This window comes from Tursiops truncatus, chromosome 5, assembly GCF_011762595.2.
Source record: "Tursiops truncatus isolate mTurTru1 chromosome 5, mTurTru1.mat.Y, whole genome shotgun sequence".
Lineage (NCBI taxonomy): Eukaryota > Metazoa > Chordata > Mammalia > Artiodactyla > Delphinidae > Tursiops > Tursiops truncatus.
This window is the reverse complement of record NC_047038.1, coordinates 61838038-61982216: the sequence shown is the minus strand read 5'-3', so window position 1 is coordinate 61982216 and position 144179 is coordinate 61838038. Positions and strand designations below refer to the sequence as shown.

Below are 144179 nucleotides of genomic sequence, written 5' to 3'. Positions count from 1 at the left end.
CTTATATCTGGAAGTTATGCCTTAATGAATTTTCAATATCTTTTACAACTACCAGTTTATCCAAATCATCTTGAATCTATTTTGGTAATTAACACTTCTCAGAAAAGTATTCATATATTCAGCTTTGAAACTTTCTCAGCATTGAGTTTTACACAGTATCTTCAACTTAAAAGTTTTCTTACTTGTGATGAAAATGTTTAAAATTCTATATATGTAACTCAGACTCATGGCACCTAGTTAGTTCTACATATTAGTGTTGTTTCTGGTTATTATTTCAATATCCATGGCTAAATCACTCTTTATTCCTAATTTTACTTCTATGTATTTTCCCTATTTTGTTACATATGTCAAAGATCTATGTTTTTATTGCTAGTAAAGATCATTTGTCCAGATTTTCTTTCTCCAGTATTGTTGCTGATTGCTTCTGACCCTAGTGTCTTCCTTCCTGGAAATGCCTGTAATTTTAGGGTTGGATTCCTTTCTAAGCCCTTGATCTCTCTAGTTTCTTTTTCCTTTTGTTTTTCATCTCTTTCTTCTGAATACTGAGAAACCATCTCATGTTTATTCTCTGTATCACTGGACTGACTTGAATTTTACTGTGTTAATTCTAGTCTTCGTTTTCCTTGCATGTCACCCATCCCTACCATCTAGCTGTTTTTTTCATGTTAGTCTATTCTCACCACATGATTTTTCAGTCTCAGATGCTACTAAGATGCCAATGTGTTTGCTAAAGTCTTTTGTTTCTTTGTAGAAAATCATTTTCAGATATATTACCTTCTTCTTAATCCATTTTTATTAATACGTAAAATATTTTTCGAAAGCTTTTTTTCCCAAACCTGATGTTGGTGAATATCCAGGATGTCTGGCTGGCTCTTTTGTCCTGATCTCTATTCATTTGGGTGTTTGTCAACTCTCCTTCTCCATCTGTTTGTTGCTGGAGAACAAATCGATGCCCTTTCTCCTAATTTAGAAATCAGTGTCTAATAGGCGTTTAGTAGCTTGAGCTGGATCTTCCATCCACAACTGTTGCTAATTCTCTGTGTCTTCAGTGATGGGGTATAAGGATATTTAGAATTCTTAGAATGCAGTGTTAATAAGGTGTTTCCAAACAGCAACTAGTTTACAGGGAATATCCATGTTAAATTACAGTAAGCTACCAAACCTCTATCATGTTCCTAGTTTGTGGTCATTTGCAGCCCCCAAATTTTTACTGATTGAACTTGGACAATTCTTTTGGAAAGCTGTACATGCACAGCCATGATGAGTGCCCAGTGTACTGCATGTAACTGGCCTGGATTTTGAGGCAAAGAGTAGGTAGTATGGTCAAATGAAGCATCTCATATCAAGTGCAGGAGAAATGGTTAGAGTGGTTGAGACTATGAGCCTCAGAGTCAGTCTGCCTGGCTTCAAATCCCAACTCTGTGTGCTTGTTTCCTTATCTGTAACATGGGGGTAAAAACAGTACCCACACCTCATTACTACTGTTATGAGGTTACACAAATTATTGTACATCCAGTGTAGAACAGTGCCTGGCACATAAATAATGCCAAGTAAATGTTTGCCCTTAACACTATTTATGTCTTGAGTTCATGAATCTTAATTTCACTCTACACATCTTACAGCTAGTTAAATTTCTTCCTTGATTTGGTCTTGGTTTTAGTATTGTAAATTTTTATCTTTGCCTTGTATCTTCACAGTTCAGTGTAAAGCTGGGAGAGTCAGAGGGTATTTACAATATAAGTCTGTATTCTTTCATTCACTTTCTCCTCAAGGATTGGAGGGGTGATGGATTCTATGCGAGACAAAGAAACATGAACTAACTAATCATTCCTAGAAATGAACAGTTTTCTGTGCTGTGGCATGAGTGTGCCTTAAAGAGGAATGAAAAATATGGATTGATATTGGGGGAAGGGTGAAAGTCAGGAATGTTATTCTTAGACCTTGCTATATCTGAGCTGCAAACACACTAAAAAAGGTGAGATACTAATAGATGTCTGTGTTCCGGGGGAATTCAAGACCCTTTGATTAAGAGTACTTTGTACATTGAAATGAACACATCTTAATTCAGAGGAAACAAGAGCTGAGTGAAGACAAATTGTGAAGCAACACTGACTGTGGAATGGTTAACGTGTAAATCCTAGCACCAGACCACCCGGGTTCATGTCCTGCATTGTTCCTTACTAGCAGTATGTCCTGGCAACAGTCAGGAATCCCCTTTTTCTCCTCAATTACCTTGTCTGTACAATGGTTACAACAAGAGTAACTTCTTCATAAACTATTTGGAAGAGTGAATGAATTATCCACATAAAGTACTCCTAGTACAGTCTGTATACGGGTCCCACTAATGTTTTATATGTTTATGTAGAACCTTAAATCTCCAAATATAAGAAACTGGACACTTTTTAAAATGAAGAATATGAGTCAAAGAAACGTGCTTAGTTTTAATAATAGTCTTGAGGTAGAGATAATAAAGATAGTAAGTAAAATGAGATACAAATAAAGTTATTCAAATGTACAATTATTATTCAGATAAAATTCGTATTTTAATTTCACCTAACAATGATTTGAAAGAAATCCTATAGCATATTTTCAGTATACGATATATGAGTATGATACTATTTAATTATCTTATTTAAATACATGATACTTCAAAAGAGAGAAATGACTTTTTGATCCCCTAAAATGTATTGCATTCATTTTTCACACTTTATGAACGTCATTACCATGAATACAGGTCTGCTTCAATTTAGAAGGACAGTGTTAAAGTTTGCCCTTGTAAGAATTCATTTATTTGCGTTAGAAAAACTTTTAAGAAAGGAAAAATTACTCTGCACTAAAGGGAAAAATTAGATAGAACAGGGATACATATTTTAACATTTTCTCCAGGGAATAAAAAGGTAGAATGCAAATTCAGTTGTCTGGTTTGTAAGGTCAAAAAAGAGAATTGGGTGAGATACTTGGTACCCTCAAGTAAGTATGAGCCAGTTCGTGTCAACCATAATTATCAGTTACATAAGAAAGTGAGAAAAGGGAGGCCTCTTGTCTCCTTAATTTCCTGAGAAAATTCAACAGATTGAATTAGAATAAAAGCAGAAATCATGACATCATTGATAAACACAGAACAGCTTTCCATCCTAAACTTTATTAAAGAAGCTGTTTAATAGTCTATTTTGGCCACCTATTAAGAGGAAATTAGAAAAGAAAACATAGTAATTATGATTTTAATAAGAAAGTAAAGGCAAATGTGGTGGTCCATGTGAGAGTACCAAGACCCTTGCTTACACTGTAAAGGGTCCCACAGGAAGACTAAAATACACCACTTTCATTTAGTCTGTAGATTTGCTTGTGCCAGATTACATAGTTATAAAACTAGTAAAAACTAAGCTAGGCTGAACATTTTATAATCAAGCTTTAGCCTCATTATTCTTCCTGTCTTGAAGAAATGAGGTATAGAGATGCACGCAGTGACTACTCTAGATTCTTTTTATATGTATCTGCTACATTTTGGAAAAAAGTTGAGCCCAGTACTTCACTGAGACTGCTACAGGCAATTAAAGATATGATTGCTTCTCTGTTGTTGGTTAATCTTGGTTACCTCTGTATTTATAATGTATTCAAGTTGGAGACCAATTAATTCCATTTTCACAGGGACAAAATTTAGAGCATCTTCCAAATGCTCACTCAGGGGCCTCTTCCAATGCTGGGTAAAAATTCACAAGCCTGCTCCCATTGGGGCAAGAATAAATTTTATAGTTAAGGGAAAGCACCACGGTGAACCCATTTGCATGACAAGATACACTTTAAATTATGTATAATATTGCTGGTGGTATATGAATATTTGATTCTAGTCCAGAAACACTAATCTTAATGGTGGGTTTGGAAAACCTGGAGCATTTATTAATAACAATACATGTTCTTGTATAGTAGACAAAGTATAAATGCTGAACTAAGTAAAAATAAACAGATTCCCTTTCTCCAAGTTAAAATTTAATAGTTAGAACTATTACCTCTTCCATATATCATGTATACATAAATAAAAATGCTAAAATGTTTAACTTGCCTCAGATCATTCAGTTTAGATTTGCAGAATGGCTGGGAAGATAGTTTTGCAACTTGTCATAATAAAGCAGGAAAGGGGTCAGGAGCAATGATAACCTCACAGTCAGATCTGTACATCCTCTAGCACCTCAGAGGCTAAGGAAAGAAGAGAAAGAACAGGAAGAAGTGCAGCACCTCCCAGTACTTGTGTGGCTGCTATAGACAGCTAAGAATACAGAAGGGGCCATAAAACAGAAGACCTACAAGGCTGTCCTATATCTGTGCATATTTCTAGTTGGGACACCTGCTTTGACCTCCACTCCACAGAGTTTTCTTTGCATTGCAACAATGATAGTTGTTTACAAAATTGCTCTGTCCCTGATACTTTAAAGAAGAAAAGTAAAAACCAATATGAGAAGTATTCATAGAATATTGATGGTACACACTGATACTGTGATTCAACTTCCTCCTTACTCACTCTTGGTTACCATTTTGACTCTCTTCCCATACTAAGACAAAAGAATCAGAAAACACAGAGACTATGAAGAAAAGAATGAAGAATATGATACATTCTTGCTAGTCAGTATAGATTTTATTTTCAGCAAATAATCACCTTTTATAAACATGGATTGTGAGTTACTCTAGAATGTGATTTGTTGTGTGTATACATAAGCATATATGATGATAGAGGGGCCAACATCCTGGGTATTGGCGTAATCACCTCTGACTCATCCTTCTCCTTTAACCCCCGCATTTAAAGAGTCAACATCAATTTTATTTCTTAAATGTCTCTAATCTATGCCCTCTATTTTACCTCTCACCACACCGATTATCTTTCATCTGGATCATGACATTAGTTGGGCTCCTAGTTAGGTGTCTCACCTCCAGCCTCTTCACAACACTACCTCCAGAGTAACACATCTGAACATGAGAAAGTCCTCTTCACTGCTAAAAATGTAAGCTGAAACTTACTTATAAGGTCTGGCCTCAAACTATACTTCTTGCCTCATGTTCCCCAATGCCCTGTAATCAAACCTATATTCTAACTACACGCAGGAATTGCTGGTCTCTGAACATTCCAGGCACCTCATATCCCACGTCTTAGATCTAAAGATGGAAAGCACTTAGTCCTTCTAGCTTCACTGCAAACGTTACTTCCTCTGGATATCTTTTGTGACCTACAGAGTCAGAACAGTTTTCTCAACCTGGCTCCCATAGCACTTGTTTAATACAATATTTTCAAATTTGTCAAATCGTATAATATTTAACTGCATGCACATCCCCTTTCCCCTCTCTCTCTGTTTAGGTGGGTAGTTAAGAGTACAGAGATAGTATGTTATTTTTATACCTCTTAGCATCAAGTCTTATACATGATAGGCACTACATAGATTTGCTGATTGTTTTATTGAACAACATTGTGAAACATGCACATTCAGAATCACATGGAGACTTTAGGTTAGTTTAGTATAGCAGACATGGACCTTGTATTGTGAGTAGATACTGGATAGTGTGAGGGGAAAAAAAAAACCCTAAGAAATCTTTGTTGTTTTCACAATTTGCATGTATGACATTTCCAAGTACAGATTTTGGCAACTTCAAGTTTCTCTGTCCAGGGAAATTAGATTAAAAAAGTCAAAGTTTATTACAGAATTTAATGGTTGGCTTAAACAACCTTAATAAAGCCTTGGGCAACAAAGCTTCATTCCCCAATGGAGAAAAGTACACTGCATACTAGATGAGTGATGATTTTATCTGACTCATTCAACTGTACGTAGAAGAATTCCACAAAACAAATAGGGCATTATTTTTCCATTTTCTTCACTTTTGTAGTGGAAATAAAAATAGACTGGGAAAAAGGGACTTGGGTTCTAGACCTTACTACGGCTTCTAATTAAACCATTTAGGGTCTTGTTGTAGGAAGAGTATGGGCTTTGGAATTAAAGAGACCTAGGTTGGAATCCTGGCTCCATCTCTTACTAGTTGCAGGACTTGAGGCCACTTGCAGAAACTACTTAAGTCTCAGCATCTTCTTTGATAGTGCTGGAAGAATAATGGCCACCATGGGTTGTGTATTGAAAAGTGCTCAGAACAGCAGCTGGTGTATTTTAGGAGCTCAGAATATATTGGATTCCTTCACTTCTTTGGGTCTCAATTTTTCACCTGTGTAAAATGTAGGATTTTTAGCTACTTAGTTACTTAATGATCTCAAGGGCTGTTTCCAGCTCTAAAGTCCTGTCTTCCTTTTATCCTTAGAGGTATACAAATGGTACTGGGAATCTTTGAAAATGTTTTAAAAGCTTTTGCATTCTGATGAATGTTCCTTTTTCTTTGAATCTCTTTAGGTTGAATTTTCTCTTTTTCCAGCCGCTTGACAGTTTCACCTCTTGCCTCCCAATTTGGATACCTTTTATTTCTTTTTCTTATCTGATTGCTGTGGCTAGGACTTCCAATACTATGTTGAGTAAAAGTGGCAAGAGTGGGCATCCTTGTCTTGTTCCTGATCTTAGTGGAAATGCTCAGCTTTTCCCTGCTGAGTATGATGTTAGCTGTGGGCTTATCATACATGACCTTTATTATGTTGAGATATGTTCCATTGATATCCACATTGTGGAGAGTTTTTATCATAAATGGATGTTGAATTTTGTCAAGACCCTTTTTCTACAGCTGAGTCGATCATATGATTTTTATTCTTCAGTTTGTTAAGATTTATTGCATTAACTGATTTGTGTATATTGAACCTTCCTTGCATCCTTGGTATAAATCCCACTTGATCATAGTGTATGATCCTTTTAATGTATCATTGAATTCATTCTGCTAATATTTTATTGAGTATTTTTGCATCTATGTTCATCAGTGATACTGGCCTATACTTTTCTTTTTTGTGATATCTTCATTTGGATACTGGCTTCATAGAATGAGTTAAGAAGGATTCCTTCCTCTGCAATGTTTTGGAATAGTTTGAGAAGGATAGGTGTTAACTCTTCTCTAAATGTTTGGTAGAATTCACCTGTGAAGCCATCGGATCCTGGACTTTTGTTTGTTAGAAGTTTTTTCATTCCTGATTCCATTTAATTACTGGTAATTTGCCTGTTCATATTTTCTATTTCTTCCTGTTTCAGTTTTGGGGGTTTGTACATTTCTAGGAATTTGTCCATTTCTTCTAGGTTGTCTATGTTATTGGAGTATGGTTGTTCATAGTATTCTCTTATGATCTTTTGTATTTATGTGGTGTCAGTTGTAATTTCTCCTTTTTCATTTCTGATTTTATTGACGGGCACTCTCTTTTTTTCTTAATGAGTCTGGCTAAAGGTTTATCAATTTTGTTTATCTTTTTAAAGAACCAGTTTCCTTGATCTTTCCTATTTCTTTTTAGTCTCCATTTCATTTATTTCTGCTCTGTTCTTTATGATTTCTTTCCTTCCACTAACTTTGGTTTTGTTTGTTCTTTTTCTAGTTCTTTTAGGTATAAAGTTAGGTTGAGATTTTTCTTGTTTTCTGAGGTAGGTTTTTATTGCTATAAACTTCCCTCTTAGAACTACTTTTGCTGCGTGTCCTAGATTTTGGATCATTGAGTTTTCATTTTCATTTGTCTCCAGGTATTTTTTGATTTCTTCTTTGATTTCTTCAGTGATCCATTGGTTATTTAGTAGCATAATGTTTAGCCTCCACATGGTTGTGTTTTATTCAGTTTTTCCCTTGTGGTTTATTTCTACTCTTATAGTCTTGTGGTCAGGAAAGATGCTAAATATGATTTCAATTTTCTTAAATTTACTGAGACTTATTTTATGACCTAGCATATGACCTATCCTGGAGAATGCTCCACATGCACTTGAAAAGAATGTATATTCTGCTGCTTTTGGATGGAATTTTCTATACATATCTATTAAGTCCATTTAAGGCCAGTGTTTCCTTATTGATTTTCTTTCTAAATGATCTCTCCATTGATGTAAATGGGGTGTTCAAGTCCCCTACTATTACTGTGTTACTGTCAACTTCTCCATTTATATTTGTTAATATTTGCTTTATGTATTTAGGTGCTGCTATGTTGGGTGCTTGTATATTTACAATTCTTATATTTTCTTGGATTGATCCCTTGATCATTATGTAATGTCCTCCTTTGTCTATTTCTGTGGAATACCTTTTTCCTCACTTTCAGTCTGTGTTTTTAAATCTGAAGTGAGTCTCTTGTAGATAGTATATATGTGGGTCTTCTTTTTATATCCATTAAGCCACTCTCTTTGATTGGAGCATTAGTCCATTTATGTTTAAAGTAATTATTGATAGGTATGTACTTATTACCATTTTGTTAATTGCTTTGGGGTTATCTTGTAGTTCTTTTTTTTGTTCCTTTCCTCTTGTTTTGCTCTCTTCCCTTGTGATTTGATGACTATCTTTAGTATTATGTTTAGATTCCTTTCTCTTTTTTTGTGTGTGTATCTATTAGAAATATTTGGTTTGTGGTTACCATGATAATATATAGCAATATATATCATATGTATATACACATACATAATTTTAAGTTGCTGATTTCTTACTTTCCAAGCACTTTTTTGTTCTTCTATTCTTTTTTTAAAATTTTTATTGTAGTTGATTTAAAATGTGTTAGTTTCTGCTGTACAGCAAAGTGAATCAGTTATACATATATCCACTATTTTTTAGATTCTTTTCTCATATAGGTCATGACAGAGTATTGAGAAGAGTTCCCTGTGCTATACAGTAGGTCCTTATTAGTTACCTCCAATGCATTTTAACAACCCTGCATTTTTACTCTTCTTCCCCCATGATTACTGTTTTTGACATCATTATTTTGAATCTTTTTTTTTGGTGTGTGTAGCCTTAGCTGTTTATTGTGGGAAAAATGATTTTACTACTTTTTTCTTTTAACCTTCCTATTAGCTTTGTTCATGGTTGATTTACTGCTACTTTTACTGTTTATTTGCCTTTACCAATGAGATTTTTCCTTTTGTAATTTTCAAGTCTCTAGTTATGGCCTTTTCTTTTCCACTTAGAGAAATCACTTTAACATTTCTTGTCAAGCTGGTTTGGTGGTGCTGAACTCTTAGCTTTTGCTTGTCTGTAAAACTTTTGATCTCTCCAGCAAACCTGAATGAGAGCCTTGCTGGGTAGAGTATTCTTGGTTGTAGAGTTTCTGGCCTGCAGTTTCTGCTGAAAGGTCAGCTGATAGCCTTATGGGGGTTCTCTTGTATGTAAGTTGTTGCTTTTCCCTTGCAGCTTTTAATATTCCCTCTTTATCTTTAATTTTTGCCATTTTAATTACAATGTGTCTTGGTTTGGGCCCTTTGGGTTGGTCCTGTCTGGGACTCTCTGTTATTCCTGGACCTGGATATTTGTTTCCTTTCCCAAGTCAGGGAAATTTTCAGCTATTATGTCTTCAAATACATTCTCTGCCCCTTTCTCTCTCATTTCTCCTCTGGGGACCCCATAATGCAAATGTTATTACAATTGGTGTTGTCCTAGAGGTCTCTTAACCTGTCCACATTTCTTTTCATTCTTTTTTCTGTTCAGTGATTTCCATTACTCTATCTTTAGGCTCACTGACCCATTCCTCTGTATCATTTAATCTACTGTTGATCCCTTCTAATGTATTTTTTATTTCAGTTATTGTATTCTTCATCTGTTTGGTTCTTCTTTGTTTTCTAACTCTGTTAAAAACATCTAACTTCTCACTCTGTTCATCCATTCTTCTCTTGAGTTCTTTGATCATCTTTACAATCATTACCTTGAACTCATTATTTAGTAGACTGCCTATCTCCATTTCACTTAGTTTTTCTTCTGAGGTTTTATCCTGTTCCTTCGTTTGGAACATGTTACTCTGTCCTCTTGTTTTGCCTAATTTGCCATCTGAATTTATATGTATCTGGTAGGTTGGTTATATTTCCTGACCTGGGAAAAGTGACCATTTGTAGGAGACATCCTATGCTTCCTAGCAGCACATGCCTCTCTGGTCACCAGAGCTATAAGGTCTAGGGGTACCCCTATGTGGGCTGTATGGGTCCTTCTGTTGTGGCAGACTGACTACTACGGGAGGTCTGGTAGTTGTGACTGGCCCCTGGTCTGGTTGATTGCCAGGCCCTGCCTTGTTCAGAGGCTGCCAGTCACTGGTTGGCAGGACTGAGTCATGAGACAGCTGTCTGTGGAACCCTGGGGGTGGGGTCCCTGGGCTAGTGGTGACTCACTGGTGGGCAGAGTCAGGTTTGGGGGTGAGTGGTTACAGGTCAGGGGTTCCCAGATCTACTGTTGGTCTGTTTGTAGGTGGGGCTGCTTCCTGACACATCTGGCTGAAGGTTTCAGGGTGTCTCAAAGATCGTGCTGGTCTGCTGGTGAGTGTTATTGGATCCCAGGGTGGTTAGCTGTGAAGAGTCCATGGTAACTCAGAGCTGGTGCTGGGCTGCCCGAGGGCAGGGACTGGGCTGGGTGTTCCCAGTGCTGGCTCACTGGTTGGTGGAGCTGTGTACCAGTGTCTCTGGTTGCAGGGCCCTGGGGTTCCTGAAGCTGGTGTCATCTCCCTGGTAGGTGGGGCTGGATCCTGAGGACACTTACTGAAGGGCCCAAGGTGTCTCAGAGCTGGAGTTGTGGTCAGAGCCAGGGCTGTGGGGGTCCCTGATATAGTGCCAGCTTGCTGGTATGTTGGTTGGGTTTTGACAAGGCAGGCTGTGGTGGTCCTAGTGATGGCGACCAGCCACTGGTGGGCGGGGTTGGGATCCAGGGAATCCCAGGGCTATTATTACCTGCCCACTGGTGGGTGAAGTTGGGACTTGGGGCTAGTGACAGCCCACTAGCAGGCAGAGTTGGATCCTGGGGTCTCTGGCTGCAGGGCCCAGGGGTCCCAGAGGTCCCAAAGCTGGTTTGGATTGCTTGTGTGGGGGTCTGAGGACCAGGGTATTTCAGGGCTAGTGCTGACTCACTGGGCAGAGTCTGTTCTTGGGATCTCTGGCTGAAAGGCCCTGAGGGTTCTTGAGCTGGTCTGCTAGTGAGTGGGCTGGGTCCTGCCATGGCTCGCTGTAGTGGTCCTGGGGCTGGTGGGCACTGTCAGATCCCAGGTGTTCCTAGGGTTGGTACCTGCCCAGTGGTGTGTGAGGCTGGTCCCAGGGCTAGTGCATGCACACTGGTGCATTTGGTTGGGTCCTGGGTTCTCTGGTGGAGGACCTGTGTCGCAGTGCAGCTGTGGGTTCAGGCATTTTTAAGGCAGCCTGCCTGCTGGTCTGTGTCCCCACTTAGCTAGTTGTTTGGCCTGAGACATCCCAGTTCTGATGCCTAGAGGCTGCCTGGTGGGGTTGAGTCCTGAAGCTAATAAGCTAGAGGGAGGATTACAAAATGGCACTTGCCAGCACCAGTGAACATGAAGTAGAATGAGCTCCTAATAATGGCTGTTGCCAGTGTTTGTGTCCCCAGGGTGAGCTTCAGTTGCCTCCTCCTCTCTGGGAGACTCTGCAAGATCAGCAGGTGGGTCTGACCCAGGCTTTTTTCAAATTGCTGCTTCTGCCCAGGTCCTGGAGCATGTGAGCTTTTGTACACAACCTTTAAGAGTGGAGTCTCTATTTCCCGCAGCCCTCTAGGTCTCCCAAAAGTAAGCCCCACTGTCCTTCAAAGCCAATTGTTCTAGGGGCTCATCTTCTGGTGCAGGACCCCCAGCATGGGGAGCCAATATGGGGCTCAGACCCACTGCTCCTTTGGGAGAACCTCTGCAATTGTAATTAACCTCCTGTTTGTGGGTTGCCCAACCTGAGGTATGGGTCTTCACTATACTGCACATACCCATCTCATTGTGGTTCCTTCTTTATATCTTTATTTGTAGAAGTTCTTTTCTGCTAGATTCTGTCTTTCTCATCAATAGTTGTACCATTTTTTGGGCTTCCCTGGTGAGCAGTGGTTGAGAATCTGCCTGCTAATGTAGGGGACACGGGTTCGAGCCCTGGTCTGGGAGGATCCCACATGCTGCGGAGCAACTAGGCCCGTGAGCCACAACTACTGAGCCTGTGCATCTGGAGCCTGTGCTCCACAACAAGAGAGGCTGCGATAGTGAGAGGCCTGCGCACCGTGATGAAGAGTGGGCCCCACTTGCCACAACTAGAGATAGTCCTCGCACAGAAACGAAGACCCAACACAGGAAAAATAAATAAATTAATAAAAACTCCTACCCCCAACATAAAAAAAAAAGTACCATTTTTTTAGATTCCACATATAAGTGATATCATATGATATTTGTCTTTCTCTGTCTGAGTTACTTCACTAAGTATGACAATCTCTAGGTCTATCCATGTTGCTGTAAATGGCATTGTTTTGTTCTTTATGGCTGAGTAATATTCCATTGTATACATGTACCACGTCTTCTTTATTCATTCATCTATCTGCTGATGGACACTTAGGTTGCTTCCATGTCTTGGCTATTATAAATAGCGCTGCAATGAACATTGGGGTGCATGTATCTTTTCTAATTATGGTTTTCTCTGGGTATATGCCCAGGAGTGGGATTGCAGGATCATATGGTAGCTCTAATTTTAGTTTTTTAAGGAACCGCCATACTGTTCTCCCTAGTGGCTGTACCAATTTACATTCCCACCAACAGTGTAGGAGGGTTCCTTTTTCTTCCACACCCTCTCTAGCATTTATGATTTGCAGACTTTTTGATAATGGCCATTCAGACTGGTGTGAGGTGGTACCTCATTACAGTTTTGATTTGCTTTTACCTAATAATTAGTGACAATGAGCATATTTTCATGTGCCTTTTGGCCATCTGTATGTCTTTGGAGAAATGTCTATTTAGATGTTCTGCCCATTTTTTTGATTGGGTTGTTTGGGGTTTTTTTTTGATATTGATCTGTATGAGCTGTTTGTATATTTTGGAAATTAATCCCTGTCGTATCATTTGCAAATATTTTCTCCCATTCCATAGGTTGTCTTTTCATTTATGGTTTCTTTTGCTGTGTAAAAACTTTTAAGTTTGATTATGTCCCATTTGTTTATTTTTGCTTTTATTTCCATTACCCTAGGAGATGGATCCAAAAAGATTTTGGTGTAATTTATATCAAAGAGTGTTCTGCCTATGTTTTCCTCTAGGAGTTTTATAATATTTGGTCTTACATTTAGGTCTTTAATCCATCTTGAGTTTATTTTTGTGTATGGTGTTAGGGAGTGTTCTAATTTCATTCTTTTACATGTAGCTGTCCAGTTTTCCCAGTGCCACTTATGGAAGAGGCTGTCTTTTCTCCATTGTATATTCTTGCTTCCTTTGTCACAGATTAATTGACCACAGGTGTGTGGCTTTATTGCTGGGCATTCTACCCTGTCCGTTGATCTATATATTTTTTGTGCCAGTACCATACTGTTTTAATGACTACAGCTTTGTAGTATAAAGTCAGGGAGGCTGATTCCTCCAGCTCCATTTTTCTTAAGATTGCTTTGGCTATTCATAGTCTTTTGTGTTTCCATACAAATTAAAAAATTTTCTGTTCTAGTTCTGTGAAAAATGCCACTGGTAATCTGACAGGAATTGCATTGAATCTGTAGATTGCCTTGGGTAGTACAGTCTTTTTGACAATATGGATTCTTCCAATTCAAGAACATGGTATATCTTTCCATCTGTTTGTGTCATCTTCAATTTCTTTCATCAGTGTCTTATAGTTTTTGGAGTACAGGTCTTTTGACTCCTAGGTAGGTTTATTCCTAGGTATTTTATTCTTTTTCATGTGATTGTAAATGGGATTGTTTCCTTAATTTCTCTTTCTGATCTTTCATTGTTTAGTGAATACAAGTGCAACAGATATCTGTGTATTAACTTTGTATCCTGAAACTTTACTGAATTCATTGATGAGCTCGAATAGTTTTTAGATGCTAGTTTCTGGTAGCATCTTTAAGATTTTCTAAGTATAGTATCATGTCATCTGCAATCAGTGACAGTATTACTTCCTCTTTTCCAATATGGTTTATTTTTATTTTTTTTTCTTCTCTGATTGCTGTGGCTAGGACTTCCAAAACTATGTTGAATGATAGTGGCATCCTTGTCTTGCTCCTGATCTTAGAGGAAATACTTTCAGCTTTTCACTGTTGAGTATGATGTTAGCTGTGGGTTTGTCATATATGGCCTTTATTATGTTGAGATAGTTTCCCGCTATGCCCACTTTACTGAGTGTTTTTATCAGAAATGTATGTTGAATTTTATCAAAAGCTGTTTTTCTGCATCTATTGAGATGATCATATGCTTTTTATTCTTCAATTTGTTAATGTGGTGTATCAGACCAATTGATTTGCAGACAAATCCTTGCATCCCTGGGATAAATCCCACTTGTTCATGGTGTATGATCCTTTTAATGTATTGTTGGATTTGGTTTGCTAGTATTTTGTTGAGGATTTTTGTGTCTATGTTCATCAGTAATATAGGCCTGTAATTTTCTTTTTTTGTGATACCTTTGTCTGGTTTTGGTATTAGGGTGATGGTGGCCTCGTAGAATGAGCTTGGCAGTGTTCCTTCCTCTGCAATTTCTTGGAAGAGTTTGAGAAGGATAGGTGTTAGCTCTTCTCTAAATGTTTGATAGAATTTGCCTGTGAAGCCATCAGGTCCTGGACTTTTGTTTGTTGGGAATTTTTATATCACTGATTTAATTTCACATTTTGTAATTGGTCTGTTCATATTTTCTGTTTCTTCCTGGTTCAGTCTTGGAAGGTTGTACTTTTCCAGGAATTTGTCCATTTCCTCTATGTTGTCAATTTTATTGGCATATAGTTGTCTGAAGTAGTCTTTTATGGTCCTTTGTATTTCTGAGGTGTCAGCTGTAACTTCTTTTCCATTTCTAATTTTATTGATTTGAGTACTCTTTTTTTTCTTAATGAGTCTGGCTAAAGGTCTATCAATTTTGCTTATCTTTCTAAAGAACTAGCTTTTAGTTCCATTGATTTTTTTATTGTTTTCTTAGGCTCTATTTCATTTATTTCTGCTCTGATCTTTATGATTTCATTCCTTCTACTAACTTTGAGTTTTGTTTGTTCTTCTTTCTCTAGTTGCCTTAGGTGTAGGGTTAGGTTGTATGAGATTTTTCTCGTTTCCTGAGGTAAGCCTGTATCGCTATAAACTTCCCTTTTAGAACTTCTTTTGCTGCATACCATAGGTTTTGGATCATTGTGTTTTCGTTTTCATTTGTCTGTAGGTATTTTTTGATTTCCTCTTTGATTTCTTATGTGATACATTGGTTGATTAGTAGCATATTGTTCAGCCTCCATGTGTTTGTGTTTGTTACAGTTTTTTTCCTTGTAGTTGATTTCTAATCTCATAGTGTTGAGAAAGATGCTTGATATGATTTCAGTTTTCTTAAATTTACCGAGACTTGCTTTGTGGTCCAGCATGTGATCTATTCTGGAAAAATGTTCCATGTGCACTTGAAAAGAATGTGTATTCTACTGCTTTCAGACGGAACATACTATAAATATCAATTAAGTCCATATGGTCTAATGTGTCATTCAAGCCCTATGTTTCCTTATTGACTTGCTGTCTGGATGTTCTGTCCATTGATATAAGTGGGATGTTAAAATCCCCCACTATTGTTTTACTGTCAGTTTCTCCGTTTATGTCCATTCGCATATGTCTTATATATTGAATTGCTCCTGTGTTGGGTGCATATAAATTTATAATTGTTATATACTCTTCTTGAATTGATCCCTTGATCATTATGTAGTATCCTTCTTTGTCTTTTGAAACAGTACTTTAAAGTTTATTTTGTCTCATATCAGTCTTGCTACTCCAGGTTGCTTTTGATTTCCATTTGCATGGAATACCTTTTTTCCATTTCCTCACTTTCAGTCTGTATGCATCTCTAGATCTGAAGTGGGTCTCTTGTAGACAGCATATATATGGGTCTTGTTTTTGTACCCATTCAGCCAGTCTATGTCTTTTGGTTGGAGCATTTAATTCATTTACATTTAAGGTAATTATTGATATGTATGTTCTTTTTCCTTTTTTTTTTTTTTTTTTTTTTTTCAGTATGTGTGCCTCCCACTGTTGTGGCCTCTCCCGTTGCAGAGCACAGGCTCTGGATGCGCAGGCTCAGCGGCCATGGCTCACGGGCCCAGCTGCTCCGCGGCATGTGGGATCTTCCCAGACCAGGGCATGAACCCGTGTCCCTTGCACTGGCAGGCAGACTCTCAACCACTGTGCCACCAGGGAAGCCCCCTTTTTGCCATTTTGTTACTTGTTTTGGCTTTGTTTTCTGTAGGTCTTTTATCTTCCTTTCCTCTTATGTTCTCTTGCAATTTGATGATTATCTTTAGTGTTGTTTGGATTCCTTTTTCTTTTTTGTGTCTTTATATCTATTATAGAGTTTTCATTTGTGGTTACCATGAGGTTTTGATATAGCAGTCTATATGTATACATGATTGTTTTAAGTTGCTGATCTCTTAATTTCAAATGCATTTCAAATATCCTGCATTTGTACTCTCCTCCTCTCATGATTACTGATTTTGATATCAAATTTGTATGTGGATGGTTTCCTACCTTTACTGTATGTTTGCCTTTACTGGTGAGCTTTCCCATCCTCATAATTTTCCTGTTTCCAGTTGTGGCCTTTTCTTTTCCACTTAGAGAAGTTCCTTTAGCATTTGTTGTAAAGCTGGTTTGTGAATTCTTTCACCTTTGGCGTGTCTGTAGAGCTTTGGATTTCTCTGTCAAATCTGAACCAGAGCCTTGCTTGGTAGAGTATTCTTGGTTGTAGGTTTTTCCCTTTCATCACTTTAAATATATCATGCCACTCCCTTCTGGCCTGCAGAGTTTCTGCTGAAAAATCAGCTGATAGTCTTATGGAGATTCCCTTGTATGTTATTTGTTGCTTTTCCCTTGTTGCTTTTAATATTTTCTCTGTCTTTAATTTTTGTCAGTTTCATTACTATGTGTCTCAGTGTGTTCCTCCTGAGTTAATCCTGTATGAGACTCTGTGCTTCCTGGACTTGGGTGACTGTTTCCTTTCCCATGTTAAGGAAGTTTTCAGCTATAATCTCTTCAAATATTTTCTCAGGCCCTTTCTCTTCTTCTCTCCTGGGACCCCTATAATGCGAATGTTGGTGCATTTGATGTTGTCTCAGAGGCCTCTTAAGTTGTCTTCATTTCTTTTCATTCTTTTTTCTTTATCCTGTTCCATGGCAGTGATTTCCACCACTTTGTCTTCCAGCTCACTGATTCATTCTTCTGCCTCACTTATTCTGCTATTGATTCTCCCTAGTGTATTTTTCATTTCAGTTACTGTATTCTTTAAGTTTGTTTATTCTTTATATTTTCTAACTCTTTGCTAAAAACTTTTGTAACTTCTTACTCCATGCATCCATTCTTTTCCTGAGTTCTTGGGTCATCTTTACGATCCCTATTCTGAACTCTTTTTCAGGTAGATTGTCTATCTCCACTTCACTTAGTTGTTCTTCTGGGGTTTTATCTTATTCTTTCGTCTGGAACATATTCTTTGCCATGCCATTTTGTTTAAATTTCTATTTGTATCTTTATGTATGTAGTAGCTTAGTTATGTTTCTCAACCTTGGAGAAGTGACCCTCTATAGGGGATGTTGTATGTGTCTCAGCAGCACACTCCTCTCTTGTCACCCTAGGGCCAGAGACCAGGTAGGTTCTGATCTGCGTTTGTGGACTCAGTTCTGCAGGACTGTAGTTTTCTTGCTTCTGGTGTCTGCCCCTGGTGGATGAGGCTGGTCTAGAGGCTTGTGAAGGCTTCCTGGCCAGGGGCAGGGGTGGTGGTGCCTACCCACTGGTGGGTGGAGCTGGGTCTTGGCACTTTGGTAAGGCTGTGTCAAGGGGCATGTCGAGAGGTGGCTGTGGGCTCAGGAAGTCTTTAGGCAGTCTGTCTGCTGATGGGTGGGGCTGTGTTCCTGCCCTGTTGGTTGTTTTGGCCTGAGGCGTCCCAGCACTGGAGCTTACAGGCTGCTGAGTGGGGCCAGGTCTCAGTGCCAAGGACCCAAAATGTCTTCCTCCAGCCAGAGTTCAGGTAGGTCCCTGCTGTGTCTGTCACCAGCTTTTATGACCCCAGAGAGAGCCATAGCCACACCCCACCTCCCCAAGAGACTCTCCAAGACCAGCAGGTAGGTCTGGCCCAGGCTCCTACGGAGTTATTGCTTTTGTCCTGGGTCCCGATGTGTGTGAGACTTTGTGTGCATCCTCCAAGAGTGGAGTCTCTGTTTCCCCAAGTCCTGTGGAGCTCCTGCAGTTAAGCCCTGCTAGCCTTCAAAGCCAAATGCTCTGGGGGCTCCTCTTCCAATGCCAGACCCCTAGGCTTGGGAGCCTGGCCTGGGCCTCGGATTTCTCACTCCTGTGCGAAAACTTGTGTGATATAATTATTCTCCAGTTTGTGGGCTGCCCCCGCAGAGTGGTATGGGACTTGATTATAACACGAGTGCGCCCCTCCTACCAGGTTATGGTTTCTTCTTTGTCTTTGGATGTAGAATATCTTTTTTTGGTAGATTCCAGTCTTTCTTTTATTGATAGTTGTTCAGCAGTTAGTTGTGATTTTGGTGTGCTCATGAGAGGAGGTCCTTTTACTCCACCATCTTGTGTCCAATCTTTGGGACTTTCCATTGTCTTTTGATTTCCAGAGCTTCTCTATTAAAAATCAGCTGAAAGTTTGGGTTTTCTGTAGGTAATGATTTTTTTTCCTTTTGATGGATTTTAATTTTTTTCTTTATTTTTTTCAGCAGTTTACTATAATGTACTCAGATGCAATTTTCTTGCAGTTTACTGAGCTTTTTGAATCTGTGTGGATTGATGCCTTAAAAAATTTTGGAAAATTCTCACTTGTTACTTCTTTTCCCATCCTCTTTCTCTATCTCTTTCTAGGACTCCAGTTACACTTATGAGAGACTGACTGTGGTTCACATGTCTCTTCTGCTCCATTCTGTTTTTCCTATTTTTTAAAATCTGTGCTTCAGTTTGGATATTTTCTATTGACTTCTCTTTGAGTTCTCTAATCCAGTCTTATGTTCAGTCTCCTATTTAAGCCCATCAAATGAGTTAAAAAAATTTTTTTTATTGGAGTATGGTTGCTTTACAATGTTGTGTTAGTTTCTACTGTACAGCAAAGTGAATCAGCTATACATATACATATATCCCCTCTTTTTTTGGATTTCCTTCCCATTTAGGTCACCACAGAGCATTGAGTAGAGTTCCCTGTGCAATACAGTAGGTTCTCATTAGTTATCTATTTTATACATAGTATCAATAGTGTATATATGTCGACCCCAGTCTCCCAATTCATCCCACCCACCCCCCCTTTCCCCCTTGGTATCCATACGTTTGATTTTCAAGTCTACAAACTAGACGTTTTTGTGGAAGGAGCAGAGAGTTTCACCTCCACTATCTAGAGATCTGGGCTTTAACGAGTCATTCTGAAGAACTCAAGTTTGCTAGACTTTAACTATTTTGATGCAAATCTTTCTCAGTAGAGAATTCTAAAAATCATTTATTCTTTTCTGATGATTTAGGGTCATAACTGATCATTTTTCATGATGTGATGAAGCTCTAGTTTCATCTGAAGCAAAGGGAGGTGTAATCCCCTTTCCCCCTTGGCATCCATACTTTTGTTCTCTGTGTCTCTATTTTTGCTTTGTAAATAAGATCATCTATACCAATTTTTTCAGATTCCACATGTATATCAAATGAGTTTTTAATTTTATATCTTCTGTATTTTAGTTCTAAAATCAATTTTTTAAATAGATTTCATTTCTTTGTTGAAATTATCTCATTCCTTTACCTTTTCTTCTTTTTTTATTTTTTAACATCTTTATTGGAGTATAATTGCTTTACAATGGTGTGTTAGTTTCTGCTTTAACCTTTTATTTTCATTGACATATTTTTTAACAGTTTTTGATTGCCCATTCCATCATCTTGTTCATCTGGGGGGTTGACTCCTATTGTCTATTTTTTCTCTTTTATTAATCATATTTTCTTGATTCTTTGCATGTCTTATAATTTTCATTGTATTCTGGGCATTGTTTTTAAAAGAGCTTTTATTTAGTGGTTCATTTTCCTATGTTAGACTCAGAAGCTAATCATGTCAGTCCATTCAGTATTTGAACTGGGTGAAACTAGGTTATTATAGTTTGATTCAGCTTTCTTTGCACTAAAATGTTTCAATGGCAAGCACTTTGAATACTCCTCTTAGGTTCTAGTGGACTTTGTCTCCTAAATGCCAAAAGACTGTGGAAGAACTTATTCTGCTTTTTCATCCCAGCTCTCTATCATCCATGTTGCCCAATGCCCAGCAAATGTCTCATGATGACAACTGCTGATGCTTTTGGGACGCCTCTGTCTGTAAAACCAGCTCACCAAGGAAGGACTCCTCTCTGGAAATTTTAATCATTTTTGTCTCCATAGCTCTACTAGCTCTTTAGGTTGTTACAGTCCTAGTTTTAAGTGAACATTTTTCTTACCAATTAAGTTATAAGGAGGTTAACTGCTCTCCAGTTCACTTTCTTTTCTCCATAATTCTTTTTCCACAAAAAATGTGCTATTTTACATAGGCTGTGAAGTAGTTAAACTATTAAAATAGCTTATGTATTAATAAAAATTTATTGTGGAAACATTTTCTATATTAGCAACAATTAACTAAACAGCTCTCTTGGCTGCTACCAGTGAGATAACTAGCATTATTTTTTAAACAATACATATATATATATATATATATATATATATATTTTGGTACACGGACCTCTCACTGTTGTGGCCTCTCCCGTTGCAGAGCACAGGCTCCGGACGCGCAGGCTCAGCGGCCATGGCTCACGGGCCCAGCCGCTCTGCGGCATGTGGGATCTTCCCGGACCGGGGCATGAACCCGTGTCCCCTGCATCGGCAGGCGGACTCTCAACCACTGTGCCACCAGGGAAGCCCTAAACAATATTTTTTAATGTTTTCCCATTCTAACTTTTTTTGGTGGTGATCAAGTGATTTATTATTGGAACGTCTATTGGAACCAATTTATTAATGGAACCCATCTTAGAACTATGATGTCTAGCTGATTTAAACTGGACAAGCTTAATTTTAATGTAAAGAATTCTTGATTGTGCAAGCAAAATATATCTAGAAAATCTGAGGTTGTAGATTTTTATTTAAATGTTTTTTTAAAAAGGACTTTAAGGGCTTCCCCGGTGGCACAGTGGTTGAGAGTCCTCCTGCCGATGCAGGGGACATGGGTTCGTGCCCTGGTCCAGGAAGATCCCACATACTGCGGAGTGGCTGGGCCCGTGAGCCATGGCCGCTGAGCCTGTGCATCTGGAGCCTGTGCTCCGCAACGGGAGAGGCCACAACAGTGAGAGGACTGTGTACCAAAAAAAAAAGGACTTTAAAAAATGTCTAGATTCTTTAATTTAGATGATTTTCTAGTTTAAATCTGTTCCCATTTTAGTACTATATTTTAGTAAATCTGTACTTATAAATTTGAGAACTAAGAAAAACCTGTACATGTTGCTAAAGTACAAACTAAGCACTTGTTTTAATTTTTCATGTGTATTTTATTTAGTGCACCTAAAATGGTAAGTCAATCATAAGTTGAAATGTGGATAAAATGAACTATTTTCCAAAGCTAAACTTTTATAAAAACCCTAATTTTCTTCAAATTCAATGATTTAAGAATTCTCACAGTATGATTTTCTTAAAATTATTTGAAGTAAGAAACTAAACTTGAACCATCAAGTGGGCATAATTTAACTGTGAATGTGATGATGAGCTGATCTATATCCTGTAGGTTTAGTTCACTACTGTCACTCAGTGATGTACAAATACGGAATGGTTTAATTTCTACCAATAACTGCCGTGGCTTTGTCTTACTCTTCTGGCTAGTGGAAAAACTTAAACTTGCTGAATAATAGATTTTGCAGTCTAACTCCTTAAGTTTTCATGTTTCTGGTTTAAAAATCTAGCCCTCTAGCTTCCATCTTCTCCCTTTGTGCATACTGGTTTTAAGAGCGCCTGCCCGAAGCTGCCTGTGGTAGGCAAGAGCATAGCCCGTTCTTTCTTGGTCCTGTGCCACTGATGGCAGTGTGTGTGTTGTTGGGGGCTGGGTGGGGAGGCTGCTTCAGCATCTATGATGGCAATAGTTCCATTCTTTTGGCCTTGGATGTTTTTCTCTCCAATGCCAACATATTATATCTGTGCAATCTGGTAGCCCCAATGAGAATGCTACATGGGCTTTGGCTTCTTGAGACTCCTAGCAACCGACAAAGCAATGAACAATACCACAGACAGCATTTTCTTTGTCCTGACTCTGAATGTGAAGTCATGGAATCTCCTCTTGCCTGTCTCTAACTGGCACTCTTTTTACTGGATGCATGGGCCTAGCCTGGCTCGCTTAGAGTGAGCTGCCGCTACCTCTTCCTCAGTAAATCTTCACATCATCCGGACTGTGGATTGAGGGAATGTAATGAGATGCTGTCTGAACCCCCCCAGAGCACCCACACATTTGGGGCAGCTTCACTAAAGTTATCTAAGCTTTTCAAACTCCAGTTCTTCAAGCCAGCAGAGCACTTGCTTTTATCAACTTCTGCCAAGAGATGGGCCTTTGCTCAAGGTCCAGAGTCAATGCCCAAACTCCCCAAGCAATTCTCCGGGGGTACTCCAAATATGGAGGGATGACAAGAAGAAAATTCCCCTCTCCCCATAAATGCACACTGTGAAGAGAAATGGGGATGGTATAGGTAGCATGTACCTGGACTCTGCTCTCTCCAACAGGCAAATTCTTCTCCCCTTCATAAGCATTGTTTATGAACTAAGTGGGTGGGACAAACTGCTAAAGTTTCCACACTTTGCGAAGGCTGAGGCAATTCTCTGCACTTAAAAGGAGAAACAGATAGTGAGTTTGGACTCAACTGTGAGCTGTCTCCCTGTTTACTGCAATCCTGGTCAAAAACCCTCCTTGGGAGCAGATTAAGGTCTTACTAAGTAAATTTCAGCAAATTAATGTATATGCTATACATTTGACAATGTTAAGAATGAACCCAGGGCTTCCCTGGTGGCGCAGTGGTTAAGAATCCGCCTGCCAATGCAGGGGATATGGGTTCAAGTCCTGGTCCGGGAAGATCCCGCATGCGATGGAGCAACTAAGCCCGTGTGCCACAACTACTGAAGCCCGCGTGCCTAGAGCCCATGCTCTGCAACAAGAGAAGCCACTGCAATGAGAAGCCTGCGCACCACAATAAAAGAATAGCCCCTGCTCTCTGCAACTAAAGAAAGCCCGCACACAGCCACGAAGACCCAACACAGCCATGAATGAATGAATGAACTAAAAAACCCTTTAATATTTGTCTGAATCAAGACTTAACACTTTCTACATTGAGGCTATCATCAACATTCTCAAAGGGAAAATTTTCCAGTGCCACATAAATGCCCAGTATGAATAAAAACATTTTTTTCTCATTTGAAAATAACTGAAATTACAATTTAATAATAACTCATGGTTGTGTAGCCCTTTATAGTTTATAAAAAACTCTCACATACATCATCACATTTGGTTTCCACAACAAACCTTTGATATTTCTTCAACATTTAGTTTACTGTTATTTTTTCCCATTTTATGGGTGTGAGAATTAAAGTGTGGTGAGGTTGGTGAGCTGCCTTGTCAGAACTAGGGCTCTAACTCCAGTTGTAAACTAAAAATTCTGTGTTTTTCCCACTGTCTGAGGCTTCTTCTAAACACATGTCTACAAATGCTATTCTTCCTCAGTAGAGATGATGTATTTCTGTGTGATACATCTCCCAAGTTAATCCTGAGAGTGAAACTGGACACGTGTCCAGGTACCTTACTCTATCACTCTATCATTTTGACCAAAAGCATGCGTACAAAGAATTGTCTGGGATTAGCAGGCACAGCCTGCATGTCTCTAGGACTTCAGGCCATATCTCAAAGGACAACTTTTAGGAAATGAAGTTGAAAAGAGCCATGTGCATACAACGCTTATGTTTCCCTTTGGACTTCAATCCCCTGGGTACTTAAAATGAAGGCTTTGTTTGGTACTGAATTTGTAACTAACATAAGGGCTAATATCTGTGAAGGCTTTGAAGATATAAAAACATTTTTTTCATTCAGCAATGGTGAATTTTCTTGCCAAACAAACACTTCAGCATTAGGGGAAGTAATATGCCATGCTTTGCAGCCCAGGGGGTCATCATGACTTGTAGAAATGTCACAAGGGAGCAGTGTGCAAGGAAACCGGAGCTTAAAAGCGACACACACATGCCCGCTGTTACCATAGTTACAACAGGAAAGGCCATGAGAGGCGTGCTTTCTCCTATAAGCAGTGAAATAAACCTTCCGTGATTTAGAATCACTGGGGTGAATAATCCTGACTCTGTCCACAGGGTTTTATCGTGGTTGCCTTGAGTTTCAACGTGTAACAGGGAAGAGAAGGAGGGATAAATGATTTGTTTAAGCTCAGTGGTTACTGATGTTCTATCACTTAACCTTTACTCTCAGAGCCTGCATGAACTTGGCAAGTCTTTATTCATTCCCCTACCAGTAAATTATAGGGATTAATGGCCATGACTAAATTTAGTTTGGGTATGACACACTACAGGGTGATAAAAGGAGAATGTCTCTCTCATTCCTGAATTTCTGAGGCTGGATCAGTATAAAGCTATGGAGATCATAGCAATAGAGATGCCCCAGGACATACACATAGCTCTTTATGCTTCCTAAATCTGGCTTTCTAAGCACGATGGAATCCGGTCTAACTTGTCTTCCAAAGTTTGAATCTCTCCTACAGCACCTCTGCCAGAGTGATTTGTATTCTCTAGTTTGATGAAAACTTTGTAATGAGTGCATCACCCATAATATAGAGAGTTTTGAGAAATAATGATTACAACAACAAATAAGTAAAAGTGTCCTGTAAATTCATTTCATCCCCAGAAAGACCCCAGGAGGCAAGTAACTATTATCTCCGTTTTATAGAAGGAAGCCAAGACTTAGAATGGTAAAGAAGTTCCTCCAGTGTCCCACAGCTGTGAAACGTCAGTCATACCCAGCTATCTGTGACCCCAAAACCTGAGAGGAAGCTATAGACTCTATCATCTTCACCTGGAGCAAAAATCTGTCTCCTTGTAATTTCCACCCACTGGTCTAGTTCTATCCTCAGACTCAGGGAAAAAGTCTTAATTCCTCTTCCACTACTAGCTCTTTGTATATCTGTATGGATTTATATCTGTATGGAGTTCAGGACTTTCTGCAGTCTGTTTAGACCGCAAGACACTGTTTTTAGATGTCCATTCTTCAACCCGCCTCCAACCATGTATTCTTGTTTTGCATATTGCATTAGCTTTCTAATGGGTTTCTTCATGCTCTGCCCTGGTCTGACCACCAGCAGTTGTAGGCTTTAAAATGAGTCAGATCTCTCCAGTCCTCTCCTCAACGCACTCTGCTTCTCATGTCAAAGTGCAAGTAAAATCTTTACAGCCAACTTCAAGATGGCAAACCCCATGCTGTGGCCTCCAGTCCCACACTCTCCCTTTCTGCTCACACTGCTTGAGGCACACCCACCTACTTCCTGTTCCCTAAACCTGCCAAGCATGTTCCCCACTCCTCTCTCTGGAAAGCTCTGAGCTGGAATATCCAGTCGGTTCTTCCCTGTCCCTCCCTCCTGTCTCCCCTCCTTAGTCACCTTATCAGTGAGACCTTCTCCATCTACTCTATGGAAAATTAGAAGTCTCTCCCCTCACTGCTCTTCCCTTTCCTCCTTCCTTTTTGTATTTTTCTCCACAGCTCTTGTCACCATCTGATTATTGTTTATTTTACTTATTTGATTTTTGCCTGCCCTCTCCTCTTAGCCCCACATAATGACACAAGCTCCATGAGGGTAGAAAGTCTTACCTTTTAGTTCAATTCTAACATTAAATCATAAGAAACTGGCCTAAAAAAATGACCATTTCATATGGGTCAACTTGCCCCAGCACTAAGAGCAGCCCCTGGCACAGAACAGCATTCAATAAGTAGTTGGTTGATAAATGAATAATTTATCCACATACTAAAAATATTATAGAGACTTTATGTACTTTACGTCTTATGTGGAGTTGAATATAGATGGACATGCAAATAAATATTAAAAACTTTTATTGATACACTGAACCTAGCATTTAAATATAAGATATGACATTTTCATATCATAGTAATTTTAACAGTCATCCGTCAGCCTCAGAACATCCTGTGTCGAAAGGGCCAACTTCCCTATCAATTGGTAGGAGCTGTTTGGATTCAGGATAAGGTTTTTCTCTTCAGCTAAACTGAGGCAGTGATTTTGCACATCACCGCCATAGAGTGACCTGCTTCTTACCACCACTGTGTTTACACAGAGGAGTGGCTATTCTTTAGAAAATAATGACAAACTAATAATAATATTCCTGTTCAACATCTCTAGCTGAAAATCACTGCAAAAACAAATTTTTTCCAGAGGGTATCAATTCCTATTGGCAGATCTGAGACCATATATTTGGTTTACTTTAACAATGTTTCTGCCACAGTATTTTAAAAAAATATGCCAGAAATTCTAATGTTGAGAAACAGATACTAGGATAGAATACTACATGATAAAATATAAGGAAAATTAGGATAATTATTGGAGGACTAACACAGTAAGCCTTACTGCTGATCACAAGGTGTTGTGGAAATTGTTGTCAACCCCAAGTCAATCCTTTGATTACCACTTCAAATTATTCACTGTTAATTTGCAGTGCTTCTTACGGAAAGGGGAGGATTTTGTCCTCACACATTGAGGGCAAGGAGACAGTTTAAGAATTTTAAATAAATACAGAAAAGCAAGGTTTCTTTCCCCATTCTAAAAGCCCCTTAAGAATCACAAATCAAGAATTCTCACATTCATCTACAATAGAAAGCATTAAGTTTTTTTTATACCCACAACAAAACATGGACCTGCAGAAGTTTTCAAACAATCCTCCAGGAGCTTCATGCGGGTCTTCTGGAGCTCAGGGCTGTCCCATTCATCTTCATCAATTCCCCAGTACAGATCTATGACCTGGGGACCAATGGAGGAGGCAGCGTTAATTCACCTGTGCGAAAAATCAATTGATGTGTAGGCTTTTATATTCAGAGTATTAAGCTAATGTGACTTCTAACTTTTCTCTTTGGAGCATGTTTTCCCTTGCAGAGGGAAAATGATTTTTAAGATCAATCTAAAGAGGTATTTTTTTTTTAAATCCCATGATGGTTTGGGGATGAACACTATAATTTTTTTTTGTTCCTGATTATACTGTTGACATGGCCCCAGAGAAAATGAAATGTTAAATATCAGAGGCTTTGCAATTCAGGCTTTCATTATATTGAAATGGTAACAGGATTTCAGAAGTCTGAAAGCAGCTGGGATATAGTTACTACATTATCGGAGACAAATAACAGTGTATAATTTTACTGTTATGTCTCAATATGAGAAGGGAAAACCATAATGGGCATTGACATATACTGACCCAAAGTTAAATAGCTACATTTCTGTAAAAAATAAAAATAGGAAAAGAAACCTGTTATCCCACAGAGACATTTTGTTTATATCTTATCTCTAAGCAGCTTAGCTTTCATTAATACATATCTGAAAAAACATGTATGGAAAACAATGAAAGGTATGCCTCACTGAGAAGTGAAGATAATAGGATCCTCTACCTCCTTACTTCAAAGACGATGAGGAAAGAGTCTGTAAAAAGCTTTTACAAGTACACTCTTTGAAAAATTTGCTATGGAGAGCAGAATGGGTTTCATTCCTTTCACTCAATTGCTGTCTGCATAAGCTAAATGTTTCTAATTGTAGCTTTGAAGATTTCTTCTTTTCCTTTATTTCCCACAAGCAGAAAAAACAACCTCTCCTCCTTACTGGCTGTTTGCATGGCATTCAGTGAGACGTAGGTACAGAGCGTGGGGTCCCCCACTGTGCCCCAAGTGCTCTGTATACTTTCCATCTCCTGGTCAATGCCCCACACAAGTGTGTTTGTATCAAATCTTTGTCTATCTGCATTTGAGTTTTTAGATGGCTGACAGAGATATAACAACTTCTTTAAAAAAATATTCCCGTGGCTCAGTCCATGAGTTTTATAACATATGAAACTATCAGCACTGATTTTGGGGTTCTTTCTTTTAATCTACTTTACAAGGTTTAATCACAATATTAAGAAAGAGGGACGTCTGAGACTATAACTTGACTGTCCACTATGAGAGCCCTTAGCTGTGGTTATCTAAAACTAAATATAAATTAAAAATTCAGTTCAAGTGCTCAATAGTCACATGTGATTACTGACTCCCATGTTGGAAAATGCAGATATAGAATACTTCACCATCACAGGAAGTTTAATTGGACAGAACTGTAATTTACTGAACCTCATATACTGAAATTACTAGAACAAGTCTATTTTTGGCCATCTGCCAATAAACTCTCAAACAAATCTGCAATGTGAATGGTAACTTAGTTGTGTCATGCACAAACTAACACTCATACACAGAACCTGGTCCCCGTCCTTGTGGCTGATACTGTTTGATATCTGAGGAAAGGTAGGATTTGGAATAAATGAGAAACAGAAATGGTAAAAATGAAAGTTAATGTAACAAAAGCTATAAATATACAACTGCTATTCCTCTCACATCTTCTGTGACATAAAATTATATAAAGTAATTATGTCACTGTAACTTATTAGATGTTGCATATATAATAATAATAGCACAAAAGGGAATAGAGCTATATAGGAGTAGTCTTTCTATAGCTCACTGGAATTATCAGAATCTACCTATGATTTATACTAAAATGTATATGCCTTAAAATAACTACAAAGAAAATAACTCAGAAATGAATGATTTTTTCACTATAAGGAATTAAAATGTTAAACTAGAAAATATCACAAAGCAAAGAAGTAAAAGAGGAATAGAGGAACAGAAATGACAGACATATAGAACAAAAGTAAAAGGGCAGAAGTAAATCTAACTCTGTCAATAATACCATTAAGTGTGAATGGTTTAAAAAGTCCAAACAGAGACTGTCAGACTAGATAAAAACAAGATCCAACTATATACTTCTACAGGAGTACACTTTAGATTCAAAAAGGTTAAAAGGATGGAAAAAATGACAAAGGAGGCAAGAATATACAATGGAGAAAAGACAGTCTCTTCAAGAAGTGGCACTGGGAAAACTGGACAGCTACATGTAAACGAATGAAATTAGAACACTCCCTAACACCATACACAAAAATAAACTCAAAATGGCTTAGAGACCTAAATGTAAGGCCAGATCCTATAAAACTATTAGAGGAAAACACAGGAAGAACACTCTTTGGCGGACTTCCCTGGCAGTCCAGTGGTTAAAACTTCGTCTTCCGGCTAGAGCAGAAGATGGCGGAAGAGTAAGACGCGGAGATCACCTTCCTCCCCACAGATACACCAGAAACACATCTACACATGGAACAACTCCTACAGAACACCTACTGAAGGCTGGCAGAAGACCTCAGACCTCCCAAAAGGCAAGAAACTCCCCACGTACCGGGGTAGGGCAAAAGAAAAAAGAATAAACAGAGACAAAAGAATAGGGACGGCACCTGCACCAGTGGGAGGGAGCTGTGAAGGAGGAAAAGTTTCCACACACTAGGAAGCCCCTTCGCGGGTGAAGACTGCGGGTGGCAGAGGGGGGAGCTTCGGAGCCGCGAAGGAGTGCACAGCAACGGGGGCAGAGGGCAAAGCGGGGAGATTCGCGCACAGAGGATCGGTGCCGACCGGCACTCACCAGCCCGAGAGGCTTGTCTGCTCACCCGCCGGGGCGGGCGGGGCTGCGAGCTGAGGCTCAGGTTTCGGTCAGAGCGCAGGGAGAGGACTGGGGTTGGGGGTGTGAACATAGCCTGAAGGGGTTAGTGCACCACGGCTAGCCGGGAGGGAGTCCGGGGGAAAAGTCTGCACCTGCGGAAGAGGCAAGAGTCTTTTTCTTCCCTCTTTGTTTCCTGGTGCGCGAGGAGAGGGGTTTAATAGCGCTGCTTAAAGGAACTCCAGAGATGGGCGCGAGCCACGGCTAAAAGCGCAGACCCCAGAGACAGGCGCGAGCAGCGGCTAAAAGCACGGACCCCAGGGACGGGCGGGAGACGCTAAGGCTGCTGCTGCCGCCACCAAGGGGCCTGTGTGCGAGCACAGGTCACTATCCACACCCCTCTTCCGGGGAGCCTGTGCAGCCCGCCACTGCCAGGGTCCCGGGATCCAGGAACAACTTCCCTGGGAGAACGCACGGCGGGCCTCAGGCTGGTGCAACGTCACGCCGGCCTCTGCCGCCACAGGCCCGCCCCGCACGCAGTGCCCCTCCTTCCCCCCCGGCCTGAGTGCGCCAGAGCCCCTGAATCAGCGGCTCCTTTAACCCCGTCCTGTCTGAGCAAGAAACAGAGGCCCTCCAGCGACCTACACGCAGAGGCAGGGCCAAATCCAAAGCTGAGCCCCTGTGAGCTGTGAGAACAAAGAAGAGAAAGGGAAATCTCTCCCAGCAGCCTCAGAAACAGCGGATTAAAGCTCCACAATCAACTTGATGTACCCTGCATCTGTGGAATACCTGAATGGACAACGAATCATCGAGAAGGAGAGCAAGATCTATGATTTTTTCCCCTTTTCCTCTTTTTCTGAATGTGTATGTGTATGCTTCTGTGTGAGATCTTGTCAGTACAGCTTTGCTTCCACCATTTGTCCTAGGGTTCTATCCGTCCATGTTTTTAAAAAAATTTTTTTTAATTTTTTCTTAATAATTAATTTTAATAACTTTATTATACTTTTATTTATTTCTTTCCTTCCTTCCTTCATTCCCTCCTTTAGACAACGAATCATCCCAAATTGAGGAGGTGGTCTCTGAGAGCAAGATTTATGATTTTTTCCCCTTTACCTCTTTTTGTGAGGATGTATGTGTATGCTTCTGTGTAAGATTTTGTCTGTATAGCTTTGCTTCCAAAATTTGTCCTAAGGTTCTATCCATCCTTTTTTTCTAAATTTTTTCAATTCAATAACTTTATTATACTTTATTTTACTGTATCTTCTTTCTTTCTGTCTCTTTTCCTTCCTTCCCTCCTTCCTTCCTTCCTCCCTCCCTCCTTTCATTCTTTCTTGCCTTCTTTGCTTCTTCCTTCCTTCCTTCCTTCCCTCCTTTCTTTCTTTCTTTGTTTCTTTCTTCATACTTCTACTAATTATCTCTACTTTTTCTCCCTTTTATTCTGAGCCGTGTGGATGAAAGGCTCTTGGTGCTCCAGCCAGGAGTCAGGGCTCTGCCTCTGAGGTGGGAGAGCCAACTTCAGGACACTGGTCAACAAGAGACCTCACAGCTCCACATAATACCAAAGAGCGAAAATCTCCCAGAGACCTCCATCTTAACACCAGCACCCAGCTTCACTCAATGACCAGCAAGCTACAGTGCTGGACACCCTATGCCAAACAACTAGCAAAACAGGAACACAACCCCACCCATTAGCAGAGAGGCTGCCTAAAATCATAATAAGTCCACAGACACCCGAAAACACACCACCAGACGTGAACCTGCCCACTAGAGAGACAAGATCCAGCCTCATCCACCACAACACAGGCACTAGTCCCCTCCACCAGGAAGCCTACACAACCCACTGAACCAACCTTAGCCACTGGAGACAGACGTCAAAAACAGCGGCAACTACGAACCTACAGCCTGCAAAAAGGAGACCCCAAACACAGTAAGATAAGCAAAATGAGAAGACAGAAAAACACACAGCCGATAAAGGAGCAAGATAAAAATGCACCAGACCTAACAAATGAAGAGGAAATAGGCAGTCTACCTGAAAAAGAATTCAGAATAATGATAGTAAGGATGATCCAAAATCTTGGAAATAGAATGGACAAAATGCAAGAAACAGTTAACAAGGACCTAGAAGAAATAAAGATGAAACAACAATGAACAACACAATAAATGAAATTAAAAGTACTCTAGATGAGATCAATAGCAGAATAACTGAGGCAGAAGAACGGATAAGTGACCTGGAAGATAAAATAGTGGAAATAACTACTGCAGAGCAGAATAAAGAAAAAAGAATGAAAAGAACTGAAGACAGTCTCAGAGACCTCTGGGACAACATTAAACACACCAACATTCAAATTATAGGGGTTCCAGAAGAAGAAGAGAAAAAGAAAGGGAATGAGAAAATATTTGAAGAGATTATAGTTGAAAACTTCCCTAATATGGGAAAGGAAATAGTTAATTAAGTCCAGGAAGCACAGAGAGTCCCATACAGGATAAATCCAAGGAGAAATACACCAAGACACATATTAATCAAACTGTCAAAAATTAAATACAAAGAAAGCATATTAAAAGCAGCAAGGGAAAAACAACAAATAACCTTATGGGGATTCTCTTGTGTGTTAACAGCTGATCTCTCAGCAGAAACCCTGCAAGCCAGAAGGGACTGGCAGGACATATTGAAAGTGATGAAGGAGAAAAACCTGCAACCAAGACTACTCTACCCAGCAAGGATCTCATTCAGATTTGATGGAGAAATTAAAACCTTTACAGACAAGCAAAAGCTGAGAGAGTTCAGCACCACCAAACCAGCTTTACAACAAATGCTAAAGGAACTTCGCTAGACAAGAAACACAAGAGAAGGAAAAGACCTATAATAACGAACCCAAAACAGTTTAGAAAATGGGAATAGGAACATACATATCAATATTTACCTTAAATGTAAATGGACTAAATGCTCCCACCAAAAGACACAGTCTGGCTGAATGGATACCAAAACAAGACCCATATATATGTCTGTCTACAAGAGACCCACTTCAGACCTAGAGACACATACAGACTGAAAGTAAGGGGATGGAAACAGATATTTCATGTAAACGGAAATCAAAAGCAAGCTGGAGTAGCAATTCTCATATCAGACAAAATAGACTTTAAAATAAAGACTATTAGAAGAGACAAAGAAGGACACTACAAAATGATCAAGGGATCGATCCAAGAAGAAGATATAACAATTGTAAATATTTATTCACCCAACATAGGAGCACCTCAATACATAAGGCAAAAACTAACAGCCATAAAAGGGGAAATCGACAGGAACACATTCATAGTAGGGGACTTTAACACCCCACTTTCACCCATGGACAGATCCAAAATGAAAATAAATAAGGAAACCCAAGCTTTAAATGATACATTAAACAAGATGGACTTAATTGATATTTATAGGACACTCCATCCAAAAACAACAGAATACACATTTTTCTCAAGTGCTCATAGAACATTCTCCAGGATAGATCATATCTTGGGTCACAAATCAAGCCTTGGTAAATTTAAGAAAACTGAAATTGTATCAACTATCTTTTCTGACCACAACGCCATGAGACTAGATATCAATTACAGGAAAAGATCTGTAAAAAATACAAACACATGGAGGCTAAACAATACACTACTTAATAACGAAGTGATCACTGAAGAAATCAAAGAGGAAATCAAAAAATACCTAGAAACAAATGACAATGGAGACACGACGACCCAAAACCTATGGTATGCAGCAAAAGCAGTTCTAAGGGGGAAGTTTATAGCAATACAAGCCCACCTTAAGAAGCAGGAAACATCTCGAATAAACAGCCTATCCTTGCACCTCAAGCAACTAGAGAAAGAAGAACAAAAAAAAAAAAACCCCAAAGCTAGCAGAAGGAAAGAAATCATAAAAATCAGATCAGAAATAAATGAAAAAGAAATGAAGGAAACAATAGCAAACATCAATAAAACTAAAAGCTGGTTCTTTGAGAAGGAAACAATAGCAAACATCAATAAAACTAAAAGCTGGTTCTTTGAGAAGATAAACAAAATTGATAAACCATTAGCCAGACTCATCAGGAAAAAAAGGGAGAAGACTCAAATCAATAGAATTAGAAATGAAAAAGGAGAAGTAACTGACACTGCAGAAATACAAAAAGATCATGAGAGATTACTACAAGCAACTCTGTGCCAATAAAATGGACAATCTGGAAGAAATGGACAAATTCTTAGAAATGCACAACCTGCCAAGAGTGAATCAGGAAGAAATAGAAAATATGAACAAACCAATCACAAGCACTGAAATTGAAACTGTGATTAAAAATCTTCCAACAAACAAAAGCCCAGGAGCAGACGGCTTCACAGGCGAATTCTGTCAAACATTTAGAGAAGAGCTAACACCTGTCCTTCTCAAACTCTTCCAAAATATACTAGAGGAAGAAACACTCCCAAATTCCTTCTACGAGGCCACCATCACCTTGATACTGAAACCAGACAAGGATGTCAAAAAGAAAGAAAACTACAGGCCAATATCACTGATGAACATAGATGCAAAAATCCTCAACAAAATACTAGCAAATAGAATCCAACAGCACATGAAAAGGATCATACACCATGATCAAGTGGAGTTTATTCCAGGAATGCAAGGATTCTTCAATATACGTGAATCAATCAACATGATACACCATATTAACAAATTGAAGGAGAAAAACCATATGATCATCTCAATAGAGGCAGAGAAAGCTTTTGACAAAATTCAACCCATTTATGATAAAAAACCCTGCAGAAAGTAGGCATAGGGGGAACTTTCCTCAACATAATAAAGGCCATATATGACAAGCCCACAGCCAACATCGTCCTCAATGGTGAAAAACTGAAAACATTTCCAGTAAGATCAGGAACAAGACAAGGTTGCCCACTCTCACCACTCTTATTCAACATAGTTTTGGAAGTTTTAGCCACAGCAATCAGAGAAGAAAAGGAAATAAAAGGAATCCAAATTGGAAAAGAAGAAGTAAAGCTGTCACTGTTTGCAGATGACATGATACTATACATAGAGAATCCTAAAAATGCTACCAGAAAACTACTAGAGCTAATCAGTGAATTTGGTAAAGTAGCAGGATACAAAATTAATGCACAGAAATCTCTGGCATTCCTATATACTAATGATGAAAAATCTGAAAGTGAAATCAAGAAAACACTCCCATTTACCACTGCAACAAAAAGAATAAAATATCTAGGAATAAACCTACCTAAGGAGACAAAAGACCTGTATGCAGAAAATTATAAGACACTGATGAAAGAAATTAAAGATGATACAAATAGATGGAGAGATATACCATGTTCTTGGATTGGAAGAACCAACATTGTGAAAATGACTCTACTACCCAAAGCAATCTATAGATTCAATGCAATCCCTATCAAACTACCAATGGCATTTTTCACAGAACTAGAACAAAAAATTTCACAATTTGTACAGAAACACAAAGGACCCCGAATAGCCAAAGCAATCTTGAGAATGAAAAACGGAGCTGGAGGAATCAGGCTCCCTGACTTCAGACTATACTACAAAGCTACAGTAATCAAGACAGTATGGTACTGGAACAAAAACAGAAAGATAAATCAAAGGAACAGGATAGAAACCCCAGAGATAAAACCACGCACATATGGACACCTTATCTTTGATAAAGGTGGCAGGAATATACAGTGGAGAAAGGACAGCCTCTTCAATAAGTGGTGCTGGGAAAACTGGACAGATACATGTAAAAGTATGAGATTAGATCACTCCCTAACATCATACACAAAAATAAGCTCAAAATGTATTAAAGACCTAAATGTAAGGTCAGAAACTATCAAACTCTTAGAGGAAAACATAGGCAGAACACTCTGTGACATAAATCACAGCAAGATCCTTTCTGACCCACCTCCTAGAGGAATGGAAATAAAAACAAAAATAAACAAATGGGACCTAATGAAACTTCAAAGCTTTTGCACAGCAAAGGAAACCATAAACAAGACCAAAAGACAACCCTCAGAATGGGAGAAAATATTTGCAAATGAAGCAACTGACAAAGGATTAATTTCCAAAATTTACAAGCAGCTCATGCAGCTCAATAACAAAAAACGAACAACCCAATCCAAAAATGGGCAGAAGACCTAAATAGACATTTCTCCAAAGAAGATATACAGATTGCCAACAAACACATGAAAGAATGCTCAACATCATTAATCATTAGAGAAATGCAAATTAAAACTACAATGAGATATCATCTCACACCAGTCAGAATGGCCATCATCAAAAAATCTAGAAACAATAAATGCTGGAGAGGGTGTGGAGAAAAGGAAACACTGTTGCACTGCTGGTGGGAATGTGAGTTAGTTCAGCCACTATGGAGAACAGTATGGAGGTTCCTTAAAAAACTACAAATAGAACTACCATATGACCCAGCAATCCCACTACTGGGCATATACCCTGAGAAAACCAAAATTCAAAAAGAGTCATGTACCAAAATGTTCATTGCAGCTCTATTTACAATAGCCTGGAGATGGTAACAACCTAAGTGTCCATCGTCGGATGAATGGATAAAGATGTGGCACATATATACAATGGAATATTACTCAGCCATAAAAAGAAACGAAATTGAGCTATTTGTAATGAGGTGGATAGACCTAGAGTCTGTCATACAGAGTGAAGTAAGTCAGAAAGACAAATACCGTATGCTAACACATATATATGGAATCTAAGAAAAAAAAATGTCATGAAGAACCTAGGGGTAAGACAGGAATAAAGACACAGACCTACTGGAGAACGGACTTGAGGATATGGGGAGGGGGAAGGGTGAGCTGTGACAGGGCGAGAGAGAGTCACGGACATATATACACTAACAAACGTAGTAAGGTAGATAGCTAGTGGGAAGCAGCCGCATGGCACAGGGATATCGGCTCGGTGCTTTGTGACCGCCTGGAGGGGCGGGATAGGGAGGGTGGGAGGGAGGGAGACGCAAGAGGGAAGAGATATGGGAACATATATATATATGTATAACTGATTTACTTTGTTATAAAGCAGAAACTAACACACCATTGTAAAGCAATTATACCCCAATAAAGATGTTTAAAAAAAAAAACAAAACACTTCATCTTCCAACATAGAGGGTGCCAGTTCAATCCCTGGTTGGGGAAGTACGATCCCACATGCCTCACAGGCAAAAAAAAAAAAAAAAACCAAAACATAAAACAGAAGCAAATTATAACAAATTAAATAAAGACTTTAAAAATGGCCCACATCAAAAAAAAAATCTTAAAATAACCCCACTCTGACATAAATCACAGCAAGATCTTTTTTGATCCACCTCCTAATGAAAATAAAAACAAAAATAAATGGGACCAAATTAAAAGCTTTTGTATAGTAAAGGGAACTGTAAAAAGAAAAGACAACCCTCAGAATGGGAGAAAATATTTGCAAATGAAGCAACTGACAAGGGATTAATCTCTAAAATATACAAGCAGCTCATGCAGCTCAGTATCAAAAAAGCAAACAACCCAATCAAAAAATGGGCTAAAGATCTAAATAAACATTTCTCCAGAAAGACATACAGATGGCCAATAAACACATGAAAAGATTCTCAATATGACTAATTATTAGAGAAATGCAAACCAAAAGTACAATGATGTATCATCTCACACCAGTCAGAATGGCCATCATCAAAAAATCTACAAACAAATGCTGGAGAGGGCGTGGAGAAAAGGGAAACCTGTTGCACTGTTGGTAGGAATGTAAATTGGTACAGCCACTATGGAGAACAGTATGGAGGTTCCTTAAAAAACTAAAAATAGAGCTACCATATGATCCAGCAATGCCACTCCTGGGCATATATCTAGAGAAAACCATAATTTGAAAAGATACATGTGCCCCCAATGTTCACTGCAGCACTATTTACAATGGCCAGGACATGGAAGCAACCTAAATATCCATCAACAGAGGAATGGATAAAGAAGATGTGGTACATATATACAATGCAGTATTAGCCATAAGAAAGAACAAAATAATGTCATTTGCAGCAACATGGATGGACCTAGAGCCTGTCATACTGAGTGAAGTGAGACAGAATGACAAATATTATATGGTATCACTCACATGTGGAATCTAAGAACAGGTAAAAATGAATTTATCTACAAAACAGAAATATAGTTACAGATGTAGAAAACAAACTTATGGTTACCAGGCGGTAAGGGGAGGGAAGAGATAAATTGGGAGATTGGGATTTACATATACACACTATTATATATGAAATAACTAATAAGGACCTACTGTATAGCACAGGGAACTCTACTCAATACTCTGTAATGGCCTACATGGGAAACGAATCTACAAAAGAGTGTATATATGTGTATGTATAACTGATTCACTTTGCAGTACAGCAGAAACTAACACAATATTGTAAGTCAACTATACTGCAATAAAAATTTTTAAAAATTCACTTAAAAATTGAAAGTGTTATAGTGTAGAACCAGCATGACAATAGACAAAATCAATAAAACAATCTATATATGTAAGAGAATTTGTATTAAAATAAATGTAATATTTCAAAAAAAGGATGGAAAAAGATTTATCATGCAAACAGCAACCATAAGAAAGCTCACGGGGCTATACTAATATCAGACAAATATATACTAATATCAGACAAAAGAAATTTTAAAACAATATAACTAAAGATGAAGAGGGACATTTTATAATGATAAAAGGGTCAATCCATCAGGAGGATGTAACAATTATAAATGTATATGCAATGAACAGAGCCTTAAAATACATGAAAAACAAACTGACAGAAATGAAGGAGAAATAGACAATTTAACTATAATAGTTGGAGACTTGAATATATAATAATGGGAAGAACAAAATCCTGGAAGACTGTAGCAATACTGTAAATGAACTAGCTCTAACATGTCTTAGGACAATCTACCCAACAACATAATATACATTCTTCTCAAGTTCACATAGAACACTCTCCAGGAGAGAACATATGTTAGATCATAAAACAAGCATCAATAACCTTCAGTGGATCTAAATCATATAAAGTATGTCCTCTGAACACAATGCAATGATACTAGAAATCAATAATAGAAAGAAACTTGGAAAATTCGTAAGTAGATGGAAATTAACACACACCTCAATAACCAATGAATCAAAGAAGAAATCACAAGGGAAATTAAAAATTACTTTGAGATGAGTGAGAATGAAGATACGACATAGCAAATTTATGGGATGTAGGTAAAGCCATACTTAGAGCTGTAACCACCTATATTAAAAATGAAGATTTCAATAATTTAACTTAAGACAATAGAAAAAGCATCAAGGGCAAGCCAAAGCAAGCAGAAGGAAGGAAATAATAGATTACAATGGAAATTAATGAAACAGAATAGAAAAATGATAGAGGGAAAAAAACGAATGAAATCAAAAATTGGTTCTTTGAAGAGATCAACAAAATGGATAAAACTGGATTCACCAAAAGAAACAAAAACAACCTCAAATTCCTAAAATCTGGGGTGAAAGAGGCCATTACTACTAACCTTACAGAAATAAAAGGATTATTAGAGAATACCACAGACAACTGTATGCCAATGAATTAGATCACTTAGATGAAATGGACAAATTCCTAGAGAGACACAAATTACATAAATTGACTCAAGACAGAATAGAAAAATGTGAAGACATTTTTAACAAGAGATTAAATAGTAATTTTTTAAAAGCTGCATAAAAAGCCTAGGTCTAGACGGATGCACTGGTGAATTCTACCAAACATTTACAAAAGAATTAATACCAATTGTTCAGTCTTCCAAAACTTACAAGAGAACACTTCCTAACTTATTCTATGAGACAAGTATGATCCTGGTACCAAAGCCAGACAAAAATCAGAAGAAAAATACAAATCAACATCTCAAGAAAATAACCATCCTCAGCAAAAATATTAAAAACCCTAACCTGGCAGCATATAAAAAGGTTTATACAACACAATGAGGTGGGACTTATTCCAGGAATGCAGGGTTGACTCAGCATCAGAAAATCAACTAATGGAGGACACTATATATTAACAGAAGAAAGGACAAAAACCATATGTCTCAACATACACAGGAAAAAAAAATGACAAAATCCAACACTCCTTCATGATAAAAAAAAAAAAAAAAACTCAACAAACTAGGAACAGAAATTAACTTCTTCAACCTGAATAAAGGGCATGTATGATAAAACTACATCTAACATCATACTTAATGAAGACTGAAAGCTTTCCCCCTAAGATTAGGAGCAACAGAAAGATAATCCACTCTTGCCACTTTTATTCAACAGTATATTGGAGGTTCCAGCTAGGCAACTTGGCAAGAAAAAGAAAATGCATCCATATAGGAAAGGAAAAGGTAGACCCACCTTTATTAATAGATGACAAGATCTTGTATATTGAAAATTCTAAGGAAAGCACTAAAAAACTGTTGGAACTAATGAGTTCCAAGGTTGTAGGATACAAGATCAATATGTAAAACCCACTTGTATTTCTATATAGTAGCAATGAGCAATCTAAGATAAATAAGTCCATTTAAAAGAGCATCAGAAAGAATAAAAAGCTTAGGAATAAATTGAACAAAAGAAATGCAAAATTTACACTTTGAAAATTACAAAACACCATTGGAAGACATCCCCTATAAATGGATTGGTAGACTAAATATTACGATGACAATACTCCCCAAATAAATCTATAGATTCAATGCAATCACTATAAAATTCCCAGCTGACTTACAGAAATTGACAAGCTGATCTTAAAATTCATATGGAAATTCAAGAGACCCAGAACAGCCAAAATAATCTTGCAAAAGGAGAACAAATTTGGAGGACTCACACTTCCAGATTTCAAACTTAGTACAAAGCTACAATAATTAAGACAGTGTGATACTGGCATAAGTATAGGCAATGGAATAAAACTGAAAATCCAAAAATAAATTCTCATACTTACAGTTAACTCATTTCAACAAGGGTGTCAAAACAATCAATGAGGAAATAAATAAACAAATGGTATTGAGACAATTGGACATCTATATGCAAAAGAACAAAGTTTAATCCCTACCTCATGCCATATATAAAAATTAAAACAGATCACAGACATAAATTAAGAGTTAAAACTACAAAACTATTTTTATAGAAAACATCTTTATGACCTTGGATTTGACAATGGTTTCTTAGATATGATAGCAAAGTACAAGTTACTGAAAAAAACAGATAAATTGGACTTCCTCAAAATTAAAAAAAATTGTGCTTCAAAAGATCAATAAAGTGAAGATGGCACCCTCAAAATGGAAGAAAATATTTACAAATCATATTTGATAATAGATTTGTATCTAGAATATATAAGGAACTCCTACAACTCAATAAGACAAATAACCCAATTAAAAATGGACAAAAGATCTGAGTAGACATTTCTTCACAGAATATATACAGATTGCCAATAAAGATAATCAGCGTTATCACATGAAAAGATAATGTCGTTAGTCATCAGGGGATTGCAAATCAAAACTTCAAGATAACACTTCATACCCACTAGGATGGCTATAATCAAAAAGACTGATAACAAGCGTTGATAGGGATGTGGAGCAACTGGAAAACTCATGCACTGCTGGTGGGAATATAAAATGGTGCAGCCACTTTGGAAAACAGTCTGGCAGTTCCCCAAATGGTTAAACACAGAGTTACTACGTGATACAGCAATTCTTCTAGGTATATACCCAAGACAGATGAAAACCTACGTCTAGACAAAAACTTGTACATGAATGTTCATAACAGCATTATTCATAATAGCTAAGAAGTGGAAACAATCCAGTTGTCCATCAAGTGATCAATGGATAAATAAAATGTAGTATACATCCACACAATGGAATATTTTCTGGCAATAAAAAGTAATGAAATAGGGACTTCCCTGGTGGCACAGTGGTTAAGAATCTGCCTGCCAATGCAGGGGACACAGGTTCAATCCCTGGTCAGGGATGATCCCACATGCTGTGGAGCAGCTAAGCCTGTGCACCACAACTACTGAGCCTGCGCTCTAGAGCCCACGAGCCACAACTACTGAAGCCCGCGTGCCTAGAGCCTGTGCTCCACAACAAGAGAAGCCACCACGAGAAGCCCGCGCACTGCAACAAAGAGCAGCCCCTGCTCGCTGCAACCAGAGAAAGCCCGCGTGCAGCAACGAAGACCCAACACAGCAATCAATCAATCAATATCTTAAAAAAATTAATGAAATACTGATGCATGTTACAACATGGATGAGCCTTGAAAATGCTATCCTAAGTGAAAGAAGCCAGTTACAAAAGATCACCTTTTGTATGATTCCATTTACATGAAATGTCTAGAACAGGCAAATCTACAGTCAAAAAGTAGATTAGTGGTTGCCTAGGGCTGGGAGGGAAGGGAATAGGGCAATAAGGGAATGATAGCCAGAGGGGAGAGGATTTCTTCTTTGGGTGATGAAAATGTTCTAAAATTAATTTTGGTAATGCTTACACAACTGGGAATATACTAAAAACACTGAATTGCACACTTTAAATGGGCAAATTTTATGATATGTGAACCGAATTGTATCTCAGTGATAGTCTGCACAGCTAGCTTGGACTGTGATTTTCCACAGGTCTTACATCTCCAACTCAAAGAACTGAGATCAAGAACAGAATGTTTAAATCAAGCACCTAGTGTATTAAGAGCTAAACAATAAGATCTAACTAAATATATGTGAGCCAAATGACCAGGGTAAAAGTCAAAACAAGGCTTTCACTTATGTTTTTAAATAGAAGCTTAAATATCACATGATTCATTTGACACCTATGGCAGCCTTTTATAATAGTTTTTGCATCTGTTATTTCCTTAAAGTTTGGCCACCACTGCTTTCATCCAGGTCTTTATAACTCCATGTGTCCTTACTTTAGTAGCTTTGTTTAAAGAAGAAAAGCTGGAAGTAAGAGAATATTTAAATTGTTCTTTCTCAAGTGTCTTTATGAGCAGAAAATGATGAAAAATAAAATCAAGCAACCGTGAAGACAAGCAGGAAATAAATAGATGAAACATTTAGCTTATGCAACACAAAACACCATTACGGGCAAACAGAAATGCATTATCAATAACTGGCAAGAAGTGGCTGGAACCCAAAGTGCTCAATAAGACAAGATTTGTTACACACTTTAAAAAATTAAGTTTAGCTTTTGGCCTAATGTCCAGGCACTGCAGACACTGGAATCTAATTTACTATTTATTGGAATACTACCTTGTTGATAGCACATTTTATGCACCTTTACTTATTTCATCATTAAGTATAAAAGTTCAGGAAAGTAATTGACTTTATTTTTTTCACTTGTTTAAAAATATTCTTAGGGAAGCTAATTTATCATGCTCATAATAATGTGCTGAATTGGTCTGCAAACAAAAAGCCAGCGAATAAAAGCCCTAACAAATTTTACCACTTGAAATCAGACATAATGATTTAAATACCAAGATTATTGAACAAATAATAAAGCAACCTGTAAGAATCAAATAATAGCCTTATGCTTTACAAAAATATAACAAAAAAAGGTCAAATTTCAATTCATAATGGCTTCACATATCACTTCTTCAGAAAGAACCTCTGAAATTTAAATATTTTCCAAAATATTTTCCTTCTCAATCTTCCCATGCTATATGACACATCTGAATGCAAAACAATGTAACTACTGAGATAATATGACTGATTTTGTTTCTGAACAGATATGGTACTAAGATGAAGGCTGTTCCTCAAAGTTATTACTATGGGAGGCTACACACTCACTCTAATGATTCTGCCATTGCCCAGGGCATTTCCTCTGTAGGAGGAAATGGTCAGGGATGATCCCACATGCTTCTATTATCTCATTTTGTATTGAAAAACTCTCACCCTTTATAGCTGGGAGGTTGTTTTTATTAAAATGGTATTTCTCCAGGCTTAACAGGACTTTACATTTATAAGACATGGCTTTGAAAAGAATTTTAGCTCTCTAAAAAAATCAAATCTATTCTTAAAAGGGATAAATATCTGTTACTGCTAAAAACATTCAAAAGAACACAGAGCAGGTTCAGAAAATTTCGAACAGGGACAACATTCTTGTGCTATGGATATAACTTTCAAGGTCAGTGCAGAATGCAGACAGTACTCATTTGAATGTAGCTTAGTAGCTGTGTCCTGTTACTAGAATGTTCATCTCACAGGATAAGGTGAGCAGAGAGTCTTAAACCTCAGACTAGGTTTGTCAGATACTGTTTACCAGGGAAAAGTTATTGTTTATACTTATCAAATTCTTACTCTGGTTAGAATGACTTTCCCCAGTTGCATGGGATACAAGAGAAAAAAAACCCCCAAACAAAAAAACCCTTGGCCACACTTTTACTAGAACTATTGCAAACACTGACGACTTTAGGTCACCTGCAATTATTCTCTTGGTCATGAGATATCTGACTAGGATATATGGAAGCACAACTAAGACAGACATTTCTGGGAAAATCAGGTCCTAAATCAAGCCCAGAAAGAACTGGCTGGCCCCAGTGGTTGTACACGATCACCAGAAAGAGGGTCCAACAGGGTGAGTTAGGATAATGTTTCATCCGAAGCCTCATAAAGGCGACTAACTGCTCAGACCTGATGCCTCTGTCTCTTGGGAGATTCAGCCTCTGGACAGTCCTAACAATTGTAACGTGATGGTAAGAAAGAACTGAACTCTTAACCGAGGCAGAACCTCTGCCTAGTAAGGCTTAATGAACTTGGGGACACAGAGAAGGTGTCAGGAGTCGCTGGAGACAGAAGCTGCTGCAAGGCAGGAGCCGTGCGCATCCAGGTTGAGTCTGAGCTGGGGACTCGCCGTATAAAGGAACCTCAGCCCGGCTGCAGCTAGGCACCAACTGCCTTCAGGGGCAGGACACTTGACCACAAACAAATGATGTGCCTGAGTGAAAAACCCAAAGTTGGCTCTGTTCCTGGCAGCGGGCTTTCAGCAACCACTGTATGGGAGTGATCTGCTTCGTGGACCTGGGCCTGCATCACTGCTGCAACTTCCCAAGTCATCTCCTTGCTTCTGTTCTCGCTCTTTCTAATCCATTCACTACACCACAGGCAGAGGGCTCTTGTTAAAATGCAAATCTGATCGCCAATGTTAGGATTTCCTTTCATTCCACAAGACACTATATAGAGTAACTTATTTACTCCTTAAACTTATGAGTAGACAGAAATATTATCCCTATTTTATGGGTGAAAAAGCTGAGGAACAGAGAAGTAACCTGCTCAAAATCACACAGGTAGCGAGTAGCAGAGGTGGGATTTGAACCTGGGCTGTTAACATTATTTTACAGCACTTTCCATGTTTAAGCTTCCCATCACCCAAAGATGGTATCTAGAATCTATGACCTGATTTCTGAGATCTTCCATGACGTAGTCCCTGCCTAACTCTCCAACCTTACCTTATACCACTTTCTCTCTCGTGGGTCACACTCCAGCTGTGTATATACTCCTCACACGCGTTTGTACATGTGTACACGTGTTTACACATGTACACATTTACATATGCACATGTATTTACATATATACATGCACATTTACATACCTATACACACTTATATAAATTTTTGTGAATGTATGAATATAAGAGGCTTTTTGATGCAGTAATTAAGAGCACAGACACTGGGGCCAAACTACATTGGTTCAAATTCTGACTCTGCCACTTATTAGCTGTGGGATCTCTAGCAGTTATTTACTTCTGTATTTCTAAGCGTCCTTATCTAGTAAAATGTAGAAGATAGAATTTACCTCCTAGGCTCGTAGCAAAGATTAAACAGGTTAATGTATATACTGCACTTAGAAAAAGTGCCTGGCAGGCAGTGAGTACTACCTAATGCTAAAATTCCTTCCCAAATTTGCTTATGAAAATATGTTCCTTCTGCCTGAAATACTCTTCTGTTTAACCTGGCCATCTACCCATCGTTCAGCATTCAGCATAGACATCAGTTCCTCAGCAGGCCTTCCTGATGCCTCTAGGTTCGACGAGGCCCGCCCCCCGTCCCCATCACGCATGCCCAGAGCTCCTTCTATTTCCTCTGCAGTAAGCACCACCATGGTCACTGTTGTGATGACCGTATTCTCTGAGACTGTAAACTCTGAGGACAGGGATTATGTTTGTTTTCAACACTAAGGTATCCACTGCACCCACAACCTGGCCTATGCAGAGCAGAGGCTCAATAAATGTCTGTGAATAAATGAGTGAATCCCATGGGACCAAGCACCTTAACCTGCCCTGGGGATTTGGGGTAGACATCAGTGAGGAAGTAAGACAGGAGTCTGGACCTGAAGGATACATGCATAGGAAACTGTTCTTCAGAGAGGGTAAGAGGACAGAACTGCAAAGACAGAAATGTGACACGGCCTGCCATATAGAGATGAGGTCAAAGTACCATCATTTTGGGAGCTGAGAGGAAACAAGATCGGGCTGAAGAAACACTCTGCTTAATAGATAAGAAAACTGGGCTTAAGTTACTTTTCCAATGGTTTATAACTAATTACTGACAAAGCGGACCTCTTAAGTGAATGTTCTTTGTGCAAAGACTTGTTATAAGGTCTCCTCTCCATCCTACAAGAAATAGAAAATGAGGATGGGAAGAAATAGCTACCTTGTGTTCAGAATCTGAGAAAGACTTCACAGTGACTGGACCTGACTGGGATACTTAAATGTCACCTGCAAATAGGGATCACTCATTCTGTTTATTGAGGCACTAATCCTCCTGGGTGATTTCCAGAGTTGGCATAATTGATAGCCACAATTTAGCGGACTTAAATGTTCAGCAAAGTATAGCTCCTCCAGTAAATTTTGGAGTTTGCCACAATGCCACAGCTCTATATAAAATTGCCTATGTGCACAAAGTAAAGGAGGAACAAAAATACTGGCTTGGGAAGTCAGGCCTGAGAATTCTAGAAGAGCCATTCCACACTGCAGAAATGTTGAGCCAATATTTACAATTCAACTGGAGCAAGGAAGGTCAATGATGACATAATGATTTCCTTCCCTTTTATCTTCTCTATTAATCTTCCTTTCCCCTTTTTATAAATGGGCTCATGGATGGGAGCAGGATGATGTAACATGCTTTTAAGACTTTTTACAGAATAGGAACTTGGTAAGGTCTGTCCAGGCTTTGATGGACAGAATCAAAATGCAAAGCGAGCTAGACAAATTGAAGTGCTGGCCTGAGTGAAATGATGTGATTCAATGAGGGGAGATGCATTTCATTTTAGAAAGAGGCACACATTTGATTAATAGGCAATGGAAAAGGAGTGATTAGTTGACAATGTGGAGAAAAGACCAAGGGCATCACAACATATCCTATCAATTATAAAGCCAATGATGTATTTTGGCAACTCAGGAGGCAAAATGCATTCTGAGATTCCTGAGCAGGCAGACAGTCAGGAGGAAAAAATGAATATAGAGAAGGAGACTGGGTTCAGTAGAACAGGAGGGCGGTGGTGAAGATGCAGTGGAAGAAAAGCAGGAGGACACAACTGACGATGGACCTTCAGTGTGAGACTAAGGAATTATTAGTCAGTAATTATTAGTAAGGTCAGGCTAATACAAGACTCACATAATTTCACCTGACCTACAACTTGGATATACATAGAGAATGTAGTTTTTTTATTTTGTCTAAAATGGTTTGGGTCTCCTGCCTAAGTCTCTATCCTCTGGCTATCAGGGTAAAATGAGCTTCTGTTCTATCCAGTTTCAACCTTAGTTTGAACTCATGTTTCCAAGGACTCTTTATTAAGTACTTTTTCTCTCTTGAATCAAGCTGCCGACTCTTTCAAAAGCTTCCTTCTTTTCCTGACATGATGCCTGGGTGACCTCATATCCTGAAGGGGAAAAATGGATTTCTAGGGCACAGTCCCCAGGTGATGCCCACTGCCCGCCTGGTTGCTGGCAGCATGGCTGTGCTTGGGGCAGTTGTAACCCATGGATTGGCTTCTCCTTCTCAGCCTGGTCAGAGCCTGGTGTTGCTCTGCAGCAATCAGGGCCACCCTCCCCTCCTGGGGCTGAGAAGTCCCAGGCCTTGGGCCCACGCTCCATCCAGTTTTTCCACCCTAGCCCTTTTGTGTGGTCACCTCTCCCTGTCATGGGGACTAACAGTGGCCCTTAATTCAGCATATGTGACACACAGTAATTGAGGGCAGCTTTGGAAGTGAAACTTCATGGTCTCTTGCTGCCATGGCCATGATGTGGCCACACCCAGGTCTGTTGGCAGAGGTAGGGGCAGGGGGATGATTGTTGTAAGGCCATCTCTTTCCAGAGTCCTAAATAGAGAGCAGAGGTAAGCTGCCCTTAATGTTACACATGCACCCACCTGTTCTCGCTCATCTAACCCACCTCCCCTTTTCTGAAGCAGAACTCGGAGAAGGAGGATGGGGAAGCAGATCTCCCGAACTCTGCCCCTCTCTGTCTCCTTCCACCATTTTCCTAGAGACCACATTGGGTAGGTCCTGGCTCTGCCTTACTGACGAGCTGGGCCGTCTTCTCTACATATTAGATCTCCAGGGTCAGAGCGCTAGTGCTAGATGATATGTTAAAGATGTGATTTAAGGAATTTAGAGAAATCTCCTCACAAGCTGATAGTGTGACCTCCAAGGTTTTTGTCTTGCTACATAATCCTTTCTTGTGTGCATGACAATATTTCTTGAATATTCTTCCCATTTAAATTCCTTCTGCACCAGACACGAAACACCCCTCAGACAGACAGATGCCTTGATCAAAGGTCTCTTACTGTACTCAAAAAAGCAAAAGAAAAATGCATATGAATAATTTCATTACACTAGGTTCTTGTTCAGGAGAAAGACTTAAACGTGAAAAAAAGAAATGAACATTGGTTAAGCGCCTTCCAAGTGCCAGGCATGTTGCATCATCTCATTGAATTCTTGTAACAATCCTGGAAGATAAGTACTACCCCATTCACTTTACAGAGGGGTCAACTGCCTGTCAGGGAAATCAAGCAATTTGCCCACAGTCACAGGACTGGTAAATTTGCAGACCCAGAATTTGAATCCTAGTCTTTGTAACAGAAAAACTTATGCTGTTTCCACTGTACCCCATAAATTACATAATGTGCTGCATTTTACTGAATTGAATATATCATCAGTAGTAGGCTGCTCTAATATTGTACATTCCACTAAAAAAGAAATGCACTGCCAATTACACCATGACACACCATTTGTTTGTACGATGAATCCTGATTTCTGAGACGTAAAAGGGTGAAAAAAATGCACCATAGAAAGAATGATCTGGTAAAGACGGTTTAAAGATTATTTGAGCAGCTGCTGTGCTATGTACAGTCTGGACCAGAACACAAAAACACCCAGGGTAAGGAAAGATCAAGAAGATGTTGCTATAATCATTCAGCTATCAAGAAACAGAAGCCTGGCAGAATAAAGCAAAAAGAATGAAAAGAACTGAAGACAGTCTCAGAGACCTCTGGGACAACATTAAACACACCAACATTCGAATTATAGGGGTCCCAGAAGAAGAAGAGAAAGAGAAAGGGACTGAGAAAATATTTGAAGAGATTATAGTTGAAAGCTTCCCTAATATGGGAAAGGAAATACTTAATCAAATCCAGGAAGCACAGAGAGTCCCATACAAGATAAATCCAAGGAGAAACATGCCAAGACACATATTAATCAAAGTGTCAAAAATTAAATACAAAGAAAACATATTAAAAGCAGCAAGGGAAAAACAACAAATAACACACAAGGGCATCCCCATAAGGTTAACAGCTGATCTTTCAGCAGAAACTCTGCAAGCCAGAAGGGACTGGCAGGACATATTGAAAGTGATGAAGGAGAAAAACCTACAACCAAGATTACTCTACCCAGCAAGGATCTCATTCAGATTTGATGGAGAAATTAAACCCTTTACAGACAAGGAGAAGCTGAGAGAGTTCAGCACCACCAAATCAGCTTTATAACAAATGCTAAAGGAACTTCTCTAGGCAAGAAACACAAGAGAAGGAAAAGACCTACAATAACGAACCCAAAACAATTAAGAAAATGGGAATAGGAACATACATATCGATAATTACCTTAAATGTAAATGGATTAAATGCTCCCACCAAAAGACACAGTCTGGCTGAATGGATACAAAAACAAGACCCATATATATGCTGTCTACAAGAGACCCACTTCAGACCTAGGGACACATACAGACTGAAAGTGAGGGGATGGAAAAAGATATTCCATGCAAATGGAAATCAAAAGCAAGCTGGAGTAGCAATTCTCATATCAGACAAAATAGACTTTAAAATAAAGACTATTAGAAGAGACAAAGAAGGACACTACATAATGATCAACGGATCAATCCAAGAAGAAGATATAACAATTGTAAATATTTATGCACCCAACATAGGAGCACCTCAATACATAAAGCAAATGCTAACAGCCATAAAAGGGGAAATCAACAGGAACACATTCATAGTAGGGGACTTTAACAACCCACTTTCACGAATGGACAGATCATCCAAAATGAAAATAAATAAGGAAACCCAAGCTTTAAATGATACATTAAACAAGATGGACTTAATTGATATTTATAGGACACTCCACCCATAGACAACAGCATACACATTTTTCTCAAGTGCTCATGGAACATTCTCCAGGATAGATCATATCTTGGGTCACAAATCAAGTCTTGGTAAATTTAAGAAAATTGAAATTGTCTCAACTATCTTTTCCGACCACAACGCTATGAGACTAGATATCAATTACAGGAAAAGATCTGTAAAAAATACAAACACATGGAGGCTAAACAATACACTACTTAATAACAAAGTGATCACTGAAGAAATCAAAGAGGAAATCAAAAAATACCTAGAAACAAATGACAATGGAGACACGACGACCCAAAACCTATGGTATGCAGCAAAAGCAGTTGTAAGAGGGAAGTTTATAGCAATACAATCCTACCTTAAGAAACAGGAAACATCTCAAATAAACAACCTAACCTTGCACCTAAAGCAATTAGAGAAAGAAGAACAAAAAAACCCCAAAGTTAGCAGAAGGAAAGAATTCATAAAGATCAGATCAGAGATAAATGAAAAAGAAATGAAGGAAATGATAGCAAAGATCAATAAAACTAAAAGCTGGTTTTTTGAGAAGGTAAACAAAATTGATAAACTATTAGCCAGACTCATCAAGATAAAAGGGAGAAGACTCAAATCAATAGAATTAGAAATGAAAAAGGAGAAGTAACAACTGACACTGAAGAAATACAAAAAGATCATGAGAGATTACTACAAGCAACTCTATGCCAATAAAATGGGCAACCTGGAAGAAATGGACAAATTCTTAGAAATGCACAACCTGCCAAGACTGAACCAGGAAGAAATAGAAAATATGAACAGACCAATCACAAGCACTGAAATTGAAACTGTGATTAAAAATCTTCCAACAAACAAAAGCCCAGGACCAGATGGCTTCACAGGCGAATTCTATCAAACATTTAGAGAAGAGCTAACTCCTATCCTTCTCAAACTCTTCCAAAATATAGCAGAGGGAGGAACACTCCCAAACTCATTCTACGAAGCCACCATCACCCTGATACCAAAACCAGACAAAGATGTCACAAACAAAGAAAACTACAGGCCAATATCACTGATGAACATAGATGCAAAAATCCTCAACAAAATACTAGCAAATAGAATCCAACAGCACATGAAAAGGATCATACACCATGACCAAGTGGGGTTTATTCCAAGAATACAAGGATTCTTCAATATACGCAAATCAATCAACGTGATACACCTTATTAACAAATTGAAGGAGAAAAACCATATGATCATCTCAATAGAGGCAGAGAAAGCTTTTGACAAAATTCAACATCCATTTATGATAAAAACCCTGCAGAAAGTAGGCATGGAGGGAACTTTCCTCAATGTAAGAAAGGCCATATATGACAAACCCACAGCCAACATTGTCCTCAATGGTGAAAAACCGAAAGCATTTCCACTAAGATCAGGAACAAGACAAGGTTGCCCACTCTCACCACTCTTATTCAACATAGTTTTGGAAGTTTTAGCCACAGCAATCAGAGAAGAAAAGGAAATAAAAGGAATCCAAATCAGAAAAGAAGAAGTAAAGCTGTCACTGTTTGCAGATGACATGATACTATACATAGAGAATCCTAAAAATGCTACCAGAAAACCACTAGAGCTAATCAGTGAATTTGGTAAAGTAGCAGGATACAAAATTAATGCTCAGAAATCTCTGGCATTCCTATACACTAATGATGAAAAATCTGAAAGTGAAATCAAGAAAACACTCCCATTTACCATTGCAACAAAAGAATAAAATATCTAGGAATAAACCTACCTAAGGAGACAAAAGACCTGTATGCAGAAAATTATAAGACACTGATGAAAGAAATTAAAGATGATACAAATAGATGGAGAGATATACCATGTTCTTGGATTGGAAGAATCAACATTGTGAAAATGACTCTACTACCCAAAGCAATCTATAGATTCAATGCAATCCCTATCAAACTACCACTGGCATTTTTCACAGAACTAGAACAAAAAATTTCACAATTTTTTGGAAACACAAAAGACCCCAAATGGCCAAAGAAATCTTGAGAATGAAAAATGGAGCTGGAGGAATCAGGCTCCCTGACTTCAGACTATACTCCAAAGCTACAGTCATCAAGACAGTATGGTACTGGCACAAAAACAGAAATATAGATCAATGGTACAGGATAGAAAGGCCAGAGATGAACCCATGCACATATGGTCACGTTATCTTTGATAAAGGTGGTAGGAATGTACAGTGGAGAAAGGACAGCCTCTTCAATAAGTGGTGCTGGGAAAACTGGACAGGTACATGTAAAAGTATGAGATTAGATCACTCCCTAATACCATACACAAAAATAAGCTCAAAATGGATTAAAGACCTAAATGTAAGGCCAGAAACTATCAAACTCTTAGAGGAAAACATAGGCAGAACACTCTATGACATAAGTCATAGCAAGATCCTTTTTGACCCACCTCCTAGAGAAATGGAAATAAAAACAAATACAAATGGGACCCAATGAAACTTAAAAGTTTTTGCACAGCAAAGGAAACCATAAACAAGACCAAAAGACAACCCTCAGAATGGGAGAAAATATTTGCAAATGAAGCAACTGACAAAGGATTAATCTCCAAAATTTACAAGCAGTTCATGTAGCTCAATAACAAATAAATGAACAACCCAATCCAAAAATGGGCAGAAGACCTAAATAGACATTTCTCCAAAGAAGATATACAGATTGCCAACAATCACATGAAAGAATGCTCAACATCATTGATCATTAGAGAAATGCAAATCAAAACTACAATGAGATATCATCTCACACCAGTCAGAATGGCCATCATCAAAAAATCTAGAAACAATAAATGCTGGAGAGGGTGTGGAGAAAAGGGAACACTCTTGCACTGCTGGTGGGAATGTGAATTGGTACAGCCACTATGGAGAACAGTATGGAGATTCCTTAAAAAACTACAAATAGAACTACCATATGACCCCACAATCACACTACTGGGCATATACCCTGAGAAAACCATAATTCAAAAAGAGTCATGTACCAAAATGTTCATTGCAGCTCTATTTACAATAGCCAGGACATGGAAGCAACCTAAGTGTCCATCAACATGAATGGGTAAAGAAGATGTGGCACATATATACAATGGAATATTACTCAGCCATAAAAAGAAATGAAATTGAGTTATCTGTAGTGAGGTGGATGGACCTAGAGTCTGTCATACAGAGTGAAGTAAGTCAGAAAGAGAAAGACAAATACCGTATGCTAACACATATATATGGAGTTTAAGAAAAAAAAATGTCATGAAGAACCTAGGGGTAAGACGGGAATAAAGACATATACCTACTAGAGAGTGGACTTGAGGATCTGGAGAGGGGGAGGTGTAGGCTGTGACGAGGTGAGGGAGTGTCATGGACATAAGTGCACTACCAAACGTGGAGTGGATAGCTAGTGGGAAGCAGCCGCATGGCACAGGGAGATAGGCTCGGTGCTTTGTGACCACCTAGTGGGGTGGGATAGGGAGGGTCGGAGGGAGGGAGACGCAAGAGGGAGGAGATATGGGAACGTATGTATATGTATGGCTGGTTCACTTTGTTATAAAGCAGAAAATAACACATCATTGTAAAGCAATTATACTCCAATAAAGATATTAAAAAGAAAAAAAGAAAGAAACAGAAGCCTGAGTAAAGACAGAGCCTTGTGAAACTGGAAGACCAGGCCAATTTCCAGGAAGCACTGTGGCAGGTGAATCAACGGGGAACAGTGCAATTTGGATCTAGGTTGTAAAGGATGAAGAATGAACTATGAGCCACAGGTTTAAAGTCTGGAAGACTGGGGAATAGTAGCAACTGAGAAATTGGGAAAAGGAAGAAGGATGGGTTCCATTTTAGATATTTTAACATTCCAAAAACAACTATCTTCATGTAACTCTGGTGAGGGCTGGAGATGCTGATATGGGGCTCACTCACGCACAGGCACCAGCTTCAGAAGATGACACCTACTTGGGGGTCTAGGGATGAAAAAAACAGGTGGACAGGTCTGGACCTGTGCTGCCAAAGGAAACATGAAGAGATGGAATGTCAAGCAAAGAAGAGAAGGACAAATTCTAGACCAAAGGGGCCTCCGGAGGTACCTTCACCAAGGATGAGCATCTTCCTCTCTGGTGCCTTCAGGTGGCACCACAATGGCATTGTGAGGCAGAGAGCAGGTTTGGCAAGATCTTCCTGCTGGCTGCAGCTGCAGGTTTCACTCACACTTCCCTACACACCTAGGGACTCAACACTTGCCTGCCAGAGAGAAGGAAAAGGGCTGGGTCGGCATAGGAGTTCCTGCTTTGAGACCAAGTTGTTATATTTAATTGCAAGGGCTTATGGGGGAATTTTTTTAAAAGCTATCTTTAGCAAAGCTGCAAAAGGTAACAAATGGCACCCATCAAGACAAGGACTGTTCATCTAATATTGGGAAGTAAGGTTTCCATCACCTTCCTCTTTTGATTTCAAATAAAGTTTAAGTCTTCAGACAGCAGGTAAATGAACTGCTTGACCATAAGTTTTAGTCTACTGCCTCATATCGTTACTCAGCCCCAATTCCACAGTGCTTTTTTTTTTTTTTGCGGTTCGCGGGCCTCTCACTGTTGTGGCCTCTCCTGTTGTGGAGCACAGGCTGCAGACGCACAGGCTCAGCGGCCATGGCTCACGGGCCCAGCCGCTCCGCGGCATGTGGGATATTTCCAGACCAGGGCACAAACCCGTGTCCCCTGCATCGGCAGGCAGACTCTCAACCACTGTGCTACCAGGGAAGCCCCCACAGTGCTTTTGAGCACTGCATTAACTATTTCATATTATGCACCTGGCAACTAAACAACGTTGCTCACCATCTGGCTCTACAAGAATTAATCACTAGCCACTGCAGCCATGTTGCAGTATGACCTTCAACATTACCCTGAAAGGAGTTCAGGGCCGAGATCAGGAAGGAGGCACTCCGTGCTCTGGGAAACTGGGCAGAACAGGCCTTCAGATAGTTAGATATTTTCAGGAGAAAATATTTATGAACCTGGATTCTTGCATCTTCCCATACTTAGAAAAGCACTAAAACCATTAACTAACATACCAGTTCCTTGTGACTAGTAGCAACCTTCTACCGAGATGTGTGCTCTGTTGCACGTTCCCCTTTTGCCAAAATCACATGTGTACTGACCTCCCCCTTAACTCTCAGAACAGTTTCTCAGAGCTCTCTGCAAGGCTGTCTCCCAGGCTATGGTACTCAGTAAGACACCAAAAAACTTGACTCATAGATTCTACACTGTGTGTGTGTGGTTTTTTTTCTTTTTAGTTGACACACCCTACTAATGCAATGTCCAAAAGTGATCAAATAAAAGGAAAAGTTACTAATTTGACTAGTGAAAAATTATTTTCTTAATCATTATCTGGATTTTTTTTTTTAACAGGTACAAATGAATTTCCATTCACTCCGGAAGCTCCTCTAATTAAGTCTCTCCATCACTTGCATCAGGACACCTGTTACTGGGCAGTCAGGCTCTCATCCCTGTTAGAATGGCCTCACCCTGACCACTCCCATCTAGAACTTCACAGTCCAGCATGGGAGCATTTGACTATTGAGCACCCAAAATGTGGCCAGTCTGAACTGGGATGTGTTGTGAGTGTAAAATATACACTGGACTTTGAAGACTTCGTACAAAAAAAATAATATAAAATAACTAATAATTTTTATGTTGACTATGTGTTGAAATGATATTTTGGATATAAAATGGCTTAAATATGTTCTTAAATTTGTTTTTCTGCTTCCTTTTACTTTTCAAAACGTAGTTAGAAAATCTAATTGCATTTGTGGCTTGCATCTGTGATTCCCATTATACTTCTTTCGCACAGCAGTGGTCTAGACTCTCAGCTTCTGGGTCTTATTCATTTAATAAATTCACTTTAATCAACATTTATTAGGTATATAATATGAACCAGGTACTCTAAAAAGGACTGGTGATGAAAAGATATAAATAATATGACTTCTGACTTTGATGAGCTTCCAGTTAGGGGGAAAGGCATTTTAAAAGTAATTAAAACAATATGACAGATGCTATTAAAGACTAGAAATAAAGCACTATGGAATCCTGAAGAAGGAAATTCACTGTTTCTTAAAGGATGAGTAGAAAATTTTCTAGTCATTGGCATGGGGGACAATTTAAGGGCAACCCGAACAGAGGGCACAGTGGGTCTGAAGACTCAGGGGAAAAAAAAGAACTTGTTTGGGGAACTGAATGCAGATTAGAAAAGATAAAACAGGCTACCTGTGTGGGAGGGGACAGACAAGACCTCAGTGGATAGGGGTGGAAAAGAGAAACTCGTATGCCAGGCTAAGACATGCAGAATGTATCTTGTGGATGAAAGAGTCAGATATGTATTTCAGAGATACCACTGCAGAAATATGGTGGAGGGTGGACAAGGTGGTCCAGGTGGCTGGAAGGGTTGAGGCTGGGGAGGAGAAGGACAAGATGAAGGTAAACAGGCCCGCAGCATATCTACTGCAATAGTCAAGATGACAGTAATAGAGACTTGAACAGCGGGGATACACTGGAGAAATATTTAGGAGGTAGAATCCACAGGTCTTTGGGATTTATTGGATGTTAAAGGTGAAGAAAAAGGAACAGGGTTATTTACTTTGGTGACTAAGTGATGTGAGAGGAATACTAGATGCCCACTAAAAATGTTTGCTATCAGAAGGTATTCTTAAGGAATGAAACTAAGTTGAGTGGCTGGACTGAAATGAAACTGTTTTCAAAATGGAGCAGTGGCTAAGCGCCCAAATCAATCAAGTACCCCCGTTAGAGGTCCCTGCCCCAATCAGGTCTACTCCTGCTCAAGGTACCAGTGGGGGCAGGGTGGGGCAGATTATAAGGGTTCAGGGAGTAGAGGGGGAATAGTTGGGAGTCAGAAAAGACTTCTTAGAAAGCAAGAACTTGGGCTGGAGTTTGAAGGGTAGGCGGTAGAGGAGAAAGGGTATTTCTGATAAGAGAGGAGAAGTGCAATAGGTACAGCGAATGAGATTTTCAAGTCAAGAATGAGTGATCAGCAAGACATGCTCCAAGGATAGGCTGAGGATGGCCAAACTGGCATGGAGTGTTTATGTTGGGAAAAATGGCAGATGAAGTTGGGGAGACAGCTGGGATCACATTAAAGAGGGACCCCATAGGCAGCAGGGAGCCATTATAAGGTTTTAAGCAAAGGAAATGACAACCTGACATTTAAGTAAGGTTACTCTGGTGATGTATAGAAGAACTCAAGTAGGATGATGGTGTAGGCAGCTCTGCTTGCTACTTTTACTAAACCCAGTAAATATCAAGCACTCTTCCAGGCCCCGGAGACTTAAAAATAAGCGAGGAGGGGCTTCCCTGGTGGCACAGTGGCTAAGAATCCACTTGCCAATGCAGGGCACATGGGTTCGAGCCCTGGTCTGGGAGGATCCCGCGTGCCGTGGAGCAACTGGGCCCGTGTGCCACAACTGCTGAGCCTGCACTCTAGAGCCCGTGCTCCACAACAAGGGAAGCCACCGCGATGAGAAGCCCACGCACCGCAACGAATAGTGGCCCCTGTTCGCCGCAACTAGAGAAAGCCCGCGCGCAGCACCAAAGACCCAATGCAGCCAAAAATAAAATAAATTTAAAAAAAAAATAAGTGAGGACTAGTCTCTTCCTCCAGGACTTGCAACCTACTGTGGGTAAGCACAGAACAAGATCAGTTAAGATCCTCTTCGTTCATCATTTTTTTTTAATAGCTTTAAAAAAATTTATTTATTTTTGGCTGCCTTGGGTTTTCGTTGCTCTGCATGGGCTTTCTCTAGTTGCGGTGAGTGGGGGCTACTCTTTGTTGCGGTGTGCAGGCTTCTCATTGCGGTAGCTTCTCTTGCTGGGGAGCATGGGCTTTAGGTGTGCGGGCTTCAGTAGTTGTGGCACACGGGCTCAGTAGTTGTGGCACGCAGGCTCAGTAGTTGTGGCACATGGGCTTAGTTGCTCTGCGGCATGTGGGATCTTCCCAGACCAGGGCTCGAACCTGTGTTCCCTGCATTGGCAGGTGGATTCTTAACTACTGCACCACCAGGGAAGTCCCTTCATCTAATTTTTTGAACCAATTAAGGTTAGATCAGGGTCTCAGCAATAAGAATGGAGAGGAAACATCTGAAAGCAGGGCTTGCAGATAATTACAAGCCCTTTATTTATTGGGTCCTGCACCACCTGCTTTTACCCCAATCTGTCTTTATTTTTCCCAATTTATTCCCCTGTTCTTCCTTTTGATCCTCTTCTCCATAGTCAAGGGCCCTCACTGAACACTGGCAAATCAAATAACATCTTATTTAAATCCCTTGTCTTTCTCTGAGCCATGTGTGTTTTCTGCTCTGAGTAGGCTTGACATTCTTTCCATTTAATGTTCCCATCTCCAAGCAGTCAACTATGTATATTACACATGGAATTAGTTGAAGTTCACATAAATCAGACAGGCTGGTGCATTTTCATTAAAACTCTTAGTTTAAATGAAAAAATAAAGGAAATACTAGAAAACAGTCTGCCAAACAAGCACAGAGAAAAAAGTACATGGCCTTGCTTGAAGTGTAACTCTGCAGTCTATCAACTTAGTTCAACAGAGATTTAAATAAACAGTCAAGTACCTGGCACATAGTAGGCCAATCACTGGGATAAGTTGAATAAGACAGTTCCAGTCCTGAGAATTTTTAGACGTTATAGACAGGTGATGAAAAACGTACCTAGTCAGATATCTCCTTATCTTTGCTGCTCATTCTAGTCCGCACCACGATCATTTCTTACTTGCGCTGCCTTACTGCTTCTGCCATCTCTCCCCACCCCCACTCCAGTCCCCTCACAAAGCTTGCGCGAACCTCTTAAACATAAATCCCGTCACTCTTTCGCTTCTTACTCAGGAACATTCTGAGTCCTTACTCTCAGTCCATAAGGTATGATCTTCCTTTGATGTCATCTCCTACCATCATTTATCTTACTCATTACTCCATTCTACTCCATCCCCACTTGGCTTCTTTACTGTGCCTAGAATATTCTAAACACTTTCCCACCCCAGACCCTTTTCCTGGTTGCCTCTGTCTGGAATTCTCCTCCCAAAACATCTGCATGATTTGCTCCATCACCTCTGCAGATCTCTGCTCAAAGGCTGTCTTATTACTCAGTCCTTCTCTGACTACCTGGCATTCCCTACCTCCCTTTATCGTGTTTTACTTTTCTTAAAACATTTACTCAGTAAAATGCATCTATTCCCACTGGAATTTACCATTTATTGTCTGCCTCTCTCAACAATTTTGGAGGCTCCAGGAGAAGAGGGTGTGATGGTTTTTTTCCCCTGTATTTCCAGCACGTGGAATGTCAACTGGCATGTGGTCAATGGTCAATAAACACTTCTTAAATGAACTGGATCAATGATTGGGGGTTATGCACAGGACTTTAGGGGAGCAGGGTATGTGGTATAACCTGGGAGGAATGAGGGGATCAGAGAACAATTCTTTAAGTAATGTTTGGGCTGAGACTTCATTCATTCAACATTCTTATGGAGTTTTACTACGTGCCAGGCACTATTCTAGGATGTAGCTGTCATAAAGGCAGACAAGCCCCTGTTCCCGTGGAACTTACAATCTTGGAAGAAAGACAAGAAACAATCCAATGCATGAGTAAACAAGAAAAATATCCAACACTGACACATGCTATGCAAATAACTAAAATAGGATGATGTAAAAGACAGCACATCTAGGGGGTTACTTTAGATTGGGTCATGAGGGAAGCAACTCTAGGAAGTGACATTTCAGAGGAGACTTGAAGGACAGTGAGTAAGCACCCATGAAAAGATGAGGGGGTGAGCATTCCTCTAGAGAGACAGCCAGGGAAAATTCCTGAAATGGAATGGGCTTGAAGTGTTCAAGGGACCAATTGGAGGACACACAGCTGCAGAGAAGTGGGCAAGGAGAAGAGGGGCATGACTTAAGATCAGACAGGAAGAGTCCTAGGAATGAGCAGGACTTAGGAGGTGAAGCAGGGGAAGAAGCAGATGGAAAAGCATTGTAGGTGGTAAGAACAGCAAAGGCAAGAAAGCAGGAAATAGACTGGTATGTTTGAGTAACTCTAGGAAATGCATTTCTCCTGAGTCCAATGTACAAAGATGGAATCCAGAACACTGTACGGCTAAATTCGTTTTTTTGTGAAGCTTCTGGCACATTTTGCTGCAGCTGAGAAAAGAGGACCGTCTTTCCAGTAAACACAGCCTCAGGGAGCTCTATAACCAACCTACTTTGGAAGGTGGGAAGCAAATGCAAGCTTGCATATTGTATTCTAAACACAACCTCAGATGTGTAAGCTGTCACCTCCCCCATTTTAGACACTAAAGGACCAGCAGGTGGGTTAAGTCACTCACAGTCAAGAGCTGGGGCTCAATTCCATGTCATGCTTTACCCAGTGCTCTTAACTCTGCTGTCCAGTATCTCACTGACTGATTCAATACACCTGCCTGGAATGATCCTTGCCATCAATTTCTTCTATGCAGCTTGCCTTCTACAGTTTTCCTTTGGCTTTATCTGTTTTCTCCTGTACCTACTTAAAATTTAGAAAATATAGTTTTCCTTTTTTCCCCTCAGCTAATCCTAATCAATTCCATATTTTATGGAGGCTGTTCTGTAGCTCAGCCTTCTTCTACTGAGAAAAGTGATGCAAACCCAAATAAACTCAAAGATGGGATTAATAGGCTTGGATACATTTCTTTACGGTAACTGAGTCCCCAAGGAATGTCTAAGTCTTTGGGAATCTTGACATATCAGAATTTTTAACAGTTGAGACTTTGTTATCAGTAGAACGAGATTCCTCAGAGAAGGTGGTGCTGACTTCACAACAAGGAATTTAGGTTGATGATTTTTCAAGTAAACAGTGACTTATGAGTAACTATTCAATATGTGTGTCACAATGGCTTGCTGCTAACAGACACTATGCATTGAGATCAAAGCCATTTTGAAACTCTTATTTTATACATCCTATTAGAAGGCACTAGGAAGTATACCAAGACTAAATATTTACAGTCAACCCTTGAATAACACAGGTTTGAACCGTGTGGATCCACTCGTGTGGATTTTTTCAGTAGTAAATACTACAGTATGAAATGATCCATGGTTGGTTGAATCCTCGGATATGGAGGGACCGTGGATACAGAGGGCTGACTGTAAAGTTATACGTGTATTTTCAACTACTCAGAGGGTCAGCACCCCTAACCCCTGCATTGCTTGAGGGTCAACTGTATTCAGAAGGAAACAAATGAGGGGTGAAATTTTCTTCCATTAACAATGACACATTTTCGGCGGGGGCGCGGCGGGGTGGTGGTGTGATGAATTGGGAGATTGGGATTGACATATATACACTAATATGTATAAAATGGATAACTAATAAGAACCTGCTGTACAAGAAATAAAATAAAAAAACCCCAAAAAACTCTCCCAACCCAAAGACTAAAAAAAAAAAAAAAAAAAAAAAAAAGACACATTTTGCACTCTTACACCACAAACCTCTAGTCCATAGTCCTTACTTAACAATGTAAACATGTAGTTAGGACAGCACTGTAGAGTTAAGATGTCCATTGCAAATGAAGGTGATGAATTCTGACTAAATAACGCTATCTATAGTTGCAGGAGCCATTCACTTAAAAATTTTTTTTGGATGTCTAAGATATGCCCAATGTCCTCTAGTACTTTTCTATTAGGTGGCCTCATCAATAGTGTCTACAAATGCCAGGATGTTTATGAATTTTAGCAATGACATGCACAGTTACTGTTTCTTGAAAGGCTGATGGTTTGTTTTTGTTTTGTTTTGTTTTTTTGGTAAATGGTAAATTCCCAAAATGCTTGGGAAAAAGGACATTCTTCAATGCAAATAAAAACTAAAAGGTAGGACAGAAGGCAAGGATTGACCAAGCTGCTAAAAAGAAATAGTCGGGAGAGAGTTGGTCCCAATATTTTGATGCAAAACATTTCTAGAGATGCCAGCTTAAAGGCAGGTGCTCAGCAACCCTGCCCGTTTTGACATTAGTGGAGGTTAGCAGAAAAGCAAATAAACATAATTCCAAGAAAAAGATGAGCCAATACCGGGTAGGGTCCAAGAAGCAGAGCATAAAAGTGCAAAACATCAAAAATGACTAAATATTTTACTTCCATTTTCCAGTGTTTCTTTTCACCCACGCTTAAAGAAATGAAATATTTCGGGGCTTAAAACATATTTTATAACACCCAAACTGTGACAAGAAACAAACGTTAGTTATTTAGCTGACATAATTAAAAATGAAACTAATATCACCGTTACCTGAAATTCTAATCCATAGTTTTCTCTGCAGAATTCTCTTAATTTAGGATACACGTTTTCTCTCAGTGCCTGTCTTTCTGCTCCCGTGTCTGTGGTAGAAAAGCAAACAAACAGAAAGTGAGTTATGGCCACATAGTACACATTTCTGGAAAAAAAAATCTTACAAATCAACATTAACATTAATATAATCAAGCTAGGGTGCTGCATCGTGAAATGATGGGATATTAGTCTGCTGGAGAAGACTTGCTCTTAACAGAGCAGGGGAGCTGAGACGTTTACCATGCACACAGGGCGAATGGGAGCCCTGGGTAAGTTCTGTGGGTGCTGGCAGAGCTGAGAATTCACAGCTCATTCTTTATACCCATGTAGACCCTCACATGGCGCTCTTAAATAGCTACAACCACATTGTCTTTCAAAGAGGCAGAAGGAAAAATTGTAAGGCTATCAGGTGTAGCTCCATTGGGTGTAAATATTTCAAAACACACACACACACTGATTACTGATTTCCAAAAACATCCAGACTCTATCATTCCCTACAGTATTTAGAAACAATGTTACTTTTACAAGATTCAGTACAGCATCTGTGCAATCAGCACAATAGTCAGGAGCAACTAATTGTAGGAGTCATCGTCTAAAACTAGCGGATTCCACTGGCCAATGGTTCAACATTAGCGTCTCCCACCCTGGGCTTAGGGACCTGTTATATCAGAGAGGGGATCGTTTTACATGGGCCACAGTGTGTAAAAGCTTCGAAATAAAATATTTAAAAATTATCCGTGTCATTAAAAAATACGAGAAGAAACAGAGCACCCGAAACCAGGAGAACCATAACATATGTATGTATTTAATGTTGAATGTTCTGCACAGAAAGGGATTCTACAGCCACTTGTGGACGGTGCTCTACATCAGTGATGACGCTGTAAGATGCTTACAGCAAAGAGAATGGTCCTCGCCCAGCTAACTTCACAGAATGATAAGAATCAGAGCTTAAAAAATTAGGTTAATGTGTTATCTCATGAAAAGGACCATTTGCTAAATGTACCTCAATCCCAGCCATAACCATGAAACATCTGCATACCACATTTATAACTCAGGAACCAATTTAAAAGACTGTCCTTGTTATTCTCAAGCACATCTGTCCGTGCAAACTCAACCATATGCCGTGTTGACCTACTCTACTTTCCTACTGTTCTCAAGCCTGTTTTGAGAGGCAAACAACCAATCCCAAGAGTCTGAGATGCAGCGGCAGCTTGACAGAGTGACAGGCACCAGTGTCTACATGGGAACCAAAGATTCAATACAAGGTCTTCGAGATTACCCTGTGATCCAAACAAGTAGGGTCTTTTTCCCCCATAGATCCAACATGGACCTAAGTCCAAAGGGAAAGCAGGAGGACCGTGTTGAGGAGGGTACACCTGAGCAGTGCCCATGTGCCATACGGCACTGGTGGAAGCAGCGGATTAAGCTTCCACATGATTTATATAATCTTGGGATCAGGTGCCCATCCTCCCTCACCCCACTGTAAGGGCTGAAAACACTATCTTCCAAGTAAAGCTGATGATATTCAATCTCTCTAAAAGGCTACCGACTTTTAAGACCCAAATAATAAAAAGTCACTTTAAAAATGAAGAGATACTACCAGATGTGGAATTTGGGAATATATTGAACAACAATTATTGGTAAGATATTCTAAAAAAAATAGTATTCAAATAATACATGAAAAAAATTATGAAATGAGCAGAAATTTGCTTCTAAAAAATATTATAACTCTTATTACTGAATGTGTCACAGTAAGGAGGCTAAGACAGAAATGCAATATCTAATTACTAATGTTTACTGAGTGCTTACTGTAGACTAGTAGTGTGCTAAGTTTTTCTATGTGTATTTTCTTAGTCACTTCTGTCAAAAACCCTATGAAAATCAGTCCATTTTTAAAATAAGAGGAAACAAATATAAAGGGGTTAAGAGACATGCCTGAGGTCATGTGACCACTAAGTTGGAGAACCTGGATTTGAATTTAGAGAGCAGAATGTCATAGTCTGCTCTAACCATGGAAAATATGCAACTGTGCGAAGAATCAATTTTTGAAAATGACAAATGCAAGAGCTTCCCAGAATGGTTAAGGGATGCTGAAGTCCTAATATTTATGAAACAAACAAAAATCTCAGTTATCCGTGACAAATTTTTCCCTTTCTATAATACACCCTTCAACAGCCAACCCATCAATAAGTTCTCTTGCTCCATCCATCTCTAAATAAATCCTGAATGAATCTACTTCTCTGCACCTCTGGTACAAGCCAAACTCATCTCTCACCTGGACCCTATCTCGCTGTTTCCATACTTGGCTCCGTCAATCCATTCTCCACAGAGCAGCCAGATTTATGTAAAAACATAAATCCGATCACATCACTCTCTTGTTTAAAATCCTCCAGCAGCTCTTCATAGAACTTGGAATGAAATCCCCACTCCTTACCTTGAATGTTCTCTCCTTCTCTAAGCTCATTTCTTACCACTTGCCCTGTTCATGTCACTCAAGCAGCGCTGGCGTTCATTTGATTCCTGGGTTATATTCTCACTGGTGACCTCTGCTCTAGCCATGACTTCCTCCTGGAATGCTTAGTCCCATGATCATTTCATGTCATCTCCTGTCATTCAAGTGTCAGCTTTAATGCCACCTCCTCAGAGAGGCCTTCTCTGAGCCCTCCAGCTACAGACCCCTCTCTATCACACCACCTTCTTCAAATTCTTTGCACATTACTCATCACTATTGGTGATAATTTTCTGTTTACTATGTGTCTCCCCCACTGCCGGGTTAGCTCAATGGGGCTCAGAACCTTCTTCTGTCTCTTTCGCTGCTGCATCCCCAGTGACTAGAGTCATGCTCAATTAAGGAAGGAGTATATGAAAAAACCCACACAGGCACGAGGGATAAAAATGAGCTGACAGGCAATGCATCTCTGCAATTACCTCCAGAAACAGAAAGGCTTCCTACATTACAATATGCCATTGGTTGGACAGGGAATCAAGACTGTGAAATTCTGGGAAATACATGATTGGGTTTAGAAAGTGGACTTCATGAAGTAAGTGAATGAACTGAAATACTGATGTCTTTCATGGTTTCTGTGTTTCTGGCAAAATACTAATATTTTATCAAATTATGTTAAATGTTTCTAAAAATGTGAGGGAAGTGTATGACAGGCATTCTTTATTATTACTTATATTACAAAAGCGACTCAGATTTTCCTATATTTGTATTAATATAGGATGATTGGCTCTGGAAATGGAAAAGTAATTAAAATAAAATGGATTAATTATGCTGGGTGACAGATAAGCTGGCTTAATTATACAAAAAACCTGATTCATACTGACAGCACATCCTGATGGTTGGCAATTAAAAAACACTAGAATGTCATGGATAGGAAAAATTAAGTCACAGAATGTCACACATAAAAAGGGACCTCTTACAAAAGCGTAGAAGACGAGGTATGTCATCATTTATTCTTCATAGTCACTGCATCCATTTGTATCTGTCCAGCTCCTGAATGCTTTGAAAAGATGCATTAACACTGTGGTAGCACTCAAGAGGTTTTTAAAGAGTTGCTTTCTAAATAATTCCTCTATGATTTCAGAATTAATGACGGTCTCTGTGTAGTATCTGAGTTACCTGCAGGAAGAACATTAGCTGGCACAGAATTATCAGTCAATATCTTTATCCTACTTCAAGCAGGATTTAGATTAATTCCAAGCTTTTATTGAAAATAAGAGTGCCAAAATGACCATGTTGGACTGGAACTTCTTACTGCCCCACCTCACCCAACCTTCAGAGCACGGATGTTAGATTAAGTCATTTCCCTCCTGGCAGCTCACAAAACTTATTTAGGATCCACCTACAGCTGTCATTCCAGCCTGGGTTCCCGAGTCTCTGTAGGTTTGCTCTTGCCTGGATTTTCCCTCTTTACCTGGCCCCTTAGCCAATGATTCATCTGGACATCTTATCTGACTTTTGTTGTTGTTGGGGTTGATTTCCTGTCTGGCAGCTTCCCAGAGGCTACCTCCTCTCCATGCCCTCCAAGTCCTCTGTGCCCAACCATCACCCTCACCATTCATTATTTCCATATCACCACATCCTGTCAATTTTATCATAATCTTCTTTTGAATTTGGCTATGCTTTTCTGTCTACTCTCTATTTTTGTACTCACCATCTCTCTGCCCTTAGAGTCCTATTTGACTGACCTGTTACCTGTCCCTTCTCATTGCAGTCTTAAGCTCCACAGAGCTGCCGGAGATAAATTCTAAGACAAAACAAAAGTGAAAACTAATTTGATCATTAAAGGCCTTGGCTGGCATCTGGTGGCCCAGAGGACGAAGGCCAGAATATTCAGCAGGTGTAAATGTATCTTCGACCTAAGTTCTATCTTCTATTGCTCTTTATCATGCACCCTCCAGGGTATTTTTCAGACATTACTTGAACCCGAGCCTTGTCTTTACACATACTGCTTTCCACACCCAGAATCCCCCTATCTACTGCATCCCCTTTGCTTGGCAGACTCAGACCCTCCTGAGTCCCAATCAAAGGCAGCACAGTTTGTGAATGCTTACGAGACAGAGACAGGCATGCCCTGGTCACCCCATAGCACTTTGTTCACCCCTATATAACATCATGTATTTTACTTTATTATAAATATAATATTTTTAATTTATTTATTTTTAGTCTCTCTCCCCCATTAGACTTGTGAATTCATGGGCGGCAAGGACTTCCTCATACATAATTATTATAATTAGGAATGAAATGCCATGTAGCATACTGATGCTACAGAAGTTAAAAAATATATATAAGGATATATTTTAACTTTGAACAATAGTTCAAAGTTCAAAGTGAACAATAACTTTATTTCTAATAAATCAGAAAATGTGGGTGAAATGTACAAATTCTAGAAACAGAAATTATTGAAAGTGACTCAAGGAAAAGAAAATCTGAAGAGATCTACAACAAGTTAAAAAATTTCAATTAGTTATTAAAAATCTCCCCAAAGAAAATCACCACCCAAGAGTATTTAACTGATATATCAATAGTTAAAGAAATAATCCCTTCCACTTTCAGAAAAGAGTAGAAGGAACACTTCAACTCATTCTTTAAGTCTATATTATCCTAAACCCCAAATGAGACAATAACGTCAAAAGAAAAAAACACAAAACAAAAACTGCAGACCAATATATATCCCTCATGAACACTGAGGCAAAAACTCTTAGCAAGATACTAGGAAACTGCCCCCAGCAATATATACACTGTCACCAAAGGGGATATAGTACAAGAATGATAGGTTAGTTTAACGTGGAATATGCCACATTAATACAGGGCATGACCATATGATCACTCCACAGATGCAGAAAAACTTTTGCCAAAATCTAATACCCATTCAGCCACAGGGAACAGAAAGTAATTTCTTTGCCCTGATAAAGGGCACTTACACAAAACCCTACAATTAGCACCATGTTTCATGGCTTAAGACTGAATATTTTCCACCTATGGTCAGGAACACATTATCACTTACAGTCAACATTTTACTGGAGGCTGTAGTCAGTGCAGTGAAGAAAAAATTAAAAATAAAGGCATCTAGACTGAAAAGGAAAAAAATATTCTCAGTTGACAAGGTCTTGTATGTAGGAAACCCTGAGGAATCCAGAGGAAAAATACAATGGCTATAAACGATTTCAACAAGGTGGCTGGATAGACTATACAAATCAACAGTATTTCTCTATACTCACAACAAACAATCCAAAAATGAAATAGAAAAACTGCAGATCCAACACAGTCCCTATCAAAACCCCAGCATATTTTGCAATTATTTTTTCCGTACCATTATTGAAATGAAGTTTTAAAGCACACTTTGGTCAATCTTGCTCATTATCTGATCTGTTAAGTACACCAACTGGTATCAAACAGAAAAGACAGTAGAGGGACTAACTGTGGTTCTAGAACCAAACTCCCCGTGTCTGAATCCCAGCTCTTCACCTGCTAGCTGTGTCATTTCAGGCAAATTAAAAGATGTCTTTTTTTTTTTCATTTGTCATGTGGAATCAAAATTACTAGTATCAAGCTTATGAGGTTGTTGTGAAGATTAGATGGAGTCTTTCAACACCACCTGGCATGTGGTAAATACTCAATAAATGTTGCAATTATTCTATCAAACAATTTGGGGAATCAAAGACTAAAGCATCTTTTATTATGAGAATTTTTAGCACTGAAAGATTTATAGTAAAGTAGCTACAACCATCATGATCTTGATCATGATCATTGTAGTTCTTAAAATGATTAAATTTTCAAGATAGTTTTCAAAGGTTTAGGGAAAACCATAGTTAAAATGTAATTTAAAAAATATCACCAGTTTAGGGTTTCCCTGGTGGTGCAGAGGTTAAGAATCTACCTGCCAATGCAGGGGACATGGGTTCGAGCCCTGGTCCGGGAATATCCCACATGCCGCGGAGCAACTAAGCCTGTGCGCCACAACTACGGAGCCTACGCTCTAGAGTCTGTGTGCCACAACTACTGAGCCCGTGCACCTAGAGCCTGTGCTCTGCAACAAGAGAAGCCACTGCAATGAGAAGCCCGTGCATTGCAATGAAGAGGAGTCCCCGCTCACAGCAACCAGAGAAAGCCCATGTGGAGCAATGAAGACCCAACTCAGCCAAAAATAAAGAAATAAAGGCTTAAGTTAAAAAAAAATATCACCAGTTTATCCAAATACTCTTAAAAGTTCCCAGTAGGAATTCACTAACTGTATTATTGCTACACCTCAATACACTTTAGGAAAAAGGAGTAAACTATAAAAGATAACAATGCTGGGCTTAGTTCTGGTAATATTGAGGAAAAGGACCCTCACAAATATGACACTAAAACAACCCAAATATGGCATAACAATATTTTAACATATATATTTAAAAATGTGTCACATAGTTTGAGTGAAACTAAGCAATGCACAGAGGCCCAAGGCACAGTGAAAGCAGTAATCTCAGAAAATAAGGGATCTCTGAGGCCAGCTTTTGGTTATTTTCCACTAAGCCCTGGTGACCTCTAGTGTTGATTTTTGTCTTCTGTGGGTGCAGGGTAGATTGGACACAAAGCACAGAGCCCCAAAGTGATGAGTCTAACAGGAAATCCTTGCAAAAGGCCATGACCCCAAAGAGCTAAGACCTTCAGTGTGAGGGTGAATCAGAAATCAATCTTCATCACCAAGAAAACCTGCTGTTATACCATTCGCACTAGGTGGAAAAAACCCAACCTCCTTGATATTCGTAATCACAAGCCTGGTTTCTCATAGGTTAGCAGTGCAAATTCATTTTATTTAAAGTCTGACAAGGAATTCCCTGGTGGTCCAGGGGTTAGGACTCCATGCTTCCACTACAGGGAGCACGGGTTCGATCCCTGCTCGGGGAACTGTGAATAAGATACTGCATGCCATGCCGTGACCCCTAGTGCTTGAGAAGCATAATTTCTAACAAGGCCTAATGAATTTCAGCAAATTAAAAGTTTCAAAGACTATTAAGCCACATGCACTCACACACATGAATTCCTGGGGTTTATCCCAGGAATGCAAGGATTCTTCAATATATGCAAATCAATCAATGTGATAAACCATATTAACAAGCTGAAGAATAAAAACCATATGACCATCTCAATAGATGCAGAAAAAGCTTTTGACAAAATTCAACACCCATTTATGATAAAAACTCTCCAGAGAGTGGGCATAGAGAGAACCTACCGCAACACAATAAAGGCCATATATGACAAACCCACAGCAAACATCATATTCAATGGTGAAAAACTGAAAGCATTTCCTCTAAGATCAGGAACAAGAGAAGGATGTCTACTCTTGCCACTATTATTCAACATAGTTTTGGAAGTTCCAGCTATGGCAATCAAAGAAAAAGAAATAAAAGGAATACAAATTGGAAAAGAAGTAGTAAAACTGTCACTGTTTGCAGATGACATGATACTATACATAGAGAATGCTAAAGATGCCACCAGAAAACTACCAGAACTAATCACTGAATTTGGTAAGGTTGCAGGATTCAAAATTAATGCACAGAAATCTCTGGCATTCCTATATACCAGCAATGAAAAATCAGAAAGAGAAATTAAGGAAACAATCCCATTTACCATCACAACAAAAAGAATAAAATACCTAGGAATAAGCCTGCCCAAGGAGGCAAAAAACTTGTACTCAGAAAACTATAAAACACTGATGAAGAAATCAAAGATGACATAAACAGAGGGAGAAATATACCATATTCTTAGATTGGAAGAATCAATATTGTGAAAATGACTATACTACCCAAAGCAATCTACAGATTCAATGCAGTCCCTATCAAACTACCAATGGCATTCTTCACAGAATTAAAACAAAAAATTTTACAATTCGTATGGAAACACAAAAGACCCCAAATAGCCCAAGCAATCTTGAGAGAGAAAAACAGAGCTGGAGGAATCAGGCTCCCAGACTTCAGACTATACTACAAAGCTACAGTAATCAAGACAGTATGGTACTGGCACAGAAACAGGAATATAGATCAGTGGTACAGGATAGAATGCCCAGAGATAAACCCACGCACATATAGTCACCTAATTTACAACAAAGGAGGCAAGAACATACAATGGAGAAAAGACAGCCTCTTCAATAAGTGCTGCTGGGAAAACTGGACAGCTACTTGTAAAAGAGTGAAATCAGAACACTCCCTAACACCATACACAAAAATAAACTCCAAATGGATTAAAGACCAAAATGTAAGATCAGACACCATAAAACTCTTAGAGGAAAACATAGGAAAAACACTCTTTGACATAAACCACAGCAAGATCTTTTTTGACCCACCTTCTAGAGTAACAAAAATAAAAACAAACAAATGGGACTTAATTAAACTTAAAAGCTTTTGCACAGCAAAGGAAACCATAAATAAGACAAAAAGACAACCCTCAGAATGGGAGAAAATATTTGCAAATGAAACAACAGACAAAGGATTAATCTCCAAAATATACAAACAGCTCATGGAGCTCAGTATCAAAAAAACAATCCAATTAAAAAAAATGGGCAGAAGACCTAAATAGACATTTTACCAAGGAAGACATACAGATGGCTAAGAGGTACATGAAAAGATGCTCAACATCACTAATTGTTAGAGAAATGCAAATCAAAACTACAATGAGGTATCACCTCATACCAGTCAGAATGGCCATTATCAAAAAATCTAGAAACAAATGCTGGAGAGGATGTGGAGAAAAGGGAACTCTCCTGTACTGTTGGTGGGAATGTAAATTGATACAACCACTATGGAAAACAGTATGGATGTTCCTTAAGAAACTAAAAATAGAACTACCATATGACCCAGCAATCCCACTACTGGGCATATACCCTGAGAAAACCATAATTCAAACAGAGACATGTACCACATGTTCATTGCAGCACTATTTACAACAGCCAGGACATGGAAGCAACCTAAGTGTCCATCAACAGATGAATGGATAAAGAAGTTGTGGCACATAGATATAATGGAATATTGCTCAGCCATACAAAGAAACAAAATTGAGTTATTTGTAGTGAGGTGGATGGACCTAGAGTCTGTCATACAGAGTGAAGTAAGTCAGAAAGAGAAAAACATATACCGTATACTAACACACATATATGGAATCTAAAAAAAAAAAATGGTACTGATGAACCTATTGGCAGGGCAGGAATAAAGATGTAGACATAGAGAATGGACTTGAGGACACAGGGTGGGAGGGGGAAGCTGGGGCGAGGTGAGAGTAGCATCGACATATATACACTACCAAATGGGAAATAGTTAGCTAGTGGGAAGCAGCAGCATAGCACAGGGAGATCAGCTTGGTGCTTTGCAATGACCTAAAGGGGTGGGACAGGGAGGATGAGAGGGAGGCTTAAGAGGGAGGGGATATGGGGACATATGTATACATATGGCTGATTCACTTTGGTGTACAACAGAAACTAACACAGTATTGTGAAGCAATTATACTCCAATAAAGATTAAAAAAATATCTAGACTGTCAGCCTAGAATTAAATAAGCAACAAAGTAATCTTTCGGCAAAAGAGGGTATTTTTAGAAAAACAAAAAGTGAGTTTCCTGCCTTCTTTGTTTCATATCAATTATTTTATTTTTTCCAGTTTCACTGAGACATAATTGACATATAGCAATATATAGGTTTAAGGTGTACAGAATAATAATTTGACTTATATACATCATGCTTATCACAAGTTTAATGAACACCCATCATCTCATATAGATACAAAATTAAAAAGAAAAAAATTTGTGTGTGATGAGAACTCTTTGGATTTACTCTTTCATATATAAAAGTGTTAATTATATTTACCATGTTGTACATTACATCCCTAGTACTTATTTATCTTAGAAGTTTGTACATTTTGACTGTCTTTATCCATTGCTTGCCCCTCCCTCTGGTCTCTTTTTCTATGAGTGAGCTTGTTTGTTTCTGGACCTACAACTAACCCATGTTAGTTCCTGTTACACAATATAGTAAATTTTTTCTATACATTTCAGAATGATCACCACGATAAGTCTAGTTAAGATACATCACCATACAAAGATATTACATACTTTCTGACTATATTCCTTGTGCTGTACGTTTCATACCTGTGACTCACTTATTTTGCAACTGGAAGTTAGAACCTCAATCTCCCTCACCTATTTCTTTCCTCTCTCTACACCCCTCCTCTCTAGCAAACACCTGTTTGGTCTCTGTATCTATACTCTGTTTTTTTATGTTTGTTCATTTGTTTTGTTTCCCAGATGCCACATTGTAAGTGAAATCACACAGTATTTGTCTTTCTCTATCTGACTTATTTTGATTAGTGTGTGTGTGTGTGTGTACACGCACGTGCACACACACACACACACCCCATATCTTCTTTATCTATTCATCTACTGATGGGTGTTTGGGTTGCTTCCATATCTTGGTTATTGTAAATAATGCTGCAGTGGGCATGGGGTGCATATATCTTTTCTAATTAGTGCTTTCATTTTCTTTGGATAAAATAGCCAGGAGTGAAATTGGTGGATAAGGTTGTTGTATTTTTAATTTTTTGTGGAACCTCCATACGTTTTCCATAGTGGCTGCACCAGTTTACATTCCCACCAACACTACACAAAGGCTTCCCTTTTCTTCACATCCTCACCAACACTTGTTGTCTTTTTAATATAGCCATTCTGACAGGTGTGAGGTGATATCTCATTGTGGTTTTGATTTGCATTTTCCTGATGATTAGCGATGGTGAACATCTTTTCATGTGCCTGCTGGCCATCTGTATTTCTTCTTTGGAAAAATGTCTATTCAGATCCTCTTCCCATTTTTAATCAGGTTTGTTTTTTGATGTTGAGTTGTACAAGTTCTTTATATAGTTTGGATATTAACCCCCTATTGGATATATTGTCAGTAAATATCTTCTCCCATTCAGTAGGTGGCCTTTTCATTTTGTTGATAGTTCCCTTCACTGTGCAAAAGATTTTGTTTGATGTAGTCTCATTTGCTTATTTTGGCTTTTGTTTCACTTGCCCAAGGCAACATATTAAAAAAAATATTACTAAGACTGATGTCAAAGAGTTATTGCCTACGTTTTCTTCTATATGCTTTATGGTTTCAGGTTTTACATTTAAGTCTTTAATCCATTTTGAATTTATTTTTGTGCATGGTGTGAGACAGTAGTCCAGTTTGATTCTTTTGCATGTAGCTGTCCAGTTTTCCCAACACCATTTACTGAAAAGGATGTCTTTTCCCCCACTGTATATTCTTCCCTCCTTTGTTGTAGACTAATTGCCCATATAAATGTTGGTTCATTTCTGAGCTCTCTATTCTGTGGCTTATTTCTTTAGAAGGAAATTCTAAAGGATTTATTTCAGGTAGAAGAAAATTTGAGATGCAAGAAGTATTGGTGTGCAAATAAACTGGTAGATATACAGCTAAGCCTAAAAATAAATTAGTTGCTACGTCAAACTAAAAGGCTTCTGTACACCAATGAAACCAACAAGAAAGCAAAAAGAGAGAGGATATTTGCAAATCATATATCGAATAAGGGGTTAATATCCAAACTATACAAAGAACTCATATAGCTCAACAACAAAAGAACAAACAATCCAATTAAAAAATGGGCAGGGGCTTCCCTGGTGGCGCAGTAGTTGAGAGTCCGCCTGCCGATGCAGGGGACACGGGTTCGTGCCCCGGTCCGGGAAGATCCCACATACTGCAGAGCGGCTAGACCCGTGAGCCATGGCCGCTGAGCCTGCGCGTCTGGAGCCTGTGCTCCGCGACGGGAGAGCCCACAACAGTGAGAGGCCCGCGTACCACAAAAAAATAATAATAATAATAAAAAAAAATGGGCAGAGAATCTGAATAGACATTTTTCCAAAGAAGACATACAGATGGCCAATAGGTAGATGAAACGATGCTTAGCATCACTAATCATCAGGGAAATGCAAACCAAAACCATAGTGAGTTATCATCTCACACCTGTCAGAATGGCTTTTGTCAAAATGACAAGAAATTACAAGTGTTGGTGAGGATCTGTAGAAAAAAAGAACCCTCATGCACTGCTGGTGGGAATGTAAATTGGTGCAGTTGTGGAAAATAATATGAAGGTTCCTCAAAAAATTAAAAATAGAAATACCATATGACCCAGCAATTCCACTTCTGGGTATGTAAACAAAGAAAATAAAAGAATGTTGTATCTATGAAACTAATAATGTTGTATGTCAATTATACTTTAAAAACTAGTAACATAAAATAATAACATTTAATATTGGGGCTTAAAAAGATAGAATTAAAAAGTCTTAGATAGGGACTTCCCTGGTGATGCAGTGGTTAAGACTCAGTGCTCCCAATGCAGGGGGCCCGGGTTTGATCCCTGGTCAGGGAACTAGATCCCACAGGCATGCCGCAACTAAGAGTTCACATGCCACATCAAAGGAGCTGGTAAGCCTCAACTAAGGAGCCCACGTGCTGCAACTAAGACCCAGGGCAACCAAATAAATAAATATAAAAAAAATCTTAGATAAAAATAGCATGATGAGAATAAAACCCTAGATCCTGGGCTTCCCTGGTGGCGCAGTGGTTAAGACTCCGCTTGCCAATGCAGGGGACATGGGTTCGAGCCCGGGTTCGGGAAGATCCCACATGCCGCAGAGCAACTAAGCCCATGTGCCACAACTACTGAGCCTGTGCTCTAGAGCCCGTGAGCCACAACTACTGAGCCCATGTGCCACAACTGCTGCCCTCAGCATTCACAATATATTAGGGCCAGCAGACAGCAGTCAGCTAAGAATGGGGTTCCCAGTAATGCATAGCAAGTTCTAGAATAGGGGGATAAGCAAAACGCTACTAAAGCAGGAAGAGAGGAATGATTAATTTTGTCTTATGATCAGGGAGAGTTTATCAGAGAAGATGACAATTAAGTTAGGACTTGAAATATAGACAAGATTTTCTCAGGTAGAAAGGAAGAAATATCTTCTAGAAGAGTAGCAGCATGAGGAAAATGAGGAGGGCTTAAGAAGTTCAGGATGTGTTAGAGGAACACCAAGTAGTGTAGTTTGTTGTACGATGTACAGGGTTATATTATAATTAGTCTATAAATTATCAGTCTTTTACTGTTCCTCTGTGTTCTGGGAATTTGGGGGTCAACAGCATTTATTTCTCATAATCAAATGAGAGAGGAAAGAATACATACAGAGGAACATACAGAACAAAAGCAATTCATCATCCACTTCAGTCAACTCCAAGAAAAACATTTTCATACCATGTCCAAAATGCAGCTGTCGCTTGCTTACAGGGGTCTCCCTGCACTTGGCTGACCTGTCTGTTTAGAGTAATTCATCAGTCAGCCAGTTCTCCGTTTGTTCAGACTCTACCATGTACCCAACACTCAGCTGGGTGTTGGGGAAACAAAACACTGCATGGTCCCCAACGCAAACGAACTTGCTTTAGACAGAGTCAAAACTAAGGCATCTGTAGAAAACAGAAAACGATTCCATATTAAACTGAATGGAACACGTTCTAGACACCAGACTGATTTTGAGACCCTAGCTGGGGAAAGATTTTGGAGAAGCTATGACTTGAAAATGAGTAGAATTCAGAAAAATAGGGTAGAAAAGAGAGCTTTCCTGATGGACAAGAAGACCTGGAGCTTAGGGGTTAGGGGTCTGTGAACAAAACTTCCTAATGGGATAGGGAATCAAATTATGGTATTGGGACCAAATTACTGAAGGTCTTGAAAACGAGGGATGTGGATTTGATGAAGTAGGCATGGTGATGACATGATAAATGTGATCTTACGGAAAGATACAAAGGGAAACACTCCATATGGCAGATTTGACAAAGAAGAAACAGAAACAGGGAGGATCACGTGGAAACTGCGGCCGTAATCCATACACAAGGTAAAGAGAGCTTATACCCTGATTACAGCGGGAAAAGAAGGGGTGCAAAGGAGAGGCTTTTAACGGGAAATTGAGTGACAGATTTTATATATACGAGAAAGAGCTGGCATAGTACGGCTGTTAAGAGGAATCCTGGGTTTGAATACTGGCTTGGTTAAACATCAGGGGCATACCCAGGGCTAGATCATAAGCCTTTAAAAACCTCAGAATGTCCATACTATCTACCTCATTGGGATTAAATCAATATAAAGTACTTCTCACACAGTAACTTTTCAGTAAAAGGTGGCTTGTACCACCACCACCATCACACCAGAGTGATTACAATTTTTCTGCTTTATAAAATAGCTATTTTTCTTTTGTAATTGATAGGTATCTTGTATGGAAATCCTTTGAGATTATAAAGTGTCCTGTTGTTCTTCAACCTTTCATCCACTAGTTAGAGCATCTATTGAAGATCCTTGCCTCAAATTATTACGGTTGGCAAATAATGATTTTCTACTTCTATCATTTTTTACGTTTATCAATTAACTTTCTATTGTGAGGAAGTGCTCTCTCCCTTCCCATCCATCTGTACTTTCATCCACCCAGCCACCCACCGATCTGTCTACCCACCTACCTACTTCAGTAGGGATGCTTACATTAATTAACAAAGGGTGAAAATAGTAATAAACAAGAAAAAAAAATCAGTCCCTGACTATTATCAAACAGGAGCAGATCTGGCTCTCACACCTAGGTGATGGTGTTCCCTTGGTGAATGTAAATAATTTCACAGAACACCAATATTAGATGCTCTATGACCTTGCTGGAATGAAACAAAAACAGAACCACTCCATAATCACATGTGGATACAGGAAAAAAAAAAATGAATACTGTCCAAACCACAAAAAATGACCAACATCCTCCTCTCCCCACCGACGTGAGTGAGTGTTGCTTCTTTCAAACACAGGTTTAGCTTTGCTCCATTCCTCTTGCCTCCGATATACAAATTATTAATATAACCAACAGTGAAACCGCCCATTTTGATAGCACCCACTCTAGAGTAAAACCACATTTCCTTGAAACCTTCCCCCAATAATCGATCGTATAAGTCCAAATCTGATAATAAGCACCTTTTAATACATTCTTACTGAGATGCCCCACGGCTCCTCATGGTGTGCACTCTCCCTTGTTGTCCTCAGCCAACAAACCCAACTTTGTTTAACCAGAGGTATATTCCCGGGGGGTCTCTGGCTGGAGGACATCAACAATAATTTTGCAATAGAGAAACCTGGCAGACACCACCTTAAATAAGTGATCAACTAACATTACGAGAAATGGAACAAATCAATAACCTATTCCTCCTGATACCATGTCCTGAGGAGAACACATCATTTTTGTAATATTCCTGCCAAAAAAAGCATAATATAAATTTAACCATGAAGAGGGCTTCTCTGGTGGTGCAGTGGTTAAGAATCCACTTGCCAATGCAGGGGACACAAGTTCGAGCCCTGGTCTGGGAAGATCCCACATGCCGCAGAGCAACTAAGCCCGTACGCCACAACTACTGAGCCTGCACTCTAGAGCCTGTGAGCCACAACTACTGAGCCCAAGTGCCCTAGAACCTGTGCTCCGCTACAAGACAAGCCATCACACTGAGAAGCCCGCGCGCTACAACAAAGAGTAGCTCCCTGTTACAGTGGAGGATTCCTGGACTGAGTGTCAATATTATGACATAGTGTGAGTGTGTTTCGTGTTTGGTAATTGCAATCATTGTTGCTTTTGTTGTGGTTATCCATTTACAATGCTTGGTGTCACTTTATTTATCTCTTGTAAAAATAAAATACAGTGTGTGTGTGAAAAAAAAAATAAAAAGAGTAGCTCCCGCTCACCGCAGCTAAAGAAAGCCCGTGCACAGCAACAAAGACATAACACAGCCAAAAATAAATAATAATAAAATAAATATTTTAAAAAATCTTTAAAAAAATTTAATCATGAAGAAACAGTATTCTACAAAATAACTGATGTATGCTCCTTAGGAATATTAATGTCAAGGACTAAGGAACTGTACTAAATTACAGATGGCTATAGAGACATGACATCTGAATGCAACCCATGATTCAGTATTATTGAGGCAAGGGGTAAGTTAGGATCTACAGGTTAGGGAATACTGAATTCATGTTAGTTTCCTAATTGATAACTATTGTTATATAAGGAAATGTCCTTAGTTTTAGGAAATACACATTGAAGCATTTAGGTGCAAATGATACAGATATATGTTAGAATTATAGGTGTGTGTATACACACATACACACACATAGACATAGAGAGGGTGGGAGGGGGGATAAAGCACATGTGGTAAAATACTAACATTTGGGGACTCCTAATGAAGGGTATACGTAAATTCACTTTACTCTTCTTGCAACTTTTCTGTAAGTTTGAAATGACAGTCCTTTCTCATTATCTGCAGTAATGTTCTATGAAGTTTCTGTCAACACAGAATTAGGGAACACTGAAGCCTTGCTCCTAAGAGAGATAAAAGGTTAGGTTCCTGCGAGCCTCTGGTCACAGTATTTATTTTTTTCAACCGATCAATACAAAACCTGTTTTATGTGTGTTCTGTTTAAAGACCTTATTTTATATTGCTGATTCACTCACTTTGGCCCACAGCACTACGACTCATGACTCATGCCTGAGTGGAGCTCGTTAGTGCATAGGTTTTCTCCCTAACGCACTTTGCAGCTCTCTTACACTCAGGAACACTATGCTCATGTGCTTTGGCACTGTACTTTGGAGCCATTTTGCATAGCAAAATTCCCAAGGAAAAAACCCACAAAAATGTGGAAAATGTGGCACTGAATAGACCATGAAAAGAGCACTTGTTTGCAGTATTAAGCTGAGACAAGAAGGCACAGTGTTCCCCTGTTCGACCTCAGCAGGGAACTGGGCACACTGGGCGACTCAAATGTCTCACCCATCTGCACGTGTCCGTGATGACCGCAAAAGCACCGTGAGTATTCATTTGGGGGGGGCGGTTAAAAATTTTATCCAGTGGATGAATTCACTAACATGCAATCTGTGAATAATGAGGATTGACTGTATGTCAAAATAAAAAGTTAATGAAATATACTTTCAACCTGGAAGACTAGAAAACATAGTAGTACAGTAAAATAAGTTAGTCTTTGGGCAGGAGAGTTGTTCTGGAAGGGAAGATACTGTTTGGAAGGTTGTCCCAGAAATGTATCAGATACATTTGGAAATCCAGGAGCTGATGAAAGCCAAATTACAGTAGCAGATGAAGTTTATGGGAATTATTGGTTACACAGTAGAGATAATTGAAGCCAAAATCAGAGCAAAGGAAGACTCAGATTTTGTGCCTAACCCGTAAGACAAGTGAGGATTAAATAATTACAATGAAGAAATGCAGAATCAAGGCTATTGAATCAGGAAAGGGGCACACAGTGAAACCTGTCTTTGCTTTGGCAAAGCTATTAAAATACATGCACTGAGTAAGGAGCAGCAGTTTCAGTGAGACAGATTATACATATATATATGAGATTTGACTAGATAAAGCTTTCCAGATGCAATGGGCTGCTTAAAGAGACAGATTTGCTGCTATTCAAACACAGGGTGTAGGTCATATACTGGGATGGGAGCATTATGGAATACTCTGGATGATCTTTTAAGACCTGTATGATTCAAATATTCTAATTTTTTGCTAACTCTTTTCTTTGGAGTCTGAAATGATTACCATATATTTCATCAATCATGAAGCAGGTCTCAGATCCTTAAAAATGATCAAACCTATCAAAGCAAAATTTTTCTGTCATAGGCAAAAAATTGTTGTCATGGACAAAACCATAGTCCATTTCATTGGAATATCTAGAACATGGAGATAAAGGCAGAAGCCATGTCTTCACCAGCGTTGTCCACACTCTCCCTTAGTTTGCTGCTGTCTTACAAATAAGCAACAGGTGAGATGGACATTTGGGGCCTGGGACACATCCTTCTTGGCTGACTACTTATGGAAAGTCAGCACGAGATAAGTTCTACAGTGCAGGAAATGGATACTTGGGGCTTGAGGTAAGCTTAAAAAGACAGTCCTGGGAATTCCATACTAGGTTGTGGTCTTTAGTACCAAGGATTTCTCTGAAATAGCGTGGCATCAACTGCTAGTTAGTAGTATACTAAAGTTAAAACTGTCAAGAGCATTAATACTCATTCCCAAACTGCTGTATACCTACTCTTTCACTGGTGTGTTGGAGCCCTGGGGACATCAGCGATTGTTACAGCCACAAAATTGGAAGCTCTCACACCTGTCTTACTGCGTCAGCTCTGTGGTTCCCCTCTCATTACTTTCTCACCTGACAACACAGAAAACCTCCCCTCCATGAGGGTGCTGGCGGTGGGGGTGGGGAGAGACTTCCTGTGACTTGTGGAACACTCTTGACTCGACTTGTCTTCTGACGTTTACCTATAAACTTTTTACTGTGCTTTTAATTAGTTCAGAATGTTTACTGACAGGACTCCTTTGGTTTTCTGAAGTCCGAATATATATATATATATTTTCAAATGCACAGTGTCCCAGGCTTAACATTCGTTAAGTACTAATCAATAATACATGGTTTGCAAGAACTAGTAGGAATAACAATAGATGAAGGTTCCTTCTACATTAATAAGAAAGCACGTTAAACTCTTACTATCATTAGTAAAAGCAAATATTCATCCTTCATATAAATTGCTCTTGTTACACACTATCAACACCATCCTCCACCATCTGGTTACAAAATAAACTAAGTGTACAAACGTATAAGAGAAATAATACTTTAAAGGGAGTTAATATAATGTACTATACACAGCTATTAGAAAAGGAAGGTAATTAGTCCATTTTGGCAACATATGAAATGCATTCACGTCACAGTTGATGTTCATCAAAAATTGGCAAATTGGAAGATCATATTTAAATTGACATTTTTGTTCTAAAAAAAAACCTTCCTCCTGAAGACATCAAATAGGGATCAAAAGAGCTCCCATAATGACTGCTTTTAGGGACAAACATGGATTCGTTAGATACTGCTAATGAATTACTAGCAAATATGTATTGCTCCCTTGCCATGAGCACATATACATATATTTAAAATCTAATGCTATGTGATCCTGTTAATATAATTAACCCAAAATGATCTTCAGTTAGAGGGTCTAAGGAGTCAGCACACATTCAGACAATTTTTCCATTTTTTCAAGAATTGAGAATTCCAGCAAAGTGTTTAACGTGCTACCTATACCAAAGGTATAGGTAAGATGGTGCCTTAATTTTGTTTTGAAATACGTTTAAATATCTTGATCCTTATAAATTTATGGATGTGTTCATCTGGTCTTGTCACTAAACGGGTGAGCTGTCTTAGTCATGTCACACCATATGAAGAGCATTAATATAATTTCACACAGAAAAAAAATCAGCCAAAGTGTTAGCAGAGTTATCCCTCACTCTAATGCATTTATCAATAATATATTATTATTAGTGTGAAATTCTAAATACTCCTCATAGATGAAGGCTGTAAAAGTTTACTTTTAATCCTTTAAAGGATATTTTTACTTTACTTTTTCCCAAAGTCTCAATATTGAATGTTATAAAAATATTTTTAGGGCTTCCCTGGTGGCACAGTGGTTGGGAATCTGCCTGCCAATGCAGGGGACACATTATGAGCCCTGGTCCAGGAAGATCCCACATGCTGCGGAGCAACTAAGCCTGTGCGCCACAACTACTGAGCCTGTTCTCTACAGCCTGCGAGACACAACTACTGAGCCCGCGTGCTGTAACTACCGAAGCCCGTGTGCCTAGAGCCCATGCTCTGCAACAAGAGAAGCCACCGCAATGAGAAGCCCGAGCTCTGCAACGAAGAGTAGCCCCCGCTTGCTGCAACTAGAGAAAGTCCGTGCGCAGCAACAAGGACCCAATGCAGCCAAAAATAAATAAAAATTAAAAAAAAAAACTTTTAGCATTTGCTTTCAAATGAAATATTCAATGCTCAATGCTTTCATGGAACATTTTCCCTTAAAAATCCATTATACTAAAAGTAAATATCTGCATGGAGCCCACTAGACTGATGTAATTAAATTTACAAAGAGGTAATGGAGATTTTATCAGCAATAGCATGCAGTTCAACGCAACAGCTGTCATTGCGTTTTTTTCCCTATATAATCTTGGATGAACAAAATGTTGCGTTTAAGGGTTTTTTTTTTTTAATATCTCACAGCAATCTTTAGATTGGATTATTATTATTTTTTTTTGCGGTATGCGGGCCTCTCACTGCTGTGGCTTCTCCCATTGCGGGGCACAGGCTCCGGACGCGCAGGCTCAGCGGCCATGGCTCACAGGCCCAGCCGCTCTGCGGCATGTGGGATCCTCCCAGACCGGGGCACGAACCCGTGTCCCCTGCATTGGCAGGCGGACTCTCAACCACTGAGCCACCAGGGAAGCCCTTGGACTATTATTTTTGTTATGGTATCTCAATTTTATTACAAGGTATTAAAAAATGCAAGAAAATCAAAGTGATATGAAAGTGAGAACTTGGCCACATTTAGTTATTTTTAAATTGCTGAACTAACTACTCAGGGAAGGCCTGCTTGTGAGAATGGTTACCCCTGCAGCACGCCCTGGGCTGATCTCGGGCCTCTGAAGTAGACAGCTAAATTCAGGCCTTTGGTCAAAGAACCCCTGTGATCCCTTTCAGGTTTGGTCTCAGGGTTCCAGACTAGACAGAGCTGCATATTTTAAGAAGTCAATTAAACCAAAACTTTGTCATATCATTTTTTTTTCTTACCTCCTTAGTGAAATACATTCCCAAGTATTTAATTCCTTGAGTCATATCATTTCTTAACTCTAGGACTCTTTAACTCATCCTCTTAGAATTGCTTCTTTCTGAAATAACAATGAAGCCAATTCTAGATGACGCAAAAGCTAATCCAATAAACCAATAATTTTATCTAGGGAGTGAAGATGATGATGACTCAGAATGTCAAAAACCTTCACCTCCTGATAAATGTTGCAAGAATCCAAAATGGATTTACTCCATCTCCTTTTCCAGCTTTCACTTTCTGGCACCTTCCTCCTTGCTGTCTATCCCTTATTTCCATTTTCCAACCTGCCATTTGTCTTCTCACGCTGTTTCCACATGCCTGTAATCTAACACCTGCGGGTAATCCGCTTTACCTAGTTTATTCCTGCTTGTCCTCTAGATTATCAGTTTAAGGCAATTTCTTCCAGGAAGCCTTTTCTGACTACCTACAACCTCTCAGAAGGCCTAAGTTCCTTCTGCCTGCTATACACTCCTGTAACACACTGTACTTCTGATTTGGGATACTCAGCACACTTAAAATCACTAAGGATTGCCTTCAACTCTAGGTTGGAGCTCTTGAGGGCAGGAACCATATTTGTCTTGTTCAGGGCTATATCCCCACTGCCTGCACACAGGAGAGGCTCAATAACTATTTTTTGAACATAGTAAACAAATGGCTAATAGTTACTGGCTTTTGTGTCAATCTCCTGTGCTGTTACATCTACATGTTTTATTCATCTTGGCATCCTCAATGTCTAGCCCAGTACCTGCTACAAAGTATGCTGTTAATAAATGCTGGCTGATATTATTTCTGAAATGGTGTGCTTATCTAACTTTCTAAGGACAGCTTCTTCTTCCCTTAGCTTACCTGTAACTGTGAGAAAGGAATTAGAAGATGGTTAAATTATTATAGCCTCAGAAAATTGCATGGATGTGAATATGGAAAATGGATTGCTCATTCAACCTTCACGCAGGGCACCTATGCATGTGACCAAATCCAACCAATTTTTTTTTTTTAATGAGGAAAAAATCGTTTGCCAATAATCTGTTGCTTGAAACTAATCTGTGGTACAAAAAAATCAGAACAGTGATTGCCTCTGGGGGTGGGGACGGGTGAATGATTGGGAAGGGACATAAGGGAAATTTCAGGGGATGAAAACATTTTATATTTAGTTTAAGGTTTATTCAAAACATATCAAATGGTGCACTTGGGACTTACACATTTCACTGCATGTAAATTTTACCTCAAAAAGCAAATGAAAGATCTGTCAAGTACTGAACTCTATTTAATGATACTCATGATGTGATATGTTAAGGGTGAAGTGTACTGATGATTGCAATTTACTTTGAAATGCATATAATAAAAAAGGGGTGGAGAAACATGATAAATATGTAAAATATTAATTGCAGAATCTAGGTGGTAGGTATATGATCGTTTACTATACAATTCTCTCAACATGCCTGTATGTTCGAAAATTTTCACTAAAAAATGTTGGAGAAAATGGTTGCTTGGCCCCTATTTAAATGCAGGTACATTAGCACCAAAAACTTAAGTACGGAGCTGCCTCCAAGGAGTCCTTTGGTTATGCAAAGTCAGAAATTAAGGTCATGGATGAAAGGTTAGGATGGAGTAATGATGAAATTCTAAAAATCTCAGGAAAATGGGAAAAGTTCTCATTATCTGTGACTCATTCATTTAATCAATAAATATTTATGGAATTCCTAGTACATACCAGAAACTGTTTTAGACACAGTGAAGAAAAATAGATAAAAGTCTAGGTCTTCTTGGAATTTCAGATTTTCATCATGGTTTCAAGAGGAATCCTCCAGAGATGGGAAGAAAGGTGGGGGAGGGGGAGTTAGCAGTAGACCAAGTGGCAGTTCTGTTCCTGTTTCAGGCCTAAGACCATCCTTTGACGGGAATAACACATGTGGACACACAATGGATCAAGGCATTGAGAACTGGAATGGAACGGTGATCCATTTAGGACAAGAGCATCTTCAGCTGAGACCACTTTTAGTTCATGTTGGAGCATCAGCCTGCCTTCCAAAGTAGGAAAAAAAAAAAAAATCAGTGCCTTTGATTTTCTTAACTCATGTTACAGTCTGCTCTGGCAGAATGTATCATGTACAGTATACAGAACACCTATATCTTGCAACCTTTTAAGACATACTACACCATATACACACTCATGCTCTGCTCCTTCTAGGGAAGCCGTCAGAGAGCAGTGGTCAGGATTTTCACCCCATGAATAAAATTTCTTTTAAAAAGTATCTGAAGCCTCTAGGGCAAAACATCAGTTAAACCTCGATGGTGCATTTTCGGCATGTCTAAAATTCTTCAGAATTAAAAATTTTATAATTAAAGGAAAAAAAGTTGACACAGCATAATGTAAGTACCAATGACATCAATCACAGACTATATGGTGTTTTCTGGAATGCACTTAAGGAGGGGAGAGGAAACAAATGAAAAACAAATGCAACTATCAAAATAATAACCTCTCTCCTGAGTAAAACTGTTTTTCTTAATAGATTCATTTACAGAAGTACTCTTTCATACAAAACAATGTACTGGACAAAAATGGATGAAATGACCCTATTTATTCAGGAAACAATACTCAGTAGTATTGGAATTTCTGACATAAATGAATTAAATCAAAGCATTAATTTCTTAGTAAATTGCTTATTTTTGAAAAATGGTGCTTCTGTGCCAATATGTGGTATAAGCATATTTCAAATGAGAGCTGCTAATGATGACTCATAAAAAAAATATAAAAGTTATGTGGAGATTTCTGATTTACTGCATCCAAAGCTAGATTATATTAGTTGAGGTATTAAAATGAATAATGAAACCATGTTGGAGGTGTCTATCCAAATAACCATCAATATTTAGGCACCAGCCTGAATTCTAGGTTAAGAGATTCATCATGAAAAGTCATTGGAAACCTCAGGGATTAAAAAGAAAATAAGCCAAAGATAAAATACTGATGTAAACCATATGTGGAATTCACATAAAATATAAAAGCCAACTACTAATAATTCATCACAAATTTATAAACATGTTTTTTTTTAGAGCTCAGTTTTATTTAAATAGCTAACAAGTGATTCATCTAATATAATCATGCCCATTCTTTTATGCTCCCACAATAACTGGGCTCAGTTAATCCCATGAAAACCAACAACAAATTTAGTTCTGTTGCTTAGCACTGTGTAACAAATGCAAATGGGAAGCTTAGAGCAGTTTCTACAAACCCTCCTGCTGTGCACATGGATCCCCAGAGGAGGCAGAAGAGACTGATGCTTGAATTCTTGTCCAGGATACAACCTTAAACCTCTGTGGGAAGAATGGGCTGCCGATTAAATTCTTCGCATGCTAGCCTGAAAAATATGCCAGTTAGGCTGACAATTAGGAACACTATAAATAACATGTTTAATTTGATGGCTTGGCTATTGTAATAAATTGAACAACTGTTTCTCCCTCTTGCTATATTCATTTTCACCTCAGGGTTAAGTGATACTGGCCAAAGAAATCCTGGAACAGGAGGCATTTGCAGAAGGCTAATGTGTGAAATTAATTTTCCTTGCACTGGCTTTATTTCTGTTGACATAAAGGATCCACATAAAACACTGCACACTAGAAAATCTTCTATCTTCTTTACACTGATTTTTTTTTCTTTTAGTGTCATTAAACCAAGTTAAGCTTTGTGAGAATACAAGGAGTAAAGATTCATACTCACCTAACACTTAAGACCTTCTCAGTAACTGCTCAGCTACTGTGACATACATTGTTTCACTAAACCTCACAATAATCACCTGACGTTGGTATCATGATCTCTATTTCACACACAAGGAAACTCAAAGTTGCTAAGGAACTTGCCCAAGTGCACAGAAGTCGTACTGGCCAATGCATAGTTTAATCCGGGCTACACACTCCGGAGTCCACATTCTTTCTATTGCCATACAACGCTGATTCCAATTCTTACCCTTTCTACCCCATGTAATTACCCCCCATTAATCCTTACCCTTTCTACCCCTTTCTTTGCACATGCACAGCTCAATGCCAACTGGAATTCACTAATATCTAAGTAAGCATCTTACGAAGCTACTTTCATGCTCCAGAATGCAAGGGCCTGTTCACAGTAATGTAACAAGACAGGAAAAAGTTAATGTACTTCTCCAACTCTGACAGTGGGGGAAACCTGACCCAATAAGCACATGCGTGATTTGGATGATATTTCAACACTAGGGTATCTTGGGGATTTCGTCATCACTGCTGTTCTCATTAACAAAAGTGCTAAGTAAAGGAGTCTCTAAAGCTGATGCTAGAGAAAACACATTACATAAAAATGATGAACTTATCAAGCACACTTGGAAGTTAAGAATTTTTCTTATAGATGGCAATAAAAGTTTTTTTTTTTTTTTTTAGTGTTTATTTATTTTTACTTGTTGACAGTTCGCTTTATTTATGGCTGTGTTGGGTCTTCGTTTCTGTGGGAGGGCTTTCTCTAGTTGTGGCAAGCGCGGGCCACTCTTCATCACGGTGCGCGGGCCTCTCACTATCGCGGCCTCTCTTATTGCAGAGTACAGGCTCCAGACGCGCAGGCTCAGTAACTGTGGCTCACGTGCCCAGTTGCTCCGCGGCGTGTGGGATCTTCCCAGACCAGGGCTGCGAACCTGTGTCCCCTGCATTGGCAGGCAGATTCTCAACCACTGCGCCACCAGGGAAGCCCCCGGCAATAAAAGTTTTATTTGAAAGTAACCTTTATGTATTAAATAATACTCTGATGCTATTTCCTATTGTTCAGTCAACTAAAACAGAAAGTTTTTCTCTGCAGATTTCTATGGGTAATACCTTTAATTGACTCTCCTCCACACATAAGGCCAATTGATGTCATGATTCTAAGAGGCTGCTTCAAAATCCTTATGTATACCTGATGAGTCTTCAAAAAATTGGAGTGAAATTCTGTTTGGTATAGGTTTGATAAAGTAATGTTTAAATTGCTATCACTTGATTGGTATAAGCAGTAACACTACTAAACAGAATGCCCTATATTCTGAGCATTAAAGAGAATTTTCTGCATATAAAATTTTTGATGGAAAAAAATCAGCTTACTATAAACTTCTGCATAAAACTTTCAACAGAATAATATGATGATAAAATACATAGATGTATATTAGAATCCCAAATAAAGTAAAAATATGGTTAACTAAAGATAATTTAGAAAATATTATCCAGTCCAAATGAAACCAAAACATACATGCTTTCTCACAAAAATAAACAAATGGGACCTAATCAAACTTACAAGGTTTTGCACAGCAAAGGAAACCATAAAATGAAAAGACAACCTACAGAATGGGAGAAAATATTCGCAAATGATGTGACCGACAAGGGCTTAATTTCCAAAATATACAAACAGCTCATACAACTCAACAACAAAAAAACAAACAACTTGGTTAAAAAATGGGCAGAGGATCTGAATAGACATTTCTCCAAAGAAGACACACAGATGGCCCACAGGCACATGAAAAGATGCTCAACATCACTAATTATTAGAGAAATGCAAATCAAAACCATAATGAGATACCAGTCACACCTCACACCAGTCAGAATGGCCATCATTAAAAAGTCTACAAATAACAAATGCCGGAGAGGGTGTTGGAGAAAAGGAAACCCTGCTACACTGTTGGCGGGAATATAAGTTGGTGTAGCCACTATGGAAAACAGTATGGAGGTTCCTCAAAAATACTAAAACTAGAGCTGTTATATGATCCAGCAATCCCACTCCCAGGCATATATCCTGACAAAACTATAATTCAAAAAGATACATGCACCCCTATGTTCAAAGCAGCAATATTTACAATAGCCAAGACATGTAAATAACCTAAATGTCCATCAACAGATGAATGGATAAAGAAGATGTGGTACATATGTACAATGGAATATTACTCAGCCATAAAAAGAAATGAAATAATGCCATTTGCAGCAACATATATGGACGTAGAGATTATCATACTAAGTGAAGTAAGTCAGAAAGAGAAAGACAAATACCATATGATATCACTTACATGTGGAATCTAAAATATGACACAAATGAACTTATCTACAAAACAGAAACAGACTCACAGACATAGAGAACAGACTTGTGGTTGCCAAGGGGGAGGGGAGATGGGGGAGGAATGGAGTTGGAGTTGGGGATTAGCAGATGGAAATTATTATATATAGAATGGATAAACAACAAGGTCCTATGCTTTAGCACAGGGAACTATACTTAATATCCTGTGATAAACCATAATAGAAAAGAACATAAAAAAGAATGTGTGTGTGTGTGTGTGTGTATATATATATATATGTATATGTATAACTGAATCACTTTGCTGTACAGCAGAAATGAACAACAGCATTGCAAATCAACTATACTTCAATTTAAAAAGAAGTTAATAAGTGAACAAAAATAAAAGGTGAAAATTGGGGGAAAAACCCTAAATGTTAATCAATACAGTATTGATCCATACTACTGGAATACTCCGCAGTCATTAAAAAATATATATATAACTTTGATAAAAGTACCATGACATATTGTTGGTTGAAAAAAGTTTCAGAATCATGTTACACTGTACTATGACCTCATTTTTGTAAAAAAGTTAAAAACTATATATTACTTTTGTTTGTATGAAAAGTAAGAAAGTCTAGAAGAATACATACTTAACTATTAACAGTAGATATTCCTTGAAGGGAGTGGTGAAGACCGAGAGAAGAAACTTACATTTTTACCTTGTGTATTTCTGTAGTGTCTTAAAATGTTTTAAGCAAGCATGTATTACTTTTGTAATCAAATAAAACAAATTTGAGGGTTAAAAAATTTTAAAAACTGTATATGTTTTCTCAAAGAAAATTAAATGTGAGGAAATAGCATCCATCATGAGGATAGCAAATCAGTTAATATAATAAAAATGAATTTGTGAAAATGCCAAAGTATCTTCTTGATTTGATTCTTGGGTACTTATAAAAATTACAAATCAGGATGCCCTTATTAATCTCTTCTATAATACTACAAATATATCATTATATTGTACATTACAGAAGGTCTTAGAGATTAGCCAATTAAATCATATTTGAAATAAAGGAGAAACTTTTAGGATAATTATTTATAAATTTGTCTTAGCACCCCTTTTTTTCCCCCAGTGATTTCAGAGCTTTGGAAAAATAATCAAATGTTACTGAATTACAGGGAACACATATCAGAGATCACCAAAAGAAACCCCACAAAATAAAATGTCTACTTCCTTAAAAGTTACATAGTGTGCTGTAAAGTTGGCTAGAAAAGGGAGACCCATGAACTAAATTCAAGTTTTGCCAATAATGACTAGTTTAAATAGGCTTCTGCTCCTTACTGATAACATGAGTGTATTGTGGGGTGGGGGGTGGTATGTGAAGGAGTATTAAATTAATGGGGTATCCAAGATGGTACCCAAGGTCATATACAGTTCCAAGATTTTTTTTTTTTTTAAATCAGTCCTGCCCATCATTAGACATGGAAGAATATCTCTAACAGTGGAGTTGACAGAGAGAGGCACCTCACAAGTCAAACAACTACTAAGAGTGTCATCCCTGAAGGCAAACAAGCTCCCAGGATTTCTGTCTACAACCCTGTCTGATACCCCCAACCACAGGACTCTAGTCGTTGAAAGGACACAAAGAGAGTGCATGGCTGCAAAGACAAATGTACAAGCTTGGTTCTGGGCGACAACCAACCACAAGGGCTATCACAGCATCCTGAGCACCAGATACTCACTGGTGTTGGGCAGAGAGGTATGTGCACCTCATCTGCATTCTACCCTTGCAACGGAACTGTCTTCCTTCACTCCCTACTTTTATATGATTCATCACAAGAGGAAGTTTCCTGTAAATGAGCTGTAGCGATAGGGCCATCAGATGCATGGCTAAAGGAGAACCTGGAGGTCTGGGGCCCTAGAAAGAAGTCCAACAGGCACTGGTAGAGCCAAGGAATTGAGGGAAGTCCCCCAAGATGGACTGTGAGGTCCTGAGGTTGGTGGAACATTCTGGGCTATGGATTAGAGGGGCTGTATTGATTTAGAATAACTCAATGCTAATGACCTCCCAGAGGATGTGGCCAAAATATATTTTAAAGGAACTTAAATAAAACATTTGCAGTGATCCTTCAATCTCATAGAATGTGTATAGTAAACTGATTAAGAGCCAACCTCTTAGTTTAAATGAGAAAACTTAAGCCCCAAGAGCTCTGAGGACATTCCCCAGAATCTTCATCTCCTAACCCCATTCAAGAGCACACAGAAGTTTTGATTTGCATTTCTCTAATGATTAATGATGTTGAGCATTCTTTCACGTGTTTGTTGGCAATCTGTATGTCTTCTTTGGAGAAATGTCTATTTAGGTCTTCTGCCCATTTTTGGATTGGGTTGCTTGTTTTTTTCGATACTGAGCTGCATGAGCTGCTTGTAAATTTTGGAGATTAATCCTTTGTTAGTTGATTCATTTGCAAATATTTTCTCCCATTCTGAGGGTTGTCTTTTGGTCTTTTTATGGTTTCCTTTATCATCTCACACTGGTCAGAACGGCCATCATCAAAAAGTCTACAAACAATAAATGCTGGAGAGGGTGTGGAGAAAAGGGAACCCTCTTGCACTGTTGGTGGGAATGTAAATTGATACAGCCACTATGGAGAAGAGTATGGAGGTTCCTTAAAAAACTACAAATAGAACTACCATATGACCCAGCAATCCCACTACTGGGCATATACCCTGAGAAAACCATAATTCAAAAAAAGTCATGTACCACAATGTTCATTGCAGCACTATTTACAATAGCCAGGACATGGAAGCAACCTAAGTGTCCATTGATAGATGAATGGATAAAGAAGATGTGGCACATAGATACAATGGAATATTACTCAACCATAGAAAGAAACGAAACTGAGTTATTTGTAGTGAGGTGGATGGACCTAGAGACTGTCCTACAGAGTGAAGTAAGTCAGAAAGAAAAACAAATACCGTATGCTAACATATATATATGGAATCTAAAAAAAAAAAAAATGGTCATGAAGAGCCTAGGGGCAAGACGGGAATAAAGACACAGATCTACTAGAGAATGGACTTGAGGATATGGGGAGGGGGAAGGGTAAGCTGGGACAAAGTGAGAGTGGCATGGACACATATACACTACCAAATGTAAAATAGATAGCTAGTGGGAAGCAGCCGCATAGCACAGGGAGATCAGCTTGGTGCTTTGTGACCACCTAGAGGGGTGGGATAGGGAGGGTGTGAGGGAGGGAGACGCAAGAGGGAAGAGATATGGGAACATATGTATATGTATAACTGATTCACTTTGTTATAAAGCAGAAACTAACACACCACTGTAAAGCAATTATACTCCAATACAGATGTTAAAAAAAAAAAAGAGCACGTACAAGGATCCTAAATACCCTTCCCAGAGATGAGTTTTCTCAATCATTTTATACGCCTCAGATAATATCGAGGTATCAATAAAACTCTTTGTCAAATTATCTGATTCCCCCACTACATATAAATTTCCATATGATACCCACTAATAAAATTTAAGTTCCAATTCTTTAGGAATACTGCAAAAATCTTAAGACTTATACACTGTTGAGTCTTATCCTGTTGAGTGTCAAATCACTCGAATACACCAGGCTTCTGAAAAGATGTAATGCCTCTAAACAGGAAGATTAGGATTTCAGTAAACTGTGGCAACAATACAGTCCTACATTTGTAATTGATTATAACATTAGCCACTATGATTATCATAATATAGAACTAAAATCTTCCAGTGTCATTAAGAACTCTTAGGTGACATATACAAGTATATAGAATTAAAAAATTAAACACACATTAAAAAGAACGTAAGTGCTATCTTTTAGAAATTATTTTGTCTGTCAAAAAAGCTGGTTGGGGCTTCCCTGGTGGCGCAGTGGTTGAGACCCGCCTGCTGATGCAAGGGACACGGGTTCGTGCCCCGGTCCGGGAAAATCCCACATGCCGCGGAGCGGCTAGGCCCGTGAGCCACGGCCGCTAAGCCTGCGTGTCCGGAGCCTGTGCTCCACAGTGGGAGAGGCTGCAACAGTGAGAGGCCCGCGTACCGAAAGAAAAAAAAAAAAAAAAAGCTGATTGGTCCTCATAGAGAATTTTCCCTAAAGCCACGTGTATTGAGCCTAATATTCTTCCATAGTTGGATAAAACAGATTTTTCTACATTAAAATATTACCAGTATAAATTCTGATCATTTATACATTTTGGGTGGGAGAAGGCTTTTCACTGATTGCAGAAGGCTGGATTTGAGGCAATTAGGTGAGTCTATAATGACCGCAGTGCAGCAAAGCAGTGGCTTGGAGCTTCGGAGTCTGGCAGATGCGGATGTGAGTTCTGCCTCCGGTACATGCCAGCTGTGTGATGCTGGGCAAGTTAGTAACCCTCTCTGAGCTTAGGCTTCCTTATCAGTAAAAGAGAAGTAATAGTAATGCCTTCCTAATAATCTGAAAATAATAATCACTCAAGGTCCTGTGTAAGTGTTAATTAGAGGGTACCTATTATCATTACATTATTGACATTTGTCAATTTCTCACAATTCTAACAGAAGGAACTGTGAAACAACTTTTACAGTTATGGAAATGGGAGTCTTGAGAGGGAAAGTAATTTTCCAAGGATTCTCATGGTGCAAGTTTACCTACAATATCAGTAAGTGAAATACAAGCAGAACCCAGGAAAGGAGAAACCAGTGCCTCAAAACCTAAAACAGAGAGATATTTTGCGAACGTGCCTAGTATAATAGCTGGATCCAAATACAAATCCAATAAATGTTGAGTATCAATGATGGTACTGCACCCGCATATTTCCACAATTCAAACTGTGCAAGGAATCAGACTGACTGGAAAGGTCAATGGGTCTGACTTAAAGAATTACTGATGCTTCAGGGAGATCAGCTCAGTGCTTTGTGACCACCTAGAGGGGTGAGATAGGGAGGGTGGGAGGGAGACGCAAGAGGGAGGGGATATGGGGATATATGTATGCATATAGCTGATTCACTTTGTTATACAGCAGAAACTAATACACCATTGTAAAGCAATTATACTCCAATAAAGATGTTAAAAAAAAACAAAAAAAAAGAATTACTGATGTTTAAGAGAGAGAGGCTTCACTATTTTTACAGCCCAAACTGCATTCAGTGTGCAAGAAATACTATACGAGTAGAATAAAGTTCTCAACAGCCTTTCCTAAGCGCCTAAATTACTTTAAAGTCAGGAAATAAAGCAAGGCTCAGGGGGGAAAACCCACTGTTATTCTGCAACTTTTTCCTACCACAGAAATGAAATATGGCTATAATGTAATCATTTTATAAGTAATCTATTTTTTTCCAGTCTGAGCAATAGATTACATATCCTATGCTTAAGGTCATGGGATGCCTTTTTTGTTTTTCATTTTTAACAGCCTTCCATTAAAAGAACTGTGGCTTCTGCGAGAAACAGGCTGACGATTTTAAATTGAGAGACTATTACGTTATTGAACACTAAAAGGCTATGCATAACTGCTCTAAAATATTGCCCGAGATAAGCAACGTTATACTCACTGTACTGAAGAGAAATTGTACCTTTCTATCTCTCCCTAGGGAATTAACAACGTTGCAGGCACTTTAGAAAGCTATGTTTAGTCAGACCACTTTGAGTTAGCTACAAGAATGTTACTGTCTTTGTGTAAAGGAGACAGTTTTAGTTAGGATTCTTATACCTGTTAAGTTAGCTTAAAAGAAAAGTATTTTATATCACGATGATTAAGATGTAAGATAACAGGATACAGTAAAAACATAGTATAATGAAAGTTTTTATATCGATCTTAATATTCTATTACTATAATTTCTTCTATTTTTAGACAGCGATGAATCTCATTGTATCATCATGTATGATGGACAGAAGGTACCCAGTGCAAAGATGGGAGACTTCAGAGAATCACTACTCCATGCTTTTAACCTGCTTATAGTACAAGTGTGGTTTGAGAAGATTAAATAAACATTAACTAATTATTTAGCACTGGTTAAAAAAATAAAGTGGTTAACAATGCTGGGACACGGTACTGGCAGACCTCGTTTTATTGTGCTTTGCTTCGTTGTGCTTCACAGATACTGCACGCTTTTATAAATTGAAGGTTTGTGGCAACCCTACATTGATCAAATCTATCCGTACCATTCCTCCAACAGCATTTGCAAACTTCATGTCTCTGTGTCACATTTTGGCAATTCTCACAATATTTCAAACTTTTTCATTATTATTATACTTGAGATCTGTGAACTCTGACGTTAACTATTGTCATTGTTTTGGGGGAGCCACGAACCCCACCCATACGACAATGAACTTATTAATAAACGTGTGTGTTCTGACTGCTCCGTCAGCCAGCCACTCCCCTGTCTCTCTCCGTTTCCTTGGGCCTCCTTATTCCCTGAGACACAAAAATATTGAAGTCAGGCCAATTAATAACCCTAAAATGGCCTCTAAGCATTCAAGTGAAAGGAAGAGTCACACTTTCAATCAAAAACCAGAAATGATTAAGCTTAGTGAGGAAGGCATGTTAAAATCTAGGCCTCTTGTGCCAAACAGTTAGCTAAGTTGTGGATGCAAAGGAAACGTTCTTGAAGGAAATTAAAAGTGCTACTGCGGTGAACACACAAATGATAAGAAAGAGAAACAGCTTTATTGCTGATACGGAGAAAGCTTTAGTGGTCTGGGTAGAAGATCAAATCAGACACAACATTCTCTTAAGCCGAAGCCAAAACCAGAGCAAGGCCCTAACCCTTCAATTCTATGAAGGCTGAGAGAGGTGAGGAAGCTGCAGAAGAAAAGTTTGAAGCTGGCAGAGGCTGGTTCGTGAGGTTTAGGAAAGAAGCCGTCTCCATAACATAGAAGTGCAAGGAGAAGCAGCAAGTGCTGATGTAGAAGCTGCAGCAAGTTATCCAGAAGATCTAGCTAAGATAATTAATGAAAGTGGCAACACTAAACACCAGATTTTCAACGTAGATGAAAAAGCCTTACATTGGAAGAAGCTGCCATCTAGGACTTTCATAGCTAGAGAGCAGAAGTCAATGCCTGGCTCTAAAGCTTCAAAGGACAAGCTGACTGTCTCACTAGGGGTTAATGCAGCTTGTGACTTTAAGCTGAAGCCAATCCTCATTTACCATTGTCAGAAACCTAGGATCCTTAAGAATTAGGCTCAGTCTGCTCTGTGTGTGCTCTATAAATGGACCAAAGCCTGGATGAGAGCATATCTGTTTATAACATGGTTTACTGAATATTTTAAGCCCACTATTGAGACTTACTCACCAGAAAAAAAGATTCCTTTCAAAATATTCCTGCTCATTGATAAGGTACTTGGTCACCCAAGAGCTATGATGGAGATATACAATGAGATTAATGACGTTTTCACACCTACTAATACACGTCTATTCTGCAGCCCATTGATCAAGGAGTAATTTTGATTTTCAAGTCTTATTACTTAAGAAATACATCTTGTAAGGCTATAGCTGCCATAGATAGTGATTCCTCTAATGGAGAAGGCTTGGTAAGAGAAAAATAATCCCCAAATTTGTATGGAAACACAAAAGACCCCAAATAGCCAAAACAATCTAAAGAGAGAACAAAACTGGAGGTATCATGCTCCCTGATTTCCAATTATACTACAAAGCTACAGTAATCAAAACAGTAGGTACTGGCACAAAAACAGACACACAGATCAATGGAACAGAAGAGACAGCCCAGAAATGAACCCACACTTATATGGGCAATTAATCTATGACAACAGAGGGAAGGATACATAATGGGGAAAAGAAAACCTTTTCAATAAATGGTGTTGGGAAAACTGGACAGCTGTATGCAAAAGAATCAAACTGGACTACTCTCTCACACCATGCACAAAAATAAATTCAAAATATATTAAAAACTTGAATAAGACCTAAAACCATAAAATTTCTAAAAGAAAACAGAGGCAGTAAGCTCTTTGACATCAGTCTTAGTAATACTTTTGGGGGATATGTCTCCTCAGGCCAGGGAAACAAAAGCACAAATAAACAAATTGGACCTAATAAAACTAAAAAGGTTTTGCACAGCAAAGGAAACTATTAACAAAATGAAAAGGCCACCTATTGAATGGGAGAAGAAACCTGCAAACAATATATCTGATAAAGGGTTAATATCCAAAAATATACACAAAATACACATATAACTCACACAACTCAACATCAAAAAATACAAACCACCTGATTAGAAAATGGGCAGAGGATCTGAATAGACATCTTTCCAAAGAAGACATACAAAAGGCCAATAGGCATATGAAAAGATGCTCAACATCACTCATTATCAGGGAAATGCAAATCAAAACCACAATGAGATACCAATTCACACCTGTTAGAATGGCTGTTATCAAAAAGACAAAAAAATAACAAGTTTTGGCAAGGATGTGGCAAAAAGGGAACACTTGAGCACTGCTGGTGGGAATGTAAATTGAAGGAGCCACTATGGAGAGTCCTCAGAAAAACAAAAAACAGAACTACCATAGGACCCAGCAATTCCATTTTTGGGTTTATATCCAAAGAAAATGAAAATGCTAGTTAGAAAAGATATATGCACCCTTATGTTCACTGCAGCATTATATACAATAGGCAAGACATGGGAGCAACCCAAGCGTCCATCAACAGATGAATGGATAAAGAAGATGTGGTACACGTATACACAAGAGGATATTACTCAGCCATAAAAAAGAATGAAATAATGCCATTTCAACAACATGGGTGGACCTAGAGGGTACTGTGCTAATTGAAATAAGTCAAACAGAGAAATAAATACTGTATGATTCCACTTATACATGACATCTAAAAAAACAAAAGAACAAACATAAGAAAACAAGAACAGTCATAGATACAGAGAACAAACAGGTGTTTGCCAGAATGGAGGGGGTTAGGGGAAGGAAAGAAATAGGTGAGGGAGATTAAGAAGTACAAAGTTCCAGTGACAAAATAAATGAGTCAAGGATATGAATTGTACAGTGTGAGGAATACAGTTAGTCAATACCTACGTAATATCTTTGTATGGTGACGCATTGTGACCAGACTTGTCATGGTGATCAGTTTGAAATGTACAGAAGAAGTGAATCACTACGTTGTGTAACGGAAACTAACATAGTGTGGTAGGTCAATTACACTTCAAAAACAAACAAACTTAGAAAAAGAGAAGAGATTTTTGGTTACCAGAGGCAGGGGTTGCGGGGGGGGGGGGGGGGGGGGGGGGGGGGGGGGGGGGGGCGGGGGGGGGAAGAATTGGATGAAGGCGGTCAAAGGGTAAAAACTTCAAGTTATAAGATAAATAAGAACTAGGGATGTACTGTACAACATGATAACTATAATTAACACTGCTGTATTTATATATGAAAGTTTTGCTGAAAGTAAATCCTAAGCATTCTCATCACAAGAAAAATTTTTTCTACTTCTTTACTTTTTTATGTATCTGAGATAATGGATGTTCACTAAACTTATTGTGATAATCATTTCATGATGTATGTAAGTCAAATCATTATGCTGTACACCTTAAATTTACAGTGCTGTTTGTCAATTATATCTCAATAAAAATGGAAGGAAAAAAAGAACAAATACTCATCACCCCCCCCCCCAAGAAAAAAAAAAGAAATACATTTTGTGAGGCTACAGATGCCATAGATAGTGATTCCTCTCATGGATCTGGGCAAAGTCAATTGAAAATATTTATCTTTCTAGATGCCATGAAGAACACTCGAGATTCATGGGAAGAGGTCAAAATAGCAACATTAACAGGAGTTTAGAAGAACTTGATTCCAATCCTCATGGATGACTTTGAGGGGTCCAAGACTTCAGCAGAGGCAGGAACTGCAGATATGGTGGAAATAATAAGAGAAGTAGAATTAGATGTGGAGCCTGAAGATGTGACTGAATTGCTGCAATGTCATGATAAAACTTTAACGGATGAGGAATTGCTTTTACAGATGAGCAAAGAAAGTGGTTCCTTGAGATGGAATCTACTCCTGGTGAAGATGCTGTGAAGACTGTTGAAATGACAAGAAATGATTTAGAATATTACAGAAACTTAGTTCATAAAGCAGTGGCAGGGTTTGAGAGGACTTAAAATTTGGAAAGAAGTTCTACTATGGATAAAATGCTATCAAACAGCATTGCATGCTATAGAGAAATCATTCATGAAAGGAACAGTCAATGGAGGCAGCAAACTTCACTGTTGTTTTACGTGAAGAAATTGCCACAGCTACCTTCGCCTTCGGCAAACACCACCCTAATCAGTCAGCAGCCATCAACATGGAGGCAAGACACTCCACCAGCAAAAACATTATGACTCGCTGAAGGCGCAGATGACAGCATTTTTCAGCCATAAAGTATTTTTAAATTAACGTATGTACATTGTTTTAGACATAATGCTACTGCAGATTTAACAGAATACAGTATAGTGTAAACATAACTTTTCTACACACTGGGAAACCAAAAAATTCATATTGACTTTATTGCAATATTCCTGTTATTATGGAGGTCTGCAACCAAACCCACAGGATCTCCAAGGTATGCCTGTAGTTCCTCCTTAAATGACAGCTATCATTATCATTAAAAACACTTCCCTCCTCCCATTCTTCCTCTTTTTGTTACCTTTCAGAGTTGGGAAGTGGCTGGGAGGGTAGTGTAAGGCTTAGAATTGGACTAGAGCCACAGTACCTAGCTCAAATCCCACCTCCAAGGCTTACTTACTGTGTGACCTTGGGCTTTTAACTTTTTGTGCCTCAGTTTTCTCATAGGTAAGATGAGGATGAGGAAAAGCACGAATCCTCTCGGGTTAGTGACGGGAAGAATGAATTGATACATACAAAGCGTTTAAGAGGAGCAATGAGTCCCAGTCTTCCTTCCCCCCGTCGGGTCTCCCTTGATAGGTCTATCCAGACACTGTTTGAACGTGCCTTTCTTCTCTTCCTACCAGGCCCTTGAGGGTTGGAATTGAGCCTTTACCAACTTTATATTACCAATTTTAAACTATATGCCTGGCACATAGTAGCTTTTCAAAAAACGTATAATTCTACTAAACTCAACTGGTCCCAGAAACACTTATTGTGTTTCAAAAGAGAGGGGACCACAGATTTCCCCATGGGGATACCCTTTGGGTAGTTCAGCTGAGATAGGAGGAAGGTCCTTCGTAAAAAAGTTTGGATTAGAGTACTGCATTTATGCTTTTCTCTCTGGTGTTCATATTTAATTTTGTTGTGGTTGGTTTTTTTTTTTTTGCGGTGCGCGGGCCTCTCCCTGTTGTGGCCTCTCCCGTTGCGGAGCACAGGCTCCGGACGCGCAGGCTCAGCGGCCATGGCTCACGGGCCCAGCCGCTCCGCAGCATGTGGGATCTTCCCGGACCGGGGCACAAACCCGCGTCCCCTGCATCAGCAGGCGGACTCTCAACCACTGCGCCACCAGGGAAGCCCTGTTGTGGTTGTTTTTAACCACGTCTCCCCACTGGACTATAAGTTCCATGAGAGCAGCATTCTAAAATAACACAGGGGTCAACTTTCTTCCATTTGCCCCTCGAACTCCACTCCCTGCCCTTCTCTACCTTTTCTCTCCTCAGCCAGGAGGCTGATGCGTAGAAACTCTATCAATGAGTCCCCTTGTCCTCCAGCTTCCTGTGATGTGTGGACCCTGGGCACCACAGCATGAGGCCAGAGACAGAAAGGAAAGAGATGTTAGCATCTCTATTCCCCAGGGTTCTGCCCTGTAGGGTCCCCTTAAGAGAGGCTTCTCTCTAGTACTCTGTAAATATGCTTTCTTCTCAGGTCCTTTGGACCTGAGGTGGTAACAACTCTATTCTTACTGGTCCTAGAGTGCTGCAATTTCTCTCCACTTTCCCCACAGCTTTGCTGAAAGTCCTCTTCTTAAACCTTCTAGAAATAATCTAGTTTGAGTGTGCCATCTGTTTCCTGCTGGAACCTGGGTCAATGCAGTACTATAGATACACAAGGGGAGAACGATAAAACAACTATGCAGCCAGATAGCAGCTACTTTTCCTATTTTATGCCCAGTTGGGACCCAGATGCTTTGCCTCACTGCTCCTAAATGATTCCTATATAAATCTCTCCCTGAATTCTGAAATGATAAACCTATCTCTCTTCACTCTTTTCCTTAAGGAAATTCTTTCTAGAGAAAAGATCTCTGCCACAACTTAGGGATAATTTTCTCTTTCTTGTTTTTATTTTTGGTTTGGTTTTGTACTTTTTAGAGGCATCATTTCACTTGATTTTATTCTGCTGTCCATATTTAACATTAGCTACAGGTGCTAATATAATCAGACTATAAAGCAGCAAATTTTTTGAAAGAGATTTTGCTCTTAACTGATTTTTCAGTGAATAATAAGAGTTTAAAATAGACTTACAAACATACCATTAACAATTACTTTACATTAAGTATAATGTAAAGTAATTTTTGAGATAATACAGATATAATAGAAATGCTTCTGCTTTTCACTGTATTTCCTGCAATCTAACTCAGATGTTATAGTAACTTTAAAATACATTTGGGAGTAAGCAACTGATATTCATTTACAATGAATTTCTCTTTCTACATATTATTCCTAGAGATACCACTATGCAATTATGAACGTATACAGCAAATTACTATGTTAATTTTTTTCTTCTGCAGGTGCAGTCTTATTGTTACACAACTTCTTGTTGTTGTTCATAAATCTATATTTCTATTTGGTGAGGAGGATTTTCCACCAAAGGCTTTGTCCTATTTCTGTGTATTTTGGCTTCCAAAGGGACTGATATTCAAGAAGAAAGTAAGCAATAGAAATAGGGAGCTGGAAACCTATAAAACAAAGTGATAATAAAGCTCCTTGCCACAAATAGAACTAAACCCAGAAAAGCTTAGCAGTGAATTCTATATCTTCTCTCTTTAAAAATATGGTTTGATATTAACCATGTGTATTTCGCCATCTTATTTTCATCTTCCTTTGCATTCTGTCTTTTTTGTGCCCATCATTCTGGATGTTACACAAAACAGCCAAATGCAAGAGGGGTAAATACCTATGTCGGTCAGTTTTATTCTGCTCTGTCCTAATATTTCGACAGAATTGACAATAACAGTCAGAAGATCTTTTTCTGGGGGCTGAATAAACTGCATTTAACAAAACAGACTGACTGTGTCCCCTGCTTTTTTCAGGGAGGGGGCTGTACAGCCAGTTGCACATAATGGGATGGGTGAAGATGGTAATAAGGTCAGAAAATGGACTAAATGTTTACCTTGCAGACGTGTGTATTTTGGGAAATAGCCTATTTCTCTCTTGTCATGGCTGGGTCCATTTAACTACATTGAAATGGTCGAGGAAGTGGGTGCTCATTTCCATGAAGGTTCAGGGTATGGCTGAATGATCAAAACCCTCAGAAGGGCAGCAATGCATTTCAGGATTCATGTAAGTGCTGCTTTGCTGCTTTTCCAACCTATGTAACCACGTTTCATCAATTTCTAGTTGCATATTTGAAGAAATGTCACTTAAAATTATTGGTGTCTCACAATTGGTGTTGGCCAGCAAGACTGACATGGAGGTTCTGCCAGGGCAGGGCAGGCCAGGCCAGGCCAGGCCATGGGGTTGGCATTTTATCTGCTGCAGGTAAAGGGGCTCACTTAATTTGGAGTGATGGGAAATGCCCATTCCCAGTGGCATGATTGATAGAAATGATGATCTCAGTAGTGGGCAAGTGAGAAGGGCCAAGTAGTTCTACTGGCCTGAGGATACTGTCACGTTGGGGAAAGCATAATTATGGCTGAGGCTACATGCACATGCAGAGAATACCAGAGAGGATCCAAGCTATTCATACTCCTAACCACACCTAAGGCTATGCACATACACATGAAAGACCTCAAAGTGCCCAGATAAAGACCAGAGCAAAATTTAAAATAAACTGAGGTTTAAATGCATTACCCACCCCATATAGAGATTCATAAATTGTGAACAGAGGACATACTGGCAAAGTGGTTGAGCACAACCTCTCATGACCAACCTACATGGACATATGTGATGACTCCCAGAATACCAGACCTAAAAACTAAACCAAACAAAAAAACCTATGTATATGTCTACATACAAACTAAGCAGAGATATCAGTGGAAGCATACTATAGGGGAGACAGATTTCACAGAATTTGCTCAGGCAAATTACTAAAGAGGGAAACAAACAAAAAACAGCAACAACGATAATCTTCAGGGAAAATATCAGAATCCAGAGTTGCTACATTATCAAGTTTTCAACAAAAAAACTGTGAGACATGTGAAGAAACAGGAAAGTGTGACACATATTCATGGAAAAAAGTAGTCATTAGAAACCAACTCTAATGTTCCCTGATTATATAGTAGACAAAGGCTTCAAAGAAGCTATTATAAATGTGTTCAAAGTAGTAAAGGAAACCATATTTGATGAATTACAGAAAAGTATGACAACAATGAATGAATAAATAGAGATCATCAAGAAGGACAGATAAATTATAAGAAGAATTCTGGAGTTGAAAAGTATAGTAACTGAAATAAAAATTCACTAGAAAGTAATAACAGCTCTGAAATGGCAGAAGAATCAGTGCAATTCAAGGTTGATCAACAGAAATAATCCAATCTGAAGATCTGAGGATAAAGATAAATGTAAAGACCCTTAGTGACCTGTAGGATGTCAAGCATGCAAACATATGTGAGAGCCCCAGCAGGAAAGGGGAGAAAAAGGCAAAGGCAGGAAACTTCTTAAAGAAATAATAGCTGAAACTTCCCAAATATGATGAAGACTATTTTTTTTTCTCAAAGAACCAGCTTTTAGTTTTACTGATCTTTGCTATTCTTTTCTTTGTTTCTATTTCATTTATTTCTGTTCTGATCTTTATGATTTCTTTCCTTCTGCTAACTTAGGGTTTTGTTTGTTCTTCTTTCTCTAGTTTCTTTAGGTGTAAGGTTAGATTGTTTGAGATTTTTCTTGTTTCTTGAGGTAGGCTTGTATAGCTATAAACCTCCCTCTTAGAACTGCTTTTGCTGCATCCCATAGGTTTTGGGTCATCGTGTTTTCATTGTCATTTGTCTCTGGGTATTTTTTGATTTCCTTTGGGCTTCTTCAGTGATCTCTTGGTTATTTAGTAACATATTTTTTAGCCTCCATGTGTTTGTGTTTTTTACATTTTTTCCCTGTAATTCATTTCTAATCTCATAGCATTGTGGTCAGAAAAGATGCTTGATATGATTTCAATTTTCTTAAATTTACTGAGGTGTGATTTGTGACCCAAGGTGTGATCTTATCCTGGAGAATGCTCCATGAGCACTTGAGAAGAGAGTGTAATCTGCTGTTTCTGGATGGAATGTCCTATAAATATCAATTAAATCTATCTGGTCTATTGTGTCATTTAAAGCTTCTGTTTCCTTATTTATTTTCATTTTGGATGATCTGTCCATTGGTGTAAGTGAGGTGTCAAAGTTCCCCACTATTATTGTGTTAGTGTCGATTTCCTCTTTTATAGCTGTTAGCAGTTGCCTTATGTATTGAGGTGCTCCTATGTTGGGTGCATATATATTTATAATTGTTATATCTTCTTCTTGGATTGACTCCTTGATCATGGTGTAGTGTCCTTCCTTGTCTCTTGTAACATTCTTTAGTTTAAAGTCTATTTTATCCGATATGAGTATTGCTACTCCAGCTTTCTTTTGATTTCCATCTGCCTGGAATATCTTTTTCCATCTCCTCACTTTCAGTCTGTATGTGTCCCTAGGTCTGAATTGGGTCTCTTGTAGACAGCATATATATGGGTCTTGTTTTTGTATCCATTCAGCAAGCCTGTGTCTTCTGGTTGGAGCATTTAATCCATTCACGTTTAAGGTAATTTTCGATATGTATGTTCCTATGACCATGTTCTTAATTGTTTTGGGTTTGTTTTTGTAGGTCCTTTTCTTCTCTTGTGTTTCCCACTTAGAGAAGTTCCTTTAGCATTTGTTGTAGAGCTGGTTTGGTGGTGCTGAATTCTCTTAGCTTTCGCTTGTCTGTAAAGCTTTTGATTCCTCCGTTGAATCTGATGAAGACTATTAATTTACATATCCAAGAAGTTCAACAAGATGCAAACAAAATAAATACAAAGAAATTCACATCTGAATACATCATAGTAAAAGTGTGGAAAGCCAAAGACAGACAATTCTAAACATGGAAAGAGAAAAATAAGTAATTCCATACAGCAGAGGATCAATAAAAAATAATGGCAGACTTCTTCTCACCAGAATCAATGGAGGCCAGAAGGCAGTGGAATGACAAAATCAAAATGATGAAAGGAATTTTTTAAAAAACCCTATAAACCAAGAATTCTATATGCAGAAAAGCTCTCTCTCAAAAATGAAAGTCAAATTCACAAATAAAGACTAAGAGAATTTGTTGCTAGTGTCCAGACTAGTTAAAAATTAGACTAGACTAATTAAAAATTAGTCTTGGCTTTATAAAAATACTGAAGAGGGCTTCCCTGGTGGCGCAGTGGTTGAGAGTCCGCCTGCCAATGCAGGGGACACGGGTTCGTGCCCCGGTCCGGGAAGATCCCACATGCCGTGGAGCAGCTGGGCTCATAAGCCATGGCCACTGAGCCTGCGCATCTGGAGCCTGTGCTCTGCAACGGGAGAGGCCACAGCAGTGAGAGGCCCGCGTACCGCAAAAACAAAAAAAAATACTGAAGAGCCCATCTGGCTAAAAGGGACTGAACTCTAGACAATGACTTGAATCCAGTGGGTAAAATGAAAAGCACTAGAAATGGTAAATATGTGTGTTAATATAAAATACTCTATAGAAATATGATTATTGTTTTATGTAAATTGTGTCTTTTAAAGAACTTAGATGGGAAATGAGACAGCATAGGACTATTTTATTGGGCTTATTACTTATATAGCTATAACTATATATGACAATATTAACATGGGGGGAGGGAGTGGAGTAATTTTGAAACAAATTTCTGTATTTTACTGAATTAAGTTAGTGTTAATGTGAAGGAGACTGTGAAAAATGTTATAATCCCTAAATCAACTACTAGGAAAATAATTTTAAAATAATTTAGGGTGGACATTATGGGTGAAGGTGATTAAAAGGTATAAATTTCCAATTATAAAACAAGTCATACACGTATACACTGATGTGTATAAAATTGATGACTAATAAGAACCTGCGGTATAAAAAAACAAACAAACAAAACCAAGTAATACTAAACTTTCTTTGGGTTATTTGTATGGAAATGTTAATATAAATGTTTCAGACATTACATGAAATTTCTAAAAATCTTATATGTTCTGGTATAATGTTATAAGTCATAATTCTAGTTATTACTTTAAAATGTATATCTCAGAAATAACTAAATTTCCTTGTCGATTGCATTATTATGAACTCTCATCAAATCTTTAACCGTGGTCATTTTTAAGTCTTTTGTCATTTACAGACAGCTCTGGGTGTACTCTGATGCTTTTGCAAAAATGCCCCTATAAAAGGGTTTCATCTTCAAGGAATTCATGGGAAAGACTCAGACAAGTACAGGTTTCTGGTAACTGACTATACTGCTGAACTGAATGAATAAGCATTTTCAGAAGTCTAATGGAAAACTGATGAATTCATAAAAGTGCTAAGAAAAGATCAAGATGAAAAAAAATTAATTACATGGGACTGAGTGAACTGATGAGGATGATTATAATTTTTGTGACTTTGTTTGAATAAAAAAAAAATCCCACAAGGACTCAGAGGCAAAAAATATACAAATCAATTTTCACTGCAAAGTAAAGGAGCTGTCACAGTGGAGGGCTACTGGACTGAATGTCAATATTATGACATAATTTGAGTGTGTTTCGTGTTTGGTAATTGCAATCATTGTTGCTTTTGTTGTGGTCATCCATTTACAATGCTTGGTGTCAGTTTATTTGTCTCTTGTAAAAATAAAATACAGTGTGTGTGTGTGTGAAGAAAAAATAATTCTACCGCCAAGAAAACAAACAAAAACAAGTCACAGGGATGTAATGTACAGCATGGTGACTATACCTAATAATACTGCATTGTATATTAGAAAGTTGGTAAGAGAATAAATCTTACAAATTTTTTCTTGTAATGAGAACTTGTAACTATGTATGGTGACCGATGTTAACTAGATTTATTATGGTGATCTTTTCACAGTATATACAAATATTGAATTGTTGTTTTGCATGCATGAAACTAACACAGTGTTATATGTTAACTATATCTCAATAAAAATATAGTTTAAAAATCAACAGAGGAATTAAAATGGTATACTAAGAATATGACAAAAGGCAGTCAAGGAGGAACAGAGGAAAAAAAAAGAAGGCACACAGAAAAATAGTGAAATGGGAAATCGGAACTATATTAAATCCAACTATATTACTATTACATTATATATGAATGCTTAAAAACTAATCAAAAGATAGCAGTTGTCAGACTTGATTTCAAAACGATCCAACTACATGCTCTCTGTAAGAGACACACTCTAGATTCAAGGATGCAACTGAATTGAATGTGAAAGCATGAAAACAGATACGAACTCAAACAGTAAGCACGAGAGAGCCGGAGAGGCCACATTAACATAGGCAAAATAGACTCCAGGTCAAGAACTATTAGCGAAGACAAAGAGAGATGTTTTAAGTAATTACAGGGTCAAAACATCAGAGGAATTTAACAATGATAAATATGTGTACCTAACAACAGAGCAAAAACAGAATTAAAAGGAAAAATAGATATTATTTGGAGATTTCAATAATTGATAGAACAATTGGGCAGAACAGCAGCAATGATATAAAACATTATCAACCAACTCAATCTAACTGACATTTATAGAACACTTTCCCCAATGTATGCAGAATACACACTTCTTTAAGCTTACATGGAGCATTCTCCAGGACAGACCATATGCTATGCCATAAATGCTTGTATCCCAAGAGTGGTTTAAAATCAATAATTTAAGGGGGCTTCCCTGGTGGCGCAGTGGTTGGGAGTACACCTGCCGATGCAGGGAATGCGGGTTCGTGCCCCGGTCCGGGAGGATCCCGCGTGCAGCAGAGCTCCACAGTGGGAGAGGCCACAACGGTGAGAGGCCCGCGTATGGCAAAAAAAACAAAAAACAAAAAACAAAAAACAAACAATAATTTAAGTTTCACTGTAAGAAAATAGGAAAGGTGTAAATTGATCCCAAATAAGTAGAGTGTAGGAAATAAGAGCAGAAAGCAATGAAAAAGAAAGCAAGCAAGGGAAATTAACATAGTTAAAAGATGGCTATCTGAGAGATGAATAAGATTAATAAATACTAAGATGATTAATGTTAGCAAAATTGATTAAGCAAAAAAGGGAGAAGACTCAAATTATCAGTTTCAGGAACAGAGGGGATACCACTAGGCATACAGATGTCAATAAAATAACAGAATATTATGCACAATTTTATGCTAATAAATTCAACAACTTCAATGAAATACACAAATTCCTTGAAAACCTCAATCTACTAGAGCTGATGTAAGTAAAATAGATAAAATAGAAACTCTTAATTGTCCTGTATCTATTAAAGAAAATTGAATTATAAAATGTTCCTTCAAAGGAAACACTGGCCCACATGGCTTCAGTGGTATACTCTGTCAACCATTTAGTGAAGAAAGACTATCAATCTTACACAAACGATTTTTAAACATAGAGGTGACAGGAACAATTCTCAACTAATTTTATGAGGCCAGTAGTACCGTTATTCAAATCAGACAAATACATTAAAAGAGAACTACAGATCAATAACCTTCATGAGTACAGAATAAAGGTCCTTAAAACATTAGCAAATCAGGGTTTCCCTGGTGGCGCAGTGGTTGAGAGTCTGCCTGCCGATGCAGGGGACACGTATTCGTGCCCCGGTCTGGGAAGATCCCACATGCCGCGGAGCGGCTGGGCCCGTGAGCCATGGCCGCTGAGCCGGCGGGTCCGGAGCCTGTGCTCCTCAATGGGAGAGGCCACAGCAGTGAGAGGCCCGCGTACCCCGCCAAAAAAAAAAAAAAATTAGCACATCAAATTCAGCAATATATAAAAAGGTAATACAATACAAGCAAGTTAGGTTTATCCCAGGAAGTAAAGATTGGTTTAACGTTTGAAAATAAACAATATAATTCACCACAATAACAGAATTAAGAAGAAAAATCCCCTTATGATTATTTTACAAATGATGCAGAAAAAAGCTTTGATGAAATTCAAACGTAGTCATAATAAAAGTCCTCAGAAAATCAGGAATAGATTTGAACATTCTCAATCTGATAAAAGGCAACCGCAAAAAAAACCCTACAGCTAATATCTAATAGTGAAATATTGAATATTTTCCCCCTAAGATTGGGAACATTCAGTTTTTCCCTAAGATCAGGAACAAGGAAAACATCTCCTCTTATCACCTTTGTTCGACAACTTATTCTGGAGTATAATAAGCTTGTACAATAAGGTAAGAAATAGAAATAAAATGTAATGACCTAAAGGCAGAAATATAACTTTTATTTCAAAAAGACATGATTGTCTATCTAGAAAATGCTAAGGGATTTACAAAAGAATTATTTGAACTCACAAGTGAACTTAGTAAAATCACAGGGCATAAAGTCAATAGAAAATAACAACTGTATTTCTATATACTAGCAGCAAACAATTAGAAAATTATATAAAATAATTCCACTTAAAATGGCATACAAAGTTTAAAATACTTAGGAAATAATTTAACAAAAGATGTGTAAGACCTCTTCATTGAAATCTACTGTACACTGTTGAGATATCCATGTTCATGGACTGGAAGACTCAATATTGTTAGGATGTCAAATTATCTCCAAATTCATCTACAGATTCCATGGAATCCCAACCAAAATCCCAGAAGACTGTTTTATAGCAATGGACTGATTTTAATATTTACATGGAAATTAGAAAGATCTGAAATAGCCAAAGGAATCTTGCAAAAGAAAAACATAGTTGAAGGACTTAAACTACCTGATTTCCAGGCTTATTGTACAGCTACAGTAATCAGAGCAGTGTGGTACTGGAGTAGGGATTGACAAAGTAACCAATAAAACAGAACACAGTCCAAAGACAGATCCACGTATATGGTTAACTGATTTTCAACAAGGTTGTCAAAGCAATTCAACGCGAGAAAAGAAAGTCTTGTAAACAAACGGCACAAGGTCAACCGGATAACGCATAGAAAATGAATCCCAACCCGTCTCATACCATATATAAAAATCAACTCAAACTGCAGCAGAGACCTAAACTTAAATGCTAAAATTACATCGTTTCGCGAAGAAAACACGAGAGAATAATTGCTATCTTGGAAAAGGAAAAGATTTCTTTGGACACCAAAAGCACTAAATATAAAAAAATTGGTAAAGTAGACTTCACCAAAATTGAAAACTTCTGCTCATCCAAAGACAGTTTAGGAAAGAAAACGGGCATGTTACAGACTGTGAATAAATATTTGTAGTATGTATATTTGACAAAAGACGTGTATGCAGAATATATAATTCTACCAATCAATAATAAAAGACAAACAACCCAATGAAAAATCAGTTAAAAACCTGAAAAACACCTCACAGAAAAGATATATGAACATCCAATAAGCATATGAAAAGATGCTCTATATGAATTTTACTCAGAAGGATGAAAATTAAAGCCTCGGTGAGGTACTACTTCACATGCAACAGGAGACTGACAACACCAAATTATGTAAAGCATATTAATTGCTCATCTATTGCTGACGGGAGTGTAAAATGGCACAACTATTTTCAGAAACTGACGTTTATAAGGTTGAGCATCCAGCCAGCCTTTGAGTCAGCAATTCTACTCCTAGGTATTTAATCAACAATGAAAAAATATAGACACTCTTAAAAACTTTCTTAGCAGCTTAATTCTTAAGAGCAAAAAACTGGACACGACCTAAATGTCCATCAAAAGGATAATGTACAAACAAGCTGTATGTTTACAAAACAGAATAGGACTCAACAATAAAAAAAAAAATTATGAACTACTGATATAAACCCAACAATGACGGATCTCCAAAACCTTATGCTGAGTGACAGGATCCAGATCAAGTACCTACTGTATGATTCCACTGGAATAAAATTTAAAAATAAAACTAACCTATGGTGATGGAAATCAGAAGAATGATGCTTATGTAGGATGGAGACTGACAGGTGGGAGCACATGGGTAGTTCTGGGGGTGATGGAACTGTTCTATAGCTCTGTTATGGTGTGCATACACAAGTGAATCCATTGTCAAAATTCAAATTATACACTTAAGATGTGTGTGTTTCATTATATATAAATTGTACTTCATGAAAGATCATTGTTCAGAAGACTGTGGATAAACCTTCCACTTTTTACTTTAATATGCTAGACATCAATTTTGCACAGCTCATATTCTCCCTAATTAAAAAGTACAACCACTCATTGAGAGCAGCATGAAAAGAGACAAGCATCAGCTGTCTCGAATCAAATCGAATTATGACTGGCATCCCCACTATCAGTATGTTCAATTTTTATTCTAAAAATCTTATTTGTGATTGTAATACAAGTATGTGTTCTTTTTTCTAGCGAAAGATGCAGGCTATTTAATTCCTATAAAACCAGCAATGTACACATCGATGTGATACTAATAAAAATAAATCTCACAATGGCAAAGGAATTCTTTGAAGATTAGGCTTCAAATCTGGAGAAATCTGTGAGAAATCTGGAATTCACTCTGATCTTATTTGCCTAAAAATGGACCTTTTTTGATCAATTAATGGAATAAAGCCTGATAACATTTCCATTTGTCAAATAAGCTTTAGCAACATTTAAATAATGGATGTTAATAGGCTATGCTAGGTGTTTGGGAAACTCCTTCCAGACACTCACCCACCTCTTATGCTTGATTTACTGCATCTGCCTTATGGCTTGTCTACCTGCCTCCAGTTTCCCTCACCTCTTCAACCCCTCATGCATATGGCTTCCAGAATAATTTTCTTAAAAACTAACTTTTTAAATAATTTTCTTAAAAACTAACTCCTCATGCCAATGGTCTGCTTTTTCCCCTAAGTATTATTAAATAGCCTTTTAGAAGCTCTTAATAATTACAGGACATCACTAATGCCGGTGAGTGATCTTACTGTATAAAAGGACCATATGGCAATCTACATTTGTAATTGTCTTATCAACAGTCAAGCTATGTATTGTAATACTGCACATTCATTCACTAGGCGCCTGTCTGGCAAGGCACTGTCCAAGGTGCTCATAATTGATAGATGACTGTAACAGAGTCCTAGCCCTTAATTAGTTGACAATGAATTGGGAAACAAGGCATAGACATTAGATAAGGTGAAGCAATAATGGGATCTATATGATTTTTTAAAACATTGATATTAAATAATTCCCCTAGGAGGTCGACCTTAAAACTGAAACACAAAGGCTTCATTTGGGCGGATATGGTGAGGGTAGGGTACAGAAAGAAATTAGATGGCTGGTAGGATAATGCCAAATTATTGAAGGCTTGGCAAATCAGGCACTTGGAGATAAGACTTTATCCCACAGGTGGTAAGGGGTAGTGTAGATGCTTCCGGTTGATGAGGAGGCACATGGATAATTTCTGACTACACAGCTATCTTCTTTGCACAGAGGGCTCCTATTGGAAATAAGGTCACAGGAGCAGGTAATAGGGAGGAGCAGGTAAGGGAGAAGCAGATTAAGAAGGTAATAAGGGAGGAGCAGGTAAGGGAGAAGCAGATTAAGAAGAGTAGACAGGGCTTCCCTGGTGGCACAGTGGTTGAGAGTCCCCCTGCTGATGCAGGGGACACGGGTTTGTGCCCTGGTCTGGGAAGATCCAACGTGCCGCAGAGCGGCTGGGCCCGTGAGCCATGGCCGCTGAGCCTGCGCGTTCGGAGCCTGTGCTCCGCAACGGGAGAGGCCACAACAGTGAGAGGCCCGCGTACAGCAAAAAAAAAAAAAAAAAGAGTAGACAATGGTTGAGGAATCAGAACTGGAGTGAGGCATGTGGTGGTCCCATAACACTAGGGTCAAGCAGCTTTCACAATTCTCATTACATCCAACTATTATTTTCTATTTCTGTGTTTCTCTCCCTTTATCAGACATGAAGTCCTTGGGGGCAGAGCCCACTTATCATTAATTGTTGTAATTGTTATCAGTTATTATTTTACTTATATTGTAATAGTAATAATAATTCCTGGTACAAGGTAAACACGCAAATCTATTTTCAAAAAACACACTAAGACCAGAGTGGGAGGTCAGAGGGAGAGGAGCTAGGAAAGCTGAATCAGAGGAGACATGACAATGGAAACAGAGGTCATAGAGAGAGATGTGGACGATGCTACACTACTGGCTTTGAAGATGCAGAGGGGGCCATGACCCAAGAAGTACAGGCAGACTCTAGAAACTGGAAAAAGCAAGGAAACAGATTCTCCCCTAGAACCTCCAGAAAGAATGCAAGCCTGTCTATGCCTTGACTTCAGCCCAGCGAAACTAATTCAGACTTCTGACCTCTAGGACTATAAGGCAGTCAATCTGTGTTGTATTAAGCCACTAAATTTGTGATAACTTGTTATGGAAGCAATACGAAACTAATACAAATGTTTTACATTTGTTAGATGCTTCCTAACTTTTCAGATGTCAATGCCAGTAGCTATTTTGCAAGTTCACGGGTGTAGATCCCATGTCTCAAACTTCCGTGTGACTTTACAGAGACTGTGCAGAGTAGGCTCAATTACATCTTACTTGTTCGTGTAATTTACCACAGGTAAATTGGTACTCTTGGAAGTACGCTTGTCCCTTGAGCAACATGGGGGTTTAATCCATGTATAACAGTCTGCCCTTCATGTCTGCAGGTCAACAACATCCACAGACTTAACCAACCATGCACTGCCCAGTACTGTAGTTTTTACTACCGAAAAGTATCCGTGTGTAAGTGGACCCGCACAGTTCAAACCGGCGTTGTTTAAGGGGCAGCTGTAATCATTTTATATCTGGATCTTAAGGTCCTATCTACCCCCCCTTTTTAATTATTCAGTATTGTCACTACCATGAAACAGACCTTTTTCTTCTGTCTCCCCCTTGTTTTGGAGGGGCAGAAAAGTTTACAATCCAGTCATGGAATGGTCTGGACTTGGGCTTGATAGAATGTTTTGATCTGTTTTTAATATTGCTGAAATTTGCATTAATTTAAGTACTTCATGGCTGGCAGACCTATTCTGAGGTTCATTCTACCCTATAGATTTTGCAGTAAACACCTTCAGTGTGTTTTGATAGTATAGCTGTTATGGTAGAAAAAAGTTAATCCAAAAACAAATGTTCTAAATTTTATTTTTATCTTGCAGATGTCATTTTGATTAGAAAATGACATTAAGTGGCTAAAATGTTTAGAAACATATCATGTACATCTAAATATGATCAATCTTTTATAGAACTTAAATGGGAAATTACTTACATATGTACACAGAGTATAATGGCATTAATGAAAAAGGGTGAGATCCTGTATTTATTTCTGATTTTACTTCTTACAGAATAAAGCCTCATTTTTACATGTTTTGAACTTCTGAAAATGTCTTGTTACAGGATAAGGGCATTTGTTTTCATTTTATTTTGTGGAGCAGGAAATTTCATAGTGCTTTATAACCTTAGCAGCTTTCAAATACATATTGAAATATATGGACACATGCAGATATAAATATATTCAACCTCCTTGGGCAAAATCTCCAGAACACAAAGTTTACTGGTTGTAAAACCAAATGACCTATTTAGGAAAAAGGTCAGCAAGTTGTAAAAAACCAAAAGGATAAAACAACTCTAGGATGAGGGCGGGTAGAAAAACATCATTTTACCTAAGGGGGAGAAACTACCCAAATCACATCCAGAATAAAGCCAGATCTTCTGAAATGCTCTTGACAGATGGGGTTTATGCCAGCTATGTAACTTTCAGCAAACCACTCAAATTCTCCATATCTTCCTATTATATAGGAAGGGACTGGTAAAAAAAATAATCACCTATCACATCTGAATTCGGCCAGGCACTGAATTTTAAGCTGACAGTTACCTCTTAGAATTGGAAGTAGACAGATAGATTGAAGGAGTTTGAGTCCAAAATCTCCTTTGGTTTGCAACGGCTTGGTTAGTTCAATCTGAAATGAATGGAATGGCTATTTACTGTACTCTGGAATCTCCATCTTAATAACCATCAGATACAACTCTAGCATTCTCTTTAATTACTATCTTGTTTCAGGGATGCTCAGAAAGTATTACTCATCTCACTGTTTACAGGAACTCAGCAAACAGGAATAAAAGCAATCATTTGATTCCGATGACCATCTAAAACCTTACTGTTAAAATCATTTCTTCTTCATGTAAAAAAAAAATTCTTCTCCTTTAAAAAAAACATCATTTAGGGCCCCTTCCAGTCTATCAGTCTCTGGTTCTTAAGTAATTTCTGACTCTCTTAAAATTTATAGGGAGCTTGAATATTTTCTCTTCACATAGCTTGGCACATTTGTTTGACTTTTTTTCTCAGCTATTTTCTTCCCTGCATGTTCTCCTCCCTAACTGCTTTCCTCCCCCTCTGCTCGACCTTCTTCCTTTTCTTTTCTCTTCCTCTTCTTCCTCTTCATTCTCATCCTCTTCCCCCACACTCCCCAGTCTATACTTTTATTCCCATTTTGAATCATCAGAACTAGCTTTAATGTGTCTATTATGCCAGGCACAGAGCTAAGTGCTTTTCATATATTATCCCAGTAATTCTCATAGGAAGCTTACAAGTCCTATTACTAGCCCCATTTAAAAGGCTCACAGAAAGAAGACACACTGCTATGAAGTAGTGAAATCCAGATACACCTGGCACTTTCAGATTCCAGAGCCAAAAGCCACACAATCCTTTGTGATTGTTAACATCTTGAAAGCTTGTGTAACCCATGCTCCCTCAGCTTCCAAACCAGACTGGGGGAGGGGAAGCAGTGGACAGATCCAACCATACACTTATTGGTCCTGTGAGTGAACGGACACATGCATGAATGAAAAAGTAATAGCCAGTATGAAACTCTTGATTACCTTGGGGATCTGCTATGAAACACATGGCTTATGCGTTCTCCTTCTGTGCCATTACATTTTGCTACTGCAATTATAGGTTTTACTACATATACAGTGTCCTGGGAACTTAGCAGCTGTGAAACCCGTACCATGCATCCCCACTGTCCCTGACAGCAGTCATATCACAGCTGCTGCTGGGCTGTAAGGTGCCCCAGGTGAATTCACTTAAGCTTCCGCTACTGATTACCATCAATCTCATTGCTGCTGCTACTGCCCTCAATGATGCAGACACCATAGGGCTGGTGGTCCTTGCCCCATCAATTTTATAATGGGCTTCAGAATTGCTGCCTTAGTTTTCCCTCTTAAAGAATTTTTAACAGGAGCAGACGCGGGAGTGTGTCAGCGTCGGACCCACTGGCTGGAGGCCAGACTCACCACAAACACTGCTCTCTTTAGAAAGCCGTGTGGCTGATAGGGTCTTGGTGCTCCGGCCAGGTGTCAGGCCTGAGCCTCTGAGGTGGGAGAGCCAAGTTCAGGACACTGGTCCACCAGAGACCTCCTGGACCCACATAAAATCAATCGGCAAGGACTCGCCCAGAGATCTCCATGGCAACGCTAAGACCCAGCTCCACTCAATGACAAGCAAGCTCCAGTGCTGGAAGCCTTATGCCAAACAACTGGCAAGACAGGAACACAACCCCACCCATTAGCAGAGAGGCTGCCTAAAAACGTAAGGTCACAGACACCCCAAAACACAACACTGTAAGCAGTCCTGCCCACCAGAAAGACAAGATCCAGCCTCATCCACCAGAACACAGGCACTAGACCCCTCCACCAGGAAGCCTACACAACCCACTGAACAAACCTTAGCCACTGGGGGCAGACACCAAAAACCACAGGAACTACGAACAAGGAGCCTGCAAAAGGAGACCCCAAACACAGTAAGTCAAGCAAAATGAGAAGACAGAGAAACACGCAGCAGATGCAGGAGCAAGGTAAAAACCCACCAGACCAAACAAATGAAGAGGAAATAGGCAGTCTACCTGAAAAAGAATTCAGAGTAATGATAGTAAAGAGGATCCAAAATCTTGGAAATAGAATAGAGAAAATATAAAAAAATGTTTAACAAGGACCTAGAAGAACTAAAGAGCAAGCAAACAATGATGAACAATGCAATAACTGAAATTAAAAATTCTCTAGAAGGAATCAATAGCAGAATAACTGAGGCAGAAGAATGGATAAGTGACCTGGAAGATAAAATAGTGGAAATAACTACTGCAGAGCAGAATAAAGAAAAAAGAATGAAAAGAACTGAGGACAGTCTCAGAGACCTCTGGGACAACATTAAACGCACCAACATTCGAATTATAGGGGTCCCAGAAGAAGACGAGAAAAAGAAAGGGACTTAGAAAATATTTGAAGAGATTATAGTTGAAAACTTCCCTAATATGGGAAAGGAAATAGTAAATCAAGCCCAGGAAGCACAGAGTGTCCCATACAGGATAAACCCAAGGAGAAACATGCCAAGACACATATTAATCAAACTGTCAAAAATTAAATACAAAGAAAGCATATTAAAAGCAGCAAGGGAAAAGCAACAAATAACATACAAGGGAATCCCCATAAGGTTAACAGCTGATCCTTCAGCAGAAACTTTGCAAGCCAGAAGGGAGTGGCAGGACATATTTAAAGTGATGAAAGGGAAAAACCTACAACCAAGATTACTCTACCCAGCAAGGATCTCATTCAGGTTTGATGGAGAAATTAAAACCTTTACAGACAAGCAAAAGCTAAGAGAATTCAGCACCACCACACCAGCTTTACAACAAATGCTAAAGGAACTTCTCTAGGCAGGAAACACAAGAGAAGGAAAAGACCTACAAATGCAAAACAATTAAGAAAATGGTAATAGGAACATACATATCAATAATTACCTTAAATGTAAATGGATTAAGTGCTCCAACCAAAAGACATAGACTGGCTGAATGGATACAAAAACAAGACCCATATATATGCTGTCTACAAGAGACCCACTTCAGACCTAGGGGACACATACAGAGTGAAAGTGAGGGGAGAGAAAAAGATATTCCATGCAAATGGAAATCAAAAGCAAGCTGGAATAGCAATTCTCATATCAGACAAAATAGACTTTAAAATAAAGACTCTTACAAGAGACAAAGAAGGACACTACATAATGATCAAGGGATCAATCCAAGAAGAAGATATAACAATTGTAAATATTTATGCACCCAACATAGGAGCACCTCAATACATAAAGCAAATGTTAACAGTCATAAAACGGGAAATCGACAGTAACACAATCATAGTAGGGGACTGTAACAACCCACTTTCACCAATGGACAGATCACCCAAAATGAAAATAAATAAACACAAGCTTTAAATGATACATTAAACAAGATGGACTTAATTGATTATTTATAGGACATTCCATCCAAAAACAAGAGAATACACTTCTCAAGTGCTCATGGAACATTCTGCAGGATAGATCATATCTTGGGTCATAAAGAAAGCCCTGGTAAATTTAAGAAAATTAAAATAATACCAAGTATCTTTTCCAACCACAATGTTATGAGACTAGATATCAATTACAGGAAAAAATCTGTAAAAAATACAAACACATGGAGAATAAACAATATGCTATTAAATAACCAAGAGATCTCTGAAGAAATCAAAGAGGAAATTAAAGAAATACCAAGAAACAAATGACAATGATAACAAAATGACCTAAAACCTATGGGATGCAGCAAAAGCAGTTCTAAGAGGGAAGTCTATAGCAATCCTACCACAAGAAACAAGAAAAATCTCAAACAACCTAACCTTACACCTAAAGCAATTTGAGAAAGAAGAACAAAAACAACCCAAAGTTAGAAGGAAAGAAATCATAAATATCAAATCAGAAATAAATGAAAAAGAAATCAAGGACACAACAGCAAAGATCAATAAAACCAAAAGCTGGCTCTTTGAGAAGATAAACAAAATTGATAAACCATTAGACTGATCAAGAAAAAAAGGAAAAAGGCTCAAATCAACATAATTAGAAAGAAAAAAGGAGAAGTAACAACTGACACTGCAGAAATACAAAGGATTATGAGAGATTACTACAAGCAACTCTATGCCAATCAAATGGACAACCTGGAAGAAATGGACAAATTCTTAGAAAAGCACATACCTTCTGAGACTGAACCAGGAAGAAATACAAAATATAAACAGACCAATCACAAGCAATGAAATTGAAACTCTGATTAAAAATCTTCCAACAAACAAAAGCCCAGGACCAGATGGCTTCACAAATTCTATCAAACATTTAGAGAAGAGCTAACACCTATCCTTCTCAAACTCTTCCAAGATATAGCAGAGGGAGGAACACTCCCAAACTCATTCTACGAGGCCACCATCACCCTGATACCAAAACCAGACAAGGATGTCACAAAGAAAGAAAACAACAGGCCAATATCACTGATGAACATAGATGCAAAAATCCTCAACAAAATACTAGCAAACAGAATCCAACAGCACATGAAAAGGATCATACACCATGATCAAGTGGGGTTTATCCCAGGAATGCAAGGATTCTTCAATATATGCAAATCAATCAATGTTAACAACCATATTAACCATATTAACCATATTAACAAAATGAAGGAGAAAAACCATATGGTCATCTCAATAGATGCAGAGAAAGCTTTCGACAAAATTCAACACCCATTTATGATAAAAACCCTCCAGAAAGTAGGCATAGAGGGAACTTACCTCGACATAATAAAGGCCATATATGACAAACCCACAGCCAACATCATTCTCAATGGTGAAAAACTGAAACCATTTCCACTAAGATCAGGAACACGACAAGGTTGCCCACTCTCACCACTATTATTCAACATAATATTGGAGGTTTTAGCCACAGCAATCAGAGAAGAAAGAGAAATAAAAGGAATCCAAATCAGAAAAGAAAAAGTAATACTGTTACTGTTTGCAAATGACATGATACTATACATAGAGAATCCTAAAGATGCCACCAGAAAACTACTAGAACTAATCAATGAATTTAGTGAAGTAGCAAGATACGAAATTAATGCATAGAAATCTCTTGCATTCCTATACACTAACAACAAAAAATCTGAAAGAGAAATTAAGGAAACACTCACATTTACCACTGCAACAAAAAGAATCAAATACCTAGGAATAAACCTATCTAAGGAGACAAAAGACCTGTATGCAGAAAACTACAAGACACTGATGACAGACATTAAAGATGATACAAATAGATGGAGAGTTATACCATGTTCTTGGATTGGAAGAATTAACATTGTGAAAATGACTACACTACCCAAAGCAATCTACAGATTCAATGCAATCCCTATCAAACTACCAATGGAATTTTTCACAGAAATAGAACAAAAAATTTCACAATTTGTATGGAAGCAAAAAAGATCCCAAATAGCCAAAGCAATCTTGAGAAAGAAAAATGGAGCTGGAGGAATCAGGCTCCCTGACTTCAGACTATATTACTAAGGTATGGTAATCAAGACAGTATGGTACAGGCACAAAAACAGAAATATAGAACAATGGAACAGGATAGAAAGCCCAGAGATAAAGCAATGCACATATGGTCACCTTATCTTTGATAAAGGAGGCAAGAACATACAATGGAGAAAAAACAGCCTCTTCAATAAGTGGTGCTGGGAAAACTGGACAGCTACATGTAGAAGAATGAAATTAGGACACTCCATAACACCATACACAAAAATAAACTCCATGGAGTAAAGATCTAAATGTAAGGCCAGACAGTATAAAACCCTTAGAGGAAAACGTAGGCAGAACACTCTATGGCATAAATCACAGCAAGATCCGTTTTGACCCACCTCCTAGAGAAATGGAAATAAAAACAAAAATAAACAAATGGGACCTAATGAAACTTCAAAGCTTTTGCACAGCAAAGGAAACCATAAACAAGATGAAAAGGCAGCCCTCAGAATGGGAGAAAATATTTTCAAATGAAGAAACTGACAAAGGATTAATCTCCAAAATATACAAGCAGCTCAATATCAAAAAAACAAACAACACAATCCGAAAATGGGCAGAAGACCTAAATAGACATTTCTCCAAAGAAGACATACAGATTTCCAACAAACACATGAAAGGATGCTCAACTTCACTAATCATTAGAGAAATGTAAATCAAAAGCATAATGAGGTATCACCTCACAGCAGTCAGAATGGCCATCATCAAAATGTCTACAAACAATAAATGCTGGAGAGGGTGTGGAGAAAAGGGAATCCTCTTGCACTGTTGGTGGGAATGTAAGTTGATACAGCCACTATGGAGAACAGTATGGAGGTTCCTTAAAAAACTAAAAATAGAACTACCATACGACCCAGCAATCCCACCTCTGGAAATATACCCAGAGAAAACCATAATTCAACAAGAGTCATGTACTACAATGTTCACTGCAGCACTATTTACAATAGCCAGGACACAGAAGCAACCTAAGTGTCCATTGACAGATGAATGGATAAAGAAGATGTGGCACATAGATACAATGGAATATTACTCAGCCATAAAAAGAAACGAAATTGAGGTATTTGTAATGAGGTGGATGGACCTAGAGTCTGTCATACAAAGTGAAGTAAGTCAGAAAGAGAAAAACAAATACCGTATGCTAACACATATATATGGAATTAAAAAAAAAAGTTTCTGATGAACCTAGGGGCAGGACAGGAATAAAGACACAGCTCTAGAGAATGGACTTGAGGATATGGGGAAGGGGAAGAGTAAGCTGGGACAAAGTGAGAGAGTGGCATGGACATATATACACTACCAAATGTCAAATAGGTAGCTATTGGGAAGCAGCTGCATAGCACAGGGAGATCAGCTCGGTGCTTTGTGACCACATAGAGGGGTGGAACAGGGAGGGTGGGAGGGAGGGAGATGCAAGAGGGAAGAGATATGGTGATATATGTATATGTATTGCTGATTCACTTTGTTATAAAGCAGAAACTAACACACCATTGTAAAGCAATTAAACTCCAATAAAGATTATTAAAAAAATAAGATATGCTCTACATGAAGGTATTTTAAATACCAAGTAATAACATTATGTTACTCAGAAACGTGTAACAAAGAAACTTTCCAGTATCTGGATGGATAAAAAGTCAAGGATGATATAAAATCTATTTTTTAAGTTTAAATTTTTTGTTCTAATGTTTATTATCGCCTAATATCTTAAAGTTCAACAAATTTGACGCTTTTTCCTCATTTGATCCGAAAGACCTTCTCATCCATTCAGTGGAAATAAACTTTGAACTCATTTAAAAACAATAAAATAAAAAGAATTTGTAAAAGATTTCTTAGGAGGCTTGGTTAAGGGATCCACCTGGAGCTACAACAAGCAGAGCCAATGCATCTTTCCAGCACCCAGAGACCAAGGCTGGCCCCATCCTCTCTGCCACCTCACAGAGGCTTTCCTGTCTAGCCAGGTCACATATGTTTAAATGGCTTTTTCCTCTCTTGTATGGGTATTATTTCCAAGGTTTGGGGCCATTTGCCACCTGCTTCCTCTGAATATCTGACTATTATGTCTCTCATCCCTTTCCATTCTAGTTCCCAGGGACCCAGGCAGCCAGTAGAGGCAGGTTAGGCTGCACACCTTTCTACATCATTAGGACACCGAACAACTGCTGAATTTAAAAAACAAAACAAAACACTGATCAGGTTCGTTTTTAACAAACCTACATATACATCCAAGTGAATATTGACACACCCTCTTTTCCAACAATGTTGGAAATATGTTTGGAAACTTCTCTTAGAATCACTTTTAAAAATAAATGGAATCAATGAATGGGATACTACCCAAATAAATAGTGAAAAATCCTTATGTTTTGTGGGTAAAGTTGGTTTATGGAGCTAAGTCTAGATAACATGCTGGCTGCACATGATATTGGCCCCCATATGTTCCCTGATCTCATTGTCTACCAAGGCTGATGCTCAGCAGAGACACACAGGTGCAGCTTACTGGCTGCCGATAGACAGTATCTGTTCTGGTTGTTTGGTGCCTGCTATACTGGGGTGTTACATTTTGTGAAAATTGCCGTCTCCATCTGTTCTCCACCACACTGACCTTGTTGCTCCTTGGGCACCTAAGGCATGCTGTGCCTCAGGACCTTTGCACTTACTGCTTCTTCTTTGCATGCACTTCTTGGCAGAAATGCTTGTCCTCCATGTTATCTCGCTGGCTCCCTTCTTCCCTTCCGTGCATGGCTCTGTTCAAATATCTCATCAGGCAGACCTTCTCTGACCACTCATTGATGGGAAAGTAATTCTGCCCATTACTCTTTCTCCTTACCTTGCTTCATTTTTCTTCATGGTATGCATCATCCCAAGGACTTTACAAAGTTTACAAAGATATTTTAAAGATATTTTAATTTATTTGCTTTTTTCACATGATTCCTCCATTAGAACATGAAACCCATGACAGTAGGGGTGATGTGTATGTTAAATAAACAGTTATTTAACATAGTTAAATTCTGTATCATCTGGGCTTAGAACAGTGTCTTGCATGTAGAAAGCCCTCAATAAATATTTGTAAAATGACTGTTGTGAATTTCTGATTAAAAACAGGGTCTGACTGTAAAGCAAGAAGGCATGCCTATCCTCCTAGCTCATAAGCTTATTTCTGATGATAATTCTACAAAAGCACTTTTAAAATGTTTGTAACAACCATGGCCTCTTAAGATGTCAACCTTGACAGCTGGAAAGAAACATTCTGGCTTAATATAAACAAACAGAATAGAAATGTTTCCCAACTGTATCATCATGTCACATATCTTTCCCTCTTCTAATTGAGTGGGCAACAAGATACCACTGGCAGATGAGGGTTTTGTTTGTTTGTTTTTAATGACTGCCAGCTAGCTGAGCCAGGCTTGATGTCACCTCTTCAACTTGCTGAGTTGTCAGCATCTGCTAGGTAAGGAGATAATGGAGCTAATAAATAACAACAATGATAAAAATAAACCTAGTTAACACTTAATGAGGACTTATTATGTGCCAGGCAGGTGATAAGCATTTCACAAGCTTTATCTTATTTAAGCCTCATAAGAATCCTATGTTCAATTTTAGAGAAAATTTCTCTAATTGTGGCTTTGCTTAAATAACTTGCTTAAGGTCACCGAGTCAGAAAATGGCACAGAGCAAGATCTCAAACTCAAGTGTTTCCAGCTCCAGATTGTGAGACTTTAGGCTCGATTACTCACTAGTCCCCGTGTGTATCCTGTGTTGGATGTACACACAGGATGAATCCCATCACACCATTCAGGGTGGAGATGCAACCCCTTTTATCCAGGAGTTTATATTCAACCACCTTACCCAAAGGCACAACAAGTTTGTCAACCTAAAAGTCTCATCTGTACGCCTCAAGAAGAGGACGTTTATGCTTATTTCATCCTACTCACACTCTCCAGTTTTAATACTGAACAGGTGGGAAGGGTTTCTAAATCCTGGTGAGGTTTCCCACTGACTTGGTTGTCCTCTGCTGTACTTCCAACATTCCAATAATCAACAGTGTTCACTTCTGCAGTACGCTGCAGTTTCAGAAGTGCTTCTCCATCCATTATCATGACAAACATCTGAGTCAAGGAGGTCAGGGGATATTATCATCATTTTTCCGACGATAGAGTAATTGTTCACAAAGGTAGGAGGCAGAGCTAGAGCACACACTTCCTCTTCTTAAAAACAAATAAAACAAAATGGAACTGCTGTGGAGTTTAAAGAAATGGAGTAATGTAATGCTGGAGCTGGAAGATGTCCCAGAAGCCCTGTGTTTCATCTACCTCATTCTACAGATGAGGAAAAGAGTCCCAGGGAGAACTGCCCAAGGTAGCAGAGGTACTGTCCAAACCAAAAGTAGAAGGCAAAACGTTTCAGTCCATTTCATGCCTCCTAACCACAGGTCGCCTCTAGGACACAAACATTATACTACACGCACACACAAGGCTATTAGAAAACGAGAAAGTTCTCTAGCGAAAACGCTCAAATCTCTCCAACTTCTAAATGGCTGATATGCAAGCCTGACTGCGCATGATTTAAATGGAACACAAAAGGAAACTTGCCATAAAGATAATGTTACAGAAAGTGGCAAGGTTCCTTACTGGTCCCCAAAGTCACAGTGCAGCTAGACCATAACATTAGCAGTATTTGATTTCTCACTGTTTTTGTGAGAATTGCATGGGAACTTAAAACTACACTGCTGTTGTCTGGTTTCATGGCAGAAATCTCTTCTTATCTCATCATCCTTCAGTCCCTGCTTTCCTGAGAGGAAGACGCCCTTCTCCGCCAATTTTCCTCTCCCTTGGGTGGCTACAGCAAAAAATCAGGAGCTGTATTCATGGAATGTGGCTTCATGGAAGCTCTAGCTTGGGGGATGGGGCATGCACGGTTGGGTTTCTACAACCATCCCTGTAGGGACCTAGTCTCACCCAGAAGAGCAGGGGAGCCGTACAGGTATGAGGAGTTTGGGTATATTGCCAGAGAGAGGGTTGGCTCTGCTGGAGGTGAGGGTGGGAGGCGACAGGGACTGCAACTTAGGGGAATGGGTTCTGTGCACTAGAGCTGGTCCTGCAGGAACGCCTGGGAAAGCTGGATCTGTGGGTAGACTGCCCCCACCTCCTCTCCACTTTCATCTCTCTTAATATGACTTTGAATTCAACAAGTCTTTCTTGAGCACCTACTCTGTGTGAGTACTCAATATTAATTATTTTACTGGAACCTAATTACTTAATATCGGCTTAGAGTCAGTTTAAGATTCATGTATTTGGAAGAGTTTTAAGAAAAGAAGAACGCTCTGTTTCTATGTAGGGCTCACTGTGTGTATATGACATTAGAATTTAGTCCTCAGAACTCCGTAAGATATACTGATACAATATAGATGTTTTTAGTTCTGACAGAAAAGGAAGATTGACATTCTAGACTCTGCCCCAGGTCACACAACAGGTAAACATTTGGCAGTACTGAATCTAGGATGCTAGTGATGTGATTCTTGGATGCCGTGGTATCGCATGAAACTCCTGGCCTAGAAACCTGTACTGCCCTGCCCCCATGAGCAGGTGCTGGCAGAGAAGCAACTTACTTACGCATTTTTGAGGTCAGCAGAGTGTAAAAAGGAACCCCTCCCTCCCGCTTATACACCCACTAGAGCCGCCTGCAGAGCATGGGTCCGTTCTGCTCCTATCCTATCAGCAAAAGTAAAACTTTTTTTTTCTTTTTGACACAGCTGAGATAGATTGTAAGTTTCCAAAAGGAAAAGGGTAAGGAACGACAAAAAGAAAAGATTAGAAAATAAGAACTGAATCCAAAGAGTGAGTTTCAAATATTTAAAAATCTTGGTAGAAGTACCAAAGCATTTGGCTAACCCCTCGATTTCCTTTCTTTTTAAAATAATCATACAAGGTACATCCAGGATGGCAGGCTCCTGGCTTCCCTCCGCCCTGCGGATGCTCAGCGTTCTGGCTCTCCTGCCCCAAGAGGGGGGACTAGACTGCCAAAGTACCTAGCTCTTTCCAAGGAGTACCAAACTCAAAGTTCAAAAGCAAACATTGTTTCTGTTTCAAAATTCTTAGATGCCAGGGCCTTCCCTCTCAATTCCATGCTACTCTGAGATTCATAGGGCAGAATTAGTGCACAGATGAATTAACCCTTTCCAGATTCAAGTTATCATCCATCTACCCCTGGCTGTATTTATGCACTGGTTCACCTAAGAGCTCCATCTCCTCCCTTCTCTTCACGCCTCCTCTCTACTCTCCTCCACCCCAAACTTCAACAGGAATGCCTACGTTATTTCCTCGATATAATGCAGGCTTACAGTAACATTTACAGGCACACAAGAATGATCAACTTACATAAGGGTTGGGGCATTCTACCATAGCAGCCACTTGGAATGAGACAGTTTTCAATCATACATGAGATTTGTATTGAAATCCTTCCTAGATAAAGATGGCTGCTCTTTTTTTTTTTTTTTTTTAACAACAGTGGTCCTTCCCACAGAAATGTGGCCACGACATGCTCTTTGGAACATCTGTGGCAAAGCAAACTGTGCATCAAGGCCTAAAAGATGAACAGGAGTTAAAAAAATGACTTATGAACCTTCATGTAGATTTAAAGCAACATTAAAGGGACTCTATGTGTGAAAGAAACGATTTTTAGTATAAGATTTTAGTACATCTTACATTAAAAGGATAAAGTGCTAACTTTTTATTCTCTTTGAATGTCATTTTATTGAAATCTGCTTGCTACGTATGGTTTCAAAAGAGGTTTTTTTTCCAGATAACTTTTTTGAAAGTAAGTTTAAGGTGTGGCGGCTCTTTTATTTAAAGATGTAACTTATTAACTTAATGCCTCATAATTTGGGCTGAACTTAGGTGTTAAACCAACATTTAAAAAATACACTGTTTTACGTCATCCGTTCTAGCTAAAAGCTTACATGATTATATAGGTGGCATAATTTAGGAACAATGACCCATTTCATGTCACAATTTACAAAAGAGCAGTGATTCAAGTAATTCTCATTCCCTTGTAAGCTTATGCCTCTTTTCTGTATCGCCTAGGGCTTTTAGCAAATTCTGATCTAGAATGTTAAGCCCTCCTTATCTTTCAGGCATTGTCTTAGGTGCTTATTTATTTATTTCTCATGCTAGCCCTCTAAGGTAGGTACCATTGTTATTATTCCGTGAGATGTTACGGCAAAAACCAAACGAACTTTTTGGTCAACCCAATATTATGCTCAAAATTCAGCAGTTTGAGGGACAATGAAGCTTGAGGAAATTAAATGCTTTACCAAGATTATAACAAATCTCTGGATGCAAATCCAGATGTGCCCCCCAAATTCTTTCACCTTAGCCAGCCCACACTATAGTGCATTTGTTTCATTTTATGCCTTTTACTTATCTATTACTGCATAACAAATTAAAACAATCCTCACTCATTTTTCTCTTGGATTTGCAATTTGGGCGGGGCTTGGTGGGGAGGGAGTTTCTGTTCCATACACCACTGGTCTGCCGGGAGGACTCTGCTGGGGGTGGGCAGAGGGTGGGGGGTGGGGGTGCTACCGCTCACTTCTCTTAAGGGATCTTTTCAGGGGTGGCTGGGGTCTAAGGAACAAGTGTTTCAAAGACAGAAAATGAAGTGACCAATTTCTAAAAGCCTGGCCCAGCTATTTCTTCTGTATCCTATTGGCCAAAACCAGTTAGAGAGCCCAGATTCGAGGAAAGACGTCATAGATTCCACCTGTCAAAGGGAGGAGTACAAAAAATTGGGGGGCCACATGACAAAAGCCTCCCACTTTATAAGATTTACTAGTTCAGAGTGATTTCGTTAAATTGTGAAATTCCTATTTTATGAATGCAATCATCCCCCACAAGTTTGCATATACATACCCACCAACGGTAGCTTCTCAGAGGTGGGAAGGTCTTACACTTTTCCTGCATATTCCTTTTTCTGTTATTACAGTGGGCTTCCGAAGAGAGTGACCCTGGGCTTAAGAGGGAGCTTTTATTTTCATGTCTTCTTTTCAGTGGTCTCCGCAGAGAGACTGCTTCTCATCACCTGCAGCTGGACCAGTTTCCCCGCTGGCCACTCCACTGCAGTAGAGAGGGCTCTCTCTTAGATTTGACGCATCTTGGTCTTTCCCTTTTAACAAAACTTGACCAGTTCATGCCTGACTGGGATATCAGATATGACAGTTTGATTCCAATTATTCCAATTGACCTTTGCGCACAAACATCCCTCTCACAGCCAGTGTTTGCCTTGATATTTTTGGCAGCTGTGTTGGTCCTGCCTCCTAGATGGATGAGTCTAAAAAAACAAAGGCAGCAGCATGTGTCTCTTACTTCCTTTGTAACTCTCCACACCAATCAGTTAGGAGTTTGGTGTATACAATGCCTATCTAACCAATAGTGCAGCTGATGCTTAGAATAAAATCTAAAGAAAATATATTCAGGGGCAAGAATATCTCTGAATGATACTATACATAACGGATCAGATTCAGCATTATGAAGGATACCCTTTCAATTTTGTGATTTCATTTCTGAGTTAGATTCTGCACTTGGAATCACTCTTGGAATAAGACACCTGACATCTAGGCTTTGCTCTCTGTTTTGAGTGTACCCCACGTCAAAGTCTTTCAAATATTCTGGATTGAAAATGAGATTTCAAGGAAGTATTTAATTGGAAGTGGGTATTATTCCCTTTGAATTGCATCCAAAGCTGCAGTTTTTTAACCTTTCAGTAACTTAGTATCACACAAATCTTTTTCTAATTATACAACAGCCAACATGTTAATTTGTAGAATGAATTCTGTTTAATTACAGCAAAAAATATGATGGAAACCAAGCTCTGAAGAAGTTATACAAAGGAATCTTTAAGTTAATATCATTTTCTTTTAGATTGTACATAACTCAGCACCTACGAATCCTTGTGAGCCATCTACTACAAGTTTTACTTTTATTTAAATCACACGACCATGAAGAACGAGACTTAAAAGAATTTCCTGAGTTGAAAAGAACAGTCCGCTTACTTTATCAAACTCGACTGCCTTGTAGATGAGTGCCTGTTATCTGTAGGAATTCTATCATTTGCCATCTTAAAAGGTGTTTGTGAGTTTGTACTTTTTAGTTGTATATTGCAGCATATCAATGTACCCCAAAACCTAGTGGTTTAAGACAAATTATTTCTAGAGAGATAAAGCGACTTTTCCCAAAGCCCTGCTAAGCACTTATCTTACAAAAGTATTCTGATATGGATATTTGCATGGAATTTCTGCTTTTATATATAAGGTATGTAACACCCTATAACTCACTGTCTCCTCTTCTTTGTATTAAGCTATTTCACTGGGATATAATTTGGGGTATGTCAAACTATATGATCTGATTTAAATGATCCTGGGTAACTGAAGGCTTCCACCGTGTACAAATGCTAAAGTCGAAATAAGTGAATATTCGTGCTAGGGAAGAGAAGCCCTTCTGGAGCGGAAGACTCCTGGACTCTCTTTACTGCCCCGCTTACCCTCTCCAGAATTGGGTGGAAAGTTAAAGGGTGACTTGTTTGACTGGAAAATGTGGGTGGCAAGCTCCACCCACCTGCTCACCCCTCTCCCTGGAGAAGTGACCCGTCTGTCCACAGAGAGCGTGGCTGTGCTCCCCGCTCCAGACTCCTGTTCTGTGGAGCAGACCCTCCGTCCCTCACCCTCCCCAGCCCCACTGCCAGTGTGGGGGCAGAAGACTGTCTCATTCTGATGTTTAGTGCTAGGAAGCCCAAAAGCATCCTCTGGTGTTACCTTTGTCAGCAAAAATGGTGATAATTTGATCTCCTATCTGCAAACTCTTTGGTCTTTTTTCCCTCAGTTCAGAATTCGGGGGGATCTAGGAGGGTACAGTTTACAGAGTCACTGTCAAGCCTCAACAACTCATCATCATCACAACAGCAACTATTCTGATTAGTAACTCTTGTTGAGCACTTGCTATGTGTCAGGCTCTCAGTTTACTACATTTTCACATGTTATCTCATTTAATCTAATTAGGACAAAGCCAAGCCACAGAAACCACACGATATAACTGGGACTCTCAGTAGCTTTCATAGTTGGCCACCATGAAATCCTCCCCTCCCTGCATGCACGTGCCTCACCCCACAACACGAGATGGGGTCTCCTTCCCCTCCCTGTGACTCTAGGCTCACCTTAATGACTCACATAGATAGGACGCAGGGGCAGGGAAAGTGACATTTTGGGACTTCGGAGGCCAGGCCTGAAGAGGCCCAGCAGATTGCACTTCCTTTCTCTGGGGAAGCCAATCCCCTACAATGAATCCTGAATGATGAGAATAAGCCGGAGCGAGGGAGCCCTCATGGAGGAGCACAGAGGAGCCAGACACAGGAGTGAGAAATGTGTAAACCAGTAAATCACTGGTTTAAGTCACTGCGTTTTGGGGCAAGTTGATACACAGCAACTGAAACAAAATACAAACTTGCAGACGCCCTTTAAAATGGCAAATGCACCATTGCTATGGTGTAACAAGAATTTTTAAAGATCAGTAGATGATTTATGAAACCATCAAGTCACGATCTATTTGGACACAGAGTACCCATATGGTCCAAGTCACGCTTTCTTAAATGTCATTCTAAATGAGCCACTTTCAAGGGACAAACGATACCATCACCTCAAGACATCAGCGCCACTCTTATTCAAAAGGATAAAAGCTCTTCGTTGAATAATCAAGGTGATCCCTCTCTATTCCCTGTAGAGATCTCGCCATCTCTTTGCCTCATATTCCATTACCGTAGAGAACAGTTTCTACACCCTGGCTCTCCACTCCTTCCTCTGGGGGGCCCTCCCAACCCCGCATCCTCAGCCCCAAGCTGGCGTACTCACCCTCATTGTCTCTTTAACGCTCTGCTCATATCTTAGCTCAGTGCCCATCACATATAATTTATGATTCACGTAAACTCTGTGAGAGCAGAGACCCGCTTGTTTTGTTACTGTTGTATTCTAAGCACAGAACAGCACCCATATGGGGTGGGGGCTTCATTCATTGGCTTATTAGTGGTTGAATAAGTGAATGAGTGAATATGCCTTCCCTCCCACCCCGGGCCAGATACTGTTTCTTGGGGTTGAACATCCGATAGCACTTCTTTCATTCTCTCCCTTGTGATGGAGGGGCTGGAAGCCTGGAGGGTCCTAGTCGTACTTGTGGCCAGGGTCCGAATGCAATCCCGTTCTGCCAGATGGACAATCTGTGTGAGATCTGGAGGGCAAGGGGAACCAGGGAGGTTCTTCTGCCACCAGCTGTGGTTGACACTCGGGTTCAGCGCGTGCTTGTAGAAGCCAGCCAGCTACCCAGTCCCCAGCGGCAGCTGTGATCCTGGCAGTGGCTTCTACATTTTTCTGCCCTCTGGGTGACAGCTTTGGCAATGGGACCTAAATGCCTAATGGTGCCCCTGACTTTCACTCCTTCAACCCTTACATTGTTTCCTACAATATCTGGAACGGCTTTTATTTTTACTACTGAGTTCTGATAGCTTCACGGCATTCCCTTGAGGGCACGAAATGCCTTGTTCCTCTCCGCATATCCATACCTGCAGTGTCTGGATCACAGTGGAAACTAATAAAGATGATAAGGATAATAATAGCAAACAATGTTTAATAAGTGTCCAGCACTGTTCTAAGTGCTTTACGTCTATTAGCTTATTTAATCTACTCAATAACCCTGTGAGGCGGGTACTACTGTCTTCTTTCAGAGATTATGAAACTGAGAACAAATAAGTTAAACAACTTGCTTAAGAAATCACTGCATTACACGGTGGACTGAGGAGTCGTCAAACCTGGCTAGTTTGGCTCTCAAGTCTGTACTTGTATCTAGTATTCTCTCCTGCCTGAATAATGTTTGCTGAAGGACTTGAAGACTCAACCACTAAAATTTTATAATTCATTTATTATAAATGTCCTGTGTGCATTTATCATAAAAGAGCCAGCCGTTCACGATATTTTCCTTTAAGACTCTCAACTTTGAAAGATATTCTTGCAGCATCAGAAGAGTATATAAATGCTTCTTGTGCTTAACTATTTTTTCTAATGACTCATAAAAACAATGAAAAACTAAGGAGCCTGGATATTAGCATTGTAGGAAAGGTAAGAAGAACCATGGTAAAGAATATTCATAGGTTTCTTGCGAATTTCTTGACACACATCGTTCTGCCTCTTGTCTGGGAGCACAAGCTAAAGCCAATGGCCATTGGATGCAGCAACTGTAGGGATTATCTCTCTCTTATTACTGCGGCTTCTGCCAATTGGAGAATAAGCTTTCCGACCAAGACTCCAAAGGAATGGAGAAGAGAGTCAGGGAAGATGCAAAGACGAGTAAAGTAAAAAGTCTAAGTGGGAATGGACTCAGCATCCAATCATTAACATTGTAGACAAAAGTGCACAATCTTCAAAGATGACCAGTGCATAAATCTGTGTGTCGGGGGGTGGTGAGGGGATGGGAAACAAACAAAAGAGGCATTGGAGGTATCTTTCTCTCCACTCCAGATGTCTCCTGACACACAGAGGGATCTACTAGTAGCCGTGGACAGGGCCGGCACTTATTCCTCAGGGGACAAGTGTCTTTATCTGATGGATGCATTTGGAAGGAAAATCTGAGCACAAACAGCCCAGCCCCTTCTTTCTCTCTTGTAAGTAAATCTGTCATTCTTCTCAGCTCCTCTGTATCTTAAATTTTAGAGGGCTCAATTCTGCCCATGGGGAGGGGTCTGGACTTTGTCCACTGCTGATAGTGATGGGGAGGGTAAGTCTGTGCAATTCTGAGGTTCAGTACTGGGAAACCCACTTGCCTAAAGTTAAAAGCCACATTCCCCAGTAAAGAGCTACAGCCCTTACCTGCAATTACAAAATCCTCCCAGTGTTGAAAACAATTTTTTTCCCCAATTCATCTGGCAGCAAAACCTGAAGTGACCTCAGTCGATGGTGGCGAAACCTGACCTTGATGGACATGACGCCACTTACAGTCCTTATTACCCCACTTAGAGCTATGTGTCCAATACAACAGCCAATAGTCACATGAGTCTATTTAAATTTAAGTCAATTACTGTGAAGTATTAAAAATTCATATTCTTAGTCATACTAGCCACATTTCAAAAGCTCAACCGCCATATGTAAATAGTGCTCTCACACAGAATAATGCAGATAAAGATCCTCAGCATTGCAGAAAGTTCTACAGTACAGCACTTAGTCATGTTTTCTTATAAACATATTCATATCTGGTTATCAGATATTAATAATAATAAACAGCATATGCACCATTTCCCCCCTAAATCTAAAAAAATGTGGAATTGCAAAATCGCATCTGGCCCAGGGGATCACAGATAAGGAGTACTGGCCTGCTTCAGCTTTTATTAGTTATAAAGGCAATATTTGGTCTTTTTTCAGGTTTAGACTTTACCTATTATGGACTGAAGGACTGTATCCCCCCAAATTCACATGTTGAAGTCCTAACCCCCCACAGTGTGATGGTATTTTGGGGTGAAGCCTTTGGGAGATAATGGTTTAGATGAGGTCATGAGGGTAGGGTCCCATGATGGGACTACTGTCCTTAGAAGAAGAGACACAAGAGTTCTCTCTCCCGCATATGAGGATGAGGCAGGGACTGGAGTGATAAATCCACAAGCCCACAGACGTCAAGGACTGGCATCAAAGTAGGAAGAGGCAGAGAAAGTTTCTTCCCTAGAGCCTTCAGTGGGAGCACAGCCCTGCTAACACCTTGATTTCAGGCTCTAGACTCCAGAATCACAAGACTATAGATTTCTGTTGTTTAAAGCCCAATCTATGGTAATTTGTTATGGCAACCCTAGGAAATTAAGACAGATTTTGGTACCAAGAAGTGGGGTGCTGCTCTAACAAATATCTAAGAATGTAGAAACAGTTCTGGAACTGGCTAGAGGCTAGAAGCGTTTTGAGGTGCATGCTAGAAAAAGCCAAGAATGCCATGAAGGGACTGTTAAAGGAGACTCTGGTAAGAGCGCAGAAAGAAAAGAGGAGAGCTGGAGAGATGGCTTCTCAGAGAATACATAAACAATCATGACCAGACTATCGACGACAAAGGCCTTCTGGTGACTCTCAGAAATGAGAAACATGTTATTGGACAATGGAGAAAAAGTGACTTATAAAGTAGCAAAGAACTGGCTGAACAGTGTTTTGTGGAAGGTAGAATTTAGAACCAATGAAACTGGATGTTCAGCTGAGGAGATTTCTAAAGAAAGTATTGCAGGATTGGCTTGGTTTCCCCCATCTCTTTATAGTAAAATGAGAAAGAGATGAATTGAAGTAATAACTGTTAAGCAAAAAGGAACCAGAACTTGATGATCTTGAAAGTTCTCTGCCTATCCATATTGCAAAAAACATTGTTCTGAAAAGAACAGTAAGGGTGTGGTCACACAACCATTTGGTAAAGAAATGAGTATATGTGTGAAGCATGGACCGTCCCCCCTTAACCCCCCCGCCCAGCAGAAACACGGCCAGTGTGAACTGGAGGAGACAGATTGACAGAAAGGAAGGCTGTCAGACCTCTTAGGCCCTACAGGACTGGAAACACAGGGCTACTGCCTGTGAACATGTGTTCTTCTTGAAGACAAAGGAAGAATGACCCCAAAGATTCAGAGGTCATCAGGGCTGCCTCCTTGGTTTCAAAGTTGGGGGAGGCATCACCTGGGCTTCAACAGGGGAGGTGGCCTCTGCCTAAAGACTTGGGGGCAGGGCCTCCTGGAGCCTGGGTGGGTGATTCCCTCCCGGCAGAGCCATAAAGGTGAGACTGTCACCCCAGCACGTCCAGAAGGCAAAGCATCACATCAAAAAGGATTATTCTAGAGCCTTAAAACCTAACGGCATTTGTCTTGTCAGGTTTCGGATTTGCTTGGAACCCTTCATCCTTTTCTTCTGTCTAATTTTCCCAGTTTTCTCATTCCTTTCGGAATGAAAAACTTTATCCTACGCCTGTCCCCTCATGGTATCTTGGAAGCCTATAACTTATCTAACAGCTTCACAGCTGGAGGGGAATTTCGCTTCACGATGAGTCCTATCTGGAGTCTCACCCACATATTATTTAGCTGAGACTTTGGGCTTCAGACTTGAGAGTTGATACACAACAAGACAAGGCTTCTGCAGTTGTTGGGATGCAATAAATGTATTTGGCATGCCAGGAGGACATGAATTTTGTGGGAGGGTCAGGGGCAGAATGTTATGGATTGAGTGTTTGCCCCCCCCCCCCCAGTTCATATATTGAAGCCCTAACTCCCAATGTGATCATATTTGGAGGTGGGGCCTTTGGGAGGTAATCAGGTTTAATGAGATGATGAAAGTAGAGTCCCCAGTATGAGATGTGTCCCTATAAGGAAAGGAGCCTTGGGTAAGAAATGAAGCACAGAAGAGGAATACTATTTAACAGCCCCCTCCAATTTCAGTCACAGGGAGAGAACCGTGCAGGCTCCTCTCCTCTGCGTACTCACGGACAATTCAATTCAGGCTAATCACAGTGGAGAAATTTATATGTGCTTTAGAACCACTGTTCCAAGGAGGTATAAGTGCCATTCTGGCAGAGAGACAGTGGTTAAACGACTGGAAAAATTCCAAGGATTAATAAAGATGCCACAGATGGGACTGCTACGTTGGTGGGAGGTGGGACTAGATGAAGTCCAAGGTCCGTCCACGCAAGAGAACGGGGGACAGTTACTCCTCTCCCACACTGGCTCTTCTTGAGTGTCTATCACACAGTGGGGACAGGTCTGATGCAGATATGCTTTTGCATAGGAATGTGTCCTTCAGAGTTCAGAAAATCCTACCATTTCCCTGAATGCTCCTATGGCTACCTTTTCATGGGGGTAAAGTGGGTCAGGGCAGCTATGGTTCCTTCCTGCTACTCAGCTTCTTGTGGCTGTCAGGCTTCAAGAGGAAGGCCAGCATTGTTGACTACAGCCAGCTGACTTTCTTGACCATATGGGTGTTAAGACATTTACAGAAATCAGGCATGAACCTAAGTACCAAGAGAGATGTTTTGAGGGCCCTGCAGGCTCCAGCTTGTTTCATTCTGCTAGATGAGTTCTGCTAGATGAGCTCCAGCTTGTTTCATTCTGCTAGATGAGCTTAACCTGGTGCCTCAGTTGTCTCCTCTGTAAAATAGGGAGAACACCCTCTGGTCTACCATCCTCACAGGGTTTGAGAACGAAAACCGAACTACTGACTGAGCTAACCTATGTTCTAAAAACATGTATTATCCTAATTACTGATAGGGAAATTTCATACAAGCTCTGTAAAGCAATCTAAGGGAGATCCTTTCTGGATTCTTAAAAGTACTGCTATGAGTTCAACACAGAGAAGCTTTTATTTAGAGCATAAACTGGATTCCCGCTTGTAAAGAAAAGCATGAGATAAAATTCTTTGTCTTAATTTGACAGCGGAGAGGCTCTTGAGTATTGGCCAACAATCTAATACGGGATCGCACCAAAACACAACCATTTGCTTCCTGAGTCATATCCATAAAGATCTGGTGGTAAAGTGCTGTCTCTGACAGAGCATTTACGGAGATCGCAAAGCTTCATGTTCAGGCTCTTAAAAAAAATACCTATCTCTGTCTTTTCTATTTAACATACCCTCAGCTCTCCATTTGGGATAAAAGTTGAAGTCCTGCTCCTATTGCAATTTCTCAGGTAAGAGTCACATTTCTGGGCTTTTAAGATCAATGTTCAAGCTGCCCAGCTCAGTGACCAGAAGGCATGATTCACCCCCTCTCTTGTCTGCTGTCCTAATGTTAATACACGCTGAAGCTTCTACTGTATTTCAAGAAATGGGAAAACTTATAGAATCACATGTACTGGCTTAAGAAAAATGACATTAATCTTGAATATTAATTCAATATTAAGCTAACTTGATATAAATCCATTATCACTGATTTTTATCCTAGAAATTACAAATGTAAAGAAAAATAAACTACTAATGATATTAGCAGACTTTTCACTGTATTTAAAAACAACTTGTTTAAAGAAAAGTGTTACTTAACTGGTTTTACATCAGCACACTTAACACTTCTTATAAGGTTTTTTTTTTAAGCTCAGGAAAATTAAATTCTCTCAAATACTGTTTTATCAATATTTTTAAAAACAACACCGAAAACTTAAGTTGCAAACTTCCTTAGGTCCTTCAACATGCTGCACAGCCCCACAGTTTTCTTTATCCAGATTTAAGTAAAAAATCCTGTAAGACATAGTTCAGATGAAAGGAATTTTAAAGAATGTACTGCAGCTTTCAAAAAGCCTCCTTAATTACTAAGTGCTGTGAAACAGAGTTGTAAATTGATAAGAGGACAGTCATACCCTCCCTCAAAAGTGTACAGCCCTTCTAATACTAATCACTGTGGGTTATCTATTTGATTCTTTTCCCAATCCCTTTGTCATAAGGTGAACTGTACCTGAAATTTCTGCTAGCGTTTTATGAAACAGTAATTTTTTTAGAAAGCTATTTTTTATAGGTCCTCTGAATGCTTTTTACAGGCAACCAGAACCTTGGGTTTTGCAATGATGATTCTATCCATATGACTGTTAACTTTCTTTTTTTCCTTTACTTCTCTGTCAGAACCAAGGCTTGTTAGAGTGTAGCAAGTTTCCCATCTCACACGCCTATTTCAGTCTCCTATAAACTCATCTTAGGGCCAAACACTTATTTTTCTGGGAAAGAGCAACTCTTACAGTTTTATCCTAGCCAAGTCAAATGCATCCTACTTTTTCTTCACTTACTGGGAATGAAAGTTAACGTTCAGGACTGTGAATTGATAGGCAGCGATGAGAGAAAACTGACCACCCGGAGCTCAGCCGCTGTGGTTTGTGAATGCAATAAATCAACAAGTTTTCATTTAGCAGCTACCAGGGCCCCAGCCTTTAGCTGGAACACGACTGAGAAGGCCAAGTTCTAGACCGGGGCCATCTAGCCCAAGATCCAACTGTAGAGATGAACTCATCCTGAACGCTCCACCTGGAAACCAGCGTCAGCCTGTTTCGGGACCGCACAGCGCGTTTCCCCTCGCTCTCTGCGGATCTTGGGTTCACAAGTCTCCTTAGCTCCCCAAGACAAAGGGTCCCACTAGCACACCGGCAAGAGGCAAGCCTCGGGGAACCCCATGCTCTCACTTCGCCTCGGCCTGAACAAGTGGCAGAGGAGGGAGCCCCATTCAGGAATCTGCCGCGGAGCCGAGAGAGCGAGAGGACGTATTATTTGCGTTTCACGATAACCTCGGAGAAGAAACCGCTAAAGGAAAGAAAAACGGGGTGGGGGTGGGGAGTGGCAGGATGAAGGTTCCAGAAGCGTCTGTTAATACCTCGGACATTTCTTAGACCAAGGGAAAAGAACCCAGGGGGCGAGAAATTGGTGTCCCAGGGGAAGTCAGCAGGCAGAAGGAATGAGCGAGGGAAGAAGAAAAGTGATTCAAATTAAAGTCCCAAGCGCTCAGGACAGCCTCGGTATTAGCTAGAGGAAGGGAGCGCCGGGGACGCACGGCGCGCCCGGCTGTGCCATGGCACTCTGGCTCCGCCGCGTAGACGGATAGAAGGACAGACGGAGAAGCGCAAGCAAAGGACTTACCTTCAGGGTTGGCGCTGATGAAGACCCGGACGCTGCGGCCGGCTGGCATCAGGTGAGAAGGCAGGGCGGTGAGGTTCCCAGAGAAAGCCGCCCGCCGGAGCGCAGAGTCCCGGGGACAGGGCAGCTTGGTGCCCGCGCCGGCCGGCCACATTGCCTTCAGGGAGGAAGAGCCGCCGACTCCTGCTTCTCGGGTTCCTGCCCGCGGCTCCGCGGAACGGCTAGGTCGATCCCCGCAGGCGGCGCGGCTCAGAGCCGCTCCGAGCCCGAGGCGACGCGGGCGAGCTCCGTGGCACACACCAACGGCCGGCGGAGAGCGGCCATACGGACCCTCGGGCCCCTCTCACCGCCGCCTCCTGCCCCTCTGGGCGTCAGCCTTCGCTTGTTGCCAGGGCTCAGCGCAGTAGCGGGCGGGAGCGGGAGGTCAGCGTGGCGGCGGCTACGGGCGCGGCGCCTCTTTGCGCCAGGAAGCCGAGCCCATGGCCATGTCCCCGCCCGCGCCCGCCGCTAGAGGAGGGGGCGGTCAACGGGGCCCGGACAGAGAGGGCAAGTGGAGCGGACCAAACTTTATCTACAAAAGGCGTCCGGAGTTTATCGCCAGCCGCCTCCCGTGGGGCACAGGAATATCCCGCGACTTAATTAAATTAAGGGCGGTTCTGTTGCGGGGGGCCTCGGGCTGCCAGGGGTCTCCCTGGCTTCTCTGAGGGCGAGCCCGGGCGCTCCTGGCTGCCTCTTCGGTGGACGACCAGAAAGAAATTAGCCCAAGATTTCTGCTACTCCTCCTCCAACTCTACTAAGGGTCAAACAAGCCCTGAACATTTTCCAAAACGCTCGCATCCCGGCGTCTGCGCGTTTTTTTTTTTTTTTTTGCCTAAGTGCTGGGAATTCCGCCTCAAAGTTAGACGCACCACGGAGCCCGGACTCCCAGGGATCGAAGCACCAAAACTCGGGACCGTCTCGTGCGTCCTGGAGGAAATATCACCGTCGCCGTTTCTCTTGGCGCAGGTGGCGAGTCCTGCCGCTCCGTTCGCTCCCCACGCCCAGCAGAGCTGGGGGTTTTTATAGCGAAGCAGCGCCGCTCACGTGCTCCTCGCCGCGTGCTCACGGAACCTTTTCTAGAGCCGATCTCCGCAGCGAGCCCTCCCGAGGTCTCTAAGTCTCCAGGGGTTATTTCCTGCTCCCACCCGGGCGCATTCCCGGGCCATTCCGCCAGCCCGGAGGCTCCGGGGCCCCGCCGCACGGGAGGATGCCGGGAGCCCCGCGCGCCCTGGCGCGCGCCTGGGCTCCGCAGACCAGTGTGGACTCGGGGGAGCGCCGCCCCGCGCAACGTCCCGCAAAGTGCAGGTGGCCACGGATTGGAGCCAGGTGCGAGAGATCAGAGTTGGCGTGGAGCAGCTTTTCCAAGTTCGTGCAGAGCGTGAGTTGGCTCCACCTGACGCTGATCCAACGTGGCCAGAGCGCATGGGGGGACTGTTGCCTGGGGTCGGGGCGTGAGGTGGACAGTGCAAGGAGTCTGATCCACGTCCGGGGTGACGTGAGATATAAAGGGACTGAGCCATAAAATTGCCATCTCCGGGCCGCACTTCATTGCACCTCCAAAATTCTGCAAATCCCGGGGCACGAAGGAAGTGTGATTGTGCTGTGGGGTGGCGGAAGTGAGCAGGGCGTGCTTAGAGCCTTAACTGGACTTTGGTCTCCAAACCCCTTATGTTGAGCTTTAGGGCAGGAACTCCTGGCTTTTAGAGAGGAAGAATAGCTTTTCCAAATCTTTGAGATTGGGGAGGGACGGGTGGGCACAGGGTGAAGGTAACTCAACTGCTGGTTTTAGCCTCTCACCTGGGGCTTCTGCTGTAGGCAGCTCCTGGCCTCCTCCTGGCCTGCACTTCTTCTGGGCCCAGCTGGTGGCAGTGAAGTCCTACGCACTGCTGTTTATTTTGTCACCCCGCCGCATCACCAGCACACACTTTCTGGGGTAACCTTTTCGGAGAATTGGGTCTCTGGGTTTTTAAGGCTGCCTCTTCAGTACTGAGAACCAGGGGGGCACACAGCAGTCCTTACTTTGTAATAATTTGATGCAACCAATAAAGAAAACCTTGAACGTGCCCATGTATTAGTTCAACTGATCCCACTTAGCAAATTATCTCCTTCCGCTCTCCAACCTCATTACTCCCAGGTGGGAACTTTCTTCAGCAGTAAGGACAACTCTCTGAAAGCTCTCCTGATGTCCCAGGAGGTTCGGACTGGGCTCTCTGGAAGAGGTTATGAATATGCAGTGTCTATTACAGTATCATCCTTTATGAATATACAGTATTTGTTACTGGAGAAAGGAGAGCCAGGACCACTTTATGCCTGATCTCAGTGTTGTTTATGAGACTGATGAGGAGTTGCCAGATTGTCAAGGGCTCGCCGGCCTTCCTCCTTCTCATCCACCGCCCCGCCCCCCCACCCCGCCTCCTTATCTGGTGGTTTCTCTCTTAAAAATCAAACTAGTGGGGCTTCCCTGGTGGCGCAGTGGTTGTGAGTTTGCCCGCCGATGCGGGGGACGTGGGTTCGTGCCCCGGTCCAGGAAGATCCCACATGCCGTGGAGCGGCTGGGCCCGTGAGCCATGGCCCCTGAGCCTGCGCGTCCGGAGCCTGTGCTCCGCAAGGGGAGAGGCCACAGCAGTGAGAGGCCCGCGTACCGGAAAAAAAAAAAAAAAAAAAAAAAATCAAACTGGTGTTTGTGTCTTCTGACCTTTGTTTCAGATCTCAAAGTGTTTCACTTTCTTAGGATGACTTTGGGATTTTGGGCAGCCTCTATAACCTAATTAAGTGTTCTCGACAGGCCGAAGTTTAGCATCTGCCAGTGTCACTGCAGACCAAGGATGCAGAGGAGAGAGAATTGCACGGTATCTGTGGGACCAAGCTTCCAAAGGCTCCCAGCACAGCCAGCTTTGCGTCAGGTTGAGCCGGCTGCTGTCTTTGGGTTATCAGGGCGGTTTCTACCTAAGGATACCCAACCTCCCCCTGCCCGCCCCCAAACGCACGCTTCTACCTTCTTCCATTCTGTCTCTTGTTAACATTGGATAGCCTAAAAACAGAGATTCATTCATTAGCATGCAGATGGCATAAGGGAAGAGTCACTCATGGTGCAAACATTTTGTTATGAATTAACTAGATCTGTTTCCCACCCTGAGGAACTGTAGGCTGTACAAGTGGAGGGTGGGGAGGGAGAGAAACTGGAAAGGGAAGGGAAAGAGTGGGCATGAATGTGGAAGGCAGGCCCCGACTTACAGTATGGAGACGGCTCTGTTTTTATCTGTTTAAAACACTTTACAAACATGTTATTATTACTCCCATTTTATACACACAAAAAAACAAGGCTCATAAAAGAGAAATGACTTACCCAAAGTCATATAACTAGTTAATGCTTGAGCCGGGATCCAGGTACTGGGGCCCCTGTCTCAGTAGTCTTTCTAACACAACACCTTTGTTTTCTAATTTTGCCCAGGTCTGACGCTGGCTGGCATCTTTAGTAACCCGAAAAATAGGTGTTCAGGCCTGGGTTCACAGGTGTGGAAGGCTGGTTATCACAGACCAAATAGGAAAGAAGTTCTGCTACAAGATCACACAAGACTAGACTCTTCCAACTTGTAGGATGTTGATCTGATGACCAAGACTTCCAAATTCCTTGTTTCCCTTGGGTCCTGTCTTTTCCTCATAAGACCACAGGTAAACCCATACCATCCCTGAAGTTGGCTGGAGCATCTAGAAAAGCACCTAGAAATAGAAATAGGAAAATAAATGTACATGAAAAATG

General features: G+C 39.6%; 1 protein-coding gene across 1 annotated transcript; it reads right to left on the bottom strand.

Moving 5' to 3' along the window:
* Positions 1-25648: 25648 nt before the first annotated feature.
* LOC141278769 (NACHT and WD repeat domain-containing protein 2-like) lies at positions 25649-142839 on the bottom strand. Its single transcript, XM_073805139.1, has 3 exons — positions 140384-142839; positions 62792-62880; positions 25649-27048 (listed from the first exon to the last, which is right to left on the bottom strand). Exons 1-3 carry the CDS (start codon positions 140532-140534, stop codon positions 26911-26913), a joined length of 378 nt encoding a protein of 125 aa, XP_073661240.1. The 5' UTR covers positions 140535-142839; the 3' UTR covers positions 25649-26910.
* Positions 142840-144179: the final 1340 nt, after the last annotated feature.

Coding starts and splice junctions, on each gene's coding strand:
- LOC141278769 (XM_073805139.1), bottom strand. CDS start 140,534: ATGTGGCCGGCCGGCGCGGGCACCAAGCTGCCCTGTCCCCGGGACTCT. Junction 62,881..140,383: donor CATCAGCGCCAACCCTGAAG/GTAAGTCCTTTG, acceptor TTTCTACCACAG/ACACGGGAGCAGAAAGACAG. Junction 27,049..62,791: donor ACTATGGATTAGAATTTCAG/GTAACGGTGATA, acceptor ATTGGTCCCCAG/GTCATAGATCTGTACTGGGG.